Genomic DNA, 144,179 nt, shown 5'->3' with positions numbered 1-144,179 from the left:
GTGTGCATAGGGTAACTCTCTCCTGTTCCCCTCAACGATATTCCAAGCCCTGCGCCGTCCCTGAAGAAACACAGGTCTGCCCGAGGCTGAGCTCAGCCCTGGGGAGGGGGGTGGCTCCTAGAACGTGCATCTTCATTTCCCCACTTCTTAGCACAAGGAAGCATGTCCAGCTAGTTTTGCACCTGGTTAGCAGGTAGGTGTGCAGCTGGGATTTCCAGGGCATGGATGTGTGGGTTGGGTTGCAACAGGGCAATTCAAATGCACATCCAGGTCTGCATGGTCAGGGAAGGGCAAGTGGTCAGGGGTAGCTGGCGGCCTTCTGAGGGCGGTCCCAGGGGAGGAAGGAGGCAGACGAGAGGCGTGTACCTCCCAAGCATGTGGTTTCTTCTCTTCGCTCATCTGGATTTCTCACTCTGCCACAGGTGAACATGGATCACCTGTACAATTACTTGTACAGACCATGATGCTCCAGAAGAAGCAGCATTCAAAATCCTTCCCGTCTTTTCTTATTAAAATGAGAAAAAGTCTTCATGGACATAGACCTGGGTCCCTGGAACCGTGGCCACACCTGCAGGATTTATTAGAAAGCAAGTGGAGGTGAGAGGCTGGGGGCCAGCACAGGTGGAGACCAGAACTCAGGCAGGCCTCCTGAGGGGCAGTTTTCCAGCTCCTGAAAAGGCCCTTCTCAACCTTGACCTCTGGACCACAAGAGACCTCTCAGGGAGCTTGGGAAAGCGTGGTGCCTCAGCCCAGCCCATACCAGCCGGTGAGCGCGGTGGGGGATTGCCAGGTGTGTGCGGATGCCCTGTTGCCTCGTGCATTCGGGGAGCTGTATTTGCTTAGGGGGCAGAAATGTCCCTAAGCTTCTGTCCAGATAAATGGGCTGCTGGCTTTGGGCCGCATCCAGAGCAGCCAGAGAGGTGGCAGAGGGACAGGACAGAGATGTAAGCCCGACCTGCAAACACAGCTCAGCTTCTCGTCCAAAACGGAGAAAATTCCCCCAGCTTATATGTCTGTAGTTCCTGGCACTGAGGTCTCTGTCTGTGAAGATTTTTTTCCTATTTAGTAAGAAAAGACTCGAAGGGAATCTTTAAGTCGCAGCTGGCACATAGCTTCGTGGTTGCTATGGCTTGAACGTTAGAGCACAAATTCAGAGAATCTGTTTACATGTTTTCCATTTCATTTTACTGAGAAGCTGGGGGGATGGAGCCCTCAGATGCGTCCCAAGGGTCACACGCCCTGTGTCTCTGCACCCTCTGCCACTTCAGGGTGCGACCACAAATGTTACTGAAACCTGTACTATGGACAACGGCGAGACACGTTTTATTCTATGAAGGAGAATCTAGTAGGGGGACACTGCCTTTCAGCCACATGGCACTGAGCAACTTTAAATGTTATTTTCTTATTTGTATAGCTTCTGATAGGATCCAGCTGAATTACTCAAAACTGAAAAAAAAAAAAAAAAAAAAAACTGCCTCCCATGCCCAGTCAGAAGTTACAGGGAGCTTCAAATTAACTTCCAATTTAGGGAGACTGGCTAAACAGAAAATGTGGTTCTGATTTACCCTTTTTTAAGGGTGTTCGAAACAGCAGGAAAAATTCATATTGGCAGTTTAAAAACCAGTATCTCTGCTTAAGCAATACAGGGTCTTGTTTAGATTTCAGCCATACCTGCAAAGCCTTGCCCACCTTTGTCTTGCTCTGTTCTTCCAGGCAGGAAACAGGATTTGTTTTTTACTTACAGCAGACGTTCTGAGTGCGATTGAAGACGGACAAAGAAAACACCAAAAATATTATATCTAGGTCCATCTAGATATAGGTATATAATATGACATAAATGTTTATATTTAAACATTTAAATATATTGAACTAAAATAATTCCCGGAGAAGAGCTCTCTTGAACCCCTCCGTTCCTCGCACACACAGCACATTCGAAGTGCACCTCTCCTTTCCGATGTGAGAAATCCCGGAAGGCCAGGGCAGGCTTGTGCATTGCTGCTCAGGCCTTCCTGCACGTTGTCAAGCAGCTCCCTTGACAGGACGTGCGTGGCGCAGGACGTGGGCCCCCAGCCTGGCCAGCTCACAGGGTCTGGGTCCCGGGGGCAGGAGTGGGTCTCGGGGACGGGAGTGGGTCTCGGGGCGGGAGTGGGTTCCGGGGGCGGGAGTGGGTTCCGGGGGCGGGAGTGGGTCCTGGGGGCGGGATTGGGTCTCGGGGCGGGAGTGGGTCCCAGGGGCGGGAGTGGGTCCCGGGGGCGGGAGTGGGTCTCGGGGCAGGAGTGGGTCCTGGGGGCGGGAGTGGGTCCTGGGGCAGCCTCTGGAGTTAGCCGCCTGGGCGGGAAGCCCAGCTCGAGAGTTTGCTGATTTGTTACCTTGCTTGACTCACCTGTCCCCTAAAGAGCTTAGTTTCCTTCTTGGTTAAAGGGAATCATACAGCACCCATCTGGGAGTTTGAGGGGACCAAGTGGGGAAACCCGCACCCAGCAGGGGACTATTCATCTGGCAATTCCTCAGGCATCCCTGGTCGTGGACTGAGCCCCAGAGAAAGGACGGTGGCTGCCCTCCTCAAAGTGTGCATTCGGTTTGGTTGTTTTTAGAACGTGTTTGGGATTGACATGTACACACCGCTGTACGTAAGATGGATAACCAGCAAGGACCTACTGTATAGCACAGGGAACTCTGCTCCATAATCTGTAATGACCTAAATGGGAAAAGAATCTGAAAAAGAATGGATATATGTATATGTATAACTGAATGACTTTGCTGTACACCAGAAACCAACACAACGTTGTTAATCAACTCTACTCGAGTATAAAATAAAAATTAAAAAAAAAATAAAACATGTGGCTCAGGCTACTTTCAAGATTTCTAGAAACTAGTCAAGCCGAGGACAGGTCGGAGCCTCCAGGGCACCTGACGTCAGGTCTTTGAGCTCCCGGAGGGCGCCTGCCCAGATGTCACTCGTCCACCTCCAGGAATGGGCTGCCGGAACTGCGTGACCCCTGGGCCGAAATCTCCTCTTCAAAGCATCACATCACTGATTCCGTCCAGATTTGCTCTTCTTCTTTTTTTTTTTTTGATAACATAGTCATTTTTAATGCATTAATTTATCCACATTATTTTTGAACACGAGCAATTAGTCAGCACTGTTAAGTTTGCTGGGCAATGTACTGATAATTAAGGCAGCTACAGCTATAATCAGTCTAGAAGCTTGCAGTCTAAGTAACACTGTAAAAATGTTACTTGCTAATCCCTCTTGGGCTTCTCAGATATCTGGAACTAAAACCTCAGTAGGAAAAAAGAAAGTCAAAGGTATTACAGTGTATACTACAACATAAATGAAAGAGGAATGAAGTTTCAATGATAGATAATATCATTGAACATTTTTAATGAACTTACACCAACTATAAGTGAAGTGTCAAAAGTTAGGATGCATTGTAAAATATTTTTATTAGATTAACTGGAATTCTTTTTCAGGAGAAGAGCCATCTCCTAAAGAAATGTGTCTTCAGTTAATAATTATCGTATTAAACTGATTTTTAAGACCCTGAATTAGACAACGTTCGGCAGTGATATTAGACTTCTAAAGTAGAAAGCATATCTTTAAATACGTGTTTGAGAAAGTGGTTCCACACTTACTGCACCACCATTAGAAAACTTGGATGTGAACCTCAGTTTTGTGGAATTGGAGATGCCATTTAACGTCCCTGGAGCTCAGTGTCACTGATAGAAGTAATATTTATTTAAATGCCATACACTCTCACTAGCCCTTTACGTATATCAATCCTTGTAACATTATCCTCATTGGAGATGGAGAAACTGAGGCCAGACAGTTAAATAATAATGAGCTGGAATTGAAATCGAGAATATCTAGCTTTCAAAAATCCTATATTCTTGGGGTTTTTTTAACCTCTTTATTGGAGTATAATTGCTTTACAATGGTGTGTTAGTTTCTGCTTTATAACAAAGTGAATCAGTTATACATATACATATGTTCCCATATCTCTTCCATCTTGCATCTCCCTCCCTCCCACCCTCCCTATCCCACCCCTCTAGGTGGTCACAAAGCACCGAGCTGATCTCCCTGTGCCATGCGGCTGCTTCCCACTAGCTATCTATTTTACGCTTGGTAGTGTATATATGTCCATGCCACTCTCTCGCTTTGTCACAGCTTACCCTTCCCCCTCCCCATGTCCTCAAGTCCATTCTCTAGTAGGTCTGTGTCCTCAAGTCCATTCTCTAGTAGGTCTGTGTCTTTATTCCCGTCCCGCCCCTAGGTTCTTCATGACCTTTTTTTTTTTTTCTTAGATTCCATACATATGTGTTAGCATGCGGTATTTGGTTTTCTCTTTCTGACTTACTTCACTCTGTATGACAGACTCTAGGTCCATCCACCTCACTACAAATAACTCAATATCATTCCTTTTTATGGCTGAGTAATATTCCATTGTATACGTGTGCCACACCGTCTTTCAGATTTGCTCTTTGTCCAGAGCCTCCCCGTGTTCTTTTTTTTTTTGACAGTTTAAATTTTATTTATTTATTTATTTATGGCTGTGTTGGGGCCACTCTTCATCGCACTGTGTGGGCCTCTCACTATCGCAGCCTCTCTTATTGCGGAAGCACAGGCTCCAGACGCGCAGGCTCAGTAATTGTGGCTCATGGGCCCAGTTGCTCCACGGCATGTGGGATCTTCCCAGACCAGGGCTCGAACCCGTGTCCCCTGCCTTGGCAGCCCCCTCCCCGTGTTCTTCCCGAGCGGCTGGACGGTGGGCTCGCCGAAGCCCTGGGGACACGGAAGAGCTCATGAGTCCGAGGAACCACTCCGCGGCGGCCTCCCCTCGCGGCTGGAGGCGGCTTTCGTGCCTCCCAGAGGTTAAGCGAAAGATAGTCCCCAGCGAGACCTGGCATTGGCCTCACTGCAGGCGCCTTTCTGGGAGAATTCAGGAGAATGGAGAAGCCTTCGACAGAACATAAAGACCAGGATCCCGGGCAGAACTGCAGAAGCTGTGCAGCGCAGTGGCCGAGCCAGGAGGGTGGACCCACGGCAGCCCCAGAATGAAAGGCCCGTCTTCAAGTCGCGAGATGGAGGGAGGGAGGCGGGGGCCTTGTGGGAAAAGAGGGAACGGGAAGATGAGCAAGGGGAGATGGGCACTTCGCTTGAAAATCCCTGCCATGGGCCTCGGGCACTGCTGTCAGTCTGCACCTGCCCCCTGGCACCTCTGTGTGTCAGGTGTGGCTGGCCTTCTGCTGCTGGGAGTGTCTGAGCCGAGTCTCCACCGATGCCCCGCTGTCCCCACCGAGAGGTGAGCACTGATTGGACAGAGATGCTTTGACGCTCCCCAAGCACAGAGCCCCAGGCAGGCTGAGGGCAGGAGGAGGCCCAGCGAATTCCCATTCTAGCCAGGTTGCTGGGGGGATGCTGAATCCTGTTTCTCAGCCAAATTCCCCTTGAAACACAAAACCGTGTGTGCCTGTGTGTGTTCAAATTATTTTAGAAGTGAAAGAGACCCAACATTGTTACGCACTCTCATCCTTCTCAGACTCTGCTTAGTGCAATTTAATTAGCTCTGGACGATTCAGTCGTCACTTTGCCATCCGGTCTTGCCCTGCGAGGCTTCAAGATCCAATGAGGGGTTTAGAGAGGACGGCCCCGAACTCTTTTTAGGAAGGTTTATACCTGTGTTATATGGTCTGTGTCTCCCTTGTTAATAGACTCTCTGACCTACTCCTTTCAGTAGGAATACCTCCTCTGGACTACAGGTGGGGACCCCTACACTTTTCCAAGTTTCTGCTTCCAATTACACTGGGTTTATTTTTACTGAGTGAGTCTGAAGGCTCTGGATGAGGTCAGAAGTCTCCCTCGAGGAGTGGGATTTTTCTGCTCCGTGTTGTGTTCTCACTACAGAATATCCTGTCCCCACTGGGCCGGCCAAACTCCTCACCTCTCAATGTCCGAGGTAGCTCTTGCCTCCCCTGTGAAACCAGCAGCCCTGCAATGAATTGCTCTCTCTGCTGATCCCCACGGAGTGGCCTTGCCTCTCCCCACTCGGGTCCTGACCTGGGGCTGGGGCTGAGTGTGGCCCTCGGGGACCGGCCTCCCTGGGAGGCAGGATTCACTCGGTTTTGGTGCTACGACACTCACCATACTGCTTTGCACTGACAACCCACAGACAGATACACCTGGGGACACACAGACCGGGTGACATCAATTTTGCTCAGAATACTATTTTTTCTCACATTCTAGCTTCTCTTCCTGCTCTGGATTTGTGAGTGTTTAGTCCAACGTCCAGTCTGGAACTCAGAGATGCCATGCACTATTTTAAGAGAAAGAATTTAATATAGGAAATGGCTTAAACAGACACTGGAGCGCTGGAAATGACATAGAGGATCCCTGAGGCGACAGAACCTTCGGAACTGCGGTTGTGGCTCCCAGCCTTGAGCTGGGGGAGGAACAGAGAAGGCAGGGCGTCGAGGCTAAGGGCTTGGAGCACGATCCCCGGAGCTGGACCCAGACCTTCAGCAGGAAGGGTGGTGCCTGTGCCCGCTGGTGTCTGCAGGGGAGGCTGCCCCTGGGAGTGCAGGGACTCCAGAAGCAGGACACTGCTGGGCAGCAGCCACGTGGGAGGACCGAGGCTCTTTGTCCTCCCCGGCGCCGCAGCCTCTGTGGCGCCCCTGCTGGAGGGGCCTGGAGGGATGCAGCTGGCAAAGGAGAGGTGCCACCTGCAGAGTCAGGCCGCTCAGCCAGCGAGCTCAGTACCAGAGGGCGAGTTTGGAGTTGAGACACCCTAACTAGTAAAGGACACGAAGGCTTGACTGCAGTGAGATTGAGGTCACGCGAATTGCGCTGCTCTCTTCAGCACGGAGAGCTGGAATTGGTGGCTTAAAGTGGCCTCCCAGTCTGTAGCATCCAAACACCAAAATACATCGTGTGGTGGCTTGAGGACATTCCCGCTGGCCACGCTGGGCCATTCGATTCCTGAACTGTAGGTGTCTGGTTGGATGATGTAACTCCAAACTCCAGCCAATAAATCCTCCGCAGCTTTTCTGCATGTCTTGCTGGAGACTGAGAGGGTTTCCTTGACACACACGTCACGTTGACCCCAAAGATGGGTTGCCCCTGAGCAAATGGGCACCGGAATCTGATTTTCTTTCCTACCAGTGGGAGATGGAGAGAAGTAAATCATCTGAAAACAGAGATTCTTAAAAGTTAAAGTCAAAGCCCACTTTGGTTTAATGATGCTCCTGCTGGTCTCGCTCTTCCATCCCTGTTGAGAATCCTCACAAGACCGTCTGAAACCCTGTGCTCAGGGCAACTTACTGGAAGATTCCAGGTGTGACTCAGGGGTAGCGGGTGATGGTGCTGGTGGGTCATGGAAGCTGCTGGCCCTGGTTGCCATGGCTACTGATGCCTACATCACCCTTTCCCCATCAGTTTTCAGGAAGATTTAAGGACAGGGTGGTCCGAAGTCCAGATAATTCCTAGTATATTATTTCCTCTTTAGTCCCAAGCAGCTTAAAGCCACACTGAGTTTTCCTGAAATGTCCTGAATGGAAAAGGTAACTATGAAACGCACTAGACACGACCAACTACAGCTCAAGGTCTTTATCTGAGACCCACCTTCTGCCACCAGCCCAGCAAAGTGGGAAGCAGAGTCCCCCAGCAAACACGGTGGTCTGGAGTACCCTGTGTCCTGCTGAGGAGGGGGCCACATCCCTGCAGGTCGATCCTTGTGATTTTATATATTTTGTAGCAGTGACGTTTCTATTAGAACAGACCCTCTATGTGGAATTGCTCTGTGTGGGCTCTATCCCAGGATGTGCATACAGGGGGACCTGCCCTCTTTGATGATGTTTCATTCATCTGGTCTTCCCCTGCTGGCGCCCCGCTCTCCTGCTCTGCGACCTCACTTGGGACGGGAAGCCAGAAAGAGAAGAGTTAATTCATTTTGGAGATATGGAAACTGGAGGACAGAGAATGGACGTATTCACACATCATCACAAAAGCGACAGAAAACTGAGAAAACTCCAACCCTCCTTTTGTCTCCCCACTTCTCCAGGAGACGAGAAGCCCAGGAACGATGCTGTCCTGGACGTGGACCCCACCCGCCTCCCCCATGGGCCACCTGCCCCAGGCTGTCCTTCACCAGGGGCCCCATGTGCAGACCTGTCACTGATCTGCAAGTGGACCGAGAGGGGCCGAGTGTATCTCCTAAAAAGCCCCCCTTCTAAGGACAGGAACTCCTCGCCCATCCCTCAGTTACGCAGATAGCGGAAGAAAATTGAGGGTCTGCTGTTATTTCCCTTTCTGTTATAACTCTATGTTTTTTTTTTTTTTTGTAAATTGAATTATATTTTCAGTGCACTGGTAGTTATGTGTTATTCGAATACTGATCAGGTCAGTATCAGTTAAAAACTTTTTAAAAGTTAAAAATTTTTTAAAGTGGCAAAATCACTTAATTTTCCTGGTTTTGAATCCAGATTTTCATATTATTAGAAGGTGAACTTCACGATGTGGCTTTCAGTTCAGACGTTCTGCGGCACATTGCATGTCGGTCACTTTTTAAGTTTCTCCTTAACGTTGTGTATAGATCTTAATTTCTGTGACAATAATAACTTTAAAAATTATGAATTATGTTCTAAATTTGTTATAACTCGTTTTTGATCGTCATCCTTTGTACTGTGAAAGCAAGAGCCACCGGACTGATGTCCTGCCCTGAAAGGAAGGTGAAGTGCGGACCTCTGAGCCGTGGGTGCCCCACAGACTCACCCTCCTCTAGGGCCAGCGCCTCGGAAGCAAAGCCATGGCCTGAGAGCTTCAGCGCATCTTTCTCTGGTTGGAGGAGGGGCTCTATGGGAGGGTGTCACACCCCGAAGGACGAAGGACACAGTGTTGCCTGAGGGCAAGCTCACTGCCATGGACAACCTCCACTGAAAGTCTCCCCATCACGGTGGCCACAGACGGCCTCCAATTACTTGTCGCAATTTCTCACAAACTTGTGTCCGCACAGAAACCGGTGTCGGTTGCCTTCCAAGCGTGACGGTGACGATCAAGATTGAGGTCTTGGGGGTGCCCGATGGGCGTGCTGCTGAGCAGTCTGGACTGGGGAACCTTCCACCAGAAAGTCAAAGGACAGGTGTAAATCTTACCTCAAGTGATTTGAATTCTGCTTCAAGCTAAATAAGGTCAAACGCAGGTTCCCTGCTGTAGCCTTAAAATCCAGAGTGGAGTGAAAACAGCTATGGTTTAAATGCACATTCAACAGGGAGTCTCATATTCAGCTGTGACTCCAAATCCTCCCGACGAGAATACTGGGTCTGCCGGGTCCTGGAGGAGCAGAGGGTCCCCAGGCACCTCCCACCAGGCTCCTGGAATCAGTTTCCCACTCACCTTCCTGACCAGGGAACAGCTTTTTAAAAGTACACTGGCTTTGTGACTACACACAGTTTAGATTCCAAGATGTGCATGGAATGTGTCACTAAGTAAAATTCGCTGTAAGGTTCCTGGTTCGTAGATGGAGACAGCATTTAGTTGTTGTGCTCTGGATGGCAGGCAGATATGTGAGCCTCCTGTGATGTGGGCCATTTAAATTTAGCTAATTTTATGGCTCTCATCTGCGAAATAAAATCAGGAAGAGCATCCTTCTTCAGTGTATTGCTATGTAAATTAATTAACTAGGAGTTGTGCATAGGGAAAAATAAAAATGTCAATAAATACATTAGTGGTATCATAAATTCCCATCCAATTAACAAAAAGTCCATCTCCAGAGAGACTTAGTTAGACGTTGGGGGTCTACCCTCCCTCACCAGTTCACGAATGTTTCTTGTAAGTGAGTGTTTTTTCCCTGGGTTTAAAATGAAACTCTGTAGTGAATCCAACTACCTACCAGCCGTAAGCAGAGGAGGGCGGCAGGATTTCTGGTCCTCAGGTCTGTTTCCCACCCACAGGCGTCTTGGCCCCATCCGCACTGAGCCCCCGCCGGGCCCCCAGAGCGGAGCCTCTGCCCCCAGAGAGCACATACTTTCTGCAGGCTCCCCTCGGTCTCCCTCCTGAAATGGCTGCCACCCCTTTTCCCTGTTCAGCTGCAACAGTGGCTGCTAGATGTTCGTGGAAAAAGTGTTCTGTGCATTCGTGCAGCTTGGGACAGCATCAGCCTGGACGGGGGAGTCGCCTCCAGCTGCTTCCCAGCCTCAGCTCTGGGCAGTGCGGCTCTCATGCCTTCAGGAAAACGGGGCTCAAAGAGCTCCCAGCTCCCCCTTCCTCTCCTCTGCGCCTTGCAGTGTCTGCAGGCCTGGCTCTGCTCCAGTCCACGCCCTGCTCACCCGTCCCCTCTGCCAGCAGGGCTCCTGTTCTTCTGGGGACGCAAGACCCCCTCCTCCCCTCAGCATGGCCTGCCCCCTCCCAAGGACCTGCCCTCTCGTCCCCTGAAATCCTTTGCCTGTGTTGCCTGTACACCCTCGGAATTTAATGGGCTTTCCTAGCGTCCAGCCCGTCTCCTTAAGGAGCAGCATGGGCCACAGAGCTGGGCAGGCCTTGCTCTTCCCCGGGGATCCCAGCACCAAGCCCAGCGCTCCCGGGACATCGGGCAGCGGCACATTTCGATCTGAATGTAACCCACCAGGGGACTGGCCCGTGGGTCTCATCTTGAACTGTCTAACCCTGCTAGACTGGCTGAGACTCCCGGCTGGGGACACAGTGACCCCTTAGAAACAAGGTCTGTCATGTAACAGATGATTCATCGCCCACGAATCCCAGTTTCTGCGGCGATGACACCGGCCCCCTGTGCGGAGGTGAGGTCGGCAGGGCCTCGGATGGCTCAGCCCCTCTTCTGGGTGCATGTTTCTCTCTCTGCTCACTGAGGACAGCCGTCCTCCAGAAGGGTTGGAACTCATCCCAGGACAGCCTCAATCCCTGTGGCCGGTGGGTGGACAGCAGGCCCAGAGTGGGGAAGGAAGCCTCCTTGGACAGGAGGTGGGTCCGGAGGTTGAGTGCCCAGCTGCTGGTGCCCTAGTGTCATAGAAGGTGATTTTGAGACTTTCTTAGAAGCAAAGGAAAAAAGCTATATTTATCAATGTACTCAGATGCTTGGTTGATGGTGAATTAAGCTGACTGCTTTACCACGTCTATATTCATATGCTTATATTTCCGTGTGTATATTTTAAGGGAAATGTGTTGGCGACTGCCTCCTCTCCCTCCCACCCCCCAGGACAGTGGGACCCCCATCCTCTGTCCTGTAGCCTGAGGCCTTGGTGTCCTCTCTGCGGCTGGAGCATCTTCGCCCAGCCCTGTGCACCATGCTGACGGCAGAGTCACCATGAAACGAGAAGGAAAGAATATGTTTGTGGAACAAAGGAGTCGTCCTTTTACTCTCATTCTCCTTTCTCCTGATGGTTTCAAAGGCAGCAAACTCCTCTGCAGACTCGGGCTGGAAGGGAGCGCCAGCCGCTGCTCCGTCTTGCGGCGTGCGCCCCGTGAAGGTGCTGGCAGGCTTCCCATCCCGGGCTCCCTCTCCTCTCGCCTTCTGATGTCTTTCCAGGTTGGAGCTCCTGCTTAGATGAAACAGATGACTTTCTGGGCCCGCTTCTGCTCACAGCAGGCAGGAGCAACAGTGACTGATTGGTTGAAACATGAGGATTAATGGGTATTTATATTTCATTAAATTTTATGCTCACTGGAGAATAATGTATCACTCGCAGATATTGAAACATATGTCAACCCTATCCACTTACATATAATTCAATTTGACTTAAATGCATTGATCAAATTTTATTAAAGTCCAATATATCTTCCAAAAAGGCTGGGAATGTAGAATTGTCCCTTCGGAATACCTGATGAAAGGGTGCATTTGTGTTACAACCCTATTTATACCATTTTTCGGGAAAAGAGAAACAATTGTGGATGAAATGCTCATCTCAGGTGACCAGGGTTGCGTGGAAGACTTGGCGAGTGAGATTATAAGCAAACTGTAAAGCGAGGCCTGTTGACGTGACCCCAGAGCGGGTGTGAATGTCCCTAGGAATGAGTCACAGAGACACCAGGCGGCACACACCCTCTGGAACCCCCATCTAGGAATCCCCGAAGGCTCTGTGACACCAGGATGGCGCTGTCCTGGCAGGGGCTCCGCTCTGCCTCCCTCTGCCCACCTCTCCCCCACCCCGTTCCCCATCTCTGTCCCTACCACTCTGAGGTATTTGTGTGTGTTCAGATCTACCTACAAACCAGAAGAAGCATGGATGCATGCAGAAGGGCACCCAACACAGGCTTTAACAGATGTCAAGGTGCTCTTGCTGTTTAAAATTCTATCCGAAGTGTGTGTACATGCTCCCTATAAAAACACAGCGCATTACCATTAGAAGGTGAGCGTTTATCTGTAGAAATGAAGACTGTCCAACAGAATATGGTTATTCACTATTCAACCTCACTTGTGGAATTTCTAACACAATGAATGAAATAGGCATTGCCAAAATCCAAGGGGTGTCTCAAGGCGACCCAATACTGCTTTAAGAATCTGGGCCTTTGCACTGTAGATCCTACTCTGGAAAATGAAATTCTGAAGTTAGGCTGGGGTTCCTCAAGCTTGGCAGACTGGATAGATAGATTGATTAGATAAAAATGATAAATAGAGAAACATAATATAAGAAAGAAAGAAAAGAAGGGTCTTTCCATGGTCAAATTCTTCTGCAAAACATTCAGTTAAAGCACAAGTTGTGATGCGGTGGTGTGTCCAGAGCTGGTGGCATTGGAGGGGATCTGTCTTTTCTACTTCTTTCCCAAAGCACCTGTGAACACCCGACAGAGTGCCGTGGAAGAAGCCATGGAAGATGCCATGGAAACCCTGCTCAGGAAATGCTGGGTCAGCCATATTCAGGATCCCTTTGCGCTTAAAAATTCTATGTCTTAGGTTAGGAGGTGATAACAATTGTTAAAAATACTGTTGCCCAGATATTTTAGACATTGTATAAATGAGCGGGAAATACGAAGAGTCATATACCTTCAGGTTTACGAAGTAATCAGCAATAAAGAAGACTCATTTTCCTTAAACACATCTATTATAAAAATCAATATATGGTTGTAGTTTTGAAATAGTATTGATAACATTAATTTCCTGGTTAATTATGCCTATTTCTTTAGAAATTAACCAAATGACCAAGAGGGCCACACACCTGCCCCAGCGGTTGACCATACAGTGCCTAAGATGACAGCGGCCCTTCTGCATCCCAGACGTGGGGGCCAGGTGTGCAGCCAGCCATCCCTGGAGGCCCTGGAGTCTCAGACCGTGGATTCCACAGAGCCTGGCACAGAGAAATGAGACCATTCTGCATGATGTCCCACAGGAGGAAGACGTCCTATGACCCTTCTGGAGAAGCAGGTACCTGGCCCCCTGACCATTTTCAAGCCTGGCTACTGGGCTCCGGCCCCGATGCAGATGCCCTGTGACGTGCAGCTCCCAAGCTCCCTGCCCTGCAGGTGGTCTGGGACCAGCCATCGATCGGGGGCTGCCAGGTGCGTCCTGGGAGGGAAGACCCAGGCCAGCTCTTCAGCTGCCTCGCTGCTGCTTCTCTGACTGTTCATCTCACAACATTCCACCCCTGTTTACTGAGCACCAGAGGGGCCACAGGAGGCCCTGCTGGGTCTCGGGGCTGTGCTCCACGCACGACCCACCTCCACCTTCTGTGCAAGTTTTCTGGGAAGCTCGGTGGTCCTGGGTGGGCCACGCAATCTTGCCGCGACATTTTCAGTTCCTAGTCAGCTCCTCTGGCCTCCTGACTACCCCTCCTGAGCCCAACCCAGCCAGTATCTCTCTGTCTGGAGGCGTCCTCTCACCCACCCATCATGCCAGACCCCTGAACTTGACCCACACTGGGTCCTACCTGTTGAAATGGAGCAGGGCCCTGTGGTCCTTGCCCACCATGTCCTCAGCCTGCCTTTTGTCCTTGAAAAGACTTCAGCCGAAGAATAAGTTTAATCAGAGAAGTGAGAGAATAAGAAGCACAGGAAAACAGCCAGGACAAAACAATAGCAGTTTAGTCAGTAAACAAAGTCAAGGACTTTTAGTTCCTCCTCACGAGCTAGAGAGAATATCCTGAGCCCTATCCTGTGAGCTGTGTTACAAATACTGAAACCTCCACCAGGTAGAAGAATTGAACTACGTGATGACCAGACTGTAGCCATGACATAAGCTGCCACGATTCCGAGAACTGGCCTCAAGCAAATGGGGAATCCAACCCTGGAACCGAAAATTAACAGTACTTAAAACAATCAAGAAGACGCTGATCAGACACCACGATTTCAAGATGATGGTCAGAGCTGGCTGTGCTGTTTCTACGTGAAGCCCCCTCCCTCTACCTATGACAGCCCTTGCCCGTTGGTTGTCGGGGGTGGTGGGGGGAGTTGGGAGTCTGCTTTTGGACAGGAGGCTGCCCTTCCCCTGGCTGCCGGCACCCAGAATGAAGCCAACTTTCTTTTCCACCAGCCTTGCCTCTGTATTGGCTTTTGAGCACAGCAGCCAGACCCCACTTTCGGTCACGCACTGCAAGACGGCCTTAGCCGCCAAGACGCGGTCGAGGCAGTCCAGTCTGCCTCTCGGACTCGGGTCCCGCAGGTGCCATCGGTGTTCCCAGAGTTAATTGCATAATAGGGCTGGGGATGCTAAGTTCCAATGAAATAAGCTGATTTGCTGCAGACGAGAGCCTTGAACGTGTTCCTGGGCATCGAGCGCCCTCGGTGTGGAGAGGTGTCCTCAAAGCCGATTTTGCTTCAAACACCTGACACAGGGGAGCCCTGACAGGTCACTCAGTCTAAGTTCCTGAGAAACAGGAATTCCCTCTGGTTCATCTTTTATCTCTAACAATATTTAGGGTGTTCAAAATACGGCTAAGAATGAAAGAAGGAAGGAGTCTGCTCAGGGACAGAAGCCAGCCTGTTCATCCCTCTCTTCAGCCGCTGCTAAATCACCCGCCGCATGACTCGTGCAGAGCCGGGTGCGCAGAGGCCCTTGGTGGTGCCGCGCTGGTGAACGGGTGCCCGCAGGAATGTTGCACTGGATCGGGAACACGTATGTGAAGATGCTGAAATCAATCTCGTTTCACTTCTTGAAACATGAGGGGAAAATGTGAGGTTCGCTCTGGAGATGAGCCTAGAGGCTTTATAGAAAATTACTGTGTGATGTTGATAGCTTTGTTCAGGGAGTCTGCCGTTAGAACTGGCCTGGGTGTCAGCACATGCGGCCAGCCGGGGACGTGGGAGGGGTCGCCAAGGAGGTCTGTGTGTGTGCCCACGTGTGTGTGGAGAGAGGGAGAGGGAGGGAGAGGACATGAACCATCTCTACACTAGATTCTAGTTCATCAAATAGACCGTTTATTTTTTGTTTGTTTTTTTTTTTGGTATGCGGGCCTCTCACTGTTGTGGCCTCTACAGTTGCGGAGCCCAGGCTCCAGACGTGCAGGCCCAGTGGCCACAGCTCACGGGCCCAGCCGCTCCGCGGCATGTGGGATCCTCCCGGAGCGGGGCACGAACCCATGTCCCCTGCATCGGCAGGCTGACTCTCAACCAATGCGCCACCAGGGAAGCCCCAAATAGACCGTTTTTTGAAGACAACTGATTCGCGCTGACTGGTCCTCAGGCTGTCAGGACTGTTGCTGATGACACTGTGTGTTATCCCAGCCTTCCACATCCTTCCATCTGCAAATAAAGTTCATCTCCGTGTTGCCTGCTTGATCTCAAGCAGCGAGGGGCCCTCGTGTCTGCTTTCCATCTCAGGGACGGGCCGTGTGCCGGCAGGGGACACAAGCTCGGAGGTGCGGCTGAATCTTCAGGACCCACAAGAGAGGCCCCGCTCCCAGGTAGCAGAGGGCTGGGGGGCAGACAAGCTCCAGGCGGTGCCTCAGTCTCCCTCCCACCTTGCAGACTTAGGAGGGAGGGCAGGTGGGCCCAGGGACTTGGCACGTGACAGTCACCTCTGGGCCACAGGTTCTCACCTCCAAGGTTGCTTGGCTCACCATGGGGCTGAGGGCGGGGCTGCCTTAAGAGAACTACATTCTGCTGGAGACAGCCCGGCTCCCACGAGCACTTGATTCCAGGCTTCGTGAGGCAGCCTGTGCCCCAAAGTCACGGCCAGTCTCCACGTGCCACACCAGCCCTTCTGAAAACAAGAGTGTAAACCTGCCTCAAACTCCCAAAGAGACACCTTGTGAAAATGAGCATTAACCACCCTCTTTCCCTCTCTCTCTCTCATAAACACACACACACACACACACACACACACACACACACACACACACACACTGGCTTTCCCTCACTCAAGTACAGATGTGACAGCCCCAGGTCACAGTGGCTCTGAGCACTCTTTTGTCATGAAGGATGGACCTCGGCATCCATCCCCGCCTCAGCCCTCGGGAGGCCCCGGGAGGCCCCAGACAAGCTCCGAGAGCAAATCAAGCCAGGTTTGTACAACCGTGAGCCGTGGTGGTGTGCAAGCCTGCTTCCTGGGAAAACAACTCATCAAGCCGCCTGGTCCGAACGAGCTAGCTCGGGCCTGGTCTCCCACAGTCACCTACAGACTGACCGGTAAGACCTCTCCCCCACCCCTCTCCCCCTGAGACACGAAGCTCAAACACACTGACAACTCACCCACATTCCAAATCCAGAAACAGTCCATCCTCCTCCTTCGCAGATTCCATATGTGCTAACTCTTCTATTTGCTAAGACCTATGTGTGACCAAAATCCCCAGATCAAGGCCCGCAGAGCTTCCTGGATCATTCACGGACCCGCTCAGAGCGGTGCAGAGTTCGGGTCTCTGGGCGAACCTTCCCCGACGGAGGAGACCTCTGCCTTCTGTGTTCAGTCTTTCCTGCAGCCTGTTCACGGCCAGGTGTTCTTAAATGTTGTGCTTACTCTTGACGATTTTGCTATTTAAAGGGCCTCCAATGTGGCGCTGCCATGCTTCACACAGAAGACGCCTCTGCTGCGTGAGCCTCATTCAGACCTGCGTTATAGGGCTGTTGGCCAAGGAGTCAATGCTAATGGATCCACAGCATATATTCAACGAGGTGTCTGTAAACGGAAACGCACACAGAACAAGGTTCTGCCGTGATGGGCTGACCAGGAAATGTCGTGACCAGAGGCCCACGAGCACCTCACCCCGTGTTCCCTCCAGGAGCCATGCTCCTGTGCACTAGCTCAGTTTCTCAGTGACTTTGCAGGACACAACCTCCACGGACATCGAGAACCAGCTGTAATGATCACCTGCACCTGGTCTCTTGGGGACAGCAGAGTCCCCCAGATTTGTGATGAATGATTACATGAGGTACATCTGTTCTCAAACTTGGTTGCACGTTAAATCATCTGTGAATCTTAAAAAACAAAACAAAACATGCACACCCGCTGGGATAAACCCCCCTCCCACTTGGAGATCCTGTTTTAATCAGATTGGTCAGGGGCCTGGACGTAGGTATTTTTCAGAGACCCCGATGATTCTAACATGTAGCCAGAGTTGGAAATCTCTAGTGTATCTGAGAGACCAGGTGGGATATTTTCCCAGAAACAAATACAACCAAAACCAGTGGCCCTAAAAGTGGACAAAAGGCCCCACTTCAGTCACAGAAGCTCACAGGTGCTGGTGGGCTTTCTCCGCACGCTGTATACGTCCAGGTTGCTTTCAAAATCCTTCATGGATTGCAATCCATAACCCTTTATGGGTTATATAGGGGATTGACATAAATATACTAACATGTATCAAATGGACGACTAATAAGAACCTGCTGTATAAAAAATAAATAAAATAAAAAACCCTTTATGGAAGGTGCCACCCTTGCCGTGATTTCACGCAGCAGTCCTGCAGTGTGGTGCTGTGGTCACAGCTTGGCGTCTGGGCCTGGCATTGGAGATTCGAGCCCCCGCTGCGGATTCAAACCATGAATCAGCGTTCTCCAGAGAAACCTACCAATAGCATAAATATTTACATATATGATGAGATTTAGTAGAGGGTGTTGACTCCCGTGATCATGGAGGCCGAGAGGCCCCACAGTCCACCTTCTATAAGCTGGAGACCCAGGATGGTGTAGATTCTGACCTGGGTCTGAAGGCCTGAGAGCCAGCAGCACGTAAAGCCCAGGAGCAGTGTCCCAGCTCAGCCCTTGGGCAGGAGGAGTAACTCAACCTCCCTCCACATTATGGTTTACTGGCACCCTCGACGGAGTGGACACAGCCCACCTACCCTGGGGAGGCCCGTCTGCTTTCCTCAGCTCGCTGAGTCAAATGCTGACCTCATCCAGAAACACCCTCACAGGCACACCCAGAGATAATGCTAACCTAACGTCTGGGCACCTCGTGATGCAATCAGGCAGACACATAAACTTAACCATCAGAACCTCTTACAGGTGGTATGATCGTAGGAGACCAGGTCAGCGTCCCTGAGCCTCAGGTCTCTCACCTAGAGCCCGGAGGTGGTAATAGTTCACCCTCCATAAAATCCTGTTGAGTTAAAAAGCAACAGCACAGGACCTGGTGAGTCCCGGCCTGGCATGTCTTTACTGTATTTTTAGGAGCTGAGAATATTGGTACCCTGTTCTCTTTGCCCAAGTTTGGAGCCATGGAGAAAGAGGAGGGTAGACAAGTGGAGACTGAAATATCCAGCTTGGCTGGCACAGATGATAAGAAGGGTGTGGGCGAGGCAGGCTGTGACCACGGGCTTCTCTGTGTGACCCCAGAATGAGAGGGCCACTGCTGCTCCGTCCAGAGTTGGGAACGGACAGGACCTACACCTTGGCCAAGCAGATCCTTGACCTTGCTGGGTCAAGATAGAAATAGCTCCTAGTCTATTTTCCACCCCAAGTTATGTCTATTATTCCTGCCCAACCTAGATATCGGGAACCAAATGCTATATAAAGGTGTTCTTATAATAAAATGCCAAAAAAAAATGATAACATTCCCAGGAAAGTATGGAAGTCTATACAGTATATGTTAAATTTATTTTCTCCAGAGTTTTCTTCTGCTTAGTCTCGGGTGGAGAGGTGGCTGAGGCCCGGGAGGGGAGGGGTGTCTCAGTAGGCGTCTGCCCAGGAAGAACGCAGTTCCTGAAGGACCCCGATCTCCCAGGCACCCAACTTCCTGAAGGCTCAGGGAGATGCTCGGTGGCCTCCCGTCGCAGCCTCTACACCCTAGACATGCAGCATTCCCAGTCCCGGGGCTGGCGGCCTCCCAAGCCCCTCTTGCCAAGGGAGGCTTCTCACCTCTACAGCTCTAGAAGGACCGCCCTCGGCGGCGTGCTGAGCTGAAGCTGATACAAATGTTGGCCATGATAATATTTGCTATGAAACCAAATGTATCGTCAAATGTGTTCACCCAAGTTCTCATGCAAGGAGTTTAGCTCCTGATTTACCAAAGGGAGCTCGGTTTAAAATAGCTGGACTTGAAGCAGCCTCACGCCGTGGAAGCATCCTAGCAAGATTCCAACATAAAACACAACACGATTTAAAGCCCTGTGATTGGTTTCCTCTTACAATGTGTCTTTAGTTCATTTACTTGCACGTAGAAATGAATTCACTCTTCAGGTGTCGAATAGCTGTAGCCAAACCAGTGTCCCAGGGAGAGAAGCCCTGAGTTGTGGCTGCAGTCCCTTCCTCGGGAAGGGGTCCGGTGCCGTGCGCCATGGTCCACAGGCGGGCGCGGCATATGGTGGTGGCAGGTGGAGAGCGGCGTGGCCATGCTGACATGATGAGACCCTTTTAATCATTAAATAGCATTACAAAGGGAAAAGTCCTCTAACAAGCACTGCACTCTATTTAAGTTTAAGCATCAATTAATCTTTAAAAGGCAGCGTTTACCTAATAAACTGCCATGAGCAGCACCAGGGAAACCAGTGGGGGAGGCAGGGCAGCCTCAGCTCCAGGACCCGGGCAACTGGCGACACTGCAGCCATGCCACCTGGAGAGAAACAAAATGGTGAGGAAGGAACCACAGCTCCATCACTCAGACCCTCTTCCAACCAAAATGCTCCCTGTTGTCATTCAGCCAGGGGACCCGAAGGGTCCACCACCAGCCTGTCCATGCACTGGGGACCGGTGTGTTCCCCCCAAACCAGCTCAGGCCTCAGGGATCTGCTCATCTCAGAGAGAGACCATGCATGGACACGTGGACAATTTGCAGACAACGATGGGGCACCAACTTCAGGGAAAGGACGAGTTCTGGGGAGTGGCCGTGTCCATCCTCTCTCTGCCAAGGCGAGATGCAAGGTCGCACAACTCAGCGTTTCCTCAGGTCAGGGCGGAAGGGACTGGGGACCACGCCAGCCCCTCCTAACTCTTCCCCCAAGTTCGTGGACCTGGTGATGTCCTGTAAAGTATAATATGCTTGACTTTGTTTCAGGTCAACTTACCTAAGGTTCTAATATAAAATTAGCACCTTTATTTCTATGACATTTTTTTTATTTTGTTTTATACTCCCAGGATTTTGAGGAAAGAGACGGTATTGTATTTCATAAATGTCTACAATTAATGTCTCCCTCCCACCCACTCACTCACACGCACGCACACACACTCACGTTCTTACCCATGCCCCAAGGAAAGAATACACCAGAATCTAAGGAGGAAGAGAGGTCCACTGGGTTTGTAAACAGGTGTTTCACGGTTGGGTTCGTTGTGGGCCTATTTGCTTTGTTTTTTCTTTAAAAGCAAAACAGAATCTCTGTCCTCTTGAAAGATAAGGCTTTCTTGGTCTCTAAGAACCAGGTTTTTTCCACAGGAGGATGTTTTGGGAGAGGAGCAGATACGTGTGTCGTTTTTCACATTAGGTGGCTACACAGACCCTGGGCCTTGAGCACAGAGTTAGTCCAAGAACAGAAGAGGAGGAAAGAACCTGCCTAGCCAGTGAGACGGGATTAGACACCACCCTTCTGGGCTCCGCGGAAAGTAACACCACAGGAATCAGAGCAGAGCTACTAGAGACGGGGTGCTGTGTCCCTACATGCCTCCTCTACGGAAAAAGCCCCTCCCGCGTGGGGCCCGAGAAGGGTCGTCTGTCTGTCTGTCTGTCTGCGTGGGAGGGAGCCCTGAAAAGCTTCCTGCCCTCAGAGGGATGCAGTCAGACCCAGGGGAGCCGCCTATTGAGACGAGGCACCCCATGGTGTGGCTGGGGCCCCGGCAGGGCTGGGGACTTGGATGGAAGGTGACCTAGGGAAGGGCTTTTGACAGTGACCACGGGCTCCAGGGCTGTGCCGAGGGAAGCTGCGGAGATGACAGCTCCCAGGGGACAGGATGCTACTGCAGCTTTGGGGAGGACGGGGTCTGACTGAGAAATCCCTGGATTTGATGAATTTACCTGTAAAGTAGAAATTAGGCCACTTTTTCTCCCACTAAGCAGAAATAGACGTCAGAAAACACCGAGTCAATGAATGACAAACATGGAAAGCTCTGTTGCCGAGGCTGGCCTGTCTGCGAGGCTGGGGCCCCTGCTACAGAGCCTTTCCCAGTCACCCCTGCCCCCAGGCACAGGTCTCCCCCCAGGGCTCTGAGAAGGGCCAGACTCACAGCAGTTTGGAAACCTTGCAATCATTTTCAACATTTCCAGGAGCAAATAAAACTAGCGTTTAAAGAAATTAAATTTGCCAAACAGGTATTGGAGAAATAAAGTATTTATACCCAAACAAAATAATAAAGTGGTTCACAGCTGCACCTGTGGAACAGGGATTGCACAAGGCTGGTTTTCCCTACTATGGGCACAAAAGCAGTGCTGGCCTCTGCCAGCATTTTACTGATGAAATCAAAATAAAACTGAAGAGAACAGAAAACACCGGCTTTACTGGAGGCGGCAAAGCTGAGTATGTGGGACAGTTGCTTGTGTTGCGTGTGTGCACCATGCCTGATTGTGTGCTGTCTCCTCGGGTCTGGAAGCCACCAAAATGATAAAATGCTGTCTTTGAAATACATCCTCTCCATGCTTTCTTCGATCGCAGAATCCTTCCCACTGATGTTTCGGGTTGGCTGGTACGCCAGTGGTCTCTTGCTGTGTGACAAGCTACCCCAAAGCTTGGTGGTGTGAAGCAACAATCCTCCCATCACGCTGCATGATTTGAGGTTCGGGAGGTGGGGGGCTGAGCTCTGTTCCCTGTGGCATCGAAGCTCTGAGTGTTCAGCCGGCAGATGGCTGGGCCGGGGCTCTCAGGGAAGCGCCTTTCATCTCTGGTCTGGCTGGAAGCCAGGGCTCAGCTGGGACTCTTGACTTGAGAATCCATGGTGGCCTTCAGGCACGGTGGACTCAAGGTAACCAACTTCCTGCCAGGGACCACAACCTCAGAAGTCCCATAGCATCACATCTGCCTTTCTCTGTTGGTCGAAGCGGTCAAGAAAAAAAAAAAAAAAGCCCACCCAGATTCAAGGGGTGGGCCTGCATGGACCCCGTCTCCAGGAGGGAGCTTCCTGGAATTTGCAGCCGTGTTTCAGAACGGCCACACCTGGCCATCATTGTGCAACTTCTTGGGGTCACCAAAACTCCTGGTGACATTGGCTATTCTATTGCTGGCACCTGCGTGGGTGAGCTGTAGCTGAGAGCTGATGCTCAAAGTTTTCTGGGCAGAGCAGACAGCTTTTCAGTTCTGAATTTTTAGTGGCAAATTCAGAGAACACTGACTTGAATTATTTTCAGTGACGAGAAAAAGCCTGTTTCTGAACCGATAAGTGCACTAGTTGATGAATTTATGAGACAAGTGTCATGAGTCATGCATCTCAAATCACCAAGCAGAACTTTGTGGAGGAAGCACAATGTCTGGCCGCACCCTGATTCTGCATCTTGGTTTCAGCAGGTGCCCTAAATCACAGGGGTCCAGGTCTGGGATCCAGAGAGTCCAGGGGCTCTGAAGCGCTGCGCATGGTGCCAGAGCTGGGTGTGGGACTCACTTCCATTTTTCAAAACAGTGAATATTCCTTCAAAGATTAAGAGCCATTGGCTATGTGGATGGTTTGATGATTTCCTAGATCTTAACTATGAAATAATTAGAAAAACTGGAATGACAACAGCTTTTTGTAAGCAACCTCTCCAAAATCCACTTACGTTAGAAAGTAAAAAAGATGAAGCAGAGCCCTGAAAGCTCTCATGAGCAAATTCCATTTTGTTTTGCTTTACATTTTTAAAACAATAGAGGGCAGGAGTTTCAAACTGATTTCAAAACCCTCTGTGTTCATTTTCCCCCCAGTCTAGAAATATTTTGCCATCAGGCATATTTTTTGCGGTGACTTTCAGAAGCACAGTTAGCAGGGGCAGCCCCTTTGTCATTTATAACATCAGGATGCACTATTTTACAGTATTTTGTAAATCTTAACAAGCGAGTTATTTAAACACATCCTTCTTAGTCTCAATTCTCAAGGCATTTTAGGTTTTTTTTTGGCTTGGATTTAGGAAAGGTGTCTGAGCTATTTTCATCCATCTTTATAGATAGATAGATAGATAAATAGATGGATAGATAGATATAGATGATAAATAGATGGTGATAGGTAGATGACAGATGGATTGAAAAGTAAGCAGAGCTGAGGTCCTGCACAGCAAAATTCTTAACGTGAAGGATGTGGGGTTTGTACAGTTTACATAATGAATTGAATAAAGAATTACGTATGTAAGCGCATCCTGGGTGCCAGGCCCTGCGCCCGTCTGAGCTCCCTCCCCCGACACTGCGGGGAGACACGGAGGACCTCCCCACGTTACAGGAGAGGACACTGGGACTCCGAGGTTCTGAGACTGCCCTCACTCGGCCAGTACGTGGAGCAGCTGGGATCGGACCGAGTCTGGGGCTGCCTGGTGGCCCTGAGGCTGGAGAGCCGATCCGCTGAGCTGTGACGTCCCACGTCTCCATGAAAGGGGGACCATGCTCTGCTCCCCTCTGCCTCCCTACCCTCTCAGTCGGGGTGTCCGTGGGCACTTGGGGCGGGGTGACTCTGTTGGGTGGGCCCCTGTGTGTCCTGGGCGTGAGCAGTGTCCCTGGCATCTGCTCCCCAGCAGCACTGGTCACGGCCGTGACAACCCCAAGGCCCCCAGACCTCTCCGGACCCCCTGGGGGCAAAATCACCCCACCCTCTTTAGAGAGTATCACTGCTCTAAATGACCAGACGGCCTTTTATTAGATGTGTGATGAGAAGGATGTCGTTTTCACTCTACAGTTGTCATCAATGTGGGGGATCTAAGTCACCTTCTTCTCAAGCTCTCAGGAGGAGAGAGCGTCCACCTACAACGGATGCCCGTCCCGAGGAGAACCGACCGTGGGTCAAGATCAGGTCACCTCGCCCTGCGTCCAGGCCGAGTTTCCAGCGAGCGAGTCCCGGCAGGTCGCGGCGGCGCTGGGCCTGATGCTCGGCCTCTGCTCTGCGTAGCCCTCTGGGCGGGGTCCCTCCGCTGTGGATGGCGGAGGCCGCTTTCACCACCGGCTGTCACGGTACAAACTATCTGGAAATTTAGATACTAGAGTATCTAATAGGGCACATCAATCTTTTATAGCGAGAGAATACATAAATTATAAACAAATATGTCCTTTGGTCCTCGTAGAACAGCACGATGATCAAAGAGACACAATAGAAATGCATTTGCTTCTGCAGCCGCCGGTCCCCCAGCACCGGGCTGCACTGACGGCCGGCCAGGGAGCCGTCAGCCTTTGTTCCATCTGTCACAGTACACTTCCCTCCTGTTGTTTTACGTAATCAATACGGGGCTGAAATCACCTACTGCTACCTCGACTACCTCCTATTTTGTCCACTCATGAATTATGGATCTCCGCACAACATCAAGTCTACAATTTCGATTGCATTTGCTAATCATTGATCAATAATTCAGGAGTTGCTCTTCTTCAAGGGCCCCTGGTTTCCTGCAGCATATGGCACCGAGCAGGCGTCCCTTATCGCAAAGAGCAGCCGCGGAGACAGCTCGTGTGCAGTTGTTTCTCGTCCTTCCCCTCGGACGTGGACGAGTGTAGCTGTGTGTGGCGTCGGGCGCATCCCGCTCGGCCGCTGCGCTTAGTGACGGCCGCTGCGCTTAGTGACGGCCGCGCTGCCCGGGAACCGGGGGCAGCCCCTGGGGGGTTGGGCGCACAGAATGAAGCAGCAGAAACAGCAGCCCTCTCATCCGTTTTGTGTTCCTTGTTCTTGTTTCGTCCCTGAATTGCACCTCGCAGGGGAGGGGCGCTTCCACCCCGGGTCTGTGGGCACGCAGCTGTGACCCAGACCCCCTGTGCCTCCCCAGGTGCACACGTGCATCCTGCAAATCACCCTGCAAATCTGAACATTATACCCGCAGCCGACTCCTGGCAGGATGAATTTGAAACCTGGAGCTATTTTAAGATGTGCTCTCACTGTTGTTGTTTTAAGGTCTGTTTCAATCCAGTTCTGTGTGTTTGTGTCTATGTCCTTTCAATAAGATGATGAAATACAAAATAACCATCCTTTCACAAATTATCCTGCAGTGTTTATTGTAGGTCATTTTTATTGGAAAGAATCTTTTATGTTAACCTTCTAGAGGGCAGTGGTGTCGACCCCTCTTCTGTCGGAAATGCAGCGAAAGGATGCTGCCTATTGATGGGGAGGCGGCCTGGGGGCAGGGGTGGGCGGGCAGTGGCCTGTCGGGCCTGGCCCAGAGGGGAGGTGGGGTGCAGCTTCCGGGAGCCAGGCAGGGGACGAATTTCTGAGAAACCTTCCCTACAAAAGGCAGCCACAGAGGGTTCTGGAGGTTGCCCAAGCCCAGGGCACAGCCCCCACCCCTCCAATAAGGAAAGGGCAGGACAAGGGACCTTTGTCACCTCCCAGACGGCCAGGCCCTGCTCCACCCCCTCGAGTTCATGCGGGGAAAGGTTCTGAGAAGCCTGGGCCTGCCATTGTCACCCATTGTCACCAGCCCAGCGGGAGAGCCACCACCAGGGGTTCTCCGGTGACTTTTAAAAATCATGAAAAAAGAAACAGCAGGGAGAAGGGAAAGGTTTAAAGCATTCTGCGGCAAGAAGCCAGGAGGACAAAAGCAGGGGGGGATGGAGAGGGAACCAAAACATTATTTTTAAACTGGAAAGAGACAATGATGGGACAGGAAATGGCTTTAAAATTTTAAGCGAAGATGAAGAAAATGAGAATGAGGTTGGAAGCAAGAGATGAGAAAAGAAAACTATTAACCAGAGAATTCAGGAGAGAAAAGGGGAGGAGCTCGCCTCTGCACAGGCTCACCTCCCGCCCCACCTCTCCGCATCCTTACCTGTCTTCCTTTTCCTCCCGCCTCTCCTGGCCCCTGCCCTTTGCCTGGCTTAGTCCCTAGGGGACTGTGGCTGCTGATTCGGTGGAGTGTGCATAGCTCGTTTGGAGATGAAGATAGAGAATAAAAGCAATATCACCTCCCACACCGAAATCCCTTGACCGAGGATGCAGGTCCCCTCAGGCCCCCTTTGTGACTAAAAGTGGAGGTGGTGCTGGTGGGTGTGTGTTCAGGTGCCTGAGGCCAAGCACATCACCTGGACAACCACAAGCTGGAGGGCGTGCCCCTATAACTGTAGCCCCTCCGACTCGTACCTCCAGGTGACTTGTAAGGCAAAGGTCAGGGACCTGCCACCATTGCTGAGTGTTTGCGTGGCTTCCCATCAGCTCTGCACAGCTGTCCCTACAAAGAAAAGTAAACCTGCACCAAACCTTCCCTCAACTTCTGGAACTCAGACCCGAGGATGACCAGAGGTGCCAAAGGCCAGGCAGAGCGCTGACCTGGGGAAGGTGGGCCTCGGTGCCTCCTGAGAGGTGGAGCCGGGGTCCCCAAGCCTCTCAAGGGACACCTGGCTCCTCGGGGCCCCTTGCCTGCTTGGATGATGTGACACGATCACATCTGAGAAACTACCTTGCAAACATTTCTCTTCTCAGGTAGGCTTTTCCTCTGCAGCCTCCAGGAGCTCCCCCCGCTGGCACCAGAGTTGGGGCGACTGTCTTTGAACTGGGCTGAGCCCCTTGGGAGGAACCGCTCAGAAATATGCACACTCACACTCATCTGCTAGGGGGACGTGCCCTGGCGTGGAAGGTCAGTACCCCTCACCCTGGACTCACAGCTCAGACCCACGGAACTCAAGAGAAACTGGCGGGGTGGGGGTTGGGGGTGGCACGGGGAACACAAGAGAAACTCAGAGCCCCTTCTGAGTTTCTGTTTCAAAACCTAGGCTGTGAGCATCTCCAAGCCAAACGAGTTCATTCCTGGAGTGGGGTTCATGCTCCTCACATCATCCCATGAAGATGCTGGAAGTTAGGTCTCATAATAAGTCCTATGAACCATGTGTGTGGTCAGTGCTTTTGTTTTCCTCAGACCACACCATCCTCGTATCCATCTACCTGCCTGTCTATCATCTACCTATCTCTATCATCTATTTAGCATCTATCTGTCTATCTTTCTATATCTATCTATCTATCATCTATCTATCGCCTAGTTTTCATCTATCATCTATCTATCACGATTCTTCCCACTGGCAATTGCCATTTTTCTTCCAACATATACATAAGTCACTGCTTTCCAATAAACTAACTACGGGGGCACTACTGTTACCCCAGATAGCTTTTAGCTCCTTATTTCCCTTTCAATTATGGAATTCATATCGTCCATGGCAAATGCTCTGTCCTCTTTCAGGAGCAAAAGCTTTAGGAGATTTGCTAGGTTCTGAGAAGGGTGTCCGCAGGGTCTGCTCCCATGTAGCCAGGGCAAGAGACCAGCTACCGTCTGACCGCCCCCCAGCTAGCGACCAAGTTGTTAGCTTTGACCAGTTTCCCAAAGACTGGCTGGCGGGTGAGATAACGGTAACTAAGAATTCCGGATACAGATGGAATGGTGGCTTCCTTTCCTGCTGCACACCTCAGTGATGCTCTGAAAACACTAGAACGAGATCTGCGCTGCTCCCTGGACACACCACATGGTCTGGCCTCAGAGCATTTCCTGTTGCAAAGCCCAGTGTCCTGTCCCAACCACCATGGTCCATGTCCAGTCCAAGGCCACCACACCCCGAAGGCTCTGAGACCTCCGTCCTGTCACCTGTTGTCCCCAAGCCTCTGCCCGCCGCCCCCGGACTGCCTGTCACACTTCTCCTGGGGGATCGGGTCTGCCTGGGCCCCGGGTCTGGGGTGCACAAGGCTGCGGCCGGGACGCCGGAGTTCAGTCTTACCCACATGGTCCCGCGTGTGTCTCGTCTGGCCTGACTGTGCCACACCTGCCCCCAGACTCAACCCCAACACAAAGGCCACCTGTATGTGTGTGCCTGGGGACATCTCCCCTCTGCCTTCTCTTCCCTTGTTCCCATGTGCCCGGGGCTGACTCCGGCCAACTGTGACCAGCATTAGACGTGTTGAACTTTGGCCTGAACATTTTTTTTTTATTTTTACTTCTTCAAAGCGTATGCATTTCTTCCTTACTTTGTTCAAATACCTGAGTCTTTCCCCTTCATTTCTGCTGTGCGTGTCTGTCTGTGTGGGGAGGAAGCTCCACTAGCAAACCTGACAGGAGCCCTGGATCCTCCCAGCCCTGGATCCATTCCTGTTTCCAGCCAGAAGCTTCAAGATGTTTTCCTGGAGGCTCGTCAGCTTGGCTATGGGGTCCTGGCCCAGAGGAGGGCAGGGCCGGGGGGTCCTAGGAGGTTTGAACCACGTGTTTTGTAAGTTCAGATGGAGTGGAACTGAATGGCTTTTTTCAGCCCAATTTAAAATGATTGGTTTGACTCCCCCCGGCCCGAGCCCCTTCCGTTCCACCGCGGACTTTAGCACAACACAAAAGCAGTTGTGGGCCCCTCAGTGTCAGCCCTCCAGATGTGTTCTCAGAGAAGAAAGACCTATTTATAAGGTACCTTCTACTTCTGTTCCCTTCAAATGTAAGCTCCAGGAATAATGGCAACGGTGGGGTGCTGGATCCCCCCACAGCCCCCACTCACCCTGGTGCCACGACGGCATCAGGTCATCCACTCCCCCACTCTGCAAGCCGAGGGGCCGGGCGGCTCCCCTCCCTGAGGTCGGGGCAGCTGCCAGTAAGACCATCATGGTGAGGGTCCCCATCCTGAGGAGCAGCCCCACCCGTCACTGGAGCAAAGCTACAGTGAAGGGGTGCAGGGAGGGGAGCCCCCGCCTGGCAGAGCCTGGGGTGTTGGTGTCCCAGGAGAGGAGTCAGCATGCTCCCCCAGGGCAGGCGGAAAAGGGTCCCAGGCTCCATTCTCCCCACACAGCGGGGACCCCTTGAGAACCCCACGGGGCCGTGTCTCCCCTGCACCCCAGCCTCAGGCACAGTGACCCGCCAGCCAGGACCCCAGCACAGCTGTGCAGAACTTTGCTGTCTATGCAGAAACGGATGTTTCTCCCGTGAGCCCCCTTGATCTGCTTCAAATACTTGACGCATTGACCTTCCCGGGCGTGGAATGAATTGTACAGCCTGCAAAGTGACAAGTCAAGTTCAAATCCTTGTTACAAGCTGTGTTTCCGCGTTCCGATAAGTCACGCCTAGAGGATGGCTATGCACACCCTGTAACCTGAAGCCCAGGGCACTTGATGGCATTACCCATGTGACTATCACTGCTCTGTCCCCATTGCCCAGCTCAGCCCCTGCATGACCTAGACCTGCGCTGTCCAGTGCCGGGGCTTCCAGCCACGGGGCCCACCGGACACCAGAAAGGTGGCTGGTGCGACTGAGGAAACGAACTTGACATTCTAATCTTAATTTACATATTGATATGAAAATAATATACAGGTTAATATTCAGATCTTAAGGCTGAAGCAAGGTAAACTATTTTCCCATGAAGCACAAGGTGATGTTTTTCTAGGATTAAACATTTCACTTGAACCACTGAAAATGTGGTGCCTGATTCCAGATGGGACATAAACGTAAAACAATAACAGAGTTTAGACTTAGTCCAATAAAAAATGAATGCAAAATACCTTATGATAAATGTTTATATTAATTACACATTGGCATGATAATATTTTGGGTAAACAGCTTTTTTTTTTTTCAATTTCACCTGTTTCTTTTACTTCTCTTAAAAATGGATACTAGGGCTTCCCTGGTGGTGCAGTGGTTGAGAGTCCGCCTGTGCTGATGCGGGGGACATGGGTTCGTGCCCCGGTCCGGGGGGATCCCACATGCCACGGGGCGGCTGGGCCCGCGAGCCATGGCCGCTGCGCCTGCGTGTCCGGAGCCTGTGCTCCACAGCGGGAGAGGCCACAACAGTAAGAGGCCCGCGTACCGCCAAAAAAAAAAAAAATGGATACTAAACAACTTAAAATGATCCCTGTGGCTCACATTATGTTCTATTGGACGATTCTGATCCACAGGAAGGCATCTGGATCTGAAGATAAACAACACATAAACAAACATGCAATAAACTCAGACTGGGTGGGGACTGATAGATTCTCCCCGCCCGGTAGATACGTGATCTACTATAGACTGACGACTTTTCCCACTCTCTCGACTCCAGGGCTGCTCAGCTATGAACTGGCAGAGTGAAGACCCCTGAAATCATCTCAAACATGTTTGGGAAAATGCATTTTTTCCATCATTCGTTTGTCTTCATTCTCCCGCTCCCCCGGTGGGCAGTGACAGTTGCCACAGCCCTCTCTATAAGGCAGGGGTGCCCAGGACGAGACACGAGCAGTGTAAAGTCCAGGGAAACTCCACTAGGGTGGTCCATGGTGGTCTTACAGGCTAACTACACACACCTGGATTTTCCAAAAGCAGCTAAAATTGGTTGGTGAATTAACTTGCTCTAATCACTTAATAATCATACACTATCAGGGTTTAACTGAAGAGTTATTAGAAATGGATCAACAAAAGCAGGATATATAATCAGTGCATTAGAAAATTCAACAAGAGGCCTAAAGCATCTTCAAAGTCTGCTTATCCTTTCACTTGTCTGGTCCTTTGGAAGTTTCTGAAGAGAAGGCATTAAATATAAGGTATTCCTTATGCATTATTCTATTATAAAATAATAATTGGAAGCAAGGGTTCCTGTATATCCACATATTCCTGGACGCAGTCTTTCCTACATTTTTTAAACAGCTGTAGTCAGCAATCCCTGTGTGTTTCTGAAGACACCTTCCAGCTCCATCTCAAGGGCAAACAACCTTAAGTCTGTCCCATTTACCAAAATTCACCCCAGTGTGCAGGCATATGAATCAAAATATTAGTCAAAAGATCGGCATTTATAGCAGAACTAGGGATCTCATAGACTGGTCTTCTGTGTGTTTTTTTTTTAACAAATTAATTACAATACAATTTACATACTATAAAATTCACCCTTTTTTTTTTTTGTGGTACGCGGGCCTCTCACTGTTGTGGCCTCTCCCGTTGCGGAGCACAGGTTCCAGATGCGCAGGCTCAGCGGCCATGGCTCACGGGCCCAGCCGCTCCGCGGCATGTGGGATCTTCCCGGACCGGGGCACGAACCCGGGCACGAACCCGTGTCCCCTGCATCGGCAGGCGGACTCTCAACCACTGCGCCAATCAGGGAAGCCAAAAATTCACTCTTTTAATGTATACAATTGTAGTTTTTAGTATATTTACAGAGTTGTGCAATGATCACAACTAATTTTAGAACATTTTCATCACCCCCCAAAAACACTCTGTACCTCACTCTTTTTTCCTTCTGTCCCTGACCACCACTAATCTTCTTTATTTTTTTATTAATTTTTATGGGAATATAATTGGTTTACAATGTTGTGTTAGTTTCTACTGTACAGCAAAATGAATCAGCTATACATACATATATCCCCTCTTTTTTGGAATTCCTTCCCATTTAGGTCACCACAGTGCATTAAGTTCCTTGTGCTATACAGTAGATTCCCATCAGTTGTCTATTTTATACATAGAATCAATAATGTATATGTGTCAATCCCCGTCTCCCAATTCCTCCCATTCCCCTCTTCCTCCATTGGTATCAATACTTTTGTTCTTTATGTCTGTGTCTCTATTTCTGCTTTGCAAATAAGACCATCTATACCATTATTCTAGATTCCACATATATGTGTTTATATACGATATTTATTTTTCTCTTTCTGACTTACTTCACTCTGTATGAGAGTCTCTAGGTCCATCCACATCTCTACAAATGACCCAATTTCGTTCCTTTTTATGGCTGAGTAATATTCCATTGTATATATGTGTCACATCTTCTTTATCCATTCCTCTGTTGATGGACATTTACTTTGCTTCCATGTCCTGGCTATTGTAAATAATAGAGCTGCAATGAACATTAGGGTGCATATGTCTTTTTGAATTATGGTTTTCTCAGGATATATGCCCAGTAGTGGGATTGCTGTGTCATATGGTAGTTCTGTTTTTAGTTTTGTAAGGAACCTCCATACTCTTTTCCATAGTAGCCACTAATCTTTCTAATCCTTAATGTTGCTTAGTTTTAAAAGACAGCAGAAAGAGCAGACTCATGTGTGAGATTAGTCTTTGAGAATAGAGTACAGAGGCAGCAGACAAACATGGTTCAAGTACCAGGTGTAACTTAGAGAGTGTCTTAGTCTTCCTGTGCTGTCATAACAAAATACCATGGCCTGGGAGCCTTAAGCCACAGACATGTACTTGCTCACAGTTCTAGAGTCTGGAAGTCCAAGGTCAGGGTGCCCGCATGAGAGCTCTCTTTGGGACTTGCAGATGCCCACCCTCTTACCATGTCTTCACATGGAGGACAGAAAGAGAAAGAGCCCTCTGCTCTCTCTACTACAAAGGGCACTAATCCCATCATGGGCTGCCCACCCTCATGACTTCATCTAATCCAGTTATCTCCCAAATACCCCATTTTCAAATACCAAATACATTGAGGTTTAGGGCTTCAACATATGGATTTTGAGTGACACATTCAGTCCATAACAGACAGATACAAATAGCTACAATGAAATGGAGTTGAGGATCATGCAGTTTCTCTGCCCAAGCCACAGACTGTTCATTTAATAAATATAAATTTCTAGGACTGCTCTGACTCAGCTGGGAGAGTATAATCATGTTGTGATCTCAGTTGGACCTAACAAGAGAAATGAAACCTAATAGTTTAAGTGACAGCCATGATGCCGAGTAACGAGAACATTGGAGGAGTGATGACAAAAGCAGAGAGAACAAAGGGCAAGGCGTCTACCTTTATCAAATGGACACACGTGGTGAGCATGGTTCTAAACACTGTGTAACATGTTTTAAGGTCCATGGGGCAGTGCCACATGCTTCTAAATGACTCTCACTGCTCCTCTGCTGTGGACACTGGTCAGGCCACTAACCATGGCACTGATGACATAGCAAATGGAGTGCTTGTTTCATGGTTACTACACACCAAGCACCAAACTGCACAAACAGTGAGCCCAATTGAAGGTGTTGGCACAAAATTAAAAACAGAGCATCATGAAAACCCAAGAGTGTTAATCAAATGTCTCGTCAGCATCACTGACTGGAAAGGTCAAGTGAAAGCAATGGAAAACACCACGTGTGGTGATGAGGTGGGGCCATCAAAACACACACATTGCTGGTGGGAACACAGAACAGTAGAGACACTGGCAGCGTGTTATAAAATTAGTACCACTCCCACCCAGCAATTCCAGCTTAGGATCTGCCTAGGAGAAGTGAAAGCCCACACAACAAGCATGCTGCTATGTGGATGCTCATAACAGCGCTGTCCACGAGAGCCCCAAAGGAGAAAGGATGCAAATGTCACCTGCCAAGAGTGGATAAGCCCACTGTGGTCCAGCCTTGCTGGGCAGCATACCTGGGTAGTGGGAAGGGATGAGCACTGGTGCACGTGGAACCTCGCAGGGTCTCAAAAGCATTTTGCTAAATGAAAAGAGACCAAAAGACCCACAGAATAATTCCATGGATATAAAAATCTAGAAATGCAAAGTATAGTACAGAAAGCAGATCAATGTTCCTTCAGGCCAGGTTGGGGCGGTCAACCACAAAGGGCAGGAGGAAGCGTTTGGCGGTGATGGAAACGTTCTGTGTGCAAACTAAATGCAATTACGAACACTCATGCAACTGTATTTAATTAATAGCCAAATAATGATGACACAGTATAATTCAGCATGACTAAAATAAGTAAAAAAAAAGTAAGTAAAACTGAAAAAGAAGTCTCGGAGGCAAAACAGTCTGTGTTGTCACCTGATTGAAATGCTGCTTCTACGGCGGTTAATTTGATTAGAACCTCCTCTGAGTTCATGGTTTCCAAACCCCTAGGATCCTGACAATGTCTGTGGCAAATCCTCTGGGAGAGGCCCCCAGGACACCGCAATTGACTGCCCCTGGGTACAGAGGCGGGACAGCAGGAGGAGTGGCCATCCTGAGGAGAACTAGCCCTGTCCAGTTTTCTTGCAGGAATGTACAGAGGGGATCCAGCCATCAGACAGGGCGTCTGCACATGTCTGGAACTAAGATCAGAACACCTCACGTGGAGAGAAGCACCCACAGCAAGAACCCCTGGGAATCCAAAGCCCTCAAACCTGATGCTTCTGCAACTAGTGAACGTCTTGGGGAGCTGCACCATCCCCTGGCTGATCCATTGCCCAGGTGGGGCTCTGGAGGTGAGAAGAGATGGGTGGATAGCAGCCCGTTTCCATCCAGGCAAAGAGCCTCCCTGATGGCGACCGTTCGGGTCAAAGAGGAGCGCCCATTGTCTGACCCTGGGCCCACGTTCCCTCCAGGTGCTGATGCCTCTCTGATATTCATTTTGTTTATAAAGCCCCTCTAACACTTGTTACATTAGAGTGGAAAATAAGTGCAAAATCCTGACCTCTAAAAGTCATTTGAAAGGTTGTTTTTATGTAAAGTCTTCATTACTTTGCACCACTGGCCCATCTGAATGCAGGCATGCTGCGACTTCCCCAGTAGCACTTGTACCTCCGAAGGTCCACACAGGCCACCTGTTCCCAAAGCTGTTGGAGCTTTCTAGAGTGATGCAGGTCCCCCGCCCTCCCTGCTCTTCCTCCACACCCCTACAGGGCGATTTCTTCTCCTCAGCACTTTGGTGGCACCTGAGATCTCTTTCCCAGTACAGCACCTGCCAGAAACTTTGGAGGTTGCCTGGTAGCCCTGCTCCCACTCAGGTGAGAGGTAACCGTGCTTAGTTACCCTTCCAACTCCCCTCTGCCCACCAGGTTGGGATTTTCCCCTTTCTTATGGCTCATCCTATGTAAAATGACGTCCGCAGTGGTTTGTTTCATTCTCTTATTTCTCCTCTTGGTTTCCCATTTTATTCACCCTCTTGCACAGCCAATATGGTCATAGAAGACAAAGAATTCAGTTTACCTAATTCTCTGTTCACCATCTAACTCAGCGTTCTGCACAATTACATCCTTAATAAATGTATCTTGATGATGCTGACGGCCACGTCAATAACAATGGTGCTTAACTTCCTCCCGGGAGAAGTTCATGTACTTTGAGGACTGGGCTTTCTGGAATCAAATTATGAAATGGAAAATCAGTCTCTTTATATCTTTGGTGAACTGCAAGGCTAGTGGTTTAATGAAGAGGAAGATAATTAATGGTGAGCCTGGTGAAGTTCTGTGTTCCTCCTGCTAAGTGTTCACATCTAGTTCAGAAGGGTTTAGTTCTGCCCAGACCACTTCAGTTCTATGTGCCCCTAATTGTAAATCCCGAATAATAGCTCCTTTGTAAGATAAATTAGTAAGAAAACACAATGTTCAAAATAGCAGACTTAGATTAACATTGATTCAGTTGCTAATAAAGGAAGCTAATTTCACCACTGTTGACCTTTATCCTTCTTCATGAAATATCTGTTTCTGATTATTGTATCACACAGCCTTTCCTTGTCTGCATTGGGGAATCTGCCTTTGTGACAGAGCACAAGTACTAGAGGCTCGTGATCAGTTGGCACCAGTTGGGCCCTGGCTGCGAAATAGGGAGAGAGGCAGAGGTGGGGACCACATCTGAATTCCAGATGCCCTGTCTGAAGGTTATACTAATTCTAGGGGGTGCTAACAGCAGGTGACCACCCTCACCCTCAAGCAGGTACTTGAACCACATGGGAGCCAGGGCACTGTTTAACCAGGAGAGGACTCAGAGCAGGAGTTAGGTGCAGGCTGGCTTAGGGTAGCAATCCCACCGCACGTTCTGAGTATATCAGGTGAAAGTTGGGTTGAGGGCCCCAAGTTTGTCCGTCCATCCACCCACCCACCATTCGTTCCACAGACACTGGCTGCACATTTACTGTGTACCTAACCCCGTGCAGGGCTTGGAGACACAGCCAGACACAGCCAGACACAGCTCTGTGGCCCCTTGGCTCCTGGGACTCACATCAGAGGGAAAGACCCAGCCCCAGAGCGAAGGAGCTGGGAAAGCTCTGGGCTCTACTTGCTATGAATTCCGGGTGTCCAGTGTTCAGAGGGGGAAGAACCAAGCAAAGCAGACCATGTCTAGCCCCTTGATTACACTGCCAGCTTAAAATATGGGAGGAAGAAGCAGACTGTCATTTCTGAAAATTATTATTTATGCCTTCATTATTTCTCACTCTTTCCCTTTCTTGGATCCAGTCCTTTGGATGGCTTCACACCACTGAGAATGGAAAAATAATGGATGCCAGTACCTACAGCTCCCTGCTTGGTGCAGCTCTCCTGTGCAGCCCCCAGCTCCATCACACCTGAATTGGAGGATTCTGTACTCAACCTCACTGTGGGGACGTGGACCCATGGTCCATGTGCCCTGGCCACTGCATGACCACTTCTCTGACTACAAGCAGGAATGGGACCTTCCCCCTGTACCCATCCACCCCATGGGGACATTGGTGAGATAACCTGGGATGGAAGGCCTCGGCTTGAGGGGCACAGTGGGGATGAAGGCATAGCCCTGGTGTCCAGGACAGAAGACCTGGTCTTGAACACCACTAAGCTGCCTGGAGAGCTGACGGTCCTTCTCTGACCCATGGTTTCCTCATCCCCATGACCAACGAGGTGTCACTCCCAAGTGTATGGTGTAGAGAGAACTATGTGCTCCCCATCAAGGGTCTAGTGCCATGACTGGTACAGGATGGGCACAAATGTCATTTCCCACTTTCCTCCAAGAAATACACCCCTTCCTCATTCCACAGGGAGAAAAGCCTCTTTTAAGCTTTGCCTTAAATTGGGACAAAATCATCCTTTGGGATCAATATCATTAAATGTGTCACTAATGATCTCCCTCTTTGTGTTACACACATTATCAAGTCAGGGCAGGGTGGGGCCACCCTGTTCCACTCAGAAGGTGAGGGGGGCCCTCAGAGAGTCCCCCCAGTTCTACCAAAGGTCAAGAGCAGCCTTCTCCCATCAAGCCCCTCTATTTCCTCCACAGAGAGCTTTCTCCAAGGCCATCTTCAAATTTCCCAGATCAATCTCGGGATGAAGACTTGAGATGAACCCTGCAGAATGACCTATTGCAGATCTGGTATGCAGTGGGGAAAGGAATCAGAATGTCAGTCTCTAATTAAAACTCATCAAGGAAAAATTAAATCCCATCCTTTAATGATGCCATTTGTTGTCATGGATACTAAGGGGGAATAGACATACTAATGAAAATGTATGGAGGAAACTTTACACACGCGGTGAAAATAGACTTCGGAAGTCACAACTTGTGCAGTATTTACACCACAACTGACTTAGAAGAGTCCCATTTTATTCTGAATATGGGCACCAGCGATTTTGCTTGGAAACAGGGAATAAATGGTCCAGAATTTATCTTTTGAATTAAACTTGTAGCAAATTAAAAAAAAAATTCTGTAACTGCAATAGAGAAGTGTGCGATGCCACACAACCCAAAACCATGAGGCTTCTATGCTTCGGGGTTTTTTTAAACGTAAGGATTTTCAAAAGTGGTGTTGGGTGCAGGTGAGCCCCAGGAGCACAGCTGTCCTGTGTGTCACCAAGCCCTCGTTTTAAGCGTAAACTCTGAGATGTGCTTTAAATCCTCCAGTTTACTCCAGTGGAAGAGCCTCGGATGTCTTCTTGAAAAATTAAGTTAATTGGATTTGGTGTAAGGTTGGTGTCCTTCCTGCCAGAAACTTTCCCAGGCCTTCCTGGGTGTTGGTGGCCACCAGATTCCCAGGTCACCCTGTTAGCCCAGACTTTAATTAGCTCTGGCGTCCTCTTCACCATGATAAATGCAGAGATGATAAATGGAAATGCAAATGACCGTGAAGTGGCTCAGCCATCAGCGCTGAGCGTCATTAACACCTCCCTGCTGTCGAATCGATCACTGTCATCCTGATGCCTGTGTTCAGCGGGGCTCATGGCTGTCGGCCAGAACGCCTTGAGAGCACCGGCAGGCCAGACTTGGTAGGGTTTTCCTCCCCATATGCTTTTATTCATCTTTTGCTGAATATTTGTTTGGCAACCAGAGTTCCAATATATCTCCAGCTGAGATGATAACTATTTTGGGTCAATAAGCAAATAGCTAATTTAGAGCAAAATAAACACCAATACGAAATTATTCTCCCAGCATCGAGATCTGAAAGAAAGTCAACGAAATGCACCTATCTGGCCTGTTTCAAAACTGAAAGAGCTACTTTGAAGCCGTCTAGAATGTCAGCCTCAAAGAGGAAATGACAATCTACAAACCCAATTTAAAGGATGCTAGATTTTTTTTTTCCAAGATCTTGGAACACAAAGTATTGTTCTGCCCACAGTTATAGAGTTGTTACCTCCAGGAAACTGGTGGATTCATAAGGATGAGACATCTTTTCTTTAACTAGCAACCCAGCAAAATCCCTCTGCAACCCACCTCGCTGACAGCCCTGGCACCTCTCTCGGGACAGCTGAAGAGCACCGCTTGTATTTACGCGGAGTTGGCTTCAACCACAACTTAATGACAGGGCCAGTGTTTTCTTTAGCTTTTTTTTTTAATCGTCAGAAAGACACACTGTTGAAGAGAATCTCAACATAGGAAGGACAGTAATGAACCCTACCCCTGCTCCTTTCCCGTACCCCCCCGACCCCACACTCTCTCACAGCGTTCTAACCACACAAGTTTCCCTCCCTTCCTCCACCCCACCCGACCTTCTCTGCTGAGACCCAGCTTCCAGCTGGCTGGATCATGTGACACCTGCAAAAGGGTGCTCCAGGTCTTCAGGGCCAGTGTCAAGAATTGTGCGATGACCGCGTCTTCAGCCCCATGTTACCTGCAAACCTGACTCCTGCCCAAGCCAAAGTGTGATTGAGTTTTGGCCATGTTGTCCAAGACTGGAGACATCAGCCCCTAGAGAGGGAGGTGCGCCTGAGCACGGGAGCTCAAAGCATGTAGTCTAATGTACCATGGAAAAGCTAATAATGTCCTCCTGCCTTTAGCACAGACTTTCTGTGGAGTAAAGTGAGAAAGTAGACCAAAAACCTCTTGGTTTTCTCTCCAAATCTGCCTCTTATACAGTGTTCCCCATCTTAGAAACAACCATCAACCCGAGTTTCATTATAGAAGCCTGAGACCACAGAACACAGGACATCCCCCTCCAGCATCCATCCACATGTCCTGCAGATACAGACACTAAACACATCCACTTGCCCTTATCTTTCCTGATGCCACCCTAGTCTCACCCTTGGTCTTCCTCTTTCTTGATACCCATTCCCCCTTCAATCCACCCTCCACACGGCAGCCAGGCTGATCTTTGGAAACCACGCGTTTGGTCACAGAATTTCCCTGCATAAAATATTTCCGTTTCCTTCTCATCAAGAAGAACATCTAAACTCCCAGAGATGCTTCCAGAGCCTCCCAGGACATGCCCGCCCCTATGATTCCTCTGTGCTCCCCACCATCCTTCAGTTACTCAAGGCTTCTTTCCCTGCTTCCTCCTCATCTAACCAGTTCTGTGCTGAGATCCTCGTTGACTGTTTACAGTCCTGGAGCCCTCATTCTCCTGCTCCTCTGGTTCACCCCTGCTCAGCGGTGCCCACTTAGCCACACAGTGAAGATAAACCTAGCAGTGTAACCCATCACCACGTAGGAAGTTCTGGACTCTTAATACTCACGTGAACTTAGCAGTTGCTTCATGTCTTGTGTCAGTTTCCTTTTCTGTAACATGAAAATAATAGCGTTAGCCATCCCTCAGGGAGATTATAAGGACTATAGATGAGCTAATATATGTAAAGATGTGTGCATCTTTTGCAGACTAACATGATAGTGTTTAATTTACCTCATTAACTTGATGGTCTCAGAATAAACCTCACTCATTCACAGGAGCTTTCTTAGATCCAGTGATAATTTTATTTTCCAGAGTGGACAGCCCCACTATCTCCTTCTGCAATGGGACCTTACCCCTCTCCCAACATGAGATGAGGGTTTTTGTTTTTTTTTTAACCCCATTGCATGGGGAGTGTCCCATGACCGCTTGACCAACCCAGCTCAGCCTAGGTAACACTGTAACAGCCTGGATATCGCCTTTGCTAGCCTGGCAGCTTCCTCTTGGAATGTTTACTCTTGGGATGTTCCCTCTGGCAATGTCTATGGTATGAGAAGACCCAGCATAGGGAGTGGCCATCCTGCAGGCTCTCATTGACAGCTGAGCACCCAATCCACGGCCAGAATCAACGCAGACGTGTGAGGCCGCCGTCTTGGACACCTGGCCGGGAGTCTTCAGGCGGCTCCAGCCCCAGCAACTTCTGACCTCAGCAAGCCCTGACCGCCTGGCTGAGCCCCAGGAGCCCACAGAACCCGAGTGCTTCAATGGCACTGAAGTCTGAAGACACTAATTTTGGGTTGACTTGTTACATGGCAGCCAGAACAGATGCCCGTGACTTCTGTGTAACAAGTCAACCCAAACTTAGTGGTTGATGAGATGGCCTTCTCCCGTCCCCACTGTCTCCTCCAGCACTGCCCAGTTATGTCCCCTCTAGACTGGAGTCTCCCCGAAGGCAGGGCCAGTTGCTTTGCTCTCAGCACTGGATGTAGCCCAGAGCCTGGCAGGATCTCAGTAAATGTTTGCAGAATAAATGAATGTAAAGATGCTTGGTTCTAGTTTTCTATGACACCACCTCCCCTCCTGACCCGCAGGATGGTATCTGTGAGCCGTGGTATGTAGGAAGCTTGAGGACTGATTCTGGGAGCCTCACCAGCTGCCATCCTCACCAGCCACGCAAGACACAGAGCCTCCACATCCACCAGTGGCTCTGCTCTGTCCCGCGTGTTTAGACCCAGCTTTTCTTGGGAGGAATTTAACCATTATTTCAATTAATTTTAAAAGTTTACATCAGGAATGAATAAAACTTCACTAAGTCACCCTTAAGTGGCAAAGCAACACAATTCAATTTCAGGTTCCATTTTTAAAATTTCAAAACTGTTATTCTGCTAAACAGGTTAATAATTGATAGACATATCAACCAAAAGATACAATGAAGATAAACTGCTCCCTTCCTTTCAAGCATCATCGATAGCCATGAACTATCTTTTAAAGTTACTGCTTTATTAAAATTAACATCTTAACATTGCATTTTAGAGCAACACTTCCTTCCTCAATGGAAAATCATAAAAGCAATTTTATTTAAAGTCTCAATGTAATTTCTCTCTAAAATAAATAAAGGTAAATGGATTTCCATCTGACTCTAGGTTAAATATTTTATTTTGTTAGTATGATGAAAACAGAAAAATAAAAGGAGACAAAATGTTTTGTTACCTTAGTGCCTATAAGACTTTGGCATCCTTTCTAGAGAGCGCTGGCCAATTTCAATAACATCCGGAACATGAGGAAATAAATTAGACATTTTAATTGTGAGATTATAACATACTGATGGAGGAGCTGGGAAGGAGCCAGAACAAATTTTAATGACAAAACAATAATCTAAGCCAGGTAGAAACATTAAGCTCTGTGGGCTTTGGAAAAAAATAACGAAGTAAAATTAGTAACACCTCTGAATTTATGAAGCCAGTAAACTATAGACCACATAAATTGTCAGTGACGTTAACAAATACATTCTAGATAATGCAGGCTGCTTTAAGCAGTAAATCAAAAGCATAATTGGGCAAAATGTCATTGAGCCTTAATAACTGATGTTTCAGGTAACTACAAGACAATTACATCCCTAAGGAAAATTTAGAAATTTCTAAATAGGGAGTCCACGGTGCCCGGTCATGTGTGACCATAAGCGAAGATTCACAGAATGTTAGAATATATTAGTACAGTCACATCCTGTAGATAAGTCAGTCTTGGATGGAAGAATTTTACTTTTTGGATCTTCCAAACAATAGGTCTACTCTCAATGTACTTCCCAGCTTGGTGGTGGGGAGAGCCTGGTGGAAGTTTTGAATCTGTTAGAATCTGATTAGCCCTTGGTTGCCACCTTTCTGAGACGTACGACCACAGGTCTTCAGATCTGACCAAACACAGTCAAGGCAGGTGATCACCTGCCCTCAGTTTTGTTGCTCTACCTGGTTGTATTTTACGCAGGACAGCGCCCACATTTGCAGAAATCATGGCAGAGAGAAGCTAGGTGGTTTGGGGAACTCTCACTTGGCCTACTGATTTTTAAATCAACTTTCTTGAAGTGTGATTTACCTACAATAAAATTCACACATTTGAAGTATACGATTTGATGGGTTTTGATAGACTCCTGAGAAATTACTTCCATCAAAATGTAGAACATTTTAATATCTCCAGGAAGTTGTCTTGTGACTCCTCCCACCAATAGACCCCTCCTCAGGCCAATGTTGGTCTGATTTCTCTCCATTCAGAATCATTTTTCCTGCCATAAAATTTCTCATGAATGGAATTATACAGTATTTACTCCCTTGTGTCTGGGCTGGTTTGCTCAACATCATGGCCGTGAGGTGTACACCTGTGTGTGATCAGTAACTCATTTGTTTTATAGCTGAATATTCTTCCATTGTATGAATACTGCCAGGTGTTTATCCATCCATCTACTGATAGACAAGTGGGCTGTTTCTAGGCTGGGGCTATTCTGAATAAAGCTGCTGTGAACATTCTTGTACACGCTAGATTTATGGACAAAACTTTTCATTTATCTGAAGTAAATAGTTAGGAGTGGGTCATGTACTGAATGTATGTTTAACTTTATAAAGTTAACTTTAAAAAACTTTGCTTTACAAAATGAATGTACTATTTTACATGCCCACAAGTAGAGTATAAGAGTTCCATTTGCTCTGCCCTCTTCAACATTTCACACATTTAATCTTTTAAATTTTAGTGAGATGTGGGATCATTACAAATTTAATATGCTTATACCTGACAAGTAATGATGGAGAGCATCTTTTATACACTGATCAGCATTTATTATCTTCTTTTGAGAAATATTTATGCAAATAGTTTGCCCATTCTTTAATTAGAACGTTTGTACTGTTAAAAGAAGTTTTTTACACAATACAGTATCATTAACTATAGTCCCCAGGACTCATTTGTTTTATAACTAGAATTTTGTACCTTTTGACTCCCTTACCCATTTTTGCCCACCTCCCTCCTACCTCTGGCAGTCACCAATCTATTCTCTGTATCTACAAGTTTGTTTTTTTTGTTTGTTTCTTTAGATTCCACATATAAGATAATATGGTATTTGTCTTTGAGAAATTATTTTTCATTATTGTTTTTGTTTGTATACATATATGTCAGTATGTATGTCTATATATTTCACAAATATATGCATACATATGTATGTGTATGTATACATATATATAGGTACACATATACTTGTGAAATATATGCATATATAGATATATGTATTCATATATGTACCCAGATTTTATCCATGTATAAAAATTCTGGGTACAAGTCTTTTGTCATATGTATGCGTTGTAACTCTTTTCTCCCAGGCTTTGGCTTGCTTCTTCATGCTCTTGGCATTGTGTTTTGAGGAGCATAAATAACATTTTTAAGCTGATGGAGTCCAGTTTATCATTCCGTCTGATGTTGGTACAAGCACATGAGCTTTCTTATGTTTGTTTTTACTTTCAGTAAAAGCTATCATTTTACTTTCAGTATTTATCTCTATACGTAAAACACACTTCTTACAGATAAAATTTAGTTGGGTCTGGCCGGCCTAAAATCTCTGCCTTATAATGTACATGTTTAGTTCACTTAGATTTAATGTACTTATATTACATTTGGGTAAAGTCTACCATTTTACTATCATTTCATTTCTCATGTATCCATCCTGCTTTTTGTTCTTTTGTTATTCTATTGCTATTTTGTTTGGGTTAAAAGTTTTAGTTTTCTTTTTATTTCATCTATTACCTTCTGACTTACAACTCTTTATTATTGTTTTTTAGTGTTTACTCAAAGGCTATTTAGATTCAATATTGTACATCTTCACACTCCCGACTTCTCACTTTATGCCTAATGTTTTCCACTACATGCATCAAACTTGTTACATTTTTGAGGTGGGAAGTGGATTGTCCCCAGGTGAGACCTGGATCATGGGGCTTACCTGCTCCTCTTGCCTGGCTTCTTGTACATGGACTGAAAACCACTGCCTCCTGTATTTTGTCAAGTTTTATGGCTGGTCATGGTGGAGAGATTGCTCTAATATCAATTACTCAATTGTGGCTCAATGTTAAAATCTAATCTAATAATTTTCTTGTGACAAATGAACCTTTGGAATAAACATAAATGTTTTGTGAGTTTCAGGAAGTAACAGGTTTGTATTATCTAATCTAAGGCTGCGACAAGAGGAAATTAAGTAAAAATTTAATGATTAGCTGGTTAATTTATTCCTGGTAGATAACTGATTCAGGTCATTATGTTCTTAGAGTTAAATTGCTTGGCTTGATAAAATCGAGTTGACTCTTCTTGACTGAATAACAAGATGTTTACTGAATCTCCACTTTACTTACTGTCAAGTAGACACAGTTTGAGATATAATCTCTGTATGAGAAAATAATTACAGTTTCAACATTATTTTCTCCTCTTATTTCATTAATATATTATCAGTCCCACATTTATATGTGTTGTTAGGCAAATTATTTTTGTTGGTTTAAGAACCTCTTGGTAAGGAGCTTGGAGGTTGCCAATCCAACCTAACAACAATTAAAACGCTGAACAGACTGAACAATCACAAATCCTTCTTGGATCTTTATAGATCCATGTTATGAGAGATGAGGACACAGGAGAAAATGCTACCTGAAAGGTTGGCAAGACAGACACATGAAACAGAGTCATGGCTTTACTGGAGGAGACTCACAAGACCGTCCCAGGAACAAATGACGAGGCAGGAAAACCTGGACTGTAATTGAAGAATTGCTGGGGGTTTGGTATGGACAATTCTGAGAGCTAAAATGTCCAAAGGGACCCAATCACAGGGGGATCTTCACAATATTGTGGGAATTACCAGGAGCCCCACAGCAAGTGTTGGAGGAAAGTGCCCTCATGCTTCCAGCAGGGGAAGTGGAAAAGGAGCCAGAGCCCTCCATTTCCCTTAGCAAGACCTGACGAAGAGAAACCAGTCAACCTGAGCCTCACCTGCTGGAGGAGGACCAGAGCCTCATGATGTCCGTGAAGAGAAATGCTCCCCTCCAGCCACCTTTAGCTTTCCAAGTGAAAGAAGGGAAACATCCATATACAACCCACTCCAGCCATCCTGTCTGATCTAAGGAGGGAGAAAAACTGAGCAATGTGTGTGGAACTCACAGACCAGAGGTGCAAGTTCACTACAGCACTAGGACCTAATCAGAGGACCAGAGAACTTTCCCCTCCACCCACTCTTTCCACCACATTAGAAACACAGCAGTTCCTTTCATCCAGTACATGAAGTCTATCAAGAAAAAATATTACAAGACACACTAAAGGGCAAAAAAACACAATATGAAGAGATGGAGCATCAGAACCAGGGATGCTCAACATGACAAGGATGTTGGAATGATCAGCCTGAGGATTTAAAACAACTACGACTAATATTTTGAGGGCTCCACTGGATAAAGTAGACAGCAGGAAAGAATAGATGGGCAACAGAAGCAGAAAGATGGAAGTACAAAGAAAGAATCAACAAGAAATACTAGAGATCAAAAACTCCATAACAGAAATGAAGAACACCTTTGAGGGACTTCTTAGTAGACTGGACATGGTGGAAGAAAGGCTCTCTGTACTTGAAGATAAATCAATAGAAACATCAAAAACTGGAAAACAGGGAGTTCCCTGATAACCTGGTGGTTAGGATTCTGGGCTTTCACTGCTGTGGCCTGGGTTCAATCCCTGGTCATAGAACTGAGATCCTGCAAGCTTCCAGCACAGCCAAAAAAATATGAAAACAAAAACTGAAAAACAAAGAGAAGAAACAAAATAGAGCAGAATATCCAAGAACAGCAAGACATCTACAAAAGATATAACATACCTGTAATGGAAATATCAGAAAGAGAAAAAAGAAAGAACCACCCCCCCCCCCAAAAAAAGAAGAAACAATAATGACTGAGAATGTCCTCAAATTAATGTCATTCACCAAACCACATATACAGGCAGCTTAGAGAACACTAATGATAAATGATAAAAAAAAAAAATGTACACCTCTGCATATCATCTCCAAACTACAGAAAATTGAAGTTTAAAAAAAAAATGCTGAAAGCTACCAGAAGAAAAAGTTTATTGCTTATAGAAGAACAATGATAAGAATTTCATCCAAATTCTTCTCTGCTTATAAACAAGAAGAGAGGGCAGTGAAATGTTTTAAATGATCAGAGAAAAACAACAACAACCCAGAAATCTGTACCTGCAAAATTATCCTTCAAAAGTGAAGAAAAAATAAGACTTTCTCAAACAAACAAAAATTAAGGAAACTTGTTGCCAGTAGACCTGTCTTGCAAGAAATGTTGAGGGAAGTTTTTTAGAGAAAGAGAGGGTGGCATAGGTGAGAAACTCATATCTACATAAAGAAAGGGAGCACTGAAGAAGGAATAAGTGAAGATAAAATAAAAACTTTTATTTTTTACTCTTAGTTGATCTAACAGATAACTGTTTGTTTAAAATAATAGTAACAATGTACCTGATTGTTTATGTTTATATATATATCTTATGTATATATATTTATACATATATATGTACACTTATAAGTATATACATATGCTTACATATGCTCATATATAAAGTATAAGTAAGTAAAATGTAACTTATATATACTTATATATAAGTAAAATGAATGATGACATTGATACAAGATATTAGAGGGAGCAATTAAGATCTTTTTTTTTTTGTTTTAAGGTACTTGTATTGCTTATGAACTGGTATAATATATTTGAAATGAGAAAGTGGAATTGGATTAGTTGTAAATATACACTACAAACTCTAAAATCACTAAAAAAATTAAAGTCACTTTTTTAGTCATTTTTTTAGTCACAATCACTAAAAAATAAAGAAGTATAACTGACATGTTAAGAAAGGAGAGAAAATGGAATCATATAAAGTACTCAAAACCACAAAAAGTAGAAAAAGTATGGAAGACAAAAATAGGAATAAAAACAAGAGCAACAAAACAGTAAAGAATATATTAATAATCCAATTATATCAATAATCACTTTGTGCATCAATGACTAAAGGCACCCAATTAAATGACAGAGATTATCAGAGTGGATAAAAAAACAAGACTCAAGTATGTTTTGTCTACATGAAACCCACTTTGATTATAAAGACACAAAGGCATACCTTGTTTTATTGTGCTTATTTTATTGTGCTTCACAGATCTTGTGTTTTTCACAAATAGAAGGCTTTGTTACAAGCCTGCATGGAATAAGTCTATGGGTATCATTTTTTCAACAGCATTTGTTCATTCATGCCTCTGTCACATTTTGGTTATTCTTTCAATATTTCAAACTCTTCACTATGATTATAAGTGTTATGGTGATCCATGATCAGTGATCTTTGATGTTACTGCTGTAATTGTTTTGGGGCACCAAGAATCGTGCTCGTATAAGATGGCAAACATAGTTGATAAATGTGGTGTGTGTCTTCACTGCTCCCCATGCTCTCTCCCTCTCCTCAGGCCTCCCTATTCCGAGACACAAGAATACTGAAATTAGGCCAATTAATAACCCTACAATGGCTTCTAAGTGGTCAAGTGAAAGGAAGAGTCGCACATCTCTCACTTTAAATCAAAAGCTAGAAATGATTAAGCTGAGTGAGGAAGGCCTGTTGAAAGCTGAGATAAGCTGAAAGCTGGGCCTCTTGTGCCAAACAGTTAGCCAACCTCTGAAGGCAAAGGAAAGTTCTGGAAGGAAATTAAAAGTGATACTTCAGTGAACACATGAATGGTAGGAAAGCAATATAGCCTTACTGCTGATATGGAAAGTCTGAGTGGTCTGGAGAGAAGATCAAGCCAACCACAACATTCCCTTAAGCCAAAGACTAATCAGAGCAAAGCCCTAACTCTTTAATCCTGTGAAGGCTGAGGGCAGTGAGGAAGCTGCAGAAGGAAAGTTTGAAGCTGCAGAGTCTGGTTCATGAGGTTGAAGGAAAGAAGCCGTCTCTATAACACAGTAGCACAAGATGAAGCTGCAAGTGCTGGTGTAGGAGCTGCAGCAAGTTCTCCAGAAGATCTAGTTGAGATAACTCATGAAGGTGGCTGTACTAAACAACAGATTTTCAATGCAGACAAAACATCCCTCCATTAGAAGATGACATCTAAGACTTTCATAGCTAGAGAGGAGGTCAGTACCTGTCATCAAAGCCTCAAAGATCAGGCAGACTCTCTTGTTAGGGGCTAATGCAGCTGGTGACTTTAAGTTGAAGCCAGTACTCACTTACAATTCTGAAAATCCTAGGGCTCTTAAGAATTATGCTAAATCTACTCTGCCTACACTCTATGAATGGAACAACAAAGCCCGACAGCATTGTTTACTAAATATTTTAAGCCCACTGTTGAGACCTACTGCTCAGAAAATTAAAAAAAAAAGGTTTCTTTCAAAATATTACTGCTCACTGACAATGCACCTTGTCACCCAAGAGCTCTGATAGAGATGTACAATGAGATTAATGTTTTTTCATGCCTGCTAACACAACATCCATCTGCAGTCCATAGATCAAGGAATAATTTCCATCTTCAAGTCTTATTATTTAAGAAATGCATTTCATAAGGCCATAGCTTCCATACATAGTGATTCCTCTGATGGATGTGAGTAAAAGTACATTGAAAACATTCTGGAAAAGATTCACCATTCTAGATGCCGTTAAGAAAATTTGTGATTCATGGGAAGAGGTCAAAATATCAGCATTAATAGGAGTTTGGAAGAAGTTGATTCCAACTCCTATGGATGACTTTGAAGGGGTCAAGACTTCAGTGGAGGAAGTAAGTACAGATGTGCTGGAAATAGCAACAGAAATAGAATTAGAAGTGGAGCCTGAAGATGTGACTGAATTGCTGCAATCTCATGAGAAAATGTTAACACATGTGGAGTTGTTTCTTATGGATGAACAAAGAAAGTGGTTCCTTGAGACAACATCTACCAGTGAAGATGCTATAAAAATTGTTGAAGTGATAACAAAGGATTCAGAATATTACATAAACTTCGTTGATAAAGCAGCAGCAGTGTATGAGAGGACTGACTTCAATTTTTCAAGATCTACTGTGGGTAAAATGCTATTGAACAACATTGCAAGCTACAGAGAAATCATCTGTGAAAGGAAGAGCCAATTGCTAGGGCAAACTTTATTCTTCTCTTATTTTAAGAAATTGCCACAGCCATCCCAGTCTTTAGCAACCACCACCCTGATCAGCAAGCAGCCATCAACATTGAGACAAAACTGTCCACCAGCAAAAAATTACGACTTGCTGAAGGCTCAGGAGATGGTTAGAATTTTTTGGTGATAAAGTATTTTTAGTTAAGGTATGTACATTGTTTTTTAGACATAATGCTATGGTACACTTAATAGACTACAGTATAGTATAAACACAACTTTTATATGCACTGGGAAACCAAAACATTTGTGTGACTTGCTTTATTGTGATATTTGCTTTACTTCAGTGGTCTGAAACCAAACCGGAAATATCTCTGAGGTATGCCTGTAAATAGAGGGAGAAAAATATACCATTTTAACACTAATCAAAAGAAAGTAGGAGTGGCTATATTAATTTAAAACAGAAGAGATTTCAAAGCAAAAAGCTTATCAGGGATAAAGAAGAGCATTACATAATGGTAAAGAGGCCAATTCTTCAAGAAGACATAAAAATCCTTAACATATATGTACCTAAAACAGAGCATCAAACTACACGAGACAAAAGCTAACAGAATTGCAAGGAGAAAAAGATGAATTCACTACCATAGTTGGAAACTTCAGCAGCCTTCTATCACAAATGGACAGATTTAGCAGGCAGAAAATCTGTAAGGACATAGCTGAACTCAACAACACCATCAATCAAGTGGATATAATTGGCATCTATAGACTACTTCATCCAATAACAGCACATTCTTCTCAAGCTCACATGGAACATTCACCAGATAGACCACATTGGGCCATAAAACATGCCTTTAAAGTTTGAAAGATCACATCAGAATTGAACTAGAAATAAATTACAGAAACATAACTGGAAAATTCCCAAATACACGAATATTTAAAAACACACTTCTAAATAACATATGAGTTGAAGAAACAATCTGAAGAGTAAAAAAATTATTTTTCATTAAATAAAAATGAAAATACAACTTATCAAAATTTGTGGAACGTGCTTAGAGGGTAATTTATAACGTTGAATTCATATTAGAGAGAAAAAGGATCCAAAATCAATAATCCAAATTTCCATCTTAGGAAAGAAAAAGGAGAGCAAATTAAACCCAAAGTAAGCCAAAGAAAATTAATAATAAGAATTAGAGCAGAAGCCAATGAAAATAAGAAGTCAATAGATAAAATCATGAAACCAATTCTATGAAACCAATCAATAAAACCAAAAACTAGTTCTTTGAAAAGATAAATAAAAGCAATAAATTTCTAGCCAGGCTTACAAAGAAAAAAAGAGAGAGGACAAAAATTGCTAATATCAGAAAGAAAAGAGAAAACATAGTTACAGATGAATGGATATTAAAAAGATGATAAATAAATACTATGAACAACTCTATGCCCACAAATTTGATAACCCAGATGAAATTAACCAATTTCTTCAAAGACATCATCTGCCAAAACTCACACAAGAAGAAATATGAATAGGCCTGTAATTTCTTAAAAATGAATAAATAATTAACAACCTTCCAAAACAGAAAGTGCCAGACCCAGGTGGATTCATCGATGAATTCTATCAAACATTTAAGGAAAAAAATTTACCAATTCTCTATAATCTCTTTCAGATGATAGAGCAGAGGAAATACTTCCTAACTAATTCTATGAGGACATCATTACACTAATATCAAAGCAGACAAACACATTATAAGAAAAGAAAATGACAGACCAATATCTCTCATGAGCATAGATGCAAAAATTCTCAACAAAATAGTACCAAAGTAAATCCAACAATGTATAAAAAAATTAACAACACAATTAAGTAAAATTTATCTCAGTTATGCAAGGCTGCTTCAACACTCAAAAATCAGTTACTGTAATTCATCACATCAACAGGCCAAAAAAAGATCATGATTATATCAATAGAAGGACAAAAAACATTTGACAAAATCCAACATCAATTCATGATAAACACTTTCAGTAAACTAGAAATAGAAGAGGGGCTTCCTCAACTTGATAAAGAGTATTTACAAAAAACCTTACAATTAGCATTATACTTAAGTGTGAGAAACTTGAGGCATTTCCAATAAGATCAGGAACAAGGCAAGGATGTCCTCTCTCACCACTTCTTTCAACATTATGGAAGTACCTGCTAATGCAATAAGATAAGAAAAGGAAAAAAGAAAAAGCATACAGCCTGGTAAGAAGAAAAATAAGATTGACCTTGATCACAGATGATATGATTGTCTACATAGATAATATGGAAGAATCCACCCAAACATCCTGGAACCAATAATCCATTACAGCAAGGTTCAGGATACAAGGTTAATATGCAAAATTTAATGGTATTTCATTTTGCCACCAATAAAGAAGTGGAATTTGAAATTAAAAATACAAAACATTACATTAGCACCCCCCCAAAAAATGAAATAGCTTTGTATAAACCAAACAAAATATGTATGAGATCTATATGAGAAAAATTGCAAAACCCTGATGAATGATACCAAAGAACCACATAAATGCAGAGATATTTCTACTCATAGACAGGAAGACACAGTATTGTCAAGATGTCAATTCTTCCCAATTTGATCAAAAGATTCAATTCAATTCCAATCAAAATCCCAGCAAGTTATCTTGATTCTATAGGTTACTCAGAGAGGAAAAAAAACCCGCAAAGTAACAACAACAACAACAAAAAACAGAATAGCCAACACAATATTGAAGGAGAAGAATAAAGTTGTAGGGCTTATCCTACTTGATTTCAAGACCTATAAAGCTATAGTAATCAAAACAAAGTGGTATTGGTGAAACAATAGACATATAGATCAATGGGACATCACAGACAACCCCCAAAAGACCCACATAAATATAATCAACTGATCTTCGACAAAGGAGAAAAGGCAATATAATGGAGCAAAGACAGTCTTTTCAACAAATGGCCCTGGAACACGTGGACATCCACATACAGAAAGATGAATCCAGACACAGACTCTAAACCCTTCACAAAAATTAATTCAAAGTGGTTCATGGACCTAAATGTAAAACCTGAAACTATAAACTCCTAGAGTATAACATAGGAGAAAACCTAGATGACCTTGGGTATGAAGATGAGTCTTTAGATACAACACCACAGGCACAATTCCTGAAAGAAAGAACTGATGGGCTGGACTTGACTAAAATTAAACAATTCTGCTCCTCAAAAGACAATGTCAAGAGAAGGAGAAGATAAGCCCCAGAGTGGGAGAAAATATTTGCCAAAGACACATCTGATAAAGGACTGTTACCCAAAATACACAAAGAACTCTTAAAACTCAACGATAAGAAAATGACTCATTTTTTTAAAAAAATGGCCAATGATTTTAACAGACACCTCACCAAAGAAGATATGCAGATGGTAAATAAGCATATGAAAAGACGCTCCATGTCATCAGGAAATGCAAACTAAAACAATAGTGAGGTACTACTATATACCTATTAGAATGGCCAAGACCCAGAACACTGACAACACTAGATTCTCTTGGGATGTGGAGCGATAGGAACTCTTATACTGATGGAAATGCAAAATGGTGTAGCCACTTGGAAAGACAGATAGTAGCTTCTTACAAAATTAAACATAGTCTCTTTGGAGTAACCGGTCATTCTTTCAGGCTTCCCTCCCTTCCTCTGCCTCTGGTCCAACATGGCACTTGGGTGTAGGAGTGGTGTAGGAGTGGTCAAATGATTTCCTGGTGGTGGGAATGTGCAGGAACCTGGTTCCATGTTGGGTCCTTGTGGCGAAGTGTCTGATCCAGAGAACAGACTGATGACCACTAAGACACAAAAGCATTTGGAGCAAGATGTTGGCATTCTTCTCCAGAGTCAACCTCCTGACCATTCACATTACTGCCCCAAACTCTGTGGCCTTTTGTACAGGTGCCCATTCATAAGCTCTCCATACCTCCACACCCATGCACAGGGTCATCAGATCATGCAAGAGCATCACAGGCAGCCAAGAACCCTGCCACAGACTCACCATCAGCCACTGCTTCTCTCTGTCCCAATGTTATCATGGGCCTGTTCTGGGCTTCTCCAAGGAGCGAGTTACCCACTGAACTGTACCTGGGCTACCTGTCCTGATCTGAATGTCTTTGCATCTCTCCCCTCAACACTCTCCTTCACATATTCTTCCAGATAACCCCATTCCACTTCTTCTCTGGAGATATTTCCACTACTTCAATGTCCTCTCTTCCTGGGTTGAGCTCTGGAAACATACGGGACCTCTTCTCTCCATGGTGGAAGAAGGCTCTGAGCTGGGCCATCCTGGCCTGGCTTTGTCAGGGTTAATCCAGGATAAAATCACATGGTTTAAATATGCAAAATATATCACCACGATGCTGAGGACAAGCCTGACCTCGTATAAGAGCATGATTAACCACCGTCACCTGTGGGCTGCCAATGGCTGGTGGCTCTCTATAGACCAATATCCAGTCAGGTGGCCCACACCTAGCAGCTTCCCTGCACTAACTCTTCACCCTCCGTACTACTGTCTATATCAGGCGTGCATCTATCCTGTCTACCACTTGATTAAACTAAACCACACACGCTTGTGGATACTGATTTCTGTGACTGGAATAGCATTATAAATAAGAACAGCACTGATGACTATTGTTTGCTGAAGTGTTTTCTGGGTTCCAGTCCCACGGAACTGGTTGGTCGTGAGGCTTACCTCTGATCACCCATCTTTCCCTTGGAGAACAGTCATAAGTCTCCAAGGAGCTGAGCTCCCTGGAGAAGGTCGCACACTTAATAAGTCATGCAGCCGGAATGCAGCAAGATGTAGAGCTGGATTGATTGACAGCTTGATGCCTTAACTCTCAAAAATATATTAGCATCGCATATGCAAAGCTCCAAGGGTGAAACATCAGCAGAAGCTTCTCTGGGTATGCTGCAATCATGTCACATAACAAGTGACATCCTGAGTCAAGAGTGATCCTTGTGAGGATCCAGTACCCCTGCCTTTTGCCTGCTCATCTGTTTCAGGCAGAGCAGAAAGACAGCCCTGTGTTGTGTGGGTCTAGTCCTCTACAACACCACAAACATATTCAACTGTTACAGAAGCCGTTTCTAGGTACCAATTAAAGGCAGTAGCTTAGGAGCTTCAAGACTTTATATTCTTTGTCAAGGATTCAGAGCATGACCAAAGTGTCTCTTTGGGGAAGGCAAATTAAATATTTACTATACTGAAAACAAAGGATTCAAACAACATAAACACATTTTCAGAATTACACAGAAACACATATTCACATAAGCATGTATACCAAAACGTCCAGTGTGGGCTGTGCACAGCCCAACTCTAGAGCCACGCATGTAGATCAAGGCAGGAAGAGCGCCCCCAGAGGTGCCCAGGGCACAAACTGCGTTTGACTCCAACACTGAACAATTATTATCTCCGAGGGTCAGAATTATGGGTGGTACCCACTTTTTAAAAATACGCTCCTTGATTTTCTTGATCTGTTGCAATGAGCACACATTACTTTTATAATCAGAAAAATATAAATTCAGTTTCATTTTGAAAAAAAATAAGGGAACCAATCACATGAGATAAAACTATGATTTCTTCGGCAGTTTATCCTGGGCCAGTAAAATTCTAAACTCCATTCACAGAGGGCAAACCCCATAAAAATCACCAGAATTATTATGATTTTTAAAAAAGCATCCATAAGCACACATTTTAGAAAATACAGCATGTCTGTGTGTTTACATGCAAGTTTTCAGGGGTGGCCAAACATTTTATTTAACTTTACTTAACATCAAAACTGATGTGGCTCATTTAAAAGAGTGGATCAACACCGGTACTTTTATTTTTTCCCTTCGCAGAATGTTGACCCCCTGCTACCGTGATAGAAAGACAGTCAGCTAACCTAATAGGCCCTTTCTCTGCTCATCAAACCTCTCATTAATGATTAATTGGATCAGAAGTTCACAGGACATTATTGCTGTGTCAATGAGATGCGCGAGGTTCGGCTGCTGAAACGGAATGACTCACTCGGGTGATAAATAATTTCCAGCGACGACTCGCCTTACCTCGCAGAGGTCACGGTCCTGGCTGCAGCGGGCAGCACCCGCTGCCCCTCTGACAAGAGCAGATGCGTCTCTCTTATCAGACATGCTAATTTAAGCTCCGAAATCTAAAACGTGTGAAACACCATCTCAGGGCAAACAGGAGATGCGGTCATTGTGTCCAGAGGCCGACACATGGTCCGGCGAGTCTCACAGGAAAAAAAGGGTCCAGGGTTTGGCTGGACTCAGGCCGTACCTGGTGATGAGCAGCTATTGCAGGCTCCCTGAGCCACCCCGTGTGTGTCACCCGTGGTGACGTAGGCCCCCAGACACTGGACTGAGATGCCTTCCTAGTTTAAAACGTTTATTCATGTCACCTCTCCAGGAAGGGAGCAAACCTTACTTAGGGCTGGAATCTGAAATGTTAGAGCATCTCAAAGACTGTCATTCCACACCAAACTCATTAGAGTCTCTAATGGGCCGTGCTGTCCCCTGTCCCCTGGGAGACATCTCAGCTAAAACCCAAGATAGAATCAACAAAATGTCAAGTTAACTGAAGCAGGGGAAAGGTTTGACTATAAAAAGTTCTTTAGAAGATCATGAAATACAGGTTATGGTTGGTGTTGAGCATTGTGCCTAATTCGTAGCTCTCTCTTCTTTTCAGGAAGCCTCCCAGAAGTTGGGAAGCAGGTTCTTTCAACTTTAAATTCTCCGGCAAACCCTGCCAAAGGGTAGACATTCCATGAAAATGTGCTGAAATGGATCAACTTAGAATTGAATTCAATGCAGACAGTAAGTCAACTCGGGCTAGCAAAATTCCTCATGAAACTGTGGGGTCAGTTACTATTTATTCAAAAGCCAGTTTGCATTTTATTAAGTGAGGCCGTAGTGGGCTGTGTTCAGTAGAATGATGTTCTCTATCTGAGAATGTACAAACCAGCTCAGGATGTTTTCAGGATGGTGATGTCACTTTCCCCTCCATCACCCTGTCCTCCTAGGATAGGGCCACTTCTATTCTCACCAAGGACCAAGAAGATGCAGTCTCTTCTTGCCCTTATTCCTCCATCAGAGAAGACCATGTTCATGGCCTCACACCAGAGGGATCATGCCCCATTTTCCAGAGCTCTGCAAGGATCACATCACTCTTCTCCCAACCAGGGAGAAGGAGGGCCAAGCACACCCACCAGCACCCATCCACTCGTGATGACCAATGATACCTGTCAATTTGAGAGGCCACGGGTGTCCCGGATATTGGGTCAAACATGACTCTGGGTGTGTCTGTGAGGGGTTTCTGGGTGTGATTAGCATTTGAATCAGTGGGCTGAATAAAGGAGATAGTTCTCCCCAGTATGGGTGGACCTCATCCAGTGTTTGGAGGGTCTGAACAGAACTAAGGCAGAGAAAGGGCAGAGCCTTGCTCTCTGCCTGGCTGCTCGGCTGGGGCATCAGATTTCTCCTACCTTCAGGCTGGGACTTACTCGATCAGTTCCCCTGGTTCTCAGGCCTTCAGACTGGACTGGAACTTACCCCACTAGCTCTCCTGGGGCTCCAGTTTGGAGATGGAAGATCTTGGGACTTCTCAGCCTTCATAATCACAGAAGCCAATTCCTGGTAATAAATCTGTCTGTCTATGTTTCTATCCATTATCTATCATTTATCTATCTATTATCTATCTATCATCTATCTGTCTATTCATCCATCTATCCTCCATCATATATCTATCTATCCATCATCTATCTGTGTCTATCTATCTCCTGTTGGTTCTGCTTCTCTGGAGCCCTGACTGATGCATCCCTGGCCCCCTTCCCACACCACCAGTCCACGTCGTTCGACTCTGTGTCCTTTAGAAGGGCATCTGTCCCAATCCCCTCGCTTGTAGCAGCACAGAGTGTAAGCAGCAAACTGTTATACATATCTGAGAATGGAACGACATTTCAGCAGAAGAAGGAAGTCACATAGGGCCCCGTGCTCGGGCAAGATGAGAGCTCTCTGATTAAGAAAGGTTGACCAGCTTTAATGCTGCCTTGGAAGGCTAAGTCAATTAAAACGTTGCTTTTGCTTTGCAGTTGTCCGCGAAAGCAAAGGTCAGGCATGCTTCTGCTCCTGTGCTGCGTCCAGGAACTTTAACCAAGTGAAGATCGAAGTCTCAGCTCGCATAAAGGCAGCGATGCCTGAGGCTCTCGGACCCACAGTCAGCTCAGCTCCAACGCCTTGGACAATGGCCAGCACCTCCACCTCCTTGGCAGCTCCTGGCCACGCAGAGACGAGGGTCATCTAGAACAGCCTTACGCTTCAGAGCAGCCTGAGCACTTCGGGATACAGAGCGCCAAGACTCCTGAAGGCATGAGGAAGAGTCAAGGTGGGGAGATGTGAGTGTGGCACGGGCTCACTGTTAAAGGTTCCTCTGTGTTAAGATGAGAACGAGAGCCCGAAAGCAGAACTGAAAACTCACACAAGAGAAGGAAGACAACGTTTGCTTTTTGCTCCTAATGGAGGCTGCCCTGGTGGGGACTGTGGTCCCCTGAGGGGGAGGGAGGGGGAAAGGACCACAGAAGACGGGAAAACGTGGAGATGTGGCACGTGGAGCTCGCCGTGCACATGGAGTACGGTCGACTCTTCACGCGGAGGCAGGTGGTTCTCTGAATAGACCGAAGGCTTTGCCTCGTGCATTTCCTTGTTCCGTGAATGCAGGCCTAAACGTGTTGAGCTCCATAGGGGTTAAAAACACGAGAGTCTGTTTTAGTGCGAACATGTCCACTCGGGCAGCATTCCTACGGTCACACCCATGGTTAGACTCTTACAGGAAATGGCATCACTGCCGGGCATCCGCATCACCCCCTGCCTTTCCACTGTTGACTCACTGGGACCACATGGAGCCCCAGCCGGTGCCCACGCACCAGCACGGCCTTCCGTGTCACCACGCACAGTGCACACGGGACTCCTACAGTGGGAAAGAGTTCCTTGAAGGATTAGGGCATTCTCCTATAGGTTTCATTGTTTTGTTTGTTTTTTTCACTAACTATTTTCACTGATAAGGCAAATAAGGGATTTTTAAAATTAAATAAATACACCCTGGAGATGTTTATTTTATTTCTTCATCTGCCTAGCCAATCAAAACAGCCACCTTGGTGTATAATAAACCTTGGGATTCCAGGGAAGAGGACGCCATTGTGTGCACACTTCCTAATTACCAAGACTCCAATTAGAGCTTCTGGGTGACTCTTCACTTTATTTCTAGTGTCAAAATGTGAGTGTCCAAATTGCAGTCATGCCAACAGTCCCGCTCACATTCTGGCATCTGCTTGGGTCTGAGCACAGCCGAAGGGTGCCGTGCAGGGAGGGGGACTGGGGGCCTCTGTCCATGGGCTCAGAGGAGCCTAACTGGGCCTGAACCTCCTTCCTTTTAAGCCAACGCATCTGACGCTTCAGAATCTTGGGGAAGGCCCCTGCGGGTGCCAGCACTCTGCCCACCCGCACAGGTCCCCACACTGCTGTTGAGGACAACACCGCACACGTCTGTACCTTCAGCACAAGCCCCACTAAGCTCTGTTCCTCGCGAAATAAGTGGATTTTAGGTCCCCTTGCAAGTAGACGAATCTGCCGATTATGGAGAGAACGAAAAGCAAACAGCAGCTCGACGCAGTCGACAGGGACTGACCTTCCCTTTCCCCTGGCTGTCACTATCCTCCCCACAAATATTTAATCGCATGGATCCAAATTATAGACTCGAAGGAAGTTCCAGCGTCGTCCAGAAGTTTCGTATCCGTCTCAGCCTGGTCAAGGGGGCAGAGCCCAAGCCTGCTGGCGAGGGTGAGCGTGGTTACGAAGCGCTGGAGGGACCTAGTACCCCAATTCAGTGTCAGCAGCCAGGGAGGGGCACCCGGGGGGGTGTCTTCAGAGTCTAGCCCCACTGGGCCGATGTAATCTGGAACCAGGACCTCACAAGGGGGCCGCCTGCAGCTTGTGGAACCTCCGATGATGGGGTGTCGGCAGAGCGGAGGAAGAGACATGTCCTGCGTCTCCACCCGCCCCTGTCTCCTGCCAGCATCTGTCCACTGTGACCAGCAGGCAGCGGCCTGGAGGGCCGACCGCAGGGGAAGCTCGGGGTGGGGACCAGGCACAGACAGCCCCAGGCCCAGCTCGGTTTGACGGTATTTGGCCCAAGTCTGCATCTTGGGTGGAGCACAGAGGAGCCTACAAGGCTCAGGCTGAGGTGGGGCTCTGATGCTGCCAGGCGTCTGCTGGTTGGTGTTCTGGGATCTTCGTCACCATTTCCAGAAGATGCTAGGAGTCTCAGAGTGCAGGCTGTAATCTCTGTGGGCATCTCTTCCCTCTAACCAAACATTATAATCGTTGGTCCATCGTGGTGACCTCCAGTCATCAAAAGCTGTTTAATCACGCTCAAGCAATTCTGTCTGCAGAGGGTTCACTTCAGTTCAGCAAACGTTTATCATGAGCAATTATGTGCTGGGGTGAGAGAGCAGGGGGAAGTGACAGCAGATGCTGTGGGCTCAGCCCTAGGGTCACTCCCAGCCAGTACGCCTCGACTGCAAACAGAGAGAAACCCCGGCTGGCTGGTTGCCTCCGACACACACGCAGTGGAGGGTTGAGGCCACCTGCAGCCTTGACTCGGCTCAAGGCCTTTCTCAAGCCCCCACTCCACCACCTTCAGCAGACGTGGTGGCCGGGACGTGGATCGGGGGCCTTTGCTGGTCACTTGTGTCTGGGCTGGACCGGGCTGGGGATGGAGGTAAGGAGGGAGAGAAGGTAGAGTAACCGACCAGCAGCCCATCAGCCCACAGACAACTGAGCCATGAGCAGGCCTGGAACTGCAGGTTTCATAAAGCTCAAGGCTGCTTCAGGACTAATATAAAGTTGCTAGATGTGAGAGAGGGGAGAGCCGACGGGCTCCTGAGTCACACGAAGGTGCAAACCGCCCCTGACTCTTGTCAGTGATGCTCCACCATCCACGTTTGCCACCGTGATAGCCGTGAGTGGGTACCGATGACCTCTCCAGGGAGGCCGGGACTTCGTCATCTCTCCTCCCCAAGAGGACCCCAGTCCACAGGACAGGCCCCAGCTCTTCAGCAGGGCACACGGCTCCACGCCCGTCCCCGAACCGAAACCTGAAGGCAACACCGTCCAGCAGGACCATCGGTCATACACAAATCTTTGCGGGTTTGTTGCTGTTGCTGATGGTGCTAATTGTTTTTTTCTGTTTAGGGTTTTTTTCACTTTCTCACTCTCAGGCACACAACACAATCCAAAGCCATTGGAGACGCTGTATCAGCCCATGAGCCAGTCCAGACCTCCGCTGTCGAGAGCCCTGCATGAGAAACTAAGGCATCGCAGGAAGCCAAAACATTTACATTTACTCCCCGTCACTGGTGCTTTATTCTAGAAAGCAAAACAGACGAAGGAGCAGCACAGCACCAAGAGGAACGTGAGGCTCTTCGTTCCCAGAGACGTTAAAACCCCTCCATTGAAATGGTGTGCTGTGTCTAATCCCAAATCTCCTCCAGGCAGGGCCAGGTCTTGAAAGGCGTGACCTAAGAGGGAGTGGCGCTCGGGAAGGAATAACCCGACCTCGTCAGCAAGCATCACACCTCTCGGAACCACTTCCTGACAATTCTCCTCTCGCCCACCCCACCTGCCTCCTAACCCTCTTAGAAACACAAGGCAGATGTTTCAAGCATCTTCAAAACAGGCACGTATAAGTAAATAGTTATGATGGTAAGTGACCTTCCCAACTACTGCAGCAGGGCACTGTACACAGGGGTGGGGACCGGCCTTTGGACTCAGGCAATACCGGCCAGCTCACACTACAGTTCTCTGAAGATGCACTGTGACATCTGCACCAATCTCTCTAAGTGCCTGTGTATTGTTTTGTTTTGTTTGTTCGAGGGAATAAAAGTTATACCCACTTCATTGTTGTTCTGAGTCTATAAAGAGATAACACACATGAAACAATTAGCGCAGCACTCAGGGTTGGAAGGATTCGACAAGGAACCATTTTTCTTATGGGGTTATTATTACTGTCCATTAATGCAAGCTTATAAGGATATATCTGCTGTTCAGACTCTTGATAATTATGACTTTCTCCACCAATGACAAAGACGAGAAAAATTAGATATTAGCCCATCAATCCCATGTATTTCCTCTTTTATAAGAGAAATACATTTTAATCTTATAATCATTTTGCAGAGATGCCAAGAAAGCCATGCGGGGAGCAAAGTTTCTGTTTTGCTTTTAACATTGAGACGTGTCCAGTGATGTTTCTTTGTTTATTTATTTGAACCCTTGGAGCAGTCTCATCGTTAGGACTGGCATTCCCCTAACTTCGATTGTCCTAGAATGAGCAGTGCCATGAAAACACAAGAACACAGGACCCTGACACTGAGCAAAGGACATTGAAGAGGATACAGGGAGGTGTAATTTCCTCCCGTATGAAGAGGTCACCCTGGTGCTTCTGTCCTGGTGGCCGAGGCGTTTGCAGAAGGAAGTGAGGACATGACAGCAGCTTACCTCAGTTCATTTGGTCTCCATTCTTTGTTGGTATTCCTGCCCCAGAGCCAGGAAAGAGAGGGAACATCACTGCACAGTCTGAAGACGTTAACAGGAATTACTGACATGGCAATAAATTCAACAGCACTGTTGAAATAGGCCAAGTCCTGGAAGGACACAACCCAGCAAATCCCACTGAAGAAGGACGATGACCTGCAGAGCCTGAGACTTTTAAAGACATTGGCTTCACAGCTTAAAGCCTCTCACAAGGAGCCTCAGGTAACACTGCACAGGAACTCTACCAAAAATGGGAGAGGAATGAACACTTAACATCTTATTCTGCGAGACCAACAACATCCTGATAACAAAAGTAGGGAGACACTTTACAAGAAAACTACAGACTGTAAATATAGTCATACAAGCAGCTCATACAATTCAAAATTAAAAAAAAAAACAATCAAAAAATGGGCAGAAGCCCTGAATAGATATGTTTCCAAAGAAGACACACAGATGGCCAACAGGCACAGGAGAAGATACTCGACATCGTTAATCATTAGAGAAAAATGCAAATCAAAACGACAACGAGATACTAGCTCGCACGGGTCAGAATGGCCATCATCAAAAAGTCTACAGATAACAAATGCTGGAGAGGGTGTGGAGAAAAGAGAACCCTCCCTCCTATATTGATGGGAATATAGACTGGTGCAGCCACTATGGAGAATAGTACGGAGGTGCCTCAAAGAACTAAAAACAGAACTACATATGATCCAGATATGCCACTACTGAGCAGATATCCAGAAAAAGATGAAAACACTAATAGGAAAAGATACATGTACCCCAATGTTCAACAGCGTTATTTATAATAGCCAAGACATGGAAGCAAGCTAAGTGCCCATCAACAGACAAATGGATAAAGAAGACGTAGTGTATCCGTACACAATGAAATACTACTCAGCCATAAAGAGAATGAGGTCCTGCCAATTGCAGCAACGTGGATGGACCTAGAGAATATTATGCTTAGTATAATAAGTCAAAGAAAGACAAATACTGTATGATATCACTTATAGGTGGAATATGAAAAATAATAAAAAACACATGTTTCTGTTTCTGCAAAACAGAAACAGACTCACAGACATAGAAAGCAAACTAGTGATTATCAGAGGAGAGAGAGAAATGGGGAGGGACAAGTAAGGATATGGGATTATGAGATAACAAACCACTATGTATAAAACAGGTAAGCAAGAAGGATATACTGTACAGCACAGGGAATTTTAGCCATTATCTTATAACAACTCTTAATGGAATGTAATCTGTGGAAATACTGAATCACTATGCTCTACACCTGAAACTAATATAATATTGTAAATCAGCTAGACTTCGATAAAATAATTCCTTGGTGAATCAAATCCAGCAACGTACGAAAAAGGTAACGTATCATGACCAAGTGGGATACACCCCAGGAAGGCAAAATTGGTTCAACGCTGAAAATTAATCAATGTATTTAACCATATTAAGCTAAAATAATGAAAAGAAATCGTACGATCATATCAACACAGAGAAAAATCTGACGAAATCTGAAACCCACTGATGACAAAAACTCTCAGCACACTAGGGATAGAAAGAGAAAACAAAGCAGATACATTTCTTCTTTCCAAAGAAGAAAAATGTCTTTATGAGGTGGTGATCCCTTCATAATGTATGCAAATGTCAAATCACCATGTAGTACACCTGAAACTAACATAATACTGTACATCAACTATATTTCAATGAAAATAAATAAATACACAAGTTTCCTTCACCCTGATTATCACGATCTGACATTATTCAAATGACTGGTTCACTATGTCTCTTCCCCCACAAAGTATGAGCCCCATAGGGGCAAGGATTTGACCCATTTTGTTTACTGTCACATCTCCAGGATCTGTAACAGTGCTTGGCACCATGGCTTTAAGTAAGTAGTTGTTGAATGAATAATAAATGTCAGTGGATGTTATGAGCTTAAAAGCCACTGAAATTTTAAAACTTGTTTTTTCCAAAGATATTTTTAGGAAAAATGAAAAAAACAAACCATCAGATTGGGAGAAAATATTTACAAAACATTTATCTTATTTTTAAAAAATCTTGCTCCCTGGAAAATAAAGAATACTTACAACTGGATAAGAGAACCCAATAAAAACAAAGTGAGAAAATATAAGAAACACTAAACAAAAAGAGATATATATGGTTAATAAGCAAAAAAAAAAAAAAAAAAAAGGCCCAACCTCATTAGTCTTCAGAGAAATGAAACTAAAATCACTTTTTGAATGTCAAAAAACTAAGAAGTCTATTAACACCAAATGTTGGTGAGGATGTGGAGCAGTTGGAACTTTCATCCACTGCTGGTGGGAATGCAACATGGCGCTGCCACTTTGGAAACCAGACTGCCAGTTTCTTACAAAGTTACACACACACTGACCATGTGAGTCAGGAACCCCAGTCCTGAGTCGTTACCTAAGGGCAATCAAACAGGAAAACACAAAGCCCTGAACATGGATATTGGCAGCAGCTTCATTCTTAGTAGCTAAAGACTGGAAGGACCCAACTGTCCCTCCTCTGGTGAATGAGAAAACAAAGAGTCGCAAAGCCACACAACGGACTGCAGCTCAGTAATCCAGAGGAATAAGCCAGTGACACATGCTACCACGTGGTGAAGCTCAGAAGCAATATGCTGATTGCGTGAAAGAACCCAGACACAAGATGGCAGGCGGCATGTAAGATTCTAGAATGGGCAAGCATAGAGTGACAGAAATAGGTCACGGGTTCCCAGGGCAAGGGAATGACCGACTGGAGAGGGGCATGAGGCGAGCTTGGGGCTGGAGGAAACGCTGCTGGTCTTCCCAGTGATGACGGTCCTAGGGTCACGTACATTTGTCAAAACTCATCAAGAGGTGCCCTTGGGGAGTGTGAATTTCATTGTACATACACCAGACCTCAACAAATATGATTGACCAGAGTCATCCTTGCAGCCATCTGGAGAAGGAATTAGAAAGGCGCTACCAGGGAGAGAGACCCACAAGATTGTTGTGGTGATTCCGGGGAAAACGTGCTGGAAGCAACCAATGGGACCAAAATATTGTGGTGACGTGAACCCCAAAGTCTTTTTTCCCTTTAAGAAATGATGCTTTGGGGAAAGATTCATTGAACAATCAGAATACTTGATAATAACGAATGTCGTATGTTGAAAACATGATATGCTGCATGTTGAATCATAATGCCCCAAAGTGCCCCTAACGCCACTTTTTTGTTTCCTTTGAGAGAAGTGAAGTCAGTTTCTTAGTACAGATCCCGCCCAGCAGGATCTCTGCCAGAGCAAAGACAGGCAGGACCCCTGAGCTGGCATCGCTGCAGCTGCCCCTGCCCTTTCCAGGGGAAGGTGCCCACCTCACAGAACCCAGCTGAACTTGGGCTGAGGAATCAGCCCACCCGACCCTTGGGGAAAGGCCCACCCCCTCCCCGGGAGCCCCAGGCCCATTCTGTGCAGTCAGCTGTCCCTAAAATCCCAGCTGCACGTTCCCCTTGACATTTCAGGAGAAAATGAGACTTAGAGATTTCCGGATTGTTCAAAATTGCTTTCCCCAAAATGAGGTAACCCTTCAACAGTAAAATACACATTTTGTCTGCAAGCTTTCTGGCTATGAGTTCCAAGAGACGAGTTAATTCCACTCATCAACTCCCCTTCCAAATAATAGACGGGTGGCAGCTAAGAACCCAAGCAGGTGAGGAGAGTCCTTACGTACGACATCCGCATTTCACCTACTAATCTCCAGTACTGTGGACGCTTTGCAGTAGACTTTTATGCACGTGGCTCAATGACTTTTATCTCTTTCTGCAGCACTAACCATTTATTTTGCTTCTGTGTGATGTTATTCCAGATAGTTGGTGGATTCCAGGGGAAAAGATATTTTATGAGTTAATAATTCTTACCAAATTATTTGGCTCGTAACTGATTTGCATATTTTTACAGGCTACTGAGCCACTGAATCAGAGGTAGAGAGTTGAAGTACACATTTGCTTCTGGAAAGTTTGAGATGAGCCTAATAATTTACCAGGGATGAAGGTTTGACCATTTCAAATATTTCAGCACCACATTTCCTTGTGAGCCTTCATTTGGCTGAAGATGCAGTGAACTGTTAAATGCACACATCAATTACCACCAAAATGATTTGGAAAGGAAAATATTAGCCAACATATTTATAGCAGCTTGGAGATATTCTTGGCTGCAATTTATACTGTTCACTCTTCTTAACTCAGAATACCACCGTGCAAAAAAGAGTTTAGCAATGAAACATCAAAGAAAAAGTAATGAGAGTTTGGTGATGCAAAAAATTGTCTCTTTTTCTTATTTAGGTCCTTTACCTGGAGGAATAACTTAGAATCTCTGCCATATTCTGCTACTAATGGGATAATAAAATTATAGCTATCTCACGTCAGTTTGCTGCTTTCCCTGCAATGCCACCTGCCCTTCTGCTGTGGGCTGAGTTGTCCCCTGAAATTCCTACCTCCAGTACCTTAGAAAGTGATGGTATTTGAAGATGGGGGGTCTGTAGGGCAGCGATTCAGTTAAAATTGGCTCATGGGAGCAGGACCTGATCCACCTGAGTGCTGTGCTTACAAAAAGAGGAGATCAGGACGCAGACACATACACAGAGAGGGGAGCCCATGTGAGGACACAGGGAGGAGATGGTCATCTACACGCCAACGTGGCGGCAAAACTGCAGCCCCACCAGCCTGGTCTGTAAACAGGGTCCTAATTACCCAACCTCGTTCGAATGATGGCGGCCTCAGCCTCCTGACGCACAGGAAGCTGGCTTTCCTCAAGTGGCTCTGACTTTGAGGGGAATCCCAGGAAACTCTGATCTTCTTTGTTTCTCTGTCCCTGTGTGGTCTCCACATGCCTGTGTGCACAGCCCAGAGCCACCTGGAGGGATAGCCCCTTTGCCCCTGTCTCTGCGACCTGGCTCCAGGGCTCCCACTGAAAGGACTCTCTTTGTCTCGCACTTTGAGCCGCGATACCTTGTCAACAATCCTCAGATTTTTAAGGCACGAGGAGTGGAAATTCACATGTAGAGTTCTGAAATTCTCTCCAAATGCCTTCCTATTAGGTTGCCTCACCTGGGCCAACCTCTCCGACACAGAAGGTCCGGACCCCCAGCTGTGTTCACCGTAAGCCACTGCAGAGCCACAGCCCTGGTCAGCGTGCGCTGCTCCTGCCCCATCAGGCCCTGAGATCACCGGGCTCCCTGCTCTCCCAGCGGCTTGGAGATGGGTAGATGGATGAATGGTTGCATGCATGCAAATGAAATCTTAAAAAGAATGTGGATTCTGAGGTCTCCGTTTAATTCCCTTCTCACAGAGCTGCCTGCTTGGCTAGGAGAGACATATACTCTGGGTGCTTAAAAAATTCTGAGCCAACCTCCCAGCCTCCCTAAAATCCAGCTTGCCTGAGTTGGGTGCTCTGTGAGCTGCCAGCTTATCCCTGTGCTCAAGCACCCACAGACCAGTGGAGTAAAGAAGAAAACAGAAGTAGTATACAGCTTGCTGGGAAACACTGAGCCATAAGTGTGTGTGAGTATGATGTAAGCACACATATGCATTAAGTCATGTACGTCCATATATGACTTAATGTCAAACACACACCAGACCCTGGAAACAAAGGGGATGGAAGACAGTTCCCAACAGAAATCTGCAAGGAAAGGGCCTTGGGGAGCCCGACTTTGGAGGGTGCAGCTCTGGGATGCCTGGTGGAGGTGTGTTCCCGGTGGACGACAGGGACAGAAAGGGACCGGGAGGCTGGGAGGGGGGTGCGGAGGGTTGCAGAGGAGGGGAGTCAGCGTCGTGGGGTTCGCGTGCACACTTGCTGTCCGTTCCATCAAACCCTAGCCCCGTCCCTGCAGTGAAGCCCCGGGTCGTCCCTTCACCTGTCAGCCTCCGTCCTCCGCCCCACCCCCACCCCCCACCCCCCTCCCCCCGCCTACAGATTCATCGTGTTGAGCACAAGAACGTGTGTCAGGCACTGGGCACGGCCCCGAGGGAGGGCCCTGTAAGTAGTGGCTGTGAGAACGCTGCCCCCGTGACAGAACGTCGCCGTCTGAGGCCAGACGGGAGGCCCTGGAGCATCGGGCGGAGAAGTGGGCCTTCCCGCGTCTGCAGTGCGCGTGCGCGGTCTTTCGGGTCCCCGCCTCACTCCAGCCAGGCTCCCACGGCCCCTTTCCTCCTCCCCATCAGAATCTGCTGGTTCTCCCCGACCTCCCCCAAAGCACCCAGGCATTCAAGGGGGTCGCCAGCCTCCCAGAGTATTTGGGGACTGAGAGCGTTTGCCGCGCAGTGTCGTAACTTAAATCAAGTTGGGTGCAGTGCGTCCCGGGACTCTCCCGTGCGGAGGGTTTGCTGCCCCCAGAGTCAGCTGGACGCCTCCCCCGCTTCCTGTCTCCCCAGACATCAAGGTGGTGATCCCGCTTCCTTCCACAGAAATTCAGCTTGCTTCCTTTCCTGCAACAGAAGCCACATTGTCCCAGGCTCCCACCCGGGTTTATGTCTGGTCTTAGCTCTGGTCACTTCCCACCTTAGAGAGTCACGGCTGAGCTGCTTATTTTCTGTCATTCAGGACAGAACTTAAGCTCCATGAGGACAGTGATTCTGCCTGCCCTGCTTTCCACTGTGTCCCAGTAGCTGCCACAGCTGCTGGCTGTGGTCCTTCAATGTTTGTTGAGTCAGAGAATATGTGAATCAATGGACAAAAGAGAGCACAAATATATATAATCAAAAGCTAGCATATCATTAGCAAAAGCAGGGACTACCTAACAAATACCTCTATTTGAAAATAAACATAATGGTAACATCAGCTCCTTACCTCACACTTAAGTTAAACTCCATGTTTTAAAGATATGCAAATACATATAGACTGTAAATGAAGAAAAAGTAAAGGATTATTTTAATAATTTGTAATGAAGAAAGAGTTCCTTAGCAAAATATAAAACTAAAATATAAAGTAAAAGATTTACATATTTGGTATTTTATTTACATATTCGGTATTTTAAGATTAAAAAAACAAACTAAAGACTTCTGAATAAACAAACACATCATAGATAAGTTAAATATTTGAAAGAAAATATTTGCAATACGTGTAACAGACAAAATAAATCATAATCATGGTGCATGAAGAATTAGCACAAGTCAATCATAAAAGACAAATGATCCAACAGAAAGGCAGCAAGGATATTAACAAAGAAGTTCACAAGAGTAGAAATAAAAATATTTCATAAACCTAACAAAAGAAGGTCAACTTCACTAGGTATAAGGAAAAAGTAAATTGATTATGTCTATATTTTCCCACACCCTTCAGACTGGTATTTTTTAAGATGTATAATGACAAGTGTTGGCCAGATGGCAGAGAAGTGAGCTTTTTTGCACACTTTTGGTGATAAAGCAAAAGGGTGAAGACTTCTGGGAAAGCACTTTGACAGCATCAACTTTAAAAAGCTCTATCTTTTGCCCCAGCAACCAGAGTGAGAGGAATCTAGTTGACGTTACAGAGTAAATGTAGGAGGAGGTGCAGCCATTAGGGGTGATGGAGCCCCAGGCAGCATCCTGGGCGGTGAGTTATGTATGGGAGAGGCAAAAGCGTCGGGCACAGCAGCACCTGTGACACCAAGAAGACGAGCTGCCTTTGATCACAAACACACCTCAGAACAGACAGGCATGCAAAGAGTGAGGCTGCGTGGGAGACTCACGCTCGATTAATTGTGTAATTGGGGGCGGGAAGAAAAGTGATTTTAGAAGCAGAAGTGCAGGAAGAGCCTTCCCGTAGCTGCATGGGACCCCTTGTCCCCTGCACAGGGAGACGGCCTGCGGCACCTGCTTGTCCTATTTCCCCAAACATGAACTCCGTGTTCACTCCAGTAACAAAGCAGTGATGGGAACTTTACCTCTTTAAATTCTCAGATTCTCCCACATATCTCCAATCACCCAAGCCACTGCGATGGGCTCCTTACTCTCTCTGATGCTGTGTCTGCCCCCATCCAGACACTCTCTGGCTTAAAAGCTTGTCCTGAGTTCTCTGCTAGTTGGATAAACACCCAGTCTTCACCCTGAACTGCAAGGCTCTGACCTCTCCAGCTCCTGGCTACATCCCAGCACCATCTCAGCTTATCTTCTCTCTCTGCAGGAACACTAGCTGTTCCATGATTTCCTGATCACATGCTTTCCTCATGGCCTCAGGGCCTTTGCACCAGCTGTGCCCTCTGCCTGGAACCACGTGTCCTTCCCCGTAATGTTAAGTCTTCTTCCAGGAAGACTTTCCATGCACAGACTAGGTCAAGTTATCTGGTTTAACGCTTTCAAAATACCCGCTCTTTCTCCTTTATGGAAAGTTATCATACTTTAACTTAATGATTCAATAACTGATTTCTATTGATCCTAAAACATGGAGCTGGGGTGTCAGCTCTGCTAGGACCGGGGCTCTTTACGTGGTCTCTACTGTCCCCAGCAACTTATTGAACACACCAATTATGTGCCAAGTGAGTGAATGAATGAGGTCTCTCTGGAATTTAGAGGTTCTCAGGAGTCACTTGATGGCCGTGTCTCAGGGTGATTCCAGTCTGGACCCCAGGAATTCCGGGGTCCCCTCTCGAAAACAGAGCTGCAGACACCATGGCCACCTTCATCAGTGTTTCTCCATGTTCCAAAGGCCAAGATCTCCTCTGAAGTGTAACCCATCCATGTGGGAAACATGAGGCTAGCACTGGTCTCCTGGAGGTTCACCAGAGAAGGGAACAACCAAACCACAACCTCAGGGAGCCTCTGCACCAGCATCTTAACCCATCAGGTGGGTGCTTCCCCTCCCAACTCTTCTAAGCACCCCCTAGGGTAGGGGAAAACCTCCTCATTCACTTTCTACTAGGAATTTGGTGCTATTTTCCCAAATGCTATATGTCCAACTTTGATCCAATTTTCTCACTCTGTTAACTCAGTCCTACTCCCCAGAAAATCCAGGAGGTTTGTAACAGATGAATCTCTCCCCTCCACGCCCCTCCAGAACCCTCCAGTTGTGGACACATACTTGAAAACAACCCAGAATCCAAACACCCGACCATACAAAAGTGCCTGAGTCTCTGCCTGAGACATTACTATCTTACGTTTTATATGACTGACCCAAGTCCAGAGGATGGATAGTTTGACAACATAAATTAAAGTGAAACAAGTAGACTTTAGGCTGCCCTTATGCTCTTTCAGGAACTTTACTTAGCAATTATAATAATAACACTTAGCATCTTCAAAGGTCCTTTAAAACAGAGCAAATTAATCTCCACCATAGTGGTGCGAGGCAATGGGTGGTACATTATCACCCGTGATTTGCACCCAGAGAAAGTAAGGGGAAGGGGCTGTATTAACGTCCGAGACCACAGATGCGCGCACACACACATCCTGGACGGAGCTGGGCCCTCAGTCATCGTGTGGTCCTGCCTGGTCCCAGGATGGGCACCCATCTCCCCTGTGACCTACTCGTTTGATCTGAACTGTGCCCTGGGACTCAGACTCTCCCAGACATGCCAAGCCCACAGAGGGCATCCACTGCACACGTGCACGTCTCTCTCCTGAATGATTCTCCGGTGACTCCGCATCTGTCAGTCTTCTCAAATCTGCCACTACAATCATCCTGTGAACTAGCAAACAGTAGCCCTCCGCTTGGGGCGCTCCCTTCCCTCTGCAAACAGGGTCGTTGGGCTGACAAGCACCTTAGCCTCGGGCTATCCTGCTGTCTTTGTTCTGTGCTCCCATCAGCATCTCCCCCAGATCCTGGATGGGAGGTCTCCGAGGATCGGCCGTGGGGCTGCCGGAAATGAGGTCTTGGATTCAGTAGATGGCACTCTTACCTCTGCATCAGGGAGCATTTCTCTGCACACTCACACCTGAGAGGAGAAGGTAGCTTGCTGCATTCGGAGTCACAGTGGCATGTGTATCCCCCCCATCACCCCGCGTGGAGATCGTCATCTCTCCGAAAACTCCCCAAAGGAGTTAGCCCATCTGCTTCATCCTTGAACCAACCTCTAGAAATTATACAAAAACACTGAAAGTACTGAAAGGGCTTCTGGCTAGAGAATGGATCTTCCAGCTCAAGACCTTCTAGAATGTTCTTTCAAGTCGCATAGTTGTAGAGCACCAGCTTCTTGCTCCTAATAGCAATTGTCTCCTTTTACTCCAACCCGTTTTCAGGAAAGATGCTCCTCTAGCTTGAGAGTACGCTTAAGCAATTGTTCAGTTATATATTCTCAGGTAAATGTCATCTGTGCCGTGTCACGCTAACTGTTTTGTCTGGTTACTTGATGGAAAAATAATTATGATAAAAATAATGAGTGTTATAAGATACAAACCAGATAACCAATTTATTTCATGGCTTTAAAATCTCTGCTATTTTTTTCTTTACAAAAATATTTGTTTTTCTGATTTTCTTTTTCCCCTAAAACTGTGAGAAGACAAATGAAAATTTCAGGAAGTCTCTTGCCATGGAACTAAGTAAGAAATAAAAATCACTTCACTTCCGTTAGGCGTAAATATTCACTATGAACATTCTGGTAAATGTTTTCTCTCATATGGCTTTAGTGAGGATTCCAGTAGATGGAGGTGAGAGAAATTTAATTTGATTTGGCTTAAAGCCATAGAAGAATTTATGAAAGGATGCTGCATGCCCTCCAGAATTCAGAATAAAGAGCAAACTCGGGCAGCTCCGAACAAGGGGCTGGCGTGCAGTCAGGACCTCCCCCACCTCTGGCCCCCGCTGCCCCGAGGGTCTGCCTCACGCTCTCCTGCAAGTCGTCTTTCTTGATTTGCAGGGCACCTGGGAGGAAGTGGTGCCGCCCACAGCCCCCAAGTTCATAACGCGTGCTTTCCAGAGAACAGTCAGACAGAACCAGAATCCCTGACTCCCAGTTTCCAATTCCCAGCGAAGGTTCTTCGTGGTCCAACCGGGTCATGTGACTTCTCAGGACCAGTCATCTGTGCCAGGACTCAGGGAAACTCGGAACCCACAGGTGTCTCCCAAGGTACCCAAGTGGATGGAGGTGGGTGGAGGGTCAGGCCCCAGAGGAGGCAGGTGTGCATAGGACACAAGTGAAGTGTGTGTGTGTCTGTGTGTGTGTGTGTGTGTGTGTGTGTGTGTACGTGTGTTGGGGCTGAGGAATAGTTTAAAAAAAATAGTAAGGGTAGTGGTTCTGCTATGCAGGATTTTTTTATTAATTATGTAAGTAAATTATTTTTAATGCAAATGACATGACAAGACAGCTTGTAAGTCTCTGTGTGTCTCAAACTAGGTTTGTTACTTTGAATAATTTCTAGATTTAATCACAATTAATGCATGGATTATTTCCATTTTCCTCAAAACTGTGAAGAAATTTCTGGGGTTGGCAGGATTATTTTTATTTATTATTATTTTTTGGCATGTTCATTTTAAAATCCACAGATTATAGAATTTTCCTTTGCAGTGGATGGAAGGAACTGACTCTATTCCAGACCTGGGTCTGTGCTTTCTTCAAACCAATATTTCGAAGTAGGTATCACTATTTACGAAAAGGAAGTCACGATGAAGAGTTAAGAAAACACGTTGCTGTGATGGTCAGTCGGCCCCCTGTGCTCTTCTCACAGCCCGTGGGTAGTTTTCAGGGTAATGCCAAGAAGCAGCATATCTCTCATCTCATTGCCCAACGGTCTCCAGGGCACAGGGCCCGAGCTTGGGCAGCCAGGATGTGCCCGGACCCATCTCCCAGAGCACAGCTTCCCTCCTACAACAGCAAGTTGGCTTACGGCGTCTTTAGCAGCAGAGGTTGTGAAATTATTTCTTCATAAATTGGCTTACATCAACCAGGTAAAGACAAGATCAGTTTTCTGAGTTTGCCCTGAAGCTTGATGGGAGTGATTTCTATTCACCACCTTTCCTGATTGTTGTTGGAGAAATTTCAGGCTTTTGGAAATGCCTCTTAGGAAGTCATTGTTTGTGGAGGTCTGGTGTCTTATGATTGATAATAGATTGCATTTGGGTGTGCCATGTGACTTTCCTCTTATCAATATGCCATTTACAAAAGAAGTTTTCCACTCACAGGGGTGCCCTAGATCCCCACTTGACATGCCGTTCTCTCTCCCCTTACCTGTGTGTCTTAGCACATCACACAGAGCTGTGCGGGCTTTGTAAGCTTTTAATTAAATCTGGGGAAGAGTTGATTGATGGAAAGGGAAAAAAGAGCGGGTAAAAAATGTAGGTTTGAAATTGGCACCAAAAACAAATTGAAGCCTAATTAATAAACAGCAAGAACCTGAAGTCATGCTTGGTTTGGAAACTGTGTCCGACTGCCATCAGAGATGATGGAGATGTTGTACGTTACCAGCGTGTAAATCTGGAAGGGCGTGGCTTGTTCAGAAACGCAGAGAAGGAGGGTGTACGGCACCATCCTTCAGTCTCAACGGAAGCTGTATTTGAAAGCCAGATGGAGAGAGAAAACTTTTAAAAGTTGAAAGCACTGAAATGTTTCTGTGAGATAAAATCCTTAAGAAACTGCTTAATAAAATACTTAGGTAAACCGTCTCTGCGTGTGAGCTCATGGAAGGAAAAAGAGAGCATTTCTGGCAGCAAGTCAAGGGGACCTGATTCAACTGCATTATGGAATTAAATGACACCCCCGCCATTATGCTCAGACACAAGTGCACGCCATCCTCACACCACCAACAGACTGGCAATGAGCCCTGACTCCCCGCTACTCGAAAGAACCAGCTCCTTTGCAGTCACCACCTTATTGGGAACATGGAATTTTGTCTTATGTTTTTCACTGAAGTGCGTAAACTGCATTTGTGTTTCCACCGTCCTCTTCAGACTAAAAGGCACGTCCGTTCTCTTCTGACAGTCACACGTTCGAAGCCTCGTGGAGGACGGCGCTGTGTACGGACCTCCCTGCCTGGACCACAGCTGCCACGAGCGCCCACAGGAATATCAGGGCAGCCGTGCTAATGGTGAGTGACTGCAGGTCAAACGCTAACTAGGGAAGCAGGCATGTTTAAAGCATCCTCACAGACGGACTATTAATATTTCATTCCAATAACCAAAAGGAAAAAGTCCCTTGTAGAAGACACAATAAATAAAAATCAAAGGGATCACTTTTCTCTCAATAGACACATTCATAACTGCTCTCGTGAAGTGGCAGAGCAGGTGAAACATGCCAAGCGCTGCAACAGGGGCTCCACACACACCTGGAGCGATTAGGAAGCCTTGTCGTATCATATCCTGGTGCTCTTCTCCGGCTGGTAACTCAGAGCATGCAATTGTGATGGGCACCACTGGAATGCCTCCCAGCGAGTCAGATGTTCAAAGTGTCCGAATATGTACGTGCAGTAATAAGCCTTACACGCACTCGCCCTGTAATTCTCATCTTAATAATATTGATATTTGCTCCTACTTACTGGGTATCTCAAAACATGAAACACATATGAACTCATTAATCCTTTTAGGATTACCATTTAGGTTAACATGAGTCACCAAGACAATTACCTAATGCAATGCAATATTATGCTGAGTCTTTTGGATTATTAAATGTCAAAAAAAAACCCTATTTCATTCTGTCATCGAGAGATTTTCAGTAGATTATACAAGACTCGCAAACAATATTGGAAAGGAGCTGATCTGAAGATAGCCCTCAGACGACAGAATGCTACTTGGAGTTACCGTGTCTCATTTGCAAAATATTTAAACTCGGTTTCTCTGGGATATCGCTCGGGTTCTGGCCACACCCAGAGCTTTAGATATGTTTTAGTTATCTATTGCTGAGTAACCAGTTATCACACATTTAGTGGGTTAAAACAGCATGCATTTATTGCCTGGTGGTTTCTATCCGTGAGGAGAGCAGACACCGCGTGGGTTAAATCAAGATGTCAGCTGGGTGCTGTTTTAGCCTCATCCAGGCTCACTGTTTGTTGGCAGAATTCATGTCCTGTAGAAGTGGTGTCATTCCCCTCCTCTGAGTGGTGGGTTTTCCCTCTAAAAACACAGGTGGAATAATTCTATCCTTTACAAAGTCTACTACCTGTAGTGGGTTGAATAGTTTCCACCCAAAATTCAGGTCCACCTGGAGTCTCAGATGTGACCTTCCTTGGAAATAATACCATCGCAGATGAACTCAAGTGAAGATGATGTCCTGCTCGACTAGGACTAAGATCCTTTTAAGAAGGGGCGAGAAGCACAGAGACTCACAGGAAGAAGGCAGAGCTTGGGATGATGCAGCCACTAGCCAAGGACCACCAAGGTCTCTAGGAACCATGCAAAGCTGGGAGAGGCCCGGAGCAGATTTTCCCCAGAGCCCCCGAAGGAGCCAGCCCTGAGGACACCTGGATTTCAGACTCTGACCTCCAGACTGGGAGAGAATAAATTCCTGTTGTTTGGGGCCAAGCAGTTACGGGCACTTGGTTACGGAAGCTCCAGGGACTTAACAGAACAGGATGTGGAGTTGACCTGTCCATCCCCAGGCTGAAGAACGCCGCCCCCGACACCCCGCCTGTGTCATGCCACGTCACACAGCACAGTCATCTTGTAGCCATGCTTGATGACAGCGGGTCCTGGAAGGCGCAGGTATGACTTCCTGTTCAGGGCACCAGGGGGAAAGGAGCCTTCATCCCATTGACCCTCCAGGCTCCGGCTCGGATCCCGAAAGCTGCACCCCCTCCCCCCGACTGCCTGTATCTCTCCGTGCTTCTGGAAGGGGCAGCCCCTACATGTAAAACCAGAACCAGGTATGGCTGGGAGCTTTCTGGAAGGTTCTCAGGTGATGTGAGTGGGACAAGGTTTGGGTACAAACAACCGAGCATTAGAAGACAAGAGGTATCTGAGACCAGCTTCTGGAGGAGTTGGGAGACGGAGGTGATGAGTGTGTGCAAGCAGCTCAGCAGAATCTCACTCCATGCAGAAGAGAAGTGTGTCAGGTGCAAGGGAAGGGTGAGCACCTCCACACCTACAAGCCTGCTGCCCGGCCAAGAAACCATCACACAGAAACCACCTGTGTTAATAAGGTTCATGTTTTCCAGGTCACTGTCTTGGTGACCCTTCTAGCATTATTAAATAGGGCTCTCCTGGAAAAATGTAAGCATCTTCAGTTCTTCCAAGGGGAATGAAGGAAGGGGTATATGTCCACGTTAACCTTGAAGGCAAAATCTTGCCTCGCTTCCTCCACTCCCAAAACTGCCAAAGGACGGACATGGAGTTGGAGGAGAGCCGCGGCTCTCCCCTCTGTGGACTGCCTTGTGGTCTCAGCTTCATGACCGTCGAAGAGTAAGGACAGCCGGCATTGATGGACTGCTTATACCCTAAAGGACTTCACATACACCGTGCACCTTCCCTGTCACCATAGCCCAGGGGATGGGCATCTATTCCTCCCTGCAGGTGAGAAAGCCGGCCTCCTAGCCAAACACACACAGCCAGCCGGGCTGGGACGCAGCCCCTTCCTTGGCCTGTGCCCTTGGCCACTGCTCTGAGTGGCTCCTGATTCTTACACAGGGGACTTTCTCTGCAAACCTGCTACACACACTCCAACCACCAGCTGGGAAGAAAGCTGGACTTGGTGTGAAGAATGGCAGGGATCAGGGGCCCCTTCTCTGCAGCCCACACAGGGCACTGTGCTTCTCAGACCATGCCGACTCCCAGGGGAGTCCCTTCCAGGAAAGGAGGGTGAGGTTTTGGCCCTTAGGATGCTGGCCCTCCTTAGCTCTCCAGGGCTTTTAGCATGGCCCAGAGCCACCCCCAGAGACTCCTCCAAACAAGAAGGAATTTGTTTATGGGACAAAAAGTGATTTCCAAGCAAGTGCAGGGAAGGAAAGAATCTACAGTGGAAAGAACCTAGAATGGTCCATGAAGCTTCAGTTCATGGCTGCATCCCCAGAGCCCAGAAATGGGGTATTCACTAGAGCAGTTCAGTGACACCGAGAAGACCTGACCTCTCCCAGGACCCCCAAAGACATATGGTATGAAAGGGAAAGCCACACATCTGGGGTTACCCCCAAACCCGTCATCCCTAGTCATCCATCTATCCACCCATCATCATCCTCCCATCCAGCATCCATCCATCACCCTTCCATCCATCATCCGTTCTCCAGCCATCCATCATCCATCCATCCAAGTGGGGCTCCAGTCCTACAACCACAGGGACATGAATTCTGCCAAAAATCAGAATGAGGAGTCAGACCCTTCCTCACAGCCTCCAGGTAAAGGCCCAGCCAGTGGCACCTTGACCTCAGCATAGTGGGGTGACCTGGAGCAAGCCCCAGCTGACCATGAGGGGATGAATATGTGCCGTGTAAGTCAGTCAGCGTGGGATGATTTGTTGAGGCAGCAACGGGAAAGTAACACAACTTCCATTCTTTAAAGACAATGAATCCCACGGAGAAGATGTCTTCTCCATCTTTTAGGACTTAGTTATGAGTAACTCGTCCTCAATCTCTCCCCTGAGTTGACTTTGGCTGCCCGCTTCCTCAAGGAGACCACCTCCTCTCTCTCTGCCTAGCCCCCATTGCTCCATCGATTGTGACCTGGACCTGTTCCTTCATTCCGCAAATAATTGAGAGGACGGGCACTCTGCCTGTGGGCCCCCCAGGAGGAAAGTGATTGACCCTGAGAAAGACACAGATGTTGGAACAAAGTTGTCAGCAAGGAGTAACAGACATGTAGCTGAACGTCTGTGGGGACAGAGCCGTGAGACAGCGAGGGGACACGACTGGAGTAGGGAGGGGGTGGCACAGACCAAGACCTGCAGCATCAAGCAGCAGGGCTGCCCGGAAGCTTGTCCCTGTGGAACCATGGCCAGGGGATGGGCAGGCTGAGCCACGAGGGCATCCAGGGTGACACGTGACGCACAGTTTGTGAACCGTGGGGAGGAGTGAGAAGGCTTGAAGTGGAGCCTGGCGTTACCAGAGCTGGGTCTGGGGGCTCCTCTGGCTGAGAGAGAAAGAGGGGCTGGAGGGGTCAGGGAGGCCAGTTGGGTGAAGCAGAACCGAGGATGCAGAGGGGACAGAGGGGAGGGTCTGGGGGACGGGAAGGACCCTGACCGTGGGCGCACCATGGCTGTAGCCTGTCCCGCAGACGGGAGAAGGCAGCCGGGGACCCCAGGAAGGGAAGGCCAGCCAAGGGGCAGCAGGACAGATCCCTGGTGAGACCTGGGGGGGTGCTGGGGGAAACCAAAGTGTGGACAGAGCGGGAGGCTCCTGGGAGACTGAGGAGGGCCAGCAAAGGAGAGAGAGACAGAGAGGGGGGTGGCGGGCACCCCCAGGAAACCAGAGGGGGCTTCCAGACAGGAAGAGGGACCAGGGGAAACGGTGAAAATCAATATTGAAAATCAGACTTTAACAAATTTCTATTGGCTTTGGCGGTTAGGAGTCGGGATGACCTTTGTCAAGCATTCAGCTGATTTGAGGGGGTGGGACTGCGGCATGAAGATGGAATGCTTGGGTATAAGAAGCAGTTCACGGAGGAGAGAACCCTATGGGCAGTGCCAGCCAGCAGTGCGTGTGTGTGTGTGTGTGTGTGTGCGTGAGTGTGTAAGCGCATGTGTGCAAGTTTACTTCACACATGTAGGAGACACAGTTGACAATTGGGCATGTGTATCTGCGGAAAGAAGGTAGCCACCAGAGTAAAGAGTGAAGGAAAACACAGTGCAGGTTGAGAAACAGGAGCCCCTGGAGCAGGTCCAGGCCTGGAAGGGGAGAGATTCACCAAGACCGTATCAGTAAAAGTTAAAAATCTGAGCCCCTTCCAGTGGGAGGCCCCAACGAGGAGCTGTGGGCACCTGGGGGGAGGGGGCAGCAGCTCGGGGCTGGACCTACGAGCGGGGCCAAGCGCTGGCCGGTGGTTGCAGGTGAGGGGGCCCTGAGAGGCCTGGGGATGGAGCTGGGGTCTCACCCTGAGAGTCACGGGGAGGCCACTGCGGGTTTGAAGCAGCAACTTTGACCGTCAGGGTCAAAGTTCATTCAGACAATGGTGGAGAATTCCTGGGGTACAAGAGTGGACTTAGGGAGGACCATCTGGGGCGGCTGCAGGGATCCAAGTAGGAGGTGGGGTGGCTTGGACCAAGGTGGACATCTCAGGATTTGGAGTTGGACCGGATGTGGAGGGAGGGATGGGGGAGGGAGGGACACTGCGAGCTTGAGGTCCGGGCACCTGTGGAAGGCAATGCATTGGCCACAAGCTGTGCTGACCACGAGCTCAGAGCTGCCACCCGTGCTGCGGCGAGGAGGGGCTGGATGTTGAGAACTTCCCTCCTGAAACTTCTCATTTCCAGGGATGCTTTCTCAGGGTGGGACCGAGACCCTTGAACTTTCAGAACTGAGAGGCTGTCTTCTCCATGACTCCCAGAGAGGGTGGCTTAGACGAGCCAGCGGCGTAGGGCTGCCCCTGCGAGCTTCAGCCCGGCGCACACACAGAACTTGCAGACCCCTCGCAGGAAAGGCTCAGTCCTGGGCAGGCGCTGCCCAGCTACTGGCTTGGAGAGCAGGATGCTGCCCACACACGCTTCAGGTTTTATCTCTGGGCAGATGCCCTGGACCTGGGACCCAGGAAGCACCGTTGTTTTATGGGTCCAGATCAGCACAGAGATAAGCTGCAGTGGAAGAATGAGAAGTGCTTTCTGATGATGTCTTAACACAGAAACCAGTGCAGATGATTCTAGGAAGAGGTGTTCAGGGAGGACTGCCTGGGGCACCACACCTGCACAGCCCTCCCAATGGGGTAGAGCCAGGCCCACCCACCTGCCTCATTACCTTCCAGACATCGGCTGCAACCGCCTTGAATCCCTGCCCCCGCAACCCAGCCTTCGGTCCCAGCGCTTAGCTCTAAAAACTTCTATTAAACTGGCAAAGCAAACGCACCCCTTCGGGTAACCAGTGGCCATAGCCCCTCAGAGCTCCCTCTGCCTCTGTCCTCCAGCTCGGGAGGGGCCCGGCGGTCTCAGACCCGGACGTGTCTGAAGTCCTCCCTGCCAGCAGACACCCTGTGGCAGCCCTGAGCAGCCCTGTCTTCTTAGCATTGAATGTAAGACTTTTAGGCAGAGAAAGCATGGAGCTGGCCCATCAGTTAGTGCTGCAAAGTCTGACCTTTGTAATGGGAGGCAAGCTTCTTCCATACTTGGGTGATGCAGTTCATGGTTTCATATAAACCCTAGAACATGGGAACGTAGTATGAAGAATCATTCCCTTTCCTAAGGCTGAAACATAAGTGATAAAAATACCATGTACAAATAAGGCAATTAAAACTGAGCCTGAGAAAATGATCTTCCAAGAACTGGGGGGAAAAAATGGTGAAATTAACTGCACTTTGATGAGTATCACAGGTTTGCTGAATGCTGATTTTTGTGGAGTGCTACACATTCCACCCTGACAGAGAAGCCTCCTGTTAGGGTGTGGAGGCTTCCCATTCAAGGATTCTTGTAATTGCATGAATACATAAACCTTCAGCAAGTGAACAGGGCCAGACCCTCGGGTGCTTCTGCTTTCCCTGTGAGGAAGCCTGGATCTACTTCCAACCACTCACCCATTTCTCTCTGGTGATGTCATTTCTCATTTGCCTAATGCCTCAGTTAAACCAAACAAGCAGCACTGCCCACAGACAAATATCTTGTCAGAGATTTCTAATTACAGTGAGTTTTGTAAGTGATTAATGTATGGACAGGTGTAAACCTTTGACTCAATCGTTAACTGAAATGATTTTAATTTATGGGGAAAGAGAAAATGGTACAGGCTCAAGATGACAACACCTACTGTTCAAAATCGACTTGCCTCAAAAAAGCCTGTGTATATATGTGTATGTGTGTGATGTTTGTGTGTTTGTGCGTGTCTGGGATGTGGTGTGTGTGTGTGTGTGTGTTGTCTGCTTAAGGAAAGAAAATACATTTTTCATCTGTAAGAGCTTCTCCCTGTACACATTCCGAGGAGCCAGGCAGACCTAGAGTAGCTGAGTCTTGATCGTGTGAATGGAGACCTGAGTAAGAGCCTCAGCCATTTAGAAGGAAATCGGAGTGTCACCCAGTCCTGGGACAGGTTTCTTTCACACTCACAGAGCTAGAAACAATTCCTAGGGGTGGGGTTGTGTTTTTTTCCTGGAAAATATGAACTTTCAACATAAGAAAGACCAGGAGGAGGGAAATAAAGGCCTCAGCTTCCTCACTATAAACTCCATAATCAAGCGATGACGTGTGTGTGTGTGCACGTGTATGAAATAGAAACCAGGAGAGGTGGGAAGGGGCTCCCACATCCCCACAAGCAGCCGTCACAGGCGGGAGAGCCCCAGACTGGGCAGGCTCTGAAAACAAAGTGAAACCATCGCTGTTAAGTGGTGTTTAGCGTATTCTGACTGAGGAAGCACTTTTTAATATAGAGATGGCCCTACTTACAGGAAAAAAAAAAGGCTTAAAAGAAAGGGTTTAGTTAGGGTTCCCTGGAGGCAGAGCCGAAGATGGAGGTCACACAGGTACTGGCTGAGGCTGTGCTGTCAGGGGACCTGGGGGGGAGGGGCAAGTGAGGGTGCCGCCGGGCTCCAAGAGGATGAGCCCGAGGCCCCCAGGCCCCATCCCACAGCCCACGGGAGCTCTGAAAGTCATTGGCACCACAGAAGCACCTTCTTGAGGCCGACACACACACACACTCACACACACATGCTCAAAAGAACATCTTCAAGTCTCTGTGATCAAAATGATCAGGGATCACGGCAGTAAGGAAGGAAAACGATTTTCGTTGTGCGGCCCTAAAACTTAAACTTCACTTGTAGATTTAGGCAACTTCATATTTTAGCATTTAGAGACTATAAAAGGCATCTCTTCCATTGGGAGCCAAAGTATCTCTTAGGTTTCCCTCCAAAACCACTTTCCTGTTTAACACTTAACTGTGACGAATGAGCTTGAGAGAGAGGAAGTGGTGAGTACAGCATCACATAGTTATCGTTCCTGGCGTATTTTTAATTAAGCAGAAGGAAACATCATTAAAAAAAATGACCAATTATCTGAAAATGTGGTGCGAGTGTCCTGTGTTTCTATGTTAGTGACATAATGCTTACAGTCACAAAATGAATAAATGCAAATGTGAATTGATTCACATAGAAGCTTTTCTTCTAAAAATTAGGTTCTACAATGTCTGTATTCTTTCAATAGAAACGGTTGGCAAAAGAGAAACCTAGGGTGAAAAAAATAGTGACACCAATAAGCTTTCCCTTCAGGTTATATTTTCTTTAAGATAGGTGGTAGATAGATATATTATTCAAGTAACATCTATTTTATGTGTGTGTGTGTGTGTGTGTGTATATGTAATTTAGAAAATTTTGAAAAGCATAAGAGGAAGGAAATATCTCCCATAGTCCCACACTTCAGAATAAATAACTTTGACCTTTTTGGTATATATAGTTCAGTCTTATTTCTATAAGTATTTTTGTTAGCAGTAGGAATAAGGAATATACGATATGAACTGTTTTTAAACTACTTTTATTTACTGGATAGCATACAGTAGCATTTCTTCATAATACTAAATATACTTCTAAAACATTATTTTGATAGCTATAAAAGGTTTATATATTTGGTGTCTCAAAGTGTATTTATAAACACTCTATGGTGGAGCATAATTATTTATAATAAACAAAAATATTAAGATCATCTTTACTCAGATAACTTTGTTTTCATCTCTGATTATTTTCTATTAAATTCCTAGACATAAAATTTCTCAGTCCTAACATAGGGTACTTTAACAGGATATTTTCTAGAAAATGTTATCAAGTTTAACTTCTATCAGCTCTCTGAAAATAATAGAAATTAATATACCTTTCTTGGAAAACTGTCTATATTTTGAGAGTCCCTATTCAATTGTCATTCTTATAAACACTTTAATTTCTTTTTCATGTGCCAGTTTGAAAGAAAAAAATTGGCCCAATATTTTTATGATTACTGTCTGCATCTTTTGCTATCTTTATATTGGTTTCTTAAAATTGTTCTCATTTATTTGTAAAACCTCATTACATATTTAGGCTATTAATCACAAATAAGTTAAGTGTGTTTTAAATACTTTTTCCCAGTTAGCTGTGTTTCCCTTTGCTTTTGCTATGGTAGTTTTAGATATGCAGAGATGTCTATTTTAGTGAATTTCAGAACAAGCTAAAAAATGAAGGGAATGATATAATATATGAAAAACAGAATAAGCCAGTATTATAAAATCTTAAAAACTAAGTGATAGAACACAAGAAAGACTAAGAAAAAAAAAGAAATTATTTTTTTAAAAGAAGACTAAACTAGAAGTAGCACAAGGGTTAATAAACATAACAGAGAGTGGCTAAAAATAAATGAAAATAGCAGTGAAGAAAATATTAATAGTAAACAACTTGAGAAAATGTTTAAAAGGATTTGAAGGTGACAGTGATCAGGGATGGCCAAAGAAGATCAAACCTAATTATAAAGGAGCCCACGAAGAAGGAAAACAAAGCAATGTGACAGAACAAACAATCTGTAAAAAGGTTTTGAAATTAAAAAAGAAAAATCTCTCTACTACATATTTAAAGGGTACACTTTAGGAAAAGCAAAAGGCAAGTCATGATGACCAGTAATGAAACATTTTAATGTAAAAACTACTGGACTCTCAAGGAACAAATGGCAAAACACAAATTCTTTAGAAATACAAGTCACTTCTAAAGAAGAGAAAATGAGAGTTTTGTGAGAATTTTTGACAGCAGTGCTTTATGCCAGAAAATGCTAGAGTACATTTTAAATATTCAAAGAAAAAAAGTGAGCCCAGGACGTTACCTGTAGCTCAGCTGATGCTTAAATATAAAAGCCATTTTTAAAATGGTTACCAGCATGCAAGAATTCAGGGTGCATTATTCTCTTGAGCATTGAAGACTCTCTTAAAAATCAGTTTCAGAAAGCAAACATTATGAGAGACAGTCTATGTAAGGACCATTTGTGAGCATTGAAAGTGTATCTAGGGCTTCCCTGGTGGTGCAGTGGTTGAGAGTCCGCCTGCCAATGCAGGGGACACGGGTTTGTGCCCCGGTCTGGGAAGATCCCACATGCCGCGGAGCGGCTGGGCCCGTGAGCCATGGCCGCTGAGCCTGCGCATCCGGAGCCTGTGCTCCGCAACGGGAGAGGCCACAACAGTGGAGACCCGCGTACGGCAAAAAAAAAAAAAAAAAAAAAAAAAAAAAAAAAAGTGTATCTAATTGCAGAACAAAGAAAAATGATGATTATTGTCTAGACTATAATATGTAATGGCTTTATACTCTTAAAATGTACATAAATTACAACCATTAAGATTGAGGTGCGATAGGGAGATCATATGAAAAGCAGAATAAGCTTGTCATAGACAAATATATTAATGAGAGGAAAAAAAGGATATTGGTTCATATCAGTTGCTAGAAAGATTAGGAGAAGAGAAGGGTGAGGAAGAGTTTATAATTAATTCAATTATTATTTCTCATAGAATAAACAAAAATAAAAGGGATGATGGTTATAATATCAAGGAATTGGCATAACTATTGGTATAATGGTTAACAGAACACAAACATAAACCAAGTATAAATTCAAAAAGTATACTAAAAAGAGAAAAATAAGGTAAAACTTATAGACGATTTAATGAGTACCTATGTATAAGGATTGAGTGTCTGTAACAATATAACATAACATTTTATATAATAATATAACAGAATTGAAACCAAATATATTGATTTTATCTGTATCTATCAGCCTGATTCATCTATTAAAAGAAAAATATTTTTTCAAAGTAACAAAGCTAAATCCAATACTGTGTTTTATAGTAACAATGTAACAATGTACTTAAAACCAAGACCCAGAAAAACTACAAAGAAAACGGTTTATATATCAGATAAACACGCACAAAAGCAGAAAGTAGTAGATACCATGTTTTCACTTGAAGAAAAAGCATTAGAGAATAAAAATAAGTCACTTCAAACTAGTAAACACTGCAAGCCACAAGGGAAATATGAGCAATTAATATTGATGGCCTTAGTAACAACTTTTACAAAGCAAAAACTAGTGAAGATGCAAAGAGAAAACAAAGCACACTAAGATAGTAGGGACTAATACATTTTATTCATCTAGAAGACATGAAGTGAGCAAAACATGTATAATAACATAAAAGATTTAAATAGACTCAACAGGAAAATCTAATAGATACATATTGAACTCCAATCTCCAGTAGCAGAGAAGGAATATTCTCCACGAGATGATATGCAACATTTACAAAATGTCTTAGTCCACAAAGAAAAACCCAATAAATTTCAAAGTACAGGAAAAGATACAATCAGAATTCTGTGATAATAGCAAAATAAAAATAGCATGAAACCTTTAAAATGTTTTTGTTAAAAAGCAGACTCTTCTACTTTTGCTTTTACAAAAAGTATCACTAAACAAATTATGGATCAAAAGAAAATCTTAAAACAGAATCTTTTGAAAACACACATGTTAGAATCTATGGGTTTACAGTTAAATTACCTGTCAGATAAAAGAGGAAAACATTAAATAATGATATCAATAAACATTAAAAAGAATGGATTAATGAAGGACCCAATTGAAAAAGCAAGAGAAAGAATGGCAAAGTAAATTAAAAGAAGGGAATAGAAAAGAAAAAGGAGGAAGGCATAAACAAATGGGTTAATGAATTTAAAATAAGTAGAACAGTTAAATCTAAAAATTGGCTTATTAAAAAAAATCAACAAATTACCTAATTTACTCAAGGAAAAGTGGAGGTTTAGGGGGAGAGCATTAACACACAAAATTGAAAGTTAAATGGAAGAAGTGACACCCAAAATGACAATTTTAAAAAATGCACAGGAACCACCTTGCAAAAATCTACAAAAAACTGTAACATGCAATAATTGATATATAAGTACTACTTATTGATATTGATTCCAACAGAGATACAAAGTCTAATGGGACAATAACCAAAAAAGATAATGGCTAAAGACTACCCCCTACACAAAAAGAGCTATATATGTCTGATTCTCAGGAGACATTTATCAAACCTTTACAGATTATATAATTCCAATAATTTCAAAGCATAAGAAAATAAGAAAAACTTACAATTTCATCTTATGAAGAATAACAGTGATCTAAAACCTGACAAATATTTAATCCACTAAACAACAAAGAAAAAAAATACTGAACAACCAAATTTATAAATATAAATGCAGGGGCTTCCCAGGTGGCACAGTGGTTGAGAGTCCGCCTGCCGATGCAGGGGACACGGGTTCGTGCCCCGGTCCAGGAAGATCCCACATGCCGCGGAGCGGCTGGGCCCGTGAGCCATGGCCACTGAGCCTGCGCGTCCGGAGCCTGTGCTCCGCAACGGGAGAGGCCACAACAGTGAGAGGCCCGCGTACAGAAAAAAAAATAAAAAAATATATATATATATATATATATATATGCAAAAATCTTTAAAGGAGAATCAGTTGCTTTCCTATGTCTCAGCAATAAACAGTGGAATTTAAAATTAAAATCATAATACCATTTACATTACCAGCTCCCAAAATGAAATACTTAAGTTTAAATCTAACTCATCCAATGTTAGGTATAAATCTGAAAAAAAATATGTGCAAGATCTATATGAGAAAAAATACAAAATTTTGATGAATTAAATCAAAGAACTTAATGATGGAGCAATATTCTGTGTTTGTGGACAGAAAGACTCAATATTGTCAGATGTCAGTTCTTCTCAAATTGACCTATGGACTCAGTATAATCTCAGTCAAAATCCAAGCAAACTATTTTGTGGATGCCAGAAAAAAAAGATTCTAAAGTTTAGATGGAGAGGTAAAAAACCCACAATGGCCAACACAATATTGAAAAAGAACAATGTTCGAGGACTGACATTGCATGACTTCAAGACTTGCTGTGAAGCTACAGTAATCAGGAAAATATAGTATTGGTGAAAGAATAGACAAATATATCAGTGCAACAGAATAGGGAGCCCAGAAACAAACTCACATAAGTAGAGTCCACTAATCTAATCTTTGACAAAGAAGCAAAGACAGTGCAATGGAGCCAAGATTGTCTTTTAAACAAATGGTGCTGGAACAACTGAATTCCACGTGCAAAAAAAAAAAATTATCTAGACACAGACCCTTCACCTTCATAAAAATTAACTCAAAATGGATTATAGACCTAAATGTGATATTTGAAACTATAAAACTCCTAGGAGGAACATAGCATAGGAGAAGGTAATATAGGAGAAAACCTAGATGACCTGGAGTAAAGCAACTGATAAACTGGACTTCATTAAAATAAAAACTTCTGCTCTCAAAAGACAATGTCAAAAGAAGTAGAAGACAAGCCAGAGACTGGGAGAAAATAGTTGCCGAAGACACATCTGATAAAGGGCTCTTATACAACATATACAAAGAACACTTAACACTCAACAATAAGATGACCAAAAACTTGATTAAAAGATGGACAAAAGCCCATAACAGATACCTCACCAAAGAAGACATACAAATGGAAAATAAGGGTATGAAAAGCTGCTCCACTTCATATGTCACTAGAAAGTACAATTTAAAATAACAGTGAGGGAATTCCCTGGTGGTCCAGTGGTTAGGACTCTGTGCTTTCACTGCTGAGGGCCTGGGTTTGATCCCTGGTCAGGAAAGCAAACTGCAGAGTGCAGCCAAATAAATAAATAAATAAATAGATAAATAGATAAATAAATAAATAAATAAAAATAACAATGAGATACAACTACACACTTATTGGAATGGCTAAAATCTGAAACACTGACAGCACCAAATGCTGGTGAGGGTGTGGAGCAACAGGAACTCTTATTCATTTCTGGGGGAAATGCAAAATGATACAGCCACGGTGGAAGATAGTTTGACCGTTTCTTACAAAACTAAACATACTCTTATGATCCAGCAGTCTCATTTCTTGGCATTTACCCACAGGAACTGAAAACCAATATACACACAAAATTTTGCCCACAGATATTTATAGCAACTTTATTCATAGTTGACAAAACTGGGGAGAAACCAAGACGTCCCTCAGTCAGTGAATGGATAAATAAACCATGGTGCATCCAGACAATGGACTATTCTTCAATGCTAAAACGAAGTGAGCTATGGAGCCATGAAAAGACACTGGGGAACATTAAATGCATATTACTGAGTGGAAGAAGCCAATCTGAAAAGGCTACATACTGTGTGATGCCAACGGTATGACATTCTGGAAAAGATAAAACTACGCAGATGTAGTAAAAAGACAGTGGTTGCCAGTGGGGCAGGGAGGGATAAATAGGCAGAGCACCAACTGTATTTAAGGCAGTGAAACTTGTTGTGTGACACTATAATGGCGGACCTATGTCATTATACACTTATCCAAACCCATAGAATATACACCACCTAGAGTGAACCCTAATATCATCTATGCACGTTGGGTGTGTATGATGTGTCAATGTAGGTTCATCAGTTATAACAAACGTACCACTCCGGAGGGGGAGTTGATACTGGGAGAGTCTATGCATGTGGGGGACTGGGAATATGTTGGAAATCTATGTATCTTTGTCTCAATTTTGCTGTGAACCTAAAACTGCTCTAAAAAACTAAAGCCAAAAAACTCATAAAAAGATATTCAGCAAAATGTAAAATACATGCTAAGCAAGACATCATGGCCAATTCGGGAAATTTCAAACATATAAGTGTGGTTCGATATTAGGAGAGTCATCAAATGGAGATAAGGAGAGAAATCATATGATCATCTTTGGAGGTATAGAAGAGGAGATAGAGAAATTCATCCCAATTCACATTAAAATACCCCAACATAGGAATAGATCGGTAATTCCTAAACATTATAAAACTTTTCCTGTGAAAGTAATATATAAAGGGCAATATCCACTCTCTCTACTACCATTTCATACTATGTTGTACAAAAAGAGAGCCAGGAGAGCCAAAATTTGTATACGTGTTTTGCCTGAGCTTTTGACAGCACAATTAACTGTGCACATGCAGAGAATGATTTAAGCAGCCCAACTAAGGAACTGTGTTGATTCTTGAGTTGCTGTCCATTCCAGTGGAGATGTAATTTGCATTTTGAGTTCTTCCAAGTTAATTGTATGCTTAAAAAATAAAGCAATATCCTCCAAGGCACAAAAAATAATCTAGAATTTCTACAGTATATTCTTCACAATATCCAGAATAAAGAAACAGGAAAATATGACATGTTCTCTAGAGAAAAGGCAATCATGGAGGAACAACTCCATGATCCAAATGTCACAATTACCAGACTTGGATTAGCAGCTGTTATTCCTGCTCAGGGATGTAAAGGAAAGTATGTTTATAATGAATATAAAAATAGTGAATATCAGCAGAGAAATATGAACTAAAGCAAAATAAAAAAATAAAAGTATAAAGCTGAAAATGACAATATCAGAATTTTTTTTAAAGTCACTGAATGGGCTTAACAATAGGAGATGACAGAAAACTCATTACTTTTTAAAAAAAAAAGCCATAGAAATTATGAACTCTGAAGAACAGAAAGAAAAAAACATTGAAGGAAATTAAGATTGAACAGTATAAAAAAGGCTAACATGCATGTGATTGGAGTCTAAAAGGGGAAGGAATAGAGGCTAAGGAAGAAACAAATATTTAAAAGAAACAATGACCAGTATTTTTTTCCAATTTGATGAAACAAATAAATTTACAGACTCATGAAACTCAGTGGACCCCAGCAAAATAAATACAGAGAAAAGCATACCTAGGCATATTATAGACAAAGTGATGTAAACCAGGAGTAAACAGAAAATTTTAAAGCAGCCTGATAAAAATGACAGATTGCTTATGGAGGACTGAAGGGCCAAATTCAAATGTAGACGTTATCCCAAACAATGGAGGCCTGAAGACAGTGGGATAACACCTGTAAAAACCTGGAAGTTTAAACATATAGGTTAACCCAGACTTCTGCATTCAGTCAAAAGTGTTTAAGAAGAAGGCAATGTAAAAATATTTTCCAGATGAAAGAAAATGAAGAACTTATGTTTTCAGCCTCCCTTCACTACAAGAAATGCTAAATAATGTTCTTCAAACTGAAGGGAAATGACACAAGATAGGAACTCAGTTCTTCAAGAAAAAATATAGGGAATTGGAAATGTCGAGCGAAAAGAAAAGAGGGGGAGAACCTGAATCATCTTGAGACAGTTTCCTTTTCAGGAGCCCACTTATTTTGGTTGTTGTATCTCAATTTCCTCCTCTGTTTCTCTTTCATGGCATTCATCTCCTTGTCCTATTCACCTGCTTTTGTTTTGTTGAGTTTCTCTTTGATAAGCCTGACCCAGTGTTTGTTACTGGTTCTGACCCCTCCTGCCCCTATGCCTTTTAAATCATCCTAAGGTGATGTTTTTTCTGCTTCTCTCTTGAACCTATCAGATTCCTTTCACCTTCATCTTTCATCACTAATCTCTTAATTCATAGTTTGCATCTTCGTCACACTCAGTGGGAGCATGAAAAAGATTCTGAATGCACTCAACTTGCACTTCCTTTAGTAAAATTTTCATGTATACGTATTCACAAAGCAGGATCATTTTGTAGGCTCCACATTGGTTTCCCGAATTCTCCTGCTTAAACAGAAGCATGTCTTGGTATGCATGATTACCACTGGTTCTCTATACAGTTCCCCTGCAATCTAGGGTGATCTTCATTCTTAGCTGGAGGGCTGAGTGCAGTAATCCCAGATTCCCAGCTCAAGGATGCAATGACCTAGGGAAGAAGGGAAGGAATCTGGAGGACTGATGTTCTCTGGTTAGTTTCGCGTATAGGGAATCCTCTACTCTAAATTTCTATTGTAACTCAATTCCCTGAGGTATGGCTTTGCTCTTTGTGTTTGAGAGCAACCCCGCTGGGTCAGGAAAGAGTCCTTCCAGGCTGACAGAGCCTCAACTTCTCAGAGGCAATTTTCAGCCAGGAGAATCCCCGGGTCACCCCTGTTTACCCTGGAGCTCTGGCACGGCTACTTCTGAGTGCTACTGGTCTGTCCCAAAAAGGAGCTGTGGGGTCCTTCTTTTTCTTCTGGTTCTGGCACACACATTTCAGAGGGTTTGGGAGCTGGGCCAAGAGACAGGAGTGTGCTCTGTGAAGGAGACATGTGGGGCCTCGTGGCTTCTTTTAATCTAGCCCCATCTGCACTTTATAGACAAGAAATTCATTAAACTTTCTGGCATTCTGATGATACCCTTTCCTGGATTCCTGCATGGAATCTATTTTTAGCCTCCTTTGATTATCACTGTTGGTTTTTGAGAGAGGGGTGGTGGACATCTGGGCTTACATTGCTGTTTCTAAAAAAAAAAAAAAAAAAGGGACTGTTCAGCTCTTTAAAAAGACTTATTTCCTACACATCAAACAAGGAAACTTATGAACCTAATACCAAACCAATTATTTTTTTCTGGATAAATCTGTACTGTGTTTCAAATTTATTAATGGAAAAGTATATATATTATCAAGCAGAGCTTCCTTTTCATACTTACAGCCATCAGAGATGCATGAATTATTTAAGTTTAAAATGAATTATTTAAAAACATACTCACATTCTCCTACTTTGCTGGACAACGGGATTATCCTACCGAGTAACCACTGACCCCACCTACCAGCTCTGTAGCCCCCTCCCTACGGTGCTACCAAGATTGAGAGTCATGCTCATGAGCAGGGATGTGCACCTGTAAAATGTATCCTGAAGGTGATTCCCCTGGACCCGCTGAGGGTGACCCTCAAGTTAGATGCTTTGTCCCCTGTTCCCATTTGCCAGCCTCCCTCCCCAGTAAAGAATCTGGAAAATCTTCTTGACTTGATATAGATCCAATCTGACCTCACAACCTGCATTCTGCCTTCCATTTCCAGCTGCCCACATCCAACCTCTCCCTACTGTGGCTTCTCTAACCCTATCCTGGCGTGGACAGCTCAGAGTCACTTTGTCTTAAGTGAGAGACCAGCATTGAATGTCATTACCCAAATAAATCGTGCTTCCCCTGACCTTGTGAACCTGCTTCCTTTATGGGCCGAGGAAGCCAGTTTCCATATGTTCTGATTGCAGCCCCTCCTTTAAAAGCAGATACGTTCCTTAGGCTTACCATGCATTTGTTTCTTTGTTTCCCTAAGAGGGGACGGACACACACACACACACACACACACACACACACACACACACACACACATCACAGAGATAATCTAGGAGTTAAGGACATAGATAACAGTTCTTAAAAGCCCTTACTTACTAAAAAATTATATTATATAAATATCATAAAAGACATTGTTTCTATACTTTAGAATTCTAGTTTGTTAGATGTGTTGGGAGTTACCAGGCACTTATGGCAAGAGGAGTGTTTTGTATCCAATTCCAGAAGACATTTGTTTATTGCAGTTGACATTGCCTTAGCAATTCCATCACTAAAACCCTCTACTTCTAAGTCATTGGGAGAAGGCTAAGTCAGGGCCAGGCATTCCTTACTTTTTCAGACTGTCACATTCCTCTCTGGATTGGAGAAATCAGGAAAAGCTGGAATTATTGCATTACACAACAAAAGGATCATCTCAAAGTTCACAGGGGTGCATAAAGCAAGGAAATAAATCACATTTAGAAGAATTTAGAAGAAATTTTATTCTAGAGTTAGTGAAACCAAAATCTATAATACCTATTTATCTAGTTACCCTAGAATCTACTGTGTGATTACTTTAGATTTTGCTGTTCATCTAAAACCCACAACGTTTTTCTCTAGATTCTTTTCTTAAAACCAAAAATCTCCTTGCTAATAGGGTGGATTCATAAATTTTTTGTGGTTTAAACGTGTGCCCATTATTCCAGCAAGAGCTGTGGGTGCCATGGAGTTTGTGGAGAAAATAGATTATTCCCCCTGAGTTGATGAATTACAATGTTTGATGTTCTAATGTTAATCAGCTTTGCCCTTCTGGGATAAAACCTACCAAAACATCATTTATATTGCTGGATTCAATTTGCCAATCCTTTACAAAGGATTTGTGTCTAGTTTTATGAGTAATATTGCCTTTTTTTATTTTTGCAAAATATTTTTCAGATTTTATTTTTAGGGTACTGTTAGCTTCACCAAATGATATGGGATGCATCTTTTCTCTATTTCCTGAGAGTGTTAGTATAAAACTGGTACTATTTCTTCTTTAATTCTTTAATAAAGTTTACCAGTAGCATAATGTGTATCTGGAGTGTTTCTTGTGGAGAAGATTTTTATTACAATTTAAATTTCTCTGATGGCTGTAGGACTATTTATATTTTCTATTTCCTCATGAGTCATTTTTGGTAAGTTGTGTTTTTCTAAGAATTAGTCCATTTCCTCTGTAATATAAAATTTACTGCCATGTGACAGGGGCCACCTATACAGGCAGGCCTCATTTTATTGTATTTTGTCTTATTGTGCTTCACAGATAATGCATTTTTTTTAACAAATTGAAGGTTTGTGGCAACCCTGTGTCAAGCAAGTCTATTGGCATCATTTTTTCCAACAGCCTTTTCTCACTTTGTGTCTCTGTGTCATGTTTTGGTAATCCTTACAAATTTCAAACCCCCCACCAGAAAAATGATTACAATTGACTGAAGGCTCAGGTGATGGTTAGCATTTTTTAAGCAAAAAAATATTTTTAAATTAAGATTTGTGCATTGCTTTTTAGATTAATGATGCTATTGCACACTTAATAAACTACAGTATAGTGTAAACATAGCTATTATATATGCACTAAGAAACCAAAAAATTCTCATGACTCATTTTATTGTGATATTCTCTTTATTGAGGTAGTCTGGAACCAAACCTGCAATATCTCTGAGCTCTGTCTGTACATATCCTAGAAGTACTAGAAGGCTATTATACATCAGTTAGATTTTAAATGTCTCAAGGATATACGGTTCTCTCCACCCTTTCATGAATCTTACTAGGAGATTATAAATTGTATTAACATTTTCAAATAACTAACTGGGGACTTCGTTAATGTTCTCTACTGTTATTTTTCTGTTTCTATTTCTATTGACTTCTGCTCTATTATTATTCATTTTCCTTCTGCTTGAACTACATTTAATTCACATTTTTTTCTAACTTCTCAAATTGGAAACATAGGTCAGTGATTTTAAACTTTTCTTCTTTGTTATTGCGAAAGTATTTCATAATGAGAAACCATTTATGGATGATACTTAATAAAATTGTGCATAAACACACACACACACACACATCTAGGGATCATTCCAAGTCATGCTGTGAACTATGCTAACCCCAGATGTTAGCGTGTGCAATTTGCAGGAAATGTCCTTCTGATTGTAGGCATTTGGGCTGAGAGCCTCTCTGTATATTAAGTTGTACTGCTTGTGGTCTGTTCATCTGTCTGCATTTCAATGATAACCTTGAATTCTTAGCCTGAAACATTCTACATCACAGGCAGTGTCAGCCGTCCGTCAACACGCAAACACTCAATCACTGGACAGAGTAGAATGCGTTCTGTGTCAAAAGCTAATATTTAACCAGTGATTTTGATACTGAGCTTATGTTCTTGTTCAAGTAGCTTCACCTGTGTGCACTGCATGGGGAGTTTCTAACAACAGTCTCACGTTCTACTTGATCAAGGTGCTGTTCAAGTTAAATCATTACAGACACTGATCTCTGAGTAGGAAAGATCTGAATATATTGACACTAAGTTAGCAGTAAAAATATTCTACATCCCTAACATTAATGTCTGTCCAAATATAGACCATTTGAGAAAATACAAAAGCCCACATGTTCCTTCTATGAAAAATTGAAGAATCTGTGTGCAATGTAGAAGATTTGAGGTCATCTAGAAATGGGTAGGGAAGAACTGAACTTTTCTGTCACCTGTTAATACACTCAGTGGAAGCTGGGATCTCCCTGGTTTCTTTTCTTTAACATTCCTAGTTCATGAATAGGGGGGCATTCACAATGCATTCACCAGCCCAGTGCACCCAGCTGCCAACTGATCAGTAAGGTACCATTTATAATTTGGAACTGTAATTTTGTTTGTTTTTCTCTCCAATATCACATTAAAGCTATATTTTAAAATAAGAAGAAAATAAAGGGTTTTCCAGGTATGTGGAAAGGTTTGGCTGATGACCAAGTGGGGTGATGAATTTATAGAACAGCGATTGTATTCCTCGGTACCACTGTAAAAACACTGTACAGTCCTGCTCAAAACCTGTGCAGTTGGGCTCATTTGGAGAAGATGTGGCTGGAACGTGAGTGGTCTCTGAAAGAAATAAATGTGCACGTGGAACACACAAAAAAATGTTGCTGTTTCCTAATCCTTTGTATAATGGTTCCCAGCGAGTGATTATTAATTTCTATCCCATAGCTAACACGGGACCTAATCTACCTCTTCATGGTGCATAAAAAATACGGTTTTAGGGAGCACAGAATCCAACCAACATATATTACTAATAAGCAATCCTTCACTCAGGAAATTGAATGCCTTAGACTCAAACAGGGCCAAGTAAATAAATTTGTGTAATTTTGAATCAACCATGCCTAGCGTTCTGTTCATTGCTGCTCTTTATAATTTGTGAACCTTGGAATGAATTTTTTGAAATCTCTTTATTAGAAGAGATAAAGGTAAAGGTTTTCAATGTCCACACTTATAAATCTTCCAAGTTCAGCACCCACACAAAAGTGTTCACAAATGCCAAGGGTCCCACTGGCCTACAAGGATTGCAATGGAAAAGTGTAAGAGGACCCATGTATTCCATTGGACAAATCTGGTACCTTTTGGAAGTGAAGAGAGGATTTTCAGCACAAAATGCAGATGTCATTAAGACCATCGGACCCAAAATTATTCATTCCTAAGAATGATTCACTGCACAAGCACATACTGTGTGCCTGCCTATTGGTTCTGACTGCTACAGATGGAAACAAACGGGGCACAGCCTCTGGTCGTGAGCACCTCCATTGCCAGTTTTATTTTCTTCTACTGTCAAAGCATCTGGAGAGAATGTTTCAGTCCCCTGGGCTGGGATGTCTTATCTTTGCAGCAGCAGAGTTAGCACCCTGCCCAGCACATCGTGAGGATAAGCCAGCGTTGCTGATGGTCATTTTGGGATACCCTTCTGGAGTCAGGCCATTACTTTGTAGTATCACCTGCATCGCTGCATCTTCCTCCTTCCAGCCATGTTGCGAGGACCCTGTAACCTCTAATCCATCTTCCTACTATGGTTAATGCCTGGACCACAAACTTAGACCTCCAGAAGGCGTATTGTATGCTTTTTCTCAGGTAATGGAGGTCATGCCCCGGAAATTTTAGGCACCACTGACCATTTGTTATTTGAGGTGAAAATGAGGAATATATAGGCCAAAAAACCTTTGGGGTGAGATGGCTGGAAGGTCCCTCCCAGATGTAGGAGAGGGGGTGACAGGGGCCGAGGAGGAGGTGGGAGTGACCCTGCGTGAGTCAGGGCTCAGGCAGCATCAGGAGGAGCTGGGTGGGAAGTGACTTGGCACTTGTCTGCTGGACACAGGCCTTGGGTCTCCCCTCCCCGTGGACCCTGCAGGGACTGCACACTGGCCTCCCGGCTCCTCCTGTGCAGGTGCCACTCTCTGGGCCTGCGATGCTTGTTCTCCAGGTATGTGTGCGGCTCACCCGCTGGCTTCTGCCTTCAAAGGTCATCCCCTGCGCGAGCCTCCCCTCACCACTGGACTCTGAGAGTTCACAGTCCTTCTTTGCCTCCCTTCCTTTCCTTGGCATTTCTCACCATATGACCCACCCTGCACTTTACTGATTTCTGTTTTTATTGCCTTCTGCCCTCATGAGAATGCAAGCTCCACAGGGGCAGGTACATTCACCTGCCTTGGTCACTGCTCTACCTCAGGCCTGGTGTGCAGTCGTTGCTCAGTGAATATTTGTTTATTTATTATTTGGGGGAGAATTGTTTTATTGTTGTTCTTGTTGTAGAGTATAGGACACACTTTCCATGAACGTAGAAAACCGGAATTATTTGATGTCAACGTTACAGGGATTTAACAGAAACAGAAATAAGAATGATTTACATAACTTTTACACTGAATTTACTTACTAACTTAATTAACTCCATAACTTTATTCCATAATTTATTCCCAATTTTCCATAACTTTATTCACCTCAGTATGGACCTACTCTCCTTAAGCTTTTTTTTTTTTCTTTTTCTTATATATTAAAAAACCTCTAGATCTCGTCACAGCAATTTTTTATTTGGGATGATGTTATGGGTAAACTTGCCCACAGCTGCAGACAGCCGCTTCACAAGTCTAAGCTCAGTGAGTATTTATTAAAACAATGTAATTTTCAGGACTGGCTGTACTCAGACCAAATGTGGAGTAAGAAGGAAGAAATGCCTTTTAGAAAAATGCTTAAACAAATTTTTCACCAGTCTGCCTAAACCCAGAAAATAACGTTAATCATAAGACAATATACTGATGTTTTTTGATTCTAATATATCACTTTGCTAAAATGTGAAAGAGAAATTGAAAAGAAATGGGAAGACAGATATAGCCTCACTTTTTCTAGACAGATAATTCCTAAACTTCGGAGAACAAACCACCTTTCTATGAGTCAGATCAGCAAATGTGCCTCTAAACAGAAAACAGGAGCAAACGCCTCATCCCACCCTTTCTCTGGGAGGCCGGTCTGTCTCCAGCCCCTCTTCTTCTCCCAGGATGGCTCACCCAGCCTCCAGGATGCTCACCTGTGGCCAAGCCAGACCTTCCCAGGTAACCACCTCCCCTGCCCGGCACCTGGGTGGGTTCCGGCAAAGAACTTCCTCCCATGGGAATTCCTCCAGCTCCCCTCTATGCTGGAGCGTCCTGGGAAGAGCAATTAATGGTTTTGAATGATTTTGTTGTTGTTGTTGTTTTTGTTTTTGAGGTACGCTGTCCTCTCACTGCCGCAGCCTCTCCCGTTGCGGAGCACAGGCTCCGAATGCGCAGGCCCAGCGGCCATGGCTCACGGGCCCAGCCGCTCCGCGGCATGTGGGATCTTCCCAGACCGGGGCACCAACCCGTGTCCCCTGCATCGGCAGGCGGACTCTCAACCACTGTGCCACCAGGGAAGCCCTTGAATGATTTTTAATGGCCTTGCTTTTGATGTTCATCTTCTTGCTCCTCTTGCAAATTCAGTTTCGACTCTGTATAAATGACTGTACTCCACCTAAGCCATTCTGTGTACATTGGAAAAGTCTTCGTTTGTGCACAAAGAGATCCTGTGCTTCGGGAAGGCTCGACTCTGAAAAGCACCGTATCAAGACATCAGCTCCACATTAGAGTGGTCCAGACTTTCACAAGGAGCCAGTGACTTTTGCTCTCAAGACCCATGGAAATCTAACTTCTCCTGCGGGATATTAAATACACACGTTTAGTCTTGGCATCAAATGAAAATCACCCCTAGCTGGAAACTTGTCAGAGTATTCATCCACTTTAAAGGCAAATTAAAATAATACGACACTGGTAAAATGATAAATTTGTAAAGATCCATCAGTCATAGGATATATTTCACAACAAAATTTGTCATCTTTGCTTATTTGGGATTTACAAAGCTACTGTTATTCTTTCTTTTTAATTTTAGAACATTTGGGGCACAGAGTTAGGGCGTGTTAACGGCATTACATGGAAACTGCTGAAATTTCCAACTCCGGGCTCTGTGACACGGAGAGGACAGAATCATAGACTCTATGTGTGACTCGTTTCTTTACATGGTGTAATTTTAAATAGATCTGTTTCGGTGGGACTCAGCAAATCCTTGAGTCACGGTCATGTAACTGCTCCTCACAGCAATCCTCTGAAGAATTCCTCTAGAACATTGTTAAATGTCTCCCGTGTCCTAGATCAGAGGTGGGCAAACTTTCTCTAAAGGACCAATAGTAATTATTCGTAGTTTTTCAGCCCTCACCATCTGTGTAGCGACTACTCCACTCTGCCGTTAGCCTTGAAGAAGAGACAGTGGGTGTCTGTGCTCCAATGAACTTCACTTACAAGAGCAGGAGCTGGGCCAGACTGGCCTGTGGGCCAATGTTTGATGACCACTGGCTGGAGAAATAAGATGTTTGCCTGCCCGAGAAGGGCTTCCAGTGATGGCAGGAGGCATGGTGGGGCATCCTCACGAGCTGTGCCTGGGGCTGGAGGGGCCAGAGACACTGAACCCGCCCCCTCCATGTGCGGGACATAAAGCATCAAGAGGACAGGACCCCCAAGCTCAGTCCTAATTTTAATATTTTCATGGAAATGCCATTATATGTTATCAGAATTCCAACTATAATTAATCAGCCTGGGAAACTGACAGACTGGGAAATTCACTGGCAAGTGAGCTGGAAACGGTAAGTGCTGAAGCTGAGCTTTGAAGGTACATTTGCCAGGCGTACATTTTTTTTCTCCATTTATGTGACAAATATTGATCGAGGCCCAGTCATGTGTCAGGTGCATCTCTGGGCATCGGGAAGATGACGATGAGCCAGGTAGAGCCAGGTAGAGCAGGCTCCCATCTCCCTGGTGTTGATGGTCCAGTGAGGGATCAGACATTCACAGACATGTACACACAAGGGGTCCAAGGTGCATGCCCAGGGAGCTGGGTGGGCAGCTGGAGTGAGGTGGGGAGGGCGAGGGAGAGCACGGCAGGAACAAGGTCAGGGAGAGCTCTGGGGATGCCGCGAGCAGCATGTAGACCATGAATAAGGCCGCCAGTCGGGGAGGAATGAGATGGGAGCCACCGGAGGTGCTTGGACAGGCGAGCGGCTTGCCCTGGTTTATCTGCCACAAACTCCGTCTGCTGACGTGGGGAGAACTGGGCCCACAGAGGCACACGTGGAAATTGGGAGACAGTTGAGAAGCCCCCAGTGTGGTCTGGATAGACAGAAACCGTGACCGGGCAGGAGAGCGTGGATGGCCTCTCATCCGCCCATCTCAGGAGCTCAGATGCTGGCACACAGCGAGGCCTCAACTGACAGGTGCGTGAGGGTCACCTGAGAGCAAAAGCAGACCTCCCCCCATTAGCTGTCGGCTCCTATGTGACACATTAGCCCCAAATCAAGTAGCTAGAAACAACAGACATGTATGGCTTCACACACTTCTGAAGGTCTGGAGGCTGAGAACAGCTTCGCCACGTGGTCCTGGCTCCGGGCTTCTTACAAAGGTGGGGTCAGTCTGTCCACTGGGGCTGCGCCATCTGAAGGCTTGACCAGGTCTGGGATGTCCGCGTTCGCTTCCCCTGATGGCTCCTCACGTGGCTGTGGGCTTGGCTGCTGGTGGGAGGCCACGGCCCCTTGGCAGGTGGGCCTCTGCACAGGGCTGCCTGCGTGTCATTGTGACGTGGAAGCTGGCTTCCCCCAGAACCACATGTCTTACGAGCAGCCTTGGAAGTGACGGCCCATCACTGCTGCACTTCTGCCACAAGGGAGGGGCCCCAGGAGAGCAGGGACCAGGGCTGAGTTCAGACATTGGTTAATGTGTCCCCAGTGTATCCCGATTCCGAGACCTCGTGAATCTTGGAGAAACACTGATGCCAGCAGAGGACTTGTGAAAGGACCAGGCTGAAGAGGACCAGTGGCTGGGACTTCAGTTTCAGAAAGAAATCATCCTCTCACCACCACTCCCAGCGCCAAGCACCACCATCTCTCCTGCCACCAACTTGGATTCCACGCCATTTATCACGGAGGTCACTTCAGCCCAACTTAAATCCAATGTCATGGACAGGCTCCCTGTCTCAGGCTCCGGGAAGACCTCAGGCTGCGGGCAGAGCTCAGCCAGCTTCTTCCTGCACACACACAGCTTTTTTCTGGTGGCCACCTAGGGCTTCAGAAAACCATAGGTGGATGAGGTTAACTGTCCAACTCTCCTAAACTCATAATGTGATTATAATGAAAGCAAACATTAGAGTCAATTAGCTACACCTGTGAAACTTGTTAACTACACCTTTGAGGAAGGAGCTGCTAGGAAGTCCCTACAACCTGTTCTGTAAGATCCCTGGGGTCCCAGTCACAGCACTTGAAGTGGGACAAGCCTTTGTGCCTTGAGCTGTAAGTGACTAGTAATGACACCAACACAGTACGTAAACCAGGGCCTTCTGAGGAAACTGGGAAACGTGGTCACCGTGAGGTTAAGTGACACATCAGTTCGGCCAGGCTGTGTGCCCTGTGTTTTGGTCAAACACCAGTCTAGATGTTTTTGTGAGGGTCCTTTTTAGATTGCCTAACTTTTAAATCAGTGGACTCAGAGTACAGCTAATGACCCTCTATGAGGCAGGAGGGCCCCATCCAGTCAGTGGAACGGCTTACAAGCAAAGACTGAGACTTTGCAAAGGAGAGCAGTTCTGTCCACGACGGCGACATTCACACCCTGCCTGAGTTCCCAGCCTGCGGATTTCAGACTGGAGACAACAGCATCAATTCTCTGAATTTCCAGGATCCCGCCTGCCCTGCAGATTCCAGACTTGTCAGCTCCACAATTACATGAGCCAATTTCTTAAAATAAAACTCTCTGTCTCTCTCTCTTGATAGATAGACATAGGAAGATGAGAGAGAGAAAGAGAGAGAGAGATTGATTCTATTGGTTCTATTTTCCTAGAAAGTCCTGACAAAAAAACACCAGCTTCCAAGACAACAAGAAAACCCCTAACTCCAGGGATGCACAGAGGATGGTCTAGTGATCCAGCCTTGGCTTCATTCCTTACGTTCAGGGAGAGCTTTCTGGATCCCTAAGCCCTGTGTACAGAAGGTGCGGAGCACCTTTCAGGTATTTTATCTCACCTACCTAATCGAATTTCATCAAGGAGAACTCATTCTAATGCTGTTAGGGCAACAGTCCGCTATTTTCACCGGTTGGAACCCATCTCAGACATGCATGAGGCTCATCAGCAGACTCCAGAGTGACAAGAGGCAGCTGTGGCCTCTGCAGACACGCCAGCTGATGGCCCTGGCATGCGTAGGGACTTGACCCTTCTGGGCTGTAACACACTCCCTGATGGCGTGCTGTCTACACCGTAGCCACACACTTTCTCCCAACAGGAGCTCCAGCCCTCCCTGCCGTGAGCGAGGGGGAGGCACTCAGGGGAGCACTGTGCACCTGGAACACCTTTACCTGAACGCACGAACATGACTCTCTGCAAATATGAGAACACCGCTGTTTTCGTGGGTGAAACGGTTTTGAGGGGAAGGAAATAGTGGGGGCTGTTCTCCCCAGTCCCCCTTTTCTTTGGGGCACGGATCTCACAGAAGCACTACTCCTTTTACAGATTGTTCCTTTCCCCCTTCCCTGCCTCCCTTCCCCAAAGGCCTCTGCAGCCAGTTAGTGGGTACCATGGTTTGAATTGTGTCCCCCCCAAATGTATAAATGTATGTATCTCAATCCTAACCTGCAGTACTAGTGATTGGGACCTTATTTGGAAATAGGGTTTATGCAGCCATGTATAAGATAAGGTCATAAGGATGGGCCCTAATGCAGTGACTGGTGTCCTTATAAACCAGGGACATTAGGACACAGAGATGCACAGGCGTAAAGGGAAGATGATGTGAAGACACCAGGAGAAGATGGCCATCTACAGGCCCGGGGACACCTGAGGCCACCAGGGCTGGGAGAGGGGCCTGGAGCCTCAAGAGACAGCAGCCCAGCTGACTTGGGACATCTGGCCTCCAGCACTGGGAGGGGGTCCATTTCTGCTGTTCAAAGCCACTCAGCTTGAACTGCTTTCCTGTGGCAACCCAGGGAGCCCACAAGGTGTGGGGGGGCAGCCGGGCAGAAGGAAGATATACCTCGAGTTGGGGGAGCCTGCTTCGTCTCCCACATCCAGGCCCCAAGACTCCCCCCAGCCTCACCTGGACTCAGAGCCCGGCTTGCCTGCCTCGACGTCCTGCCACTCCTTCATCCTCATTACCTGCACTTCAGGTAACACGGCTGCTCTCTGATCAGGCATATTTGCAACGTTCACAGATCACACAGAGACAGTATTTCAACTCAACTTTTCCTGGAGCAAGACTGTGTGGGCAGCTAGCCCAAAGCAAGCAGCTCTGCCCCGCACACCCCAGCCCCCCTCAGGTCTCGGCGGGCACGGGCCAGTGGGGAGTCACGTGGCTGGAGTCCACTTCTTTGTCTTCTAAAGTGATAGCTCTGGAGACAACGATAAAGGTTGTAGAGAGGATCCTTTAAAAATGACAGACGTACTGATGTGAGCTCCAAGGTGGATGAACCTCCAAGTCATTATGCTGGGTGACGGAGGTGGTCACCAAAGGACAAATCTGCATGTGTCTATTAATACAAAATATCTAGCATGGGTAGATCCAGAGAGAGAGAAAGAAGAGAGATGGTTGCCAGGGGCTGGAGGATGAGAGGAACCAGGGAGAAACTACTTAATGGGACCGAGTTCTACTTTCCAGTGAAGGCAGCGGTATTGTACAAAATGTCACTGGATTGTCTGACTTAAGATGGTTAGTGTTGTGTTCTGTGAATTTCATTCATTCCATTGTTTTTAGAAATGCAGGTGGGCTTCTGAATGCAGAGAGATCCGCCCATCCCTCTCACTCTCCATCCATCCTGGCGCAGATTGTATTAACAGAAGCCGAACGCTCACCTGCAGATGGCCCCAGACAGGGAGTGACCCATCTCCAAGAAATCATTGCCAGTCAGCTTTCTGAAGGCTGACTCCAACAGGGGAGCTTGAAGTTCCTGAAGAAATTACAATTTGCATCACAAAAGAATGACCAACCAGGAGCCGCCACTTCCACCAAGTTGGAAGTTTCCATCCATGTAGCAAAGACTCCACACTTTAGCTGTTAATCAAGAAAAGTTTAGCTTTCCCAAGAATTTTCTTCCAATACAGTGAGTAGATATAGAGGGAACATCTCCTATTTTCTTTTTGTGGGTGCTTGTTTACAGAAAATATTATTTTAAGCTAATGGGACTTGTACCCAATTGCTACAAGCATTCAGAATTTAGAGGTAAAATTCCACACTTGAAAACCAAAACTGAATGGAATATGTCACCCCTTTATGGCAACTCTGACTAGAAAAGAAATGTCAGGAGAAGATGCTGGTCCCTAAGGGCAGTGATAGAAGGTCCCCTAAAAGTAAGTTCTCAAGTAATTTTCATCGAGAGAGCTTGTTGGAATCATTAACCTGCAAGTATGGAAAACAAGGGAATGATGACACATGTTAGTAAACTTACAGCCAGAAGAAACAGATTTATAAATCTAGGAACTGAACTTAAAGATCACTGAGGATGGATGACTAAAACATACTTAATATGGCAAGGCAGACTCTCTGAGACCAGCTCTGCCTGTCACTCTGTAATGCTGGGCATATTATTTAGGCATCTCCTTCTCTATAAATCAAGAGACTTGCACCTAATTAAAGACTTATCTTGAGGATTAAATCAGCCAACATACATAAAACACTTAGAACTGTGTCTGGTCCCCAGTGTTTGCTCAATAAATATCCTCAGTATTATTTAAAAGTTATCAAAAAAAAAGTTATCAAAAGCCTGAAGCATACATGATCAGATTATATAAGGACAACGTGGGTAAAGTCTGAGTTCAGATTTTTGAAATCCCCAAAATGAAAATATGAAATTTCATAAAATCTTGACTCAGGTGTGGAAACAGATTACTAACTGGCTATTAAAGACTCTGGATTTTCTAGAATATTCCTGAGCTAGAAACAGCCTTAGAAATTATCTGGGGGTTCTGGCTGAATCTCATTTTGGCAGCAGGGAAACCAAAGAGCAGAGTGTCCTCCATCCCCTGGCTGCCCAGCAAGCCAGGGACAGAGGCTTATCCCAAATGCAAGACCCTAACAAGGGGCGGGGACAGTCTCCCCTCCCACTGCCCAGGGCCCTGGTCCATACCTTGTTTACACCATTCTGCCTCTTCTCTGAAGTCCTAAGTGCTTGACACTTGCTCCATCCTGCCTGATCCTCCCTTACTCAGACTTGCCCTATTTAATGCACAAAGTGTTCTCTCTCCAACAAGAGGGAAAAGATCCCAGAGAGGAGGGACCATGGTACCTACTCACCTTATATGACCTTGAACTTTTAGCTCAGGTCTCTGGAGAAGGAAGAGACCCATGAATTGATGAGACATAAAATGTCTGCTTCTAACTCTTACCTTTAACCCAAGCACAGACGAGTCGGGCAATGAGGTCCCAGCCCTCATCCTCCCTCAACTGGAGGGACTGTCCATGCTTCTCTGGCCATCCCACAGTATGAGGACATGACACTGGAGAAAGAAGAACATCTATCCATCAATTCCCCACACTTTGTTTGTTGCCAGACAAGGCATCTGTGTAACTCTGTCTTCAAGCAGGATGAGAAGTCGGGATGCCTGTTCACAGTGGACAGTTGGGTGTCCTCTCAGGACTGGGGGACTGAAGGGGAGGGAGGAACAGGCACAGCTTTGCTGAGGATGCTGGGAGGTGGCTGCCCAGGGGCCCCTGAGAGAACCTGTCCTAGTCCCATCAATTCACCATCACCCACCTGCATTTCTTCCAGCCTTTTACTTTGGGCCAAATAAACATGCTTTTCTGATCTTAAGAAACAAATCCCCCCTCAGCTCAGTAAAAGCATTTACCCCTCCTTCCCTTCAAGGTCAAGTTCCTTGAGAAAGACCCATCACTGCCCTCCTCCTCTCCCCATCTATCTCCCCACAGCAACCTGGACACCCCCTGGTTGGAACGTAACAGGGAAGAACAGATCTGACTCCATATTGTATCTGCTTCTTTTTTTTTTTTTTTTTTTTTTTTTTTGGTGGTATGCAGGTGTCTCACTGCTGTGGCCTCTCCCGTTGCGGAGCACAGGCTCCAGACGCGCAGGCTCAGCGGCCATGGCTCACGGGCCCAACCGCTCCGCGGCATGCGGGATCCCCCCAGACTGGGGCACGAACCCGTGTCCCCTGCATCGGCAGGCAGACTCTCAACCACTGTGCCACCAGGGAAGCCCGTATCTGCTTCTTTTACTTTAACCTTTGTATCTCTATTGCTTTTGCTACAAGGTCCTCACTAAGGGTCTGTCACCTATGAGCTTAATTCTACATCCTGACCCATGTCTGGGAACCCCGTCTCCAGGTGATGAGCATTAAGCTAAAATACCTCTGTTTAGCTCCCAGGAAACCTCCTGACCAGGCCCACTTGTGAACGGCTGCAGGAAGGAGGAAATTAACACATCCCTTCTGCAGTCTGACCAGAACCAGGACTTACCCTCCTCCCCTTTTAGTACCAAAGAAGCCTGAATTCTCATGCAGGGAAGGTGGTTCTTTGGGACACGAGTCCTCCCTCTTCTTGGTCTGGCACTTTCTGAATAAAGCCACTATCCCTGGCCCCCACAACCCGTCTCTCAGTTGATTGTCCTGTTATGCGGTGAGCAGGACGACCTTGGACTTAGTAACAGGAGGACAGCGGCACATCCTGAATCCACTAGCCACCCGCCACCTTTGATGCTGCCCAGGCTGACTACTTGCTGCCTCCTGGAAGGGTCTGCAGGATGAAGCTGTGTGAATTCCCCTCTTTCTTTCTCTTTCTGGAGTCGTCCTCAGTCTCCCTTCATCCTACCCATAAACTCTGGTACCACATGGAGTTCCATTCTCAGAAAGAACTAAGCAGCTCTGCCAACGGAAACCCTCCAAGGGCTTCACAGAATGTTAGCAAGACTCTACTGTTGAACAAATACAACCCTCACCTTCCTGAGCATCTTCTTACAGTGATAAGACTAGTGTGGATGACGTCACATCCGGCTCTAACCTCCTTTGGTTATATTTTGCTGGAGTCAAGTCTCAATACAAAGAAGATAAATGATTACAACCCACAAAAATTCTAATGCTCAAAAAGTTTTCTTTTACAACTTTATAAGTTTTTTAAGATTATATTAGATTGAATGATTACTGTCATCTAGTAATCATTGAAAGAGCTATAAATGATTGCATTGTTATTTCATATTTTTCATTTGTAAATTATGGTTGACTCACTTTGGGGGGGATGTATAAATAATTTGGATATGTGATCCTCAGTGATTTTATTGTGAATTTATATAAATGGGCTTTTTATAAATGCTCGGGAAAAATATTATAGAGGAACCCAAAGCTTTCATACTAACAGGAATTAAAGTCTCCATTATGTAAATAGGAGTATCATTCATTTTGGAAAAGAATTGCTATGGAAACACTTTCTGTAATATTTCTTCCTCAGAGCTTTTGGCTTTTTAAGATGCCAGGCATTTTGCAAACATTATCCCATGTAATCCCTCAAGCAATCCCATGAGGTGGCAATCATTCTTCTCCCAGGTACGGATGAATAAACTGAAGGGAGCTTCAAAAACGTGCCCAAGATTACAAAGTCACTCAGATAGCAAACAAACAGCACTGGAATTTTCTGAATGACTTTGCCTTTCACCTATGCACAGAGAGGGGTACTTTCTAAGGATCCTGACTCATCATGTTGAAATTTAGGAAGCAGAACCTAGGAAACCTCATGCTAAACCCAGAGAACCAATCAAAATCCTGAAAGTGAGCTAGTGACAGGTGTCCAGTTATCTGCTGCTGGGTAAAAAAGGACCCCTTATTCACCAGCTGACAATGACTGCAGTTTACACTGTAGGGCACGACAGCAGAGTCAGCCTGCTCCACACGATGCTGGCCGAGGATACCTGGGGGTTTTCACCTGAAAGACCTGGACAGCCCAAGACAGCCACCCTCACACACCTGGAAGGCTGGGCTCGGCTGAGATTGGAGTCTTACACATGGCCTCTCTGACAGACAGTCGAGTTATTCCAGCTTCTTCTGTGGTGGCTCCAAGCTTCGCTCCAAGACATGGAGAGAGAGAGCTGCCAATTTCTTAACACCCAGTCCCCATAGCTTCTGCCACTTTCTATTGGTCACGAAACCTCTCAGTGGGCACTGGGCAGAGAACCCATGGTCACCTCAAATCTGCCACAATGAGCACCAAAGCTTTTCTGAAATGTGTCCGACTGAGTCCTCACCTTCAGATTCACCTCCACAGAGAAAACACGCCTAAGACCACAAACTCTGTAGCACACACTCATCTTCTACCCACTTTGTTTCACATAAAAATCTGTGTGCCTCTGCTTTCCTCTCTAAAACCAAAGTGCCTCCCATTGCATAACTAGGTAATTATCCTCCCTCCCCTGACTTGTGTGGAAAGCCTTCTGCCTTGGAAGTAGTTCATCTCATGTTGAGGTACTACCTCAGTGAATTCAAGACCACCCACTTTTGTGCCCACAGATCTTTAACTCTTTGTTTCATATATTAAACAAAACGAGATAAAACAAAAGTTGTCTCCACCGCCAACCTGAGATGAAGCACACAGCCCACGTAGAATGAAAGTGTGGAGCTTACCAACACACCCTTCATCCGGCTGCCTCTGCCCATCTGCCCTCCTGGCAGTGGCTGGACTGGGAAGTTTGGGCTTGCACAGCTGAGGGTAGGTGGGGAGCTTGTCTCAAAGGGATATAGTAGGAGAGGCTCTATTCCTCACCTAAACAGCTGTGGCAGTGCTTTAGAAATTGGTTTTGTTGGTCTATTTAGGACTCTCCTAAAAGGTAAAGCTCATGTCCCTTTTCCTCCATTCATTTTGTCTAATCTGTTTTCACGGGTAGATGTTCAGTCCCCTGTAACTGCATTGCCAGGCCAGGCTATCATTAGACAGCACAAGAATTTATTCTACCAATTCCTCCAACACAAGGTTCTTTTAGAGAGTCTGCCCTCAGGATCGTCTTGTAGAAATGTGCCAGCTTCACACAGAGGGTCCTGTTTTTTCAGACTCCTCCATATTGGGCCATTTTGCCAATCAAAGTTTCCTCTCTTATTTGTCTTCCAAACTAATCATATTTCCCAGGTGATGGAGCTTCCAGGATGCCCTCAAAACACAAATCATGGAGTCCAAAGAAATATACATTCTCTCTGGGGAGAACTTGCTCTAGATACACAGAGTCTGGATCCTCACCCTTCCCAGCTCGCACCTTGCGGTAGGCACAGCCCTGAGTGACTGAGCTGCCCGAGAAGTGTGACTTAAGTCCACAAAACAACTAGCATCGCCCCCTTAGAATAGCAGGGGATGAAGAAAGGGGAGGACTAACAGTTCCCAATTGCTCTGTGGGAGCGGGCCTCCTGTTGAGAGATGTGCCATTGGACAGCATCCGCATTCTCCTGAGAGAGGTGTGGTCCCCATGACGTTCGCCCTCTGCCTCTGCTGAGCGTCCCTCTCCCGGTTACACACCTGTTTTCCAGGCAGCTCCACCGGCTGCACCCACAGCCTGAAGTCACCTCCCCAGAGCACCCACTGTTATCTAAAGTGCTCACCCAATATTCTGTCAAACACAACCACTAATTTTAACCTATTGTGATTTAAAAGTGTGCCACGTGAACTTTGTGTGGTTGGAACCGTCATGGCATTAGGTAAAGATAAGTTATTGCAAACCTGGACAAGATGTGAGTCTTCCTAAATATGGAAACTCTGACTTGCAGCTGTGGGAGTGGGTGATGGGACATGAACTTAATGACACCTGTCAAGCATCACATTTCAGGACTCAGGACAGTCTTGCCCAGAGGCAGATATGATGTTTCTCAATTTCCCTTCCAGTCTTAAATTTAAATATGGAAAATGTATACTTTACCTCTATGTTAGCAGCCCATGGATGTTCCTAACAAAATATTTCAAGATAGTCCTGAAAAGTTTTGGGAATTAGATATTTTTCTCTGAGGCAGAGGCTCCCCATCTTACTTTGGTGACATGCCAAGTGCCTTCCGTTACTTTGTATGCTTCTTTCTTTAGCATAGAGTGAAAAAACATTTCTAATTCAATAAAACAGTTTTAAATGAATTCCAAGTATTTATAAGAGTTAACTAATTCTATACAAGGCAATCAAAATCTGCCTCAAGTTTTTTAAAAAAATAGTTAACTAAAATAACTTTCATTACTAATAACCGAAACAAAATCAGGTTAGATTAAGCTAAAATGTGTAATTTGCTGTAAAGATCCAGGGTGGCCTGGGTACTTCATGAGACGTAACTACAGACCAACAGCAGGAAGAGGATGACAGTCCACACACAGGTGTGAGCATCTTCCCTCCCTCTGCCTGTGGTCTGGCCACCTCTGCACCCTTGCCTGTGGAGGACGATGACCAAACTGCAGCTGCCCCTGTTCACATGCCCTTCCCTTCAGTTCAGGGGGGCAACTTGCAAGCCCCTGAATCCTTGTCCCAACTCCACATTCCTGGGAGGGGAAGGAAATAGCTTGAGTCATGTGTCCATGTGTAATCCAGAGGTGGGCACCCTGCAGCAGGCACTGCTGTCTGGCCTGTTCCCCAGTCATCCTGACTCCCTTCACACGTGTCAGGAGGAGAGCAAAAAGTTCAGGCTCAGAGCCCCCCTTGCAGTGAAGACAGACATGTGGCATGGCCAACGAATCACAAGCAGGAGTCTACATGGAGGTGCAGGCTTTTGAAGGCACAGGTGTTTCCCCTTCTGTTCCCTCCTTCTTCCTTCCTGGAACATGGGTATGATGGCCAAAGGTGTTGCAGCAGCCATGCTGTGACCATGAGGCAGCAATGAGAAGAGAAGACAGTGGGAAATTTGCACAGAGCATTCCTGACAGGCCAGCCCTAAGGTGTACAGCTGGAGAAAGAGGAGAAAGGGGACCTCGGACAGTGGTCGGCTGGTAAAGGATAACAGCCAGTTCTCTGGGGAGAATACCTGATTTCTGGTGTTTGCCAGTTTCCGTAATAGAAGTGCTCCCAGCCAATGTCAAGCTGCCAATTATTCACAAAATGTATGAAAAGGTAAGAGTTAGGTCTTGCTAGCCAGTATGGACATACTGCTTATACCTCTGTGTCTCAATATGTAAAAGTTATAAATCAAATCAATGCTTTTGATAACAAAGAAAAACAGAAAAAAAGGGTTTATCTTACTGCTTGGCCAATGCAACTTCATAACCAGTAGAACCAGAGCATAACCAGAGCTGGTGACCCTGTGAGGGTTGGCCATGGCTCACAGCCCATCTTCTCTCCTCCACCCATGATCTGTCTACACACATGAGTAGCCCAGCTTGCACTTCTGAACTTGAGACACCCTCTCCAACAGTCACCCCTCCACCATCCTTTGGGTCACCATGGCCAGACCTTGGGTAGAGGAAGCCTGGGAGATGCTACAGTGGCCACAATAGGGGCAGGAACTCATGGGCTCCCTGACCCATGAGGCAGCTTCTCACACCAGGAGAGGCACGGAGGAACTGGACAGTAGTGGGCTCTCCAACACCAAGGCCTCTCTTGCCTGGATGTCAGTTCAGTGTGGGAACCTGGGGTCTTGAATGCATCCTTGAGCCATTGCCTCAGACCTGCCTTGAGAGACACATAAAGCCCTATTTATTAAATCCACTTTTAGGCAAGTCATAAGTTATGTTCTGTCAATATATCCCCACTGATTCACCAAGGAAGAGAGAATGAAACATACAGAAACAACCATGAAGGAAAAAAATAGAAGAGAACCACCATCATTTTGAACCAAAGGCCAAAGTTCTTAGATTTCAAGAGCATTCCAGTCACCAACATGTGAATAATAACCAATACTCATTTGGCTGTTTCCTGATAACTTTTTCGGATGATAAGATAAGGGGAAACTGCTATCATTTTCCCAGGAAGAAAAATAAAATATTGCATATTATCTTTTTCTAAGCAGATAAAAATGACTTTATCTCAAATTTTTTAAAATCTGTAACGGATGCCAGAAGGAAATATGGCAAATCTTCCAATCTGAGGGGTTAAACCATAGTCCCAAAGAGTCTGTTCATCCCCCAAAAAGCTGTTCATCTTTCTGGTAAACACAAATGTGCTCAGATAATGCCAGGGTTCAGACCACATACCACACATGTGTCCAACAAAAACACTCACATGGAAATGTCCCTGGAGTCAAGGGACAGAGAGATTTAATGATGACAGTAACTTAAAAAAGAGAGGAGGTAAACTCCCTCTTTTAAGAGCACCAGAATCACAGCTAACTGCTGAACAATCCTCGACAGGAGGACACTGGAAATCACCAGAAAAGATGCCCCACATCCAAGGACAGGAGAGGAGCTGCAATGAGACAGTGGGAGGGGCACAATCACAATAAAATCAAATCCCATGGCCACTGGGTGGGTGACTCACAAACTAGAGAACACTTATACCATAGAGGTCTAACCACTGGAGTGAAGCCCTATGTCAGGCTTCCCAACCTGGGGGTCCAGCAATGGGACAAGGAATTGGAATTCCTAGAGAATCAGATTTTGAAGGCTGGCAGGATTTGACTGTAGGACTTAGACAGGACTGGGGGAAGCAGAGACTATACTCTTGGAGGGCATGCACAAAGTAGCTTGCACATCAGGAGCCAGGGAAGGGAGCGGTGACCTCATGGAAGACTGAACCAGACCTACTTGCTAGTGTTGGAGGGTCTCCTGCAGAGGCAGGGTTGACTGTGGCTCACCGTGGGGACAAGGACACTGGCAGCAGAAGTTCCGGGAAGTACTCCTTGGCTTGAGCCCTCCCAGAGTCTATGCACCACCAAAGAGCTACATAGACTCCAGTGCTGGGTCACCTTAGGCCAAAAACCAACAGGGAGGGAAACAAGGCCCCACCCATCAGCAGACAAGCGGATTAAAGTTTTACTGAGTTCTGCCCACCAGAGCAACACCCAGCTCTACCCACCACCAGTCCCTTTTATCAGGAAGCTTGCACAAGCCTCTTAGATAGCCTCATCCACCAGATGGCAGACAGAAGAAGCAAGAAAAACTACAATTCTGCAGCCTGGGGAACAAAAACCATATTCACAGAAACACAGACAAAATGAAAAGGCAGAGGACTATGTACCAGATGAAGGGACAAGATAAAACCCCAGAAAAACAACTAAATGAAGTGGAGATAGGCAATCTTACAGAAAAAGAATTCAGAATAATTATAGTGAATATGATCCAGGACCTTGGAAAAAGAATGGAGGCAAAGATCAAGAAGATGCAAGAAATGTTTAACAAAGACCTAGAAGAATTAAAGAACAAACACCTAGAAGAATTAAAGATCAAACAGAGATGAACAGTACAATAACTGAAATGAAAAATACACTAGAAGGAATCAATAGCCCAATAACTAAGGCAGAAGAATGGATAAGTGACCTGGAAGACAGAATAGTGGAATTCACTGCCACAGAACAGAATAAGGAAAAAAGAATGAAAAGAAATGAAGACAGCCTAAGAGACCTCTGGGAAAACACTAAATGCAACAAAATTCACATTATAGTGGTCCCAGAAGGAGAAGAGAAAAAGAAATGCACTGAGAAAATATTTGAAGAGATTAGAGTTGAAAACTTCCCTAACATGGGAAAGGAAATAGCCACCCAAGTCCAGGAAACACAGAGAGTCCCAGACAGGATAAAACCGAGGAGAAACATGCAGAGACATATAGTAATAAAACTGACAAAAATTAAAGACAAAGAAAAATTATTAAAAGCAACAAAGGAAAAATGACAAATAACATACGAGGGAACTCCCATAAAGTTAACAGCTGATTTCTCATCAGAAACTCTACAAGCAGAAGTGAGTGGCATGATATATTTAAAGTGACGAAAGGGAAGAACCTATAACCAAGATTTTTCTACCCAGTAAGGATCTCATTCAGATTCAACAGAGAAATCAAAAGCTTTACAGACAAGAAAAGTTAAGAGAATTCAGCACCACCAAACCAGCTCTAAAACAAATGCTAAAGGAACTTCTCTAAGTGGGAATCACAAGAGAAGAAAAGGACATAGGAAAACAAACTCAAAACAATTAAGAAAATGGTAATAGGAACATGCATACCAATAATTACATTAAATGAGAATGGATTAAATGCTTCAACCAAAAGGCACAGGCTTACTGAATGGATACAAAAACAAGAACCATATATATACTCTCCACAAGAGACCCACTTCAGACCTAGGGACACATAAAGACTGAAAGTGAGGGGATGGCAAAAGGTATTCCATGAAAATGGAAATCAAAAGAAAGTTGGAGTAGCAATACTCATATCAGATAAAATAGATTTTAAAATAAAGAATGTTACAAGAGAAAAGGAAGGACACTACATAATGATCAAGGGATCAATCCAAGAAAAAGATATAACAATTATAAATATGTATGCACCCAACATAGGAGCACCTCAATACATAAGGCAAATGCTAACAGTTATAAAAGAGGAAATTGACAGTAACACAGTAATAGCAGGGGACTTTAACACCTCACTTACACCAATGGACAGATCACCCAGACAGAAAATTAATAAGGAAACACAAGCTTTAAGTGACACAAAGACCAGGTAGATTGATATTTATAGGACATTCCATTGGAAAACAGCAGATTAAACTTTCTTCTCAAGCACAAACAAAACATTCTCCAGGACAGATCATATCTTGGATCACAAATCAAGCCTCAGTAAATTTAAGAAAATTGAAATTATATCAAGCATCTTTTCCGACCACAACACTATGAGATTAGAAATCAATTACAGGGAAAACAAATGTAAAAAACACAAACACATGGAGGCTAAACACTACATTACTGATAATCAAGAGATCACTGAAGAAATCAAAGAGGAAATCAAAAAATAACTAGAGACAAATGACAACCAAAACACGAAGATCCAAAACCTATGGGATGCATCAAAAGCAGTTCTAAGAGGGAAGTTTATAGCAATACAATCCTACCTCAAGAAACAAGAAACATCTCAAATAAAAAATCTAACCTTACACCTAAAGGAACAAGAGAAAGAAGAACAAACAAAACCCAAAGTTAGTCAAAGGAAAGAAATCATAAAGATCAGAGTAGAAATAAATGAAATAGAAACAAAGTAAACAATAGCAAAGGTTGATAAAACTAAAAGCTGCTTATTTGAGAAGATAAACAAAATTGATAAAGCTTTAGCCAGACTCATCAAGAAAAAAAGGGAGAGGACTCAAATCAATAAAATTAGATATGAAAAAGGAGAAGTTACAACAGACAGCGCAGAAATACAAAACATCATAAGAGACCACTACAAGCAACTCTATGCCAATAAAATGGACAGCCTAGAAGAACTGTGCAAACTCTTAGAAAGGTACAACTTTCCAAGACTGAATCAGGAAGAAATAGAAAATATGAACAGACCAATCACAAGTAATGAAATGAAACAATGATTTAAAATCTTCCAACAGATTGGGAAGCCTGACGCGGGACTCAGAACCTTCACTCCAGTGAAAGACTCAGAACCTTCACTCTGTGATACACCAGAAATACATCTACACGTGGAACAACTGCTACAGAACACCTACTGAACGCTGGAAGAAGACCTCAGACCTGCCCACAGGCAAGAAAGTCCCCACGTACCTGGGTAGGGCAAAAGAAAAAAGAAAGAGCAGAGACAAAAGAATAGGGACGGGACCTGCACCAGTGGGAGGGAGCTGTGAAGGAGGAAAGGTTTCCACACACTAGGAAGCCCCGTCGCGGGCAGAGACTGCGGGTGGCAAAGGGGGAAAGCCTCAGAGCCTCGGAGGAGAGTGGAGCCTCGGAGGAGAGCGCAGCCACAGAGGTGCGGAGGGCAAAGCAGAGAGATTCCTGCACAGAGAATAGGTGCCGACCGGCACTCACCAGCCCGAGAGTCTTGTCTGCTCCCCCGCCGGGGCGGGCAGGGCTGGGAGCTGAGGCTCGGGCTTCAGTTGGAGCGCAGGGAGAGGACTGCGGTTGGCGGCATGAACACAGCCTGAAGGGGCTAGTGCACCACGGCTAGCCGGGAGGGAGTCCGGGAAAAGGTCTGGAGCTGCGGAAGAGGCAAGAGACTTTTTCTTGCCTCTTTATTTCCTGGTGCTCGAAGAGAGGGGATTAAGAGCACTGCTTAAAGGAGCTCCAGAGACGGGCGCAAGCTGCGGCTATCAGCGCGGACCCCAGAGACGGGCATGAGACGCTAAGGCTGCTGCTGCCACCACCAAGAAGCCTGTGTGTGAGCACAGGTCACTCCCCACACCTCCCTTCCGGGGAGCCTGTGCAGCCCACCACTGCCAGGGTCCCGGGATCCAGGGACAACTTCCCCGGGAAAACGCACGGCGCGCCTCAGTCTGGTGCAACGTCACACAGGCCTCTGTCGCCGCAGGCCCGCCCTGCACGCAGTGCCCCCCCACCCCGCCCCGACCTGAGTGCGCCAGAGCCCCGGAAGCAGCGGCTCCTTTAACCCCATCCTGTCTGAGCGAAGGACAGACACCCTCAGGCGACCTACACGAAGAGGCGGGGCCAAATCCAAAGCTGAACCCCGGGAGCTATGCAAACAAAGAAGAGAAAGGGAAATCTCTCCCAGCAGCCTCAGAAGCAGCGGATTAAAGCTCCACAATCAATTTGATGTTCCCTGCATCTGTGGAATACACGAATAGACAATGAATCATCCCAAATTGAGGAGGTGGACTTTGAGAGCAAGATTTATGATTTTTTCCCCCTTTTCCTCTTTTTGTGAGTGTGTATGTATATGCTTCTGTGTGAGATTTTGTCTGTATAGCTTTTCTTTCACAATTTGTCCTAGGGTTCTCTCCATCAGTTTTTGGTTTTTTTTCTTTTGTAAAAATTTTTTTCTTAATAATTATTTTTTATTTTAATAACTTTATTTTATCTTACCTTTATTTTATTTTATCTTCTTTCCTTCCTTCCTTCCTCCTTCCTTCCTTCCTTCCTTCCTTTCTTCCTTCCTTCCTTCCTTCCTTCCTTCCTTCTTTCCTCCTTTCTTTCTTTCTTTCTTTCTTCCTTTCTTTTTCTTTCTTTCTTTCTTTCTTTCTTCCTTCCTTCCTTCCTTTCTTTCTCTTTCTTTCTTTCTTTCTTTCTTTCTTTCTTTCTTTCTTTCTTTCTTTCTTTCCTTTCTTTCTTTCTTCCTTCCTTCCTTCCTTTCTTTCTTTCTTTCTTTCTTTCTTTCTTTCTTTCTTTCTTTCTTTCTTTCTTTCTTTCTTCCTTCCTTCCTTCCTTCCTTTCTTTCTCTTTCTTTCTTTCTTTCTTTCTTTCTTTCTTTCCTTTCTTTCTTTCTTCCTTCCTTCCTTCCTTCCTTTCTTTCTTTCTTTCTTTCTTTCTTTCTTTCTTTCTTTCTTTCTTTCTTTCCTTCTTTCTACTTTTTCTCCCTTTTATTCTGAGCCATGTGGATGAAAGGCTCTTGGTGCTGCAGCCAGGAGTCAGGGCTGTGTCTCTGAGGTGGAAGAGCCAACTTCAGGACACTGGTCCACAAGAGACCCCCCAGCTCCACATAATATCAAATGGCGAAAATCTCCCATAGATCTCCATCTCAACACTAGCATCCAGCTTCACTCAATGACCAGCAAGCTATAGTGCTGGACACCCTATGCCAAACAACTAGCAAGACAGGAACACAACCCCACCCATTGGCAGAGAGGCTGCCTAAAATCATAATAAGTCCACAGACACCCCAAAACACACCACCAGACGTGGACCTGCCCACCAGAAAGACAAGATCCAGCCTCATCCACCAGAACACAGGCACTAGTCCCCTCCACCAGGAAGCCTACACAACCCACTGAACCAACTTTAGCCACTGGGAACAGACGCCAAAAACAATGGGAACTATGAACCTGCAGCCTGCAAAAAGGAGACCCCAAACACAGTAAGATAAGCGAAATGAGAAGACAGAAAAACACACAGCAGATAAAGAAGCAAGATAAAAACCCACCAGACCTAACAAATGAAGATGAAATAGGCAGTCTACCTGAAAAAGAATTCAGAATAATGATAGTAAAGATGATCCAAAATCTTGGAAATAGAATAGAGAAAATGCAAGAAACATTTAACAAGGACCTAGAAGAACTAAAGGTGAAACAAGCAATGATGAACAACACAATAAATGAAATTAAAAATTCTCTAGATGGGATCAACAGCAGATAACTGAGGCAGAAGAATGGATAAGTGACCTGGAAGATAAAATAGTGGAAATAAGTACTGCAGAGCAGAATAAAGATAAAAGAATGAAAAGAACTGAGGACAGTCTCAGAGACCTCTGGGACAACATTAAATGCACCAACATTTGAATTATAGGGGTTCCAGAAGAAGAAGAGAAAAAGAAAGGGACTGAGAAAATATTTGAAGAGTTTAGAGTTGAAAACTTCCCTAATATAGGAAAAGAAATAGTTAATCAAGTCCAGGAAACACAGAGAGTCACATACAGGATAAATCCAAGGAGAAATATGCCAAAACACATATTAATCAAACTGTCAAAAATTAAATACAAAAAAAACATATTAAAAGCAGCAAGGGTAAAACAACAAATAACACACAAGGGAATCCCCATAAAGTTAACAGCTCATCTTTCAGCAGAAACTCTGCAAGCCAGAGGGAATAGCAGGACATATTTAAAGTGATGAAAGAGCAAAACCAACAACGAAGATTACTCTACCCAGCAAGGATCTTATTCAGATTTGATGGAGAAATTAAAACCTTTACAGAGAAGCAAAAGCTGAGAGAGTTCTGCACCACCAAACCAGCTTTACAACAAATGCTAAAGGAGCTTCCCTAGGCAAGAAACACAAGAGAAGGAAAAGACCTACAATAACAAACCCAAAACAATTAAGAAAATGGGAATAGGAACATACATATCAATAATTACCTTAAATGTAAATGGACTAAATGCTCCCACCAAAAGAAACAGACTGGCTGAATGGATACAAAAACAAGATCCATATATATATGCTGTCCACAAGAGACCCACTTCAGACCTAGAGACACATACAGACTGAAAGTAAGGGGATGGAGAAAGATATTCCATGCAAATGGAAACCAAAAGAAAGCTGGAGTAGCAATTCTCATATCACACAAAATAGACTTTAAAATAAAGAGTATTAGAAGAGACAAAGAAGGACACTACATAATGATAAAGGGATCAATCCAAGAAGAAGATATAAAAATTGTAAGTATTTATGCACCCAACATAGTAGCATCTCAATACATAAAGCAAATACTAACAACCATAAAAGGGGAAATCGACAGTAACACATTCATACTAGGGGATTTTAACACCCCACTTTCACCAATGGACAGATAATCCAAAATGCAAATAAATAAGGGAACACAAGCTTTAAATTATACATTAAACAAGATGGACTTAATTGATATTTATAGGACATTCCATCCAAAAACAACAGAATACACATTTTTCTAAAGTGCTAATGGAACATTCTCCAGGATAGATAATATCTTGGGTCGCAGATCAAGCCTTGGTAAATTTAAGAAAATTGAAATTGTATCAAGTGTCTTTTCCGACCACAATGCTATGAGACTAGATATCAATTACAGGAAAAGATCTGTAAAAAATACAAACACATGGAGGCTAAACAATACACTACTTAATAACGAAGTGATCACTGAAGAAATCAAAGAGGAAATTAAAAAAATACCTAGAAACAAATGACAATGGAGACACAACAACCCAAAACCTATGGGATGCAGCAAAAGCAGTTCTAAGAGGGAAGTTTATAGCAATACAATCCTACCTTAAGAAACAGGAAACATCTCAAATAAACAACCTAAGCTTGCACCTAAAGCAATTACAGAAAGAAGAACAAAAAAACCCTAAAGTTAGCAGAAGGAAAGAAATCATAAAGATCAGATCAGAAATAAATAAAAAAGAAATGAAGGAAATGATAGCAAAGATCAATAAAACTAAAAGCTGGTTCTTTGAGAAGATAAACAAAATTGATAAACCATTAACCAGACTCATCAAGAATAAAAGGGAGAAGACTCAAATCAATAGAATTAGAAATGAAAAAGGAGAAGTAACAACTGACACTGCAGAAATACAAAAGATCGTGAGAGATTACTACAAGCAACTCTATGCCAATAAAATGGACAACCTGGAAGAAATGGACAAATTCTTAGAAATGTACAACCTGGCAAGACTGAATCAGGAGGAAATAGAAAATATGAAGAGACCAATCACAAACACTGAAATTGAAACTGAATAAAATCTTCCAACAGGGCTTCCCTGGTGGCACAGTGGTTGAGAGTCCACCTGCCAATGCAGGGGACACAGGTTCGTGTCCTGGTCCAGGAAGATCCCACATGCCGTGGAGCAACTGGGCCCATGAGCCATGGCCACTGAGCCTGCACGTCTGGAGCCCTGGAACCTGTGCTCTGCAATGGGAGAGGCCACAAAAGTGAGAGGCCTGCATACAGCAAAAACAAACAAACAAACAAGAAAAAAAAAACTTCCAACAAACAAAAGCCCAGGACAAGATGGCTTCACAGGTGAATTCTGTTAAATATTTGGAGAAGAGCTAACACCCATCCATCTCAAGCTCTTCCAAAAAATTGCAGAGGAAGGAACACTCCCAAACTCATTCTACAAGGCCACTGTCACCCTAATGCCAAAAGCAGACAGAGATACTACAAAAAAAGAAAATTACAGACCAATATCACTGACGAACATAGATGCAAAAATCCTCAACAAAATACTAGCAAACAGAATCCAACAACATATTAAAATGATCATATACCATGATCAAGTGGGATTTATCCCAGGGATGCAAGGATTCTTCAGTATCTGCAAATCAATCAATGTGATACACCATATTAACAAACTGAAGAATAAAAACCATATGATCATCTCAATAGATGCAGAAAAAGCTTTTGACAAAATGCAACACCTATTTATGATAAAAAAATAATCCAGAAAGTGGTCATAAGGGAACGTACTTCAATGTAATAAAGGCAAATACAGGATATTTTGCAGGATACAAAATTAATGCACAGAAATCTCTTGCATTCCCATACACTGAAAACAAAACATCAGAAGGAGAAATTAAGGAAACAATCACATTCACCATTGTAACAAAAAGGATAAAATACCCAGGAGTAAACCTACCTAAAGAGGAAAAAGGCCTGTACTCAGAAAACTATAAGATACTGATGAAAGAAATCAAAGGTGAGGGCTTCCTTGGTGGCACAGTGGTTGAGAATATGCCTGCCAATGCAGGGGACATGGGTTCGAGCCCTGATCTTGGAAGATCCCACATGCCTGGGAGCAACTAGGCCCATGAGCCGCAACTAATGAGCCTATGCATCTGGAGCTTGTGCTCCACAACAAGAGAGGCCACGACAGTGAGAGGCCTGTACACCACGATGAAGAGTGGCCCCTGCTTGCCGCAACTAGAGAAAGCCCATGCACAGAAACAAAGACCCAACACAGCCAAAAAGAAAGAAAGAAAGAAAGAAAGAAAGAAAGAAAGAAAGAAAGAAAGAAAGAAAGAAAGAAAGAAAGAAAGAAAGAAATCAAAGATGACACAAGCAAATGGAGAGATAGACCATGTTCTTGGACTAGAGAATCAATATTGTGAACATGACTATACTGCCCAAAGCAATCTACAGATTCAATGCAATCACTATCAAATTACCAATGACATTTTTCACAGAACTAGAACAAAAAAAATCTTAAGATTTGTATGAAGAAACAAAAGACCCAGAATAGCCAAAGAAATCTTGTGGAGAAAAAAATGGAGCCAGAGGAATCAGACTCCCTGACTTCCGATTATACTACAAAGCTACAGTAATCAAGACAATACGGTCCTGACACAAAAACAGAAATACAGATCAATGGAACAGGAGAGAAAGGCCAGAGATAAACCCACACACCTATAGTCAACTAATCTATGACAAAGGAGGTAAGGATATACAATGGAGAAAAGACACTCTCTTTAATAAGCAGTGCTGGGAAAACTGGACAGCTACATGTAAAAGAATGAAATTAGAACACTCCCTAACACCATACACAAAAATAAACTCAAAATGGATTCAAGACCTAAATGTAAGACCGGACACTATAAAACTTAGAGGAAAACATAGGAAGAACACTCTTTGACATAAATCACAGAAAGATCTTTTTTGACCCACGTCCTAGAGTAATGGAAATAAAAATAAACAAATGGGACCTAATGAAACTTAAAAGCTTTTGCATAACCAAGGAAACTATAAACAAGATGAAAAGAAAACCCTCAGAATGGGAGAAAATATTTGCAAATGAAACAGCAGACAAAATATTAATCTCCAAAATATATAAATAGCTCATGCAGCTCAGTATTAAAAAACACAAACAACCCAATCAAAAAATGGGCAGAAGACCTAAATAGACATTTTTTTCCAAAGAAGACCTATGGATGGCCAAGAGGCACATGAAAAACTGTGCAACATCACTAATTACTAGAGAAATGCAAATCCAAACTACAATGAGGTATCCCTTCACACCAGTTAGAATGGGCATCATCACAAAATCTACAAACAACAAATGCTGGAGAGGGTGTGGAGAAAAGGGAACACTCCTCCACTGTTGGTGGGAATGTAAATTGATATAGCCACTATGGAAAACAGTATGGAGTTTCCTTAAAAAACTAAAAATATAATTACCATATGACACAGCAATCCCACTAGTGGGCATATACCCAGCAAAAACCATAATTCCAAAAGACACATGCACCCCAATGTTCATTGCAGCACTATTTACAATAACCAAGACATGGAAACAACTTAAATGCCCATCGACAGATGAATGGATAAAGAAGATGTGGTACCTATATACAATGGAATATTAGCCATAAAAAGGAACGAAATTGGGTCTTTTGTAGAGACGTGTATGGACCTAGAGACTGTCATACAGAGTGAGGTATGTCAGAAAGAGAAAGACAAATACTGTATATTAACGCATATATGTGGAATCTAGAAAAATGGTACAGATGAACTGGTTTGCAAGGCAGAAATAGAGACACGGATGTAGAGAACAAACGTATGGGCACCCAGGGGGGAAAGTGGGGTGGGGTGGTGGTGGTGGTGTGATGAATTGGGAGATTGGGATTGACATGTATACACTAAGATGTATAAAATAGATCACTTATAAGAACCTGCTGTGTAAAAAATAAATAAAATTAAATTTAAAAAGGAAAAGAGAGGCGGTATCATGGAAAAAGACTGGCAGTTGGCAATACATCTGGTGCAATGGATTAAGGTCTAGTAATTATTGTATCATATATAAAATAATAAAACAACTCAAGTCAATCTTGAAAAATAATGTCATTTATATAACTGTTAAAACTGTAATAATTCTGTAGAACTAGCAGGTTCTCAAGTACAGTATCAAGAACTGGTGGAAAAATAGAAACAAGTGGGCTGTGACATCCTGCCAGGAGCAAACAGCACACCCCCCCCATTCGTGACACTGATGATTAGGAAAAATGGGACCATCCCCTTCATAATCAGAAAATAACCTTATGAACTTTATGAATTGAAAGGCCGCTGTGGTTGTGAACTGAATGCTGTGAGAGAGAAGCACCCTCCTGCATCCAAAGGTTGCTGGTGGTTTTGAGTCTAATGTGTGAGTGAGACCAGGGCAGGAGTTTTCCTGTATGTCGTTTACTGATGTGTCCCTGGGTCTAGAACAGTGCCTGCCACAGAGGAAGTGCATAATAATAATCACAGTTGAGTCCCCCATATTGCTCAAGAGAACCACTGAAAAATGGTCTAATGTCTCCACATTACCACTAAGAGCTGAGCCCTGGCCAGTGGAGTGGCCAGATGGGGGCACAGCTCAGGTCTGTAGGTGCCCTATCACCTTGCAGGTCAAGACACCACCTCTCTAGCAGCTGAGGTCAGTGGTAGAAACCTCTGGGATCAAATCTTGTCAATGGAGTTATCACTGTAACACGTGTGATGTTGAGTGACACAAGCCTGACAGTAGCTCTTCTGCAAATTCCAAATAGCCAGCTGAGAGGTGTGAATCCTTCTGGATCATCCTGAGCACGAGGTCCTGCAAAGTCTGTGTTCACTTCCAGCCCTATGTGCAGAAATACCAAAAAACATGAGAAAAATCTCCCTGAGCTCTGGAACCGTCCAAGATGAACCCGTGCCCCCAGATCACCTGGAGCTTTATAATCAGCAGGAGCACCTGTTTCAGTCCATGGTGAGTTGTCCGTGAACAGATACAGCTGATATTTAGGGCAATGCCACGCCCTCCGGAAGCAAATTATAATCTCCATATTTCTCAGACCAATTGATTTTCCTTTTTTTTTTAATTATAGTTGGTTTACAATGTCATGTTAGTTTCCAGTGTACAGAAAGTGATATATATTCTTTTTCAGATTCTTTTCCATTATGGTTTATTACACGATATTGAATATGGTTCCCTGTGCTACCCAGTAAGACTTTGTTGTTTACCTATTTTATGCATAGTATTGTGTATCTGTTCATCTCAATATCCTAATTTATCCCTCCCCACCCCCCATTTCCCCTTTGGTAACCATGAGTTTTTTTTCTATGTCTGTGAGTCTGTTCCTGTTTTGTAAATAAGTTCATTTGTAACATTTTTTAAGATTCTACATATAAGTGATATCATATGATATTTGTCTTTCTCTGACTTACTTCACTTAGTATGACAATCTCTAGGTCCATCCATGTTGTTGCAAATGGCATTATTTCATACTTTTTATAGTTGAATAATATTCCATTGTATATATACACCACATCTTCTTTATCCGTTCACCTGTTGATGGACATTTAGGTTGCTTCCATGCCTTGGCTATTGTAAATAGTGTTGCAATGAGCATTGGGGTGCATGTGTCTTCTTGAATTATGGTTTTAGTTGGGTGTATGCCCAGTAGTGGGATTGCTGGGTCATATGGTAATTCTATTTTTAGTTTTTTAAGGAACGTCCATACTGTTCTCCATAGTGGCTGTACCAATTTACATTCCCACCAACAGTGCATGAGGGTTCCCTTTTCTCCACACCCTCTCCAGCATTTGTTGTTTGTGACCACTTGATTTTCTGTGAGTGTGAATCACTAATTAACAGAGAAACTTATTCAGCAAGCACTTTAAGCTTTTTAAGTATGGATTCTTTCATTCTTTAAGAATATGCAAGTTTTTAATTTTTCTCTGAATTTTAGCTATCCAAATTATGACGATTTTCAGTAACGTCAGAGAATGATTTAGGTATCATTCATACCTGCTGTTGATTTTAAGAAATGTATAGATGTAAAGGAAAAAGATTTCCAAATTGATGTGAGTTCTCCAACTAAGCTCCAACTGAGGCAATGACAGGGGGGTGGGTGGGAAGTGGGGACCATCGATCCAGCTCCTGGTGTCCTCCCACTTGGAATCTTGCCTGTCAGTGGTTGTCGGCAGGGTCAGGACCACAGACCAGAAAACTCAGGAGCAAGGAGCTTGCCCATGGAGACACACGGTTTAGGGCCCAGACTGTGACTTCAGCTCTGGACAGTCTGAAGTTTGTTAATATCAAAATTCAAAAGTGGTTCTCTTTATCTCAACATTAAAAATGTTATTTCTATGAAGCCAACATTTTATTTTATGGGCAAAAGCAGTGCAAGGGATGGAACTGTTTATAAACACTTGACATACTTTGGAGGCATTGAAATGTATTATCATACTATTCAATCCACTTGTAAACAAGTGTAAATTTGCATGAATTTTTCAATCTTCATTTAAGAAAAAGGAAACTTTATGGTTTAAAATCATCGTAAGTGATGAGCCTTGCCATCCATCCTTGGACATAAACTATGAAAAAGAATAAAAGAATAAGTGAGTTTTGGGGAAGCAGATGGTTCATCGGTGCCATGAAGCAGGTGATTGTTAAATGGCCACCTCACGATCCCAACCCACAGCTGCGAAGTCTGGAAGGACAGAAAACTTAGAAGTATCAGTTTGCAACTTCCAATAAAGTATGCTAATCCCTGCTCACACAGATCTGTAGAGCAGCTCTCCAGCAGGAAGGAAACGCCAGCAGAACCTGTCACCAGCGTCATGCTTGGCGTGACGTGGCTGGAATCTCTCCACCGTTCCTCTGTGGGAGCTCAGATTGTGGGAAAGAAAATATGCATTTCTAAACTCCCATGTTGGAATCTGCCTCCTTCTGACTTCCCACCCTTGGCTTTTCCTGTAATAACAGAGGACACGTTGAGCTCATAGTTTGCTGACACACCTTCCCTCCTGACCTCCTCACGGCTTCCTCCAGGCTGACGAGGGTCAGGGTCCCCTCGTGCCCCTCCCCGCAGGCACACCCACATGAAAATGCATGGAAGGCAGACACTTGGTCCTGACAGGTGAGTCGAAACCACCCTTCACTTTGTCACAATGACAGCATCATATTTCTGCACTTCTGCTGTTTTTCAGAATATTTCAGACTTTCTCAAAAATCCTGGGACATTTTTCCATAAGGACTTTTTCTGAAGATCATAGTCCCACTTTTTTTCTTCTTACACCCACCAAGAGCCAAGTATGATGAAATCAAGGATGTGACAGTGTCTGTTCTACTGCTTCCTAAGCCCAGGCTAACTGTGGAGTCCTTTGCTCACTTCACCTCTGATTTTTGCACTAAGCTCAGGGTCCCTGGGACCAGCTCTGATTTTCTGAATAAAGAACCTGACTCTGAGACCTCCAGGGCCTCCTGCTGAACCAAGGGTGGTTGTGAGGGCACAGACCATGTTTGCTTCTCATCTGGCTTTACCATGGCAGGGTCCAAGATCTGGTACAGCCAACCCATGACCCTGGTGGACTTACTGAAAACACACATGGAGCCCAGGGGCAGGGTCCTGTTCTTAGCCATGGGCAGGTCTGCTCCTCTGATCTCCATAGCAACCCTGTGCAGTAGGTTTGATCACCATCCAGTTCCACGGAGGGGAGACTGAGGCAGAGAGCAGTTCGTTCCTTGTCCAAGGTCCTGAAGTCTCTCAGCAGAGGAATGTGGGCAACCTGGCTCCAGAGTCTGGGTCCCTGACCGCTGAGGCAGCTGCTCATCAACAATGCACTGAGGTGTCTCTTAAGCATCCCCAGGTCAAAACACTTGAGCCAGCCTCTTCCCCAATCTGTCGGTTTAAGCCCAGAGTTGGCCTGAACAAGGAGACCCCTCTTGAGTGTTTGAGTAGACTGTTTCATTCTACAGTGAGAGAACATCTCCGTGAGAATGAGGGGCATTTGGATAATCCCCCTCATTCTGTCTATAAATGCCATTAACCGGATTTGATCAAGTTTTATAATAGTTCCCATGCTCTTCTAAGTAATCAGCACTGAAAAGACATCCTACCTGGATGAAAGGCAGTGCCACGGCCAAAATGTAGAGTCAGCCCTGAGACTTTTGCCCGGGGCTGGAGCGACCCTACACCACTTGTGAAGTGATCTGGGTGGCTGCACCCCAAAAAGGCAAGACCACCCCCATGGGCACGAGATGTAGCAGCTGGCAGCTGCCATGAGCTGGGTGAGCCCACAAGGCACGGAAAACCCAACACTTAACAACAAATAGCTCAAAAGTGTTTATTTATGTCTTGATGTGTGTATTTATTTATTCCACACTTTTCTCCATTTAAGGAAGCTAGTAACATACCCATTTTGTAGATGTGTTAAAATGTGCATATTGAAGTTTTCCTTCAGGAATATGACCCACCAAATCTTTATATTTTTATGAATATAACTTCAGAGAATATCAAGAAAATCATTTGTGAAACATGAATATAATATACATTTCTTAGACAAAAGCTGAAAGATGGAAGATTATAAGATTGAAGGCAGTCATTTAAAAGCAATTGTTTTCCTTTTAAAATACTGGGATGAATTTTCATCTCTTCAGAGACTAAAAGAAAGGAAAGATGTTGAAAGGAGCCAGTCACAGAGATAAGAGGGGTTCCTAGAGATAAGAGGGTTCCTAGGGAGATAGGCAGCAGCGTGGCTTTTCCTGGAGTTTCCATATTTCTGTGTCTTCTTCCCCAGAGTCTGCCTCATTAGGCATGACCCTGTTCTTCATACTCTGTACTTTGCAGTCAAAGGTAGACCCTTTATATAGGGGCAAAAATTGCTCACCTATAACTGGCCCCATTCTCTTCACTGCCATGGTCTTCCTTCCACTATAAAAACAATTGGTTTGAACCAGAAAAACAATTTTCTTTGAGGCAAATATTACCACAAAATTTCCAATTTATACTGAGTTGAGATGTACCAAAAATACCAGCACAGTGTATTGACCAACTTTTTAGCATCATTGTGTGTTTTTCCATATGCATTCTTATGATCAAAGAAACACAAATTATGTTTATTTATGAGTACGATACAATCAAGCTCATTTTGAAAAGTTTTAAAGAAATATTTATCATCTTAGTAAAATCACAAAAACATTTCTATAATATGAGAAACGTCCATTTATCAACTAAGATGTATCAACAACATAAATTAATGTCTTTCCTGTAGTGATACCTTAGTCCCAAATGAAATGAATTTTTAGAATTGAAAGCTGCAGAGTACTTGCTGAACTTGTCCTGAATATAATTGACATTATGCTCAAAAGACTATTCACTCACTCATTCTTTCATTTCTCCCAAAGCTTTCTTGAGAAAGCAGCATGTGTCTACTACATGTGTCCTCACTTTAACTGCCTGCATCTGAAGTGCTCTTTGGCGGACTTTCCTTGGGCTATTGAAGCCACTTTGCCCAAATGACCAAAGCCAGCCCCCAATGCCCAGTGCGGACCTCTGTCCGTGGTGCTGACGCAGAGGAGGGAAGCCCGGCTCGGCTCCGGGGCTAAGTGGTGAGAAACTTGGAAGGCCGACTTCCCCTCCAGGGCCGCTTGTGGGATCAGGCTGAGGCTGGTTCTTGCATGGTGTCTTCCTATTCCCCACACCCTGGGACTCATTCCTGAGTCACTGCCGGCAAGTCCTAGTCTCAGAGTGTGCTCGGGGGAAACTGACCTAAAAACCAGGCTGGATGGCAGATGGCAGAAACTCAAAGTAAATATTTCTCACTGTGGTTAAAAATCTTAATCTGGTTTTCCACTGACATTCTTAAGATCATAAGTGATAAATTAAATTGAAAAAATCTTAAAGTTTTCAAACTTCTGTAACAAATTGATGTGCAACAGTCAAAGCTTTATCAACAGAGTCACCTGTGGTCAGATTAGAGAAACGCATTATCTGGACTGAAGAGTCTGGGAGGCTCTGGGGAAGTGATGCAGTTGAGGTGTAGGGCTTAGGAGGTGTAGTTGTTCATCTCCTAATGTATGCATATTATGTATGTCAGAGGCTCAGTGGCTTGTGGAGATTAGAGAACAGAAGAAAACAGGCTCTGCTAACCCAAGCACCCCCTTTCCAACCCTGCTGAGGCAAAACTGACTGAAGAAGTCAGTTATGTTGATTGAAGGATTCAAATTTGAAGAAGAAGTAGGAAATCCTGCAAAGTTGAAAAATTCATCCTACTTAAATGCAGGAGGTCATTGATCCTAGCTCCCTGTTTAAGCAAGCTCCATTTCCCCCTTCTGGCTACAAGCCACCCAAGTCCTAGCAAGGGGCCCCCTGATCCACCCCATGGAATAAACTCATCTGAGGTACCCATAGACCTTAAGCGAATATCGCCTGCAGTCCAGTTCCAAAAGCAACTGAGACCTCCGTTCTGCATCAGAATTCCAGGGGAAGGGGTCAAATTTTCTGGTAGTTCTTCAACACAAAAAATATATTTTTAAAAATGATTGTTGTCAAAACCCGAGGGCTGAGTTTCCCACCTTAGACACCCTCAGAGCACAGTCAGTAGACGAGGAGCTGAATCAACCACTTTTCTTCTCAAGTGTGATCAAATGTGATGAAGCAGGCCACTTCTCGAGGGAAGGACAAGCTTGTTCTCACCTAAGTCTTCTCCGTGGGCTTATGGAAACAGCTGGGTGTTACCAAAGACATGCAGAGGGACAGTGAACAGCAGAGTCCCCTCATCCTCCCGGTCATCGTTCAGTAGGGAATCTGTATTTGTGTGGGCAGAGGGCATGACAAATATGACTTCTTGGAAACAAAATTAGTAATTAGTAAGGTAGAACATCTCATCATACGCTCCTATCATCTTCCTACATCACTTGACTTATCATCAAACATTCCAAACTCGTTGCCATAGCACAGGAAATTACTCTCCTAAAGACAGATCTATACAAAGTCCAAAGGGAAGTCTGAGCCATGATTCACACGATTCAATCACTGGACACACAAGCTCTCCTTGGATCCCTGAGACCTCCTCCACTGCTCCTGCTCTTCCTGCCCCCAATAAATTCCAGATGTACTCCTCGTCCCCAACCCCAGCTCTAGACACACCCACTGGACCTTGCCCCAAGCACGTAAGCTCAACATGTCCAAAGGCAAATCCCAGTCTTCCTTGGAAGCATGCCCCTTCTGGAACTCCCTTGCTTCCTTGAAGGCATCACCCTCTATCCAGATACAAAACCAGAAACCAGGAATCACTCTAGACTCTTCCTTCCTTCCCAGGGGCTGGGGACACACAATTTCCATGTGTTTCTTTCATCACAATGGTCTGACGAAGATAGTAACAATTAGGAAAACTCTGAGAGACAACTTCTGAGATCATTCTACACAGGGATTCTCACCATCAACTTGGATGAAAGCACGGAAATGCTTTAATTCAATAGGTAGATTGTTTAAAATGAAATAGAGTACCAGCAGAATAACTTAAAGAGAGGTTAAGGATTTAAACGATTTGAATAAAGAGCAACAACAAACATTGCTCCAAAGTAATAAGCAGTTTGATGTGGTCAAATGAAAATCTGTAAAAAAGAGGGGAATAAACAAAAGAAGCAAGAGGGGGGAAAACGGTTAGGGAAAAATATGTAAGAGAGAAACTTATGAAGGATAGAGCTAATCCACAGCCAGATGTGCGTCTGCAATGCAGGATTCAAACCGTGAGCATATAAGGCTCTGCTGGATGTGAGGGACCTGGCATCCCTTCTTGAGAATTATTGACATTCAAAAGGCAATCTCCATCTCCTCACACTTGTCCTTCCTAATAAATAGTCTGTCCTTTGAACATTATTGCCCAAGATTCCTTAATAACTCAATTTGATTTTATTTGTATCCATCAGAATAAGTTTTGAAAACAAATTTAACACTAATTTTATCTAATAGATACATTGTTATATTTTAGGATGATGCAAACATTGCCCATTTTTCTCATGTATGAAGAGATCCCCACATTAACTTGGCAGCCAGAAGGCTAGTGTCTATCATTTCCAGGGACCACAGTCTGTGGCAGAGATCACACCCTCACTTATACATAGGACATCCCCAAAGCCTCAAGCAAGTATGTGCATTGAGGAATGAGCAGATTTTCAGCTCAGATTAGCAGAACGCTGGAACCAGTAGAAGATTCATCAACTTATGTGGGGCTGCAGGTAAACTCCCTTCTCTGCAAGCAAAGTGTTCCTTCTTTAAAATGAAGTGTGTCACAAGCCCACATTTTTTCCAGCTTTATTGAAATATAATTGACATATAACACTGTGTAAGTTCAAGGTGTACAACATAATGATTTGACATATGTACATATTGCAAAACAAGTACCAAAATAAGGTTAGTTAACACCTTTTGCTTCACATAGTTGTGTGTGTGTGTGTGTGTGTGTGTGTGTGTTGTAGGTGTGGTGAGAACTTTAAAAATCTACTCTCTTAGTAACTTTCAAATACGCAACACAGTATCATTAACTGTAGATACCATGCTGCACCTTACATTGCTAGAACTTATTCTTCTTAAAACTGGAATTTTATACCTTTGATCACCTTCACTCATTTCCCCCACTCCCCAGCCCCTGGCAACCACCAATCTACTGTTCCTGTGAGTTCAGCATTTTTAGATTCCACACATAAGTGAGGTCATAGGTATTTGTCTTTCTCTATTTGAATTATTTCACTTACTGCAATGCCCTCAAGGTCCATCCATGATGTCAAAAATGGCAGGGTTTCCTTCCTTTCTCTGGCCGAGTCATATACATATAGATGTGTATACGTATATCCCACATCTTATTTATCCATTCCTCTGTCGATGGACACTCAGGTAACTTCCATGTCTTGGCTATTGTGAACAGTGTTACAATGAACATAGGGGTACAGATATCTCTTTGAGATACTGAGTTCATTTCCTAGGGATATATGCCCAGAAATTTAAATCTCCCTGAAGCCCAAACTGAAAAGTTTGCTTATGATGTTGACTCATCTAACATACTTGTAGCTTTCTCTTCACTTTTAGGAGGTTTTAGTTTTTCATTTCACTCTTTACTTCTTTGAAAATGTCTAAATTTCTATCTGTCATCTGCACCACTTTCCTTAGGTAAAACACCATCGGTGATCACAGCAAAAGGCACACACGTTAATATCTGCACTGTTCTCAGAGCACTTCATTCATCGTAGGACTCAATACACACTCTACCAACATCCCTATTAGAGGTTGGGATTTTATCCAATGATGAGCCAGGGATGCCTGTCTTCCTCTCCACTAGGTAGGAGAGAATTCTGAGGATTGCTCTAGAGAGAAGACAGCTTTAAAACAGCACTACTTCAAGTCTGCACCACAGCTGAAAGTTACAAATCCATCAAGTTGAAGAGAATTGAGCTTATTAATATCCAGAAATGCGTTAATCTTACTGTTTAGATTACATTTTGCGAGCTTAGAAAAGCAATTCTGCTTGTAATTATCTTCTCATAAAATGTAATCATAAATGACACCCTAGCTCTGAAATAAACCAGAGGAAACCAGAATATTTTATGTAAAATTTAACATTCTACTGTGCTCTTTTTCACAACGTACAAGCTCAAATAATATGTCAGAGATTAACTCGGCCATTCTTTCATTTAGACTTCACACAGCAGATTTCACATTATTTAAAAAGCTTTATATAAAAGTCATTCAAATGTGAATAATTGAAATTATTTCTAATGATTGTCCCATTAGAGACCCAACTTACACAGATCTCAGACTGACTTAGTTTTTTTCCCCTTCCTTTCATCAGTTTATTTTACTGGTGAATTTAAACAGATTCATCTCTAATTAGATATGTACTTTTCAAACAATATTGGAAAACAGTTACCTTTAACATTTGTTCTTTACATCTGTCATCCTTGGAACACAGTGACTTGCCTGTTATGTGTGTACAAGGATTTTCTCCACAAATCTCTGTCAATTACACTGCCAGGAAGCTCTTGATGTCTTCTAACCTTTCATTGTGCAGAACATACATTTAATTACGAGGAAAATGACTATGATGTAATAGGTCAGGCGTGCATGGCTACCACCTGAGAGGGGCCCTGCAAAGGAGCAGGAGGGAGGTTAAAACCCCAAGGCCAAGCTGCACAGTCCATGGAGCCCTGGACACAAGGTTGCCTCTTATTCCATCTAGCTGGGATGAGCAGTGTTCATTAGCAAAACACAAGTCAGTTATAAAGAATACAAACTAGCCTTAAACATTTAAAAGTATAAATACCCATTCAATCACTAATCTTGATATAGGGTCAAAGACTTTTCTTTGGACAAGAGTTTCCTCATTGGAGGGAATCAGCATCTATGGTTTCCAGTTTGTTTTTGTAAAGTCTAGTGATTTGTTAAAATATTTGCAAAGCAATCTGTGTCGAGATCAAGTCGAATTTTTTTTTTTAATTTGTAGAGTTGTACGACAGAATGTTTAAATGATGTCTTGATAAAGTCTTTACAAAGCATGTGACAGGTTTCATGGGGAAAAAAGTAACACTCCTCATACTTACTTATATTAATATTTTGTATTATACCTATATTGATACTGAGTATTCACTTAGATGACAGATCGTTGAATGTATAATTGAAAAACAGGAATAACTAGCGAAATCACAGCTGGTTCTTGGTGAATGTGAAATACAACCTCTGGGGCAGAAGGGGGGGTCTGATGGCAACTCTGGCACCAACAGGTGCGTATTCAGGAGTGATGGAGAGCCAGTCAGTTGGAGAGCCGCTAATGAGAAAAATTAGGAAATTCCTCAGTGAGGCCCCCATTTGGACTCAGCTCATGAGCACGTGCTTCCACCACGTTCCTGCTCCAGATGAGCAAAGCCAGGCGTTTCCACCCCACCAGACAGCTCTCCCCGCGTGGGCTCAGAAAACACGTTCCTGCCGTGAAGCCTGCTCAGTATCAGGACCCCAGCAAGCAACTCCCACAGCGTCGTGAAGAAATCGAAGCAGAGACAATTGAGAGTTTGCCGGGAGGCTTCTGGCTTGGATGCGGTGCACGTTCAGCTTCAGGGTTAAGAGGACAGGAGCCTCTGCAGGGCGGACATGTCTCCTGGCCGGGCCACTCCTGCCTGGCTACCTTCTTCTGGCCTTTCTCAAACTCCCCTTCAGTAGGGGTGTCTCTACCAGCAGTACCCGGAAACATAGGAACAAATAGATGGAAGGAGAGCCTGCCCATTACCTGGGATTTCATGTATTTGTTCTCTAATTCTTATTAGGTAGGAGCTAATAGAAATCTTTGCAAACTGGGGAGGACATTCATCACGTGGTCCCCTTGGAGGGTGCCCCGTGGCCGGTTCCTGACTTCTTGTCACAGGAAGAAGAAGGAAAGGCAGCGTCCACCGATGGGCAATGGAGTGAGTGAGCCATGGTCCTTACGGAAGCGGAAGGTGGGCTCTCAGTCACCTCAGGGAATTAGGAATCCGGGTCCCCTCTTCTGTTTCTGGTGCTCGTCAACTTCCTCCACTGGCTGCAGTTATGCTCAGAGGGGTCCGGAATCTCTGGCCCGAATGGTGTGTTATTTACTTAGAACCTCACAATGGGTCAGAATCCAAATGGTAAATAGCAGAGTATTGCAAAGGTATATGGAGGACTTCTAAGCACTTACCGTGAAATGCCCTTTGCAAGGGACCTGCAGGTGTGCAGACTTGGTGGCACGGAATCAGTCCTCGCTCTGATGGCGATGGGAACAGGGCTGCCAACACCGACACCACGCGTGGGTGTTTCGGCCCTTGCTGAGCCAGGATGCACGTCTTCTGGAAACCAGAGCCCACCGTAAGGTTTAGAAAGTTCTCCTCCTTATTCCCACACAGGCTGATATCTGCTCGGGTTGGCCTCTGCCAGTGAGAAGACCCCCTTATGTGACGAGCGGCTTCTGGAGCCGCGGGCTGACACCTGTGCAGCCGCAGAGGCTGTGGGTCCCCTGCTTCCGAGTGTCTGTGACTCGACTGGGGCTTACATGCTCAGTGGCTGCCACTTCCAGCCAGGTTGCATTTCTACCCTCCCCAAGTCGTACAACATTCGCCTTGAACGCAGATCACAAGGAAGTTTGTTTTTCGGCCCGGCGGCACCTGCTGCTCCAGGCAGTCACGCGCAGACTGAACACAGGACCCTCCAAAGACAGCGCCAGACAACAAAAACCAGCGCACTCTGCGTGGATGTGGCCCAGGCTGGGGCCCTGTGCTGCACCGTGTCAGCTCCTGGACCCCACACCACCGCTCGGGGAGGAAATGCTACACCGGTTCCCTCACTCAGAGGAGCAGCCCGACGCTGAGAGCAAGCTGTGTGCTGGTGAGGATTTACAGCCAGCTTTTGCCTACTTCAATGGCGTACATTTCTCCACCCCAGCCGATTTCAAGCTGCCTACGTGAGGTCACCAACGGTGACAATGGGAAGTGATGGGTACAGCTGGCTCCAGCCCCCACTGAGAGAGATTCGGGAACTCACTAACCCTGAACAAGCCGGGTCTGAAGGCAAACCCAGGCACATCCCTGGTGGAATCCAGTCCTTAGTTATCCTGACATGGGTGCATTGCTTCTAGGCTGAAGCCTTAAAAAATGCAAAAACCTGAGATGGTGATTTAGCCATTGGAAATTCACAGCTAGCCTTGAAGCAAAGAACGTTTTGGTTTTGACTTTTTTTTTCCTGAAAATAATACCACAGCTCCCCGTTTGCTTGTAGGGTCCCCAGCACATGGCAGGAGTTGGAACCCAAGCCAAGGGCTCTGCTCTCTTCCTAGGTGTTATTTCAGTGCCCAGATGCCAGAGATTTTCCCCTCTCAGCCCGTCTCTCCCCGTATGGTTTTCTGATTCCCATCCCCGGCTGCTGCTACTGTCTCCTCTCGGGCAGGAAGAGAGGTGAGCTCAGATCCACAGGGACTCGTCCCTGTTTACCTTTTCCATAAGCAGGTTTGTAATGGTCTCCTTTGTCCCAAAGCCCCCTGTTCTGGGAGCTCCCACCTGCAGGTCTGTGCATCCCTGCAAGGAACATTTGAGCCAGAACCCGGGGATGCTCCCACTGTTTGACTTTCAGCAGACCTTGGTCACGATTCACCACCAGGCTCCAGAAGGGCGAGCAAGTCCCCGGCGGTGGGGACTGCCTGTGTGAACGTTGGCGTGGCAGGACCTCCAAGGTGGATGTGTGCCAGCCCGGGAGCCAGAGCTGCAGGGGCTGCAGTGGCTCCTTGCGGCGGCCTGTTCCCAGCAACCGAAGAAAGGTACTCAGCATCCCGTGAGCTGCACCAGCTCCCAGCAAGGAGAGAAAGGGACTCTGCAATGGCCAGCAGGAGCTGACTCCTTTCCACGGAGCAGTCAGCGAGTTCCCGCTGTGGATCACAGTCTGTTCATAAAGTCATTTAAAATTGCCTGGGTTCTCTGTTACCATGTAAGTCTTTCCCAGTGGAGGAACTGAAATGCACCTGGTTATTCCTATCAGGGATAGGCAGCCTCCCGGCCATGTAACTGAGGCTGACCCACCCCTTATTTACTGTGGAGGAACCCAGACTAGTGTAGGCACTAAAACAACAGAAAGCCATCCCCTGCCCATCCTCTTCCCACCCATCCAGTGAACTTGGAAGTGTCTCAGGTGAGCCAAGGCTGCAGGCAGTGACAGAGACTGAATATGGAATCACACAGGGTGGATCCACGGGGACAACAGGCTGCCTTCCCTGTGCTGGGCATCTTCCCTGCTGCCCGGAGCTGTGGGCCTTTAAGAACATGGGCTGAGTGGAAGCAGGCAGCAGCCCGGCTGGAAAGATTCAGGCACCAGGCAGATGCCATGGATCACCGTAGCGTCCTGCGCCAAAGAACACCTAAGGTTCTGTGGGCTTGAAATGACATGTGCCCCACGCTTGGCATGGCACTGGGTCCTGCCCTTGGAGGGCCAGGCTGAAGAGTCCATGAGGAAACCACTATACATACATACATATATATATATATATATATATATATATATATATACACACACACACACATATATACATACAATGGAATATTACACAGCCATAAAAAAGGATGAAATCATGCCCTTTGCAGCAACATGATGGACCTAGAGATTATCATACTTAGTGAAGTAAGTCAGACAGTGAAAGACAAATATCATGTGATATCACTTTTATGTGGAATCTAAAATATGATGCAAGTGAACTTATTTACAAAACAGAAACAGACCCACAGACCTAGAAAGCAAACTTATGGTTACCAAAGGAGAAAGGTGGGGGGCAGAGATAAATTAGGAGTATGGGATTAGCAGATACAAACTACTATATATAAAATAGATAAACAACAAAGACTTATTGTACAGCACAGGGAACTATACACAAGATCTTGTATATATATATACAAATGAATCACTTTGCAGTACCCCTGAATAACTGTAAATCAACTATACTTCAATTAAAAATGTAAAAAATAAAAATATTTTTTTAATTTTAAAAAAAAATGAGGAAATGGAGGGAAGGTGACATGACCAAGAGAAGACCCAGGAAAACTGCACTCCCCAGTGTGCTTCAGGAGATGGGGGAGGGGCTGCAGCAGGCAAGCTCTGCTTCACACCCAGGAATAAACCTAAGGGCAATCCAAGACAGGGAACACATTCCTACAAGTGACCCCTTCCGTGCACTGAAGGGGCTGCCCAGTGAATCTGTGAGTTCACTATCACAGGCAAGGAAGACAGATAACTTTTCTTCAAAGATGCCCTAGGAGTTGAGGAGACCTCTCCCTCAGGCACCGCCCAGACAGTGGGTATTGCTCTTCCAGTGGTTTCAGAAGTCCCGTCACCTGATTCAGATGACAAGCTTCTTAAGTTGTATGTACGATGTTGCAACCCACTCATTCATTTGTATCTCTATGTGAAATGAGTTTGAATAAGTTCTGTAAAGTTTAACTACAGGAGACTCAACCCAGTATTAGCTAGACTTAGTTTTAAAAATCGTTGCACACAAGGGATATCGGTTTTAAATTCCCATCCGGGGATGTTGGACATTGACTAATTCTCCCATCACTTTTTGTAAATGGACAGGATGCTGCCTTACATAATAAACAATTGGTATCCCATGACAGACCCATCTAAAAACATCCTCGCTCAAGTGACCCCGGCTTACATAAACCAAAGAGGTGGTTCCCATCCACCTCAAATTTAAATTGACTGCTTTGTTTAGCACTAAATAAAACGCACCTTTGTTAACTATCACCTCATCCTCCGGTCCGGGGAGACCCAGCTGATTGCTTCTTAAAGCCACGAACAGACAAAGTAAAAATCCATAGCTACATTAGTTGCAGGTTACCAGTCAATAAGTATTCATTAACTAGTGCATTGCTTCTATTCAGGCTACAGTGTCATTTGTTTTCTATTTTTATTAGCTTTGATCATACAATAAGGCTTCTTTTTTTTTTTTTCCTGGAGCAGTAAATCTGCATCAATACAAGTAAATCTCTGCCTAACGTGAGGCACTGCATCTTTATTAGTGCCGGGAGCAGTCCTGCATACAAACTCCCTCCCATCCCCTCGCTCCATCTCTGTTGCAGGGAATATCTCAGCAGAAGCAGAAACACTGAACATCACGGAGGAAAATAAGGGAGCCAGTTCATGGCAAATCCAGTTAAGACTCAGCTCCACCACTGACTTGCCCATCGTGCTGGTGGGTCCCTGGTGCTGGTGGGTCCCTGGTGCTGGTGGGTCCCTCGAGCACCCCCCCAACTCTTCACCCAACCCCGGGGGCGATCAGTGCCTGAGGGCTGATCACTGGTCCCAGGCTTCCTCTGTGAGTCCGTGGTCCACAGCCCAACGTGGGGAACACAGGCACCTTCTAGCCCAGGATCCGGAGTGACATCTCCCTGGGTCTCTCAGGGTCTGTAAAACGAGACTAGGAATACTCCTGTGACAAGTGATTCAGCCAGGTCAGGAGGATTAAGCAAAATCAGGAACATGAAATCACCATTAATTTGTATCCATTCAATGTTTTGTCCCCACCCTCCACTGTCCCTATTGTGCAAACCTCAATTATGTTTTTAAAATGAGATATTGTCTCTTCATTGTATTATTGTATTTAAAAGAAAGTGATTCTTCTTTTTTACAGAAGAAAAAAGAAAAAAAAAAAACTTCCCTTACTATAACACTTGTAAATCACGTGGAAGTAATAGACATTTAATTTTTGATATTTTTGTCAAAATAACGAACAAGTCATTAAATGTTTCTCTGGGCACCATAATTCTTAAAATATTCATTTGAAAGGCACATCTCCTCATCTGCATCTGAGGATAATCTGTCTCATTTGTTCAAGAAATACATATATGGCTGTTTTTATTCTTCTATTGTTGATTTAGAGCAAGTTCTTGATGTTCTTTTGGGGGAAAAGTACTTTAAATTTCACTTGTTAGAGGGACCTGTTAGAGTTCACACAAAGCCAGGTTGAAAAATGTAAACATTTCCATTTTATTAAATCAAAAGCAGAGATGGTTAAGGGTCTTCCCAGCTATTCCTGGAGGAGCTCCTGTACCACCTGGAATTCTGAGAAACATCTTCTGAAAACAAGTCCCCCTAAAAGTGAGCTCCCCTGCCAAGTCTACATTCAACCTCTCTATCCAAAACTTTCTTGTCCCACCCTGTTCCCTTAAGGATTGAGGAAAGTTAAAGAAAAGGGGGAAGGAAACTGAGCAGGACCCTGTGGGTGCCTCCTGGGTACAAGCCACTCCACGTCCCCTGCTGTGCTTTCATATTCCCTGTGTTCCAAAGAGCATATTTGGGCAGTTAATGATGAGCACATCAGAGTCCCAGGACTCCTAGTTCCTCCTGAAGGATATAGATAACAATCTGATGCTCACCTTTGAGTTGTTCTGCAGATACTAAGACCCCCACCCAGTGGAGGATTGTGACCACATGCTGACCACAAGCATGAGGAGCTCAGACTGGTTGGAAACAGTAGATGATGCTGACATCTGCCTGTGACCTCACCACCAACCAATCAAAAGGATGTCCGGGAGCTGATCAGGCATCCTACAGCCCTCACCCCTAATGTTGCCTTTTAAAACCCTTCCCTGAAAGCCATAGGGGAGTTCGGGTCTTTTGAGCATGAGCTACCCCTTCTCCTTGCTTTGCGCCCTGCAAATAAACACTGTACTTTCCTTCACCATAACCTGGTGTTGGTAGATTGGCTTTGCCTCCCATCAGAAGAGCAGACCTGAGTTCTGTTCTGTTAACACTCACCTGTTAGCACACAAAACGTTCCCCTGTGGATGAATTGAGCCCCAATCCCAGAGGCAGAAGACTGCGGTTATGATGCTCACCGACCTGATTTATTCTGAGTTTTCATTTCCAGTTTTCAGAAGCTTTCCTTATGTCACTTTTGAAAATTTTGTACTTTCAGTTAGCTTCCTTCAGCCTTGTCCACGATATCCTCTCAGTATTTTAGAGAAAAATACAACCCTGATGTGTTCTGCTCACCAGGACAGATGATAGGCAACTACACTTATACAACTCACCTGGGTGACAGGGGAACAGACAAGGACTCCGAGGAGAGAAAAGCACCCCGGCTGACCACGTCCACGCTCAACCGATGCTGAGGGCAGTTAACTCCCACGGGAGAACTGCTCTCTGGCAATGGTGCTTTTATTCTTCACAACTTTTTCCCCTATGATGTTAAGTTACAAGATAATTTGGAAATGCCAGGAAAAGGAGAAAGAGATCGACTTTTTAAAATAACCTCCATGACTTGGACATTTTGATCAGCTCCTGCTTGTGGAGCAAAATGATCCGAGCACAGGAGAGGTGGCCGTCATTAGCTTGAGTGTCCTGGACACGTGGCTGACAGTCAGCAGGAAAATCATCCTCAAAACCTGCGAGAGCCAGATGGGGTGAGTGCGCCGGGTGTGACACGGCTTACTTACCGTAAGGGAGGGAGGGCAGCCCCATCGGCACAGACCGCCTTTCCTGGGGTGATGGCACAATGGGCCTCAGGAGGCACACGGCCACGTTTACCCACTCTCTGAAAATTAAGTTCTGATTTTAAGTTGACCCACACTTAGGTCTGGGGAAATAAACAGTTTTTAATTTTTAAAAAGCAAAACGTAAATATTTGAAAATTCAAAATATTCCTTGTAGAGCCTCACACTCTGTGATCTCACTGAGGTGGTGCTTATAATCCTAGTGACACCAAAGTGACCCTTTAGAACTGGAGAAATGTCCTATAGATGCAGACAGGGCTGTGACAAGAACAAAAGAGAAGCAGTAAATTAGGGAGAAATAACCAACTCCAGGAATGTCTATTTCTGCCCCAGCAGAGGAAATGCAAGCGATCGTCCGGCTTCGAGGGCTGAGTCCACCCCCAGAAGACCCCAAGCACCCCACCTCCCGCCCCCTCCAGCCATGGGCTCCAACTTCTTGCCCACTCACATGATCCCGAGTGCACGTACTGCCCCGTGGCGCCAACCTGGCCCCCAGGATTCGGGGACTTTCTCCCACATAACCTCCATCAAATCGTCCTAAAGGGTCAGCACTGTCCCTGGTTTCCACAAGGAAACCGAGCCTCAGGCTGTGCCAGAAGGAGGCCCCTGAAGGTGCCAGACTTGCCCTGAGGATTCACACACCGTGTTTCAACCACAGACCCTCACAACCATCCTGGTCGGTTTCTTAATTCACAGGTTGTGGATCAAGGCATCAGTAAGGTCAAGCAACTTGGTCCCAGCGGCCACCTGTGGGTACAGCTGTTGGCCCAGAGAGTTCAGGGGTGCCTGGGACCCCAAGCCTGCCGTGTAGGAGCTGGATGTGCTGGAGGGTCCAGGCCTGGGAATCTCCACCAGCTCTTCACCCTCAACTGTCCAGCTCCCCTTCCACAGCTGTGAAAGCCTGGATGTCTCCAGGCCAGTCCCATGCTGTTGCCCTGACCACCGCCCCCCACCTAGTCATCAGTGCAAGCCCACCTGTTGCATTTACCTGTGACACAGCGCCCACTCATCCCGCATGCCCCCATGAGGCCCCATCGCCCCCGACATCAAACGCCAGCCCTGGCCTCCGAGCCTACCAGGGTCCCTGCCCACTCTGCATCCCAACACATCCTCCAGATGGCGGCCGACTCAGAGGACGCGAGGCGTGGGCCTCTGGGCACCACGCTGCTCCTCCTGCAGGAGAATGAAGAGGATGCTGGCAGCGTCGTCCATGGCGGCCAACACAGAGGACCGGGGTGCGAGTCCACGGCGGCACACAACAAAGACGCGTTTACTGTTAATAATGCCGTCAATTAAGGGGGCTGGTCGCGCACTCCTCCCCCCACAGGAATTATGCGGTTTCAGTAAGTGCCGCTCCTTGTACTGGCAGCTTGGGAGCTTGGAGATGAACAGGTTAAACTGGCCTCTTAACTCCTGGGCTTTTTAGCACTTTTCACACCAGTGCGCGTGTGGGTCTCATTAGGGCACAGAACACAGCAAGCCCCACCCATCAGGGACGACAAAGCGCCCTGTCCCAGGGAAGCGCCAGGAGACGGAAAACCTTCACCTTCCGGACTTCCCTGGTGGCGCAGTGGTTGAGAGTCCGCCTGCCGATGCAGGGGACACGGGTTCGTGCCCCGGTCCGGGAAGATCCCACATGCCGCCGAGCGGCTGGGCCCGTGAGCCATGGCCGCTGAGCCTGCGCATCCGGAGCCTGTGCTCCGCAACGGGAGAGGTCACAACAGTGAGAGGCCCGCGTACCGCAAAAAAAAAAAAAAAAAAAAAAAAAAAAAAACCTTCACCTTCCTAAAGACTTTTTACACCTTAGCGCATCACACTCACGCCACACCCCCGTCTGATGCAACGGGTGATGTAAACGACACCCGCTTACAGCCAGGGACCTGCCTGCTGGCGTCAGCATGGGTGTCGCTCCCTGCTCTTTGCCCCTGGCATGAGTGGGCTCAGAGGGTCAGTCCTGTGGGTCCGGGCCACATGTGAGGACCCGCGTGGGAAAGCACCGGGTCACCAGTGGGGCGGGAACTGGCTGAGAGGTGCCTGGTCCACGTGGGCCCCCG

The sequence above is a fragment of the Delphinus delphis genome, chromosome 3, assembly GCF_949987515.2.
Source record: "Delphinus delphis chromosome 3, mDelDel1.2, whole genome shotgun sequence".
NCBI classification, from domain to species: Eukaryota; Metazoa; Chordata; class Mammalia; order Artiodactyla; family Delphinidae; genus Delphinus; species Delphinus delphis.
The sequence above is the reverse complement of the archived record's forward strand: the minus strand, read 5'-3'. Positions refer to the sequence as shown.